The sequence below is a fragment of the Acipenser ruthenus genome, chromosome 37, assembly GCF_902713425.1.
Source record: "Acipenser ruthenus chromosome 37, fAciRut3.2 maternal haplotype, whole genome shotgun sequence".
Taxonomy (NCBI): Eukaryota; Metazoa; Chordata; class Actinopteri; order Acipenseriformes; family Acipenseridae; genus Acipenser; species Acipenser ruthenus.
Window position 1 is genome coordinate 10286311 of NC_081225.1, and position 144179 is coordinate 10430489.

The 144179-nt window shown below is 43.5% G+C and overlaps 5 protein-coding genes and 1 long non-coding RNA gene across 11 annotated transcripts in view; 2 read left to right on the forward strand and 4 right to left on the reverse strand.

Moving 5' to 3' along the window:
- Positions 1–1812: 1812 nt before the first annotated feature.
- On the forward strand, positions 1813–44082 carry LOC131696572 (bone morphogenetic protein 1-like). 3 transcript variants are annotated; one of them, XM_059008685.1, is made up of 20 exons: positions 1813–2824; positions 18048–18152; positions 20202–20360; positions 20705–20822; positions 22364–22542; positions 22920–23025; positions 28913–29037; positions 33811–33926; positions 34304–34406; positions 34784–34900; positions 35353–35498; positions 36844–37039; positions 37511–37636; positions 37802–37968; positions 39560–39740; positions 39867–39992; positions 40523–40650; positions 41755–41968; positions 42360–42610; positions 43662–44082. In XM_059008685.1, exons 1-20 carry the CDS (start codon positions 2674–2676, stop codon positions 43794–43796), a joined length of 2949 nt encoding a protein of 982 aa, XP_058864668.1. In that variant the 5' UTR covers positions 1813–2673; the 3' UTR covers positions 43797–44082. The 3 variants fall into 3 exon arrangements, with proteins under 3 accessions (XP_058864668.1, XP_058864670.1, XP_058864669.1); XM_059008687.1 differs by having other exon boundaries at positions 20208–20360; XM_059008686.1 differs by having other exon boundaries at positions 2402–2824; positions 37802–37962.
- A 6496-nt stretch (positions 44083–50578) lies between these two features.
- LOC117397734 (pyroglutamylated RF-amide peptide receptor) lies at positions 50579–59745 on the reverse strand. Of its 2 annotated transcripts, none has more exons than XM_034912411.2 (7): positions 59437–59745; positions 54965–55406; positions 53691–53849; positions 52524–52585; positions 51885–52117; positions 51642–51739; positions 50579–51052 (listed from the first exon to the last, which is right to left on the reverse strand). In XM_034912411.2, the coding sequence occupies exons 2-7, from the start codon at positions 55308–55310 to the stop codon at positions 50640–50642; spliced, it is 1311 nt and encodes a 436-aa protein (XP_034768302.2). In that variant the 5' UTR covers positions 55311–55406; positions 59437–59745; the 3' UTR covers positions 50579–50639. The 2 variants fall into 2 exon arrangements, with proteins under 2 accessions (XP_034768302.2, XP_058864671.1); XM_059008688.1 differs by having other exon boundaries at positions 54965–55818.
- Positions 59746–60807: 1062 nt separating this feature from the next.
- LOC131706843 (uncharacterized) lies at positions 60808–73430 on the forward strand. Its single transcript, XR_009310838.1, has 3 exons — positions 60808–61012; positions 72660–72725; positions 73344–73430. It is a non-coding gene; the product is annotated as an uncharacterized LOC131706843 (long non-coding RNA).
- On the reverse strand, positions 68199–85091 carry LOC117966494 (tumor necrosis factor receptor superfamily member 10B-like). Its single transcript, XM_059008689.1, has 10 exons — positions 84963–85091; positions 77195–77345; positions 76504–76635; positions 75864–75978; positions 73988–74082; positions 73313–73420; positions 72968–72996; positions 72051–72341; positions 70776–70824; positions 68199–70368 (listed from the first exon to the last, which is right to left on the reverse strand). The coding sequence occupies exons 1-10, from the start codon at positions 84999–85001 to the stop codon at positions 70067–70069; spliced, it is 1311 nt and encodes a 436-aa protein (XP_058864672.1). The 5' UTR covers positions 85002–85091; the 3' UTR covers positions 68199–70066.
- A 13406-nt stretch (positions 85092–98497) lies between these two features.
- LOC117966123 (KAT8 regulatory NSL complex subunit 3-like) lies at positions 98498–118250 on the reverse strand. Of its 3 annotated transcripts, XM_059008419.1 has the most exons (23): positions 118000–118250; positions 115979–116239; positions 114931–115101; positions 114133–114223; positions 113509–113694; positions 112463–112594; positions 111982–112098; positions 111443–111544; positions 110595–110666; positions 110184–110258; positions 109624–109781; positions 108229–108292; positions 107928–108119; positions 107384–107540; positions 106905–106982; positions 106321–106497; positions 105841–105928; positions 105139–105263; positions 104239–104387; positions 103594–103798; positions 102735–102847; positions 101343–101481; positions 98498–99750 (listed from the first exon to the last, which is right to left on the reverse strand). In XM_059008419.1, exons 2-23 carry the CDS (start codon positions 116188–116190, stop codon positions 99299–99301), a joined length of 3255 nt encoding a protein of 1084 aa, XP_058864402.1. In that variant the 5' UTR covers positions 116191–116239; positions 118000–118250; the 3' UTR covers positions 98498–99298. The 3 variants fall into 3 exon arrangements, with proteins under 3 accessions (XP_058864402.1, XP_058864403.1, XP_058864404.1); XM_059008420.1 differs by lacking the exon at positions 106905–106982; XM_059008421.1 differs by lacking the exon at positions 101343–101481 and having other exon boundaries at positions 99616–99750.
- A 2126-nt stretch (positions 118251–120376) lies between these two features.
- The window catches only part of LOC117397914 (bridging integrator 3), a 27275-nt gene continuing 3472 nt past the window's right edge, over positions 120377–144179 (reverse strand). Inside the window, exons 2-9 of the mRNA XM_059008499.1 lie at positions 141716–141764; positions 139781–139821; positions 139304–139365; positions 136839–136975; positions 133322–133362; positions 127864–128005; positions 127149–127283; positions 120377–122338 (exon numbers count right to left, since the gene is read on the reverse strand). Coding sequence (XP_058864482.1) covers positions 122192–122338; positions 127149–127283; positions 127864–128005; positions 133322–133362; positions 136839–136975; positions 139304–139365; positions 139781–139821; positions 141716–141764 — 754 coding nt within the window. The 3' untranslated portion in view covers positions 120377–122191. The remainder of the gene's footprint in view (positions 122339–127148; positions 127284–127863; positions 128006–133321; positions 133363–136838; positions 136976–139303; positions 139366–139780; positions 139822–141715; positions 141765–144179) is intronic.

Below are 144179 nucleotides of genomic sequence, written 5' to 3' on the forward strand. Positions count from 1 at the left end.
CCTTAGCACTCAATTCAATATAATTCCAATATGAAAAATATCAAGTAGGTGTCAGTGGTTGTGTTTGAAATCACAGTAATCATATATTATCACCATGTCATTTGTTTGTTAGTTTTGTCCTCAGTGGGTCACCCTAATTTTCGGCTTTACACCGCGTTTGTGTAACTCGTTTCACTGATAAGAAAGCGGCTTTTCTTAATTACAACCCTCAAACATCACTTCACAGTAAACAGCTGCTTTTGTTGGCGTTTGTCTTTTTTTGTGAGTTGCGGCGACTGGATGATGCAAGATCTTTGGCAAAGCACTCTCGCACACGGAGGCCATAAAAGTATATTTTTACAGTTGAAATGGACAAAACGGTACACAAAAACTATACTACTAAGGGGAATTTACTAGAAGGACCGTTGAACTTTCCGGCTTGAATTATGTTGCCCTGGTAACCTCTTTCATCCCTTCACTTCATCCCTGTGAAAAAAAAAACATTGAAAAGAGGATTCCGTGTTTATAAAACGAGTTTGATCCTGCCAGAGACGTCATAGAAGGTACGGGAGAGTGTTTGTCTGTAGCAGCGTACTGCTGTATCCTTAAAAAAAAAAAAGAATTACATTTTAAAATGTTACGGCGCTGCTTTGGAAAGACACACTGTGAAATCAGTGATGGGTAGAATATTTCTTATGGAACTTGTTCCACCTTTAATGGAACTATTACAGGAGAGAATATTTATTTGCACAAATAAACTTGTCTATTGCCACCTTCGTATTTCTTTCAATCTGTATTGAATTCTATTATTATTAGTTTATTTAGCAGACGCCTTATCCAAGGCGCCTTACAGAGACTCGGGTGTGTGAACTATGCATCAGCTGCAGAGTCACTTACAACTACGCCTCACCCGAAAGACGGAGCACAAGGAGGTTAAGTGACTTGCTCAGGGTCACACAATGAGTCAGTGGTTGAGGTGGGATTTGAACCGGGGACCTCCCGGTTACAAGCCCCTTTCTTTAACCACTGGACCACCCAGCCTCCCACGTTTCACAGAATCCTACTTTTTGTATTTAAAAAAATTTGCATCCCATAATGACAATAGCGAAGACACAAAAGTTGTTTGAAGATAGCGCTTTTGACCTGGACTCGATACACATGGAAGAACTACGAAGGTCCCACAGGACAGACCCGCTGGTGTCCCGTTCCATTAACGACAAAGCAACTTCCACTGTAAAAGTGTAGACCCAGTAATATCTGACACATGCATAACAGCGCAGCGGGAACTGGGATCTGAAGAACCAGCAGGGCGAGCAGGCTAGGGCGCTACAAAAGGGGCTTGAATATCTTAATTAATACTCTGTAAGCACTTCTTTAAAATCCCCGATCAGATCATCGTCTTGTGAATCACATACAGACTTGCAATGAGAAATCGTTCTCACCTGTGCAGGGGCACAGCGACTGCAAAACGTCCCCTATGATTCCAGAGCGGGGGGGGGGGTTGATTTTGGGTTTAACGCAGCTAGCTAGCAAGACACAGGTTACGAATGCCGTTCTGCGTTGATAATATTTATCAGCGATATGTGGTTTAATACTTATGGAACAAGATGCTTGATTCAAATCGTTTGCAGAGACACCAATATGTTTAGTAAGGAAGGGGCTGAGATGGGTAAATAAATAAATAATAAAAACAAACAAAACGACAATAATAATAATAATAATAATAATAATAATAATAATAATTTTCTGCAGGAATGTACAAAGCTGTCTATCCTGTTTGAAAGGTGTTGATGAGTTAATTGCCGCGGGCGATTGGAGTCGGACTAGCCGGGAAATGACGGAGTTTATTGGTTATTCTATTATGTGAATTTGTCCTTTTGCAGAAACATATGATTGATATGGACCTGCGCTTGCCGTTTAACAAACCGAGCTGAACTGCTGGGTGCTTTGCTGGAGCGCCGAATAAATTCAGCTGCTTGAAGAGAGGATTTCTAGAAAAGTGCTGCGCTGGCAGAATTATATCACAGCCGCGCTCTCTGAGTCTCCCGTCAACTTCCACAGCTGCTTAACTACAAAAAAAAAACACTGACATGGCAGTTACTTTGTGTCTCTTGGAGTTTCCTGACAGTAAAACTATTTGGCATCTTACTTAAGACTTTTGTAAAGTTTTAAGAGTAAAAAAAAAAAAATCTGTAATGTGAGCGCAATTTTGGACGTGTCCATTTGAAACAGAACACAACTGCGCGTCGTAATAAATCAATGAATCTAATCGATGTAATTAAAGAAACGAACCGAGGGTAAATGCTCAACTGTAAATGCATAACTGGTTAATGCGTGTTAGTTAGTTTGTTAAAGCTCACCGATGTCGTGTGCCTCTTTATATAAGCGTGTTGTATTTGTTTCTGAAATAAAAAAAGGGAAAACGGATATTTTATGGGGTGTGCAAGCGATGATCTCCAATTGCAAAGTTTTGACGCTCCTGGCCTTGAGCCCGGGATGTAGGCAAATCGGTGCCCCGGGATCAGGCACCGTGGAGGGGCAGAGCTTTTACACTAAACCCGCCCTCTGGAGGAATCTCATTTCTCCCCCCCCCCCCCAAAAAAAACCTCCCATTTTTCTCTCTCCCTCGCATTCCTCCTCTTCTCTTTTCCTCTCCATTTCTCCTCTGTCCCAAGTCTTCCCCGGCGCTAAACCATGGATGTCATGACGAGACGCCTGTTTCTGCTTCTAAGTCTCCCGGTCGTGATAATATTGGGCACGGATTTGGACTCGGTGGAACTCGGCTATGAAGTGGAAACCGAAGACAGTTCGGAGGTGATCAATTACAAGGATCCCTGCAAAGCTGGTGAGTGAGAACAACAAACCCGCTTTGGTTTTAAGTTGTTTTGAAAAAAAAAAAAAAAACTCAAGACGTATAGAGTTAAGGATTCTGTGACTGCAGTCGAGTATGACAGAGAGGGCTGCTTGGCTAGCAAAAAAAAACAAAGTAAGCAAGCGGCTATATAACTTATAGGCCGATGGTGTGTGTTTTCTATTTTTAATATGTTTTAAAATCTTGATTTTGAAGTCAGATCCCACTAAAATGAACAGTTGTGCTAGACTGTTATACCAGATAACAAATATATTTTATTTTTTCTTTTGAAGTTCGCTAGATTTTTTTTAAAAAAAGGTATGTCAGAAATGCTATTTTCAAAATATTAAAACTATATATTTTTTTACAAAAAGAATAATAACTTTTTTTTTTTTTTTATAAAGTAGCCGGAGGGAGTTCGTTCCATAACTGCAGCTGTCAAAACAAGGCAGAGTGAAGTAGTTTTGTTATGAAGCTAGTGAAGCAAACTTTTCAAGTTGTTGTTGTGAATTCTTGAGGTAGTTGTCAGTGTAACTCCAGTATTCAGGGCTTAATTTAAAATACAATTTATATGTAAATGAATCCCACTCCTCTGGCAACGTTTATTTCGTTGTTTTACGTTGAAGAATACAATCTTTTTTTTTTTTACTAGTATAGTCGCACAAATAAATCTCAACAGTAGAGGCTGCCTATCTATTCCAAGACGCACAATACTCGCCTCGCCTTGGTTACACGTCCACTGAGTGTATGGTTTTAATTATATCCCTATAGCTCTACAGCAGTTACAGTAGTTTGATGTTTATCACATGCCGTCTTGTCAACTTTATATAATAAACTGTAAGCTAAATGGAGGAGAAATATATCTGTAGCCCCTACTGTCTTCGTTTCTGTTTCTTATGTTTGTAAACACTGCTCGCGGCGTAGAGTACAAGAAAAATCGAGTATAATTAAATTAATTAAACCTTCATTTTAATTAAATCAATTAAAATTAATTAAAAATTCTCTCTGATGCCAGTGGATTGACAATCCCAGTGGTAACATTATTATAATATTTTTTTAAACGTTGTTACAATGTCACATTGCTGGTATCCGTCCCATAGAGGCGGAGATGAAATGTTACATAAATGTATCCCGTTGTGTTTTCAGTTTCTCCTCTATTAATGCTGTACCAGTCTAAGTAGCATTCTGTCTGTGTGCAATTGTGTCAGTATATTTGTGGGGTAATGCGGAGAGCTGATATTTGGAGGTTCGTCCTAAAACCTTTTGAAGGTGCTCCCATGTGCGATATCAAACGGATCTGAGATAGAGAGGTGGAGAAGATCCCATGCTGGTGTCCATTCGGTGTGGACTGACCCTGTGTTCTGTGCAGAAAGCATCATGATTCATTGATACCTCCATTGTTACAAGCCCATTCCCAGTGGGGCACGCTTGGTGCCTGGTAATGGGGGGAGGCTGGGTTTTGGGTTTTGGGTTTTGGGGGTGGAGGGGGGTTGTGACCACATCAGAAACACAGCCTGCCTCTAGGAGGCTAATGGACAACCTGGCTGGTAACCTTTGCACTTGCTTATGTCCAAGAACACAGACACCCGTGCATGTTTCTCACTTCCTGCATACGCCGCTGCAGTGTCAAAGGACTTTGTTCACCAGACAAATTGAAAGTGATCTGTCAGGATCACAAGAGTGTGGTGGAGAGAGGAAGCATTAAAAAATATATAGAGTGCTTTAACACTGTCCAGCGCTGTCATTACCAGCACCTTAATAATAATGAGCACTAGTCTACACACTCCACTCTCAGCTCTGCAGCGCTGTCATTACCAGCACCTTAATAATAATGAGCGCTAGTCTAAACACTCCATTTATAACTGCTCTTATCTGTAATGTGATATTCTGAAATGTGATACTTTGTACTGTGATATTTTGTAACACTTGTAAGTCGTCCTGGATAAGGGCTTCTGCCAAGAAATAAATAATAATAATAATCCTAATGATAATAATAATGATTCTCAGCTCTTCTAAACTCATTACACTAACCTAACAAAATAGTTACGTACAATTTCTCTGCCATGCACACCTCTTCATATAGAGACCTGAAATGTGCGGTTTTGAAAGAAACACATGTTATAGCAAATTATATTAATTTTGAAACATGTATCATAACAAAAAAAAAAAAACCTGGAAAATGTGTGTCGAAGGTGTTGGCATGTTCCTGCGTGCAGCGTGCTCCTAATCCCAAGGTTTTTATGGGAATCTACAGCCATGGCCAAACGTTTTGCAATGCCCTAGTGAATTAAATGGTTTTGCTTCATAAAGTCGATTGAAACCTGCTGAGTAATGTGACGTTAACATATTGAATTACACAGCACTTTGCAGTTTTCCACATGCTTAACAAAAAACAGACAACAATTGAAAAATGCAGATGGAGATGTGATAAATCTGACAGCAGTAGATTTAACTCAGCCCTTTTCAAACTTTTTGCACTGCAGCCCGTCTTAAGAACATAAAGTTTCCAAACGAGAGGAGGCCATTCAGCCCATCTTGCTCATTTGGTTGTTAGTAGCTTATTGATCCCAGAATCTCATCAAGCAGCTTCTTGAAGGATCCCAGGGTGTCGGCTTCAACAACATTCCTGGCGAGTTGGTTCCAGACCCGCACAATTCTCTGTGTAAAAAAGTGCCTCCTATTTTGTGTTCTGAATACCCCTTTATCTAATCTCCATTTGTGACCCCTGGTCCTTGTTTCTTTTTTCAGGTGGAAAAAGTCTGCCAGCACAATGCTTTGCACATCTGTGTTTTAAAATACCAAGCGAATACCAACAACTACTTTTGACCACCTTGGGCAAGCCACTGGTTTATTCATAACTGCAGGGCAATGAAACGGTGGATTTGTTTCGTCGAGTTTAATATCCCTCTCTCGGATTCTGTGATTGGTTCCTGGTTTTGGATACAGATTGTATTCTGCACGTGTGCAGAGGTGAGCTCCACACCCACCACAGTGTCATTTTCCAGTAGGATTCTGGGAAGCAGAAGCCCATGGCTCTTGCTCACAGAAGGGGGCAGGGACTCCTTAGGAGTGGCACACGTGTTAACACACTGAAAACACGAGGGGGCTGCCAAGATAGCACCAACATGGCTGGTTTATCAGGAGCGCAGAATCCTGGTCCCAGAGAACATTATTGAAATGCAGAGATTCCCTTCAGTCATGTCCTGTGATTCAATAGCCACATGGAACATGAATCTCAGTATGGTTGACGAATCTGGATTCACATGGTGATTGGCTCTTGAGTATCTCTTATCCAATTATTATAATAGAAGATACCAATGACTCGTTTGCTTACCTAGCGACATAGTCTTAAATATCCTGTCCAGTTTCCATTAAGCTGGCCATTTCTTTTTTTTTTTTAAATTTAGTCGTCGCCAATTATTTTTACCCCGGTTTTCACCCCAATTTAGCATGCCCAATTATTATCTGTATCCCCGGCTCACCGCTCGCAACCCCCCCACCGTATCCCCGTCATTTTTCGCACTGCAGATCCACAGCAATGCTACCAGACCTATAGTGCCGGAGGACAACACAGATCTGGCGGCTCCGCTGCAGAGCCACAGGCGCCCTTTCGGCCACAGGGGTCGCTGATGCGCGGTGAGCCGTGGATTCCCCTGCCGACCTAAGCCCTCCCTACCCGGGCAGCGCTCAGCCAATTGTGCGCCGCCCCCTAGGAACTCTCGGTCACGGTCAGCTGTGACATAGCCTGGATTCGAACCAGCGATCTCCAGGCTATAGGGCACATCCTGCGAGGAGCGCCTTTACTGGATGCGCCACTCGGGAGCCCCCAAGCTGGCCATTTCTTTGCACATGTATCTTGAAAACCTGACACTGTTCCACGTGCTGTAGGGGGGTGTGTGTTACTGACAAACTTGTTCATGTGACGTTAATTAGTTTTAATTGGCACAATGCTGACTTTTACACCAGTTTAGGTATGCTGTGTGTCAATGTTTTCTAGTTTCTCCAAGACGGGTTCAAAGACCGATTTTGCACAAGGCTGTACGCTGGGCAGGTTTCTAAAAACAAGGGTTTTGATTTTCATCTGCTGAGCAGATGTCTTCCGTGCCAAGTTGTGTTTAAATCATAAGAGAAACAGTCTCCCCCCCCACCCCCACCCCCACCCCACCTTTCTGTGCTATTTACAACTCTGGCCAAAAGTTTTGCATCACCTAGAATTTTAGGATTGAGGCATTTAATTAAAAAAAAAAATACCATCTATATGAACAGAATTTAGATATTTTTTTATTTATCATGCAATCAAAGAAACTACAAAATGAAATCGCAAATGTCTACCGGAAGCCATAATAGTATTTCATGTTAGATTTTGATTTTGAAATGTGTCAGTTTTTCGGTTAAGTAGGTGGGAGACCTACAAAGTGGTGTGTAATTTGATATGTTAACGTAACATTATTCAGCAGGTTTCATTCGACTTTATGAAGCAGAATGAGTTAATGCTATAGGGCGATGCTAAACTTTTGGCCTGTTCTGTTTCTGCGTACATGAATTTGCTGGCCAGGATGTACTGTGGGATCCAGATGCAAGAACAGTTTGTACAAAAAGCAAACTGTCCTCTATAATGCCATCATTTAAACATTATGTGGGGGCCCGTATTAGAAATATTGGGGCCATCTGTCTTGTGGATGAAACTGACATGCAGAGTGAAATCTGTTACTTAACAGTATTGTGTTTCTATCATTATTCTCTTCATCGGTCTTTTACTGTGTGTGAGCTAGTCTGGGAAAACTCCAAGTACCTCGTTTCTGCGAGCACGGACTGACCACCAGCCCGAGCTGATCCGGGTTCTACCACATTCCTCCAGAACCCCCATTGATAGTCGACCCCAGTCGAGTGAAAAGACTCCACGCAATGCGAGTTTGACGGATGTTAAATATCTGAGGCTGTGTGGTCCAGTGGTTAAAGAAAAGGGCTTGTAACCAGAAGGTCCCCGGTTCAAATCCCACCTCAGCCACTGACTCATTGTGTGACCCTGAGCAAGTCACTTAACCTCCTTGTGCTCCGTCTTTTGGGTGAGGCGTAGTTGTAAGTGACTCTGCAGCTGATGCATAGCTCACACACCCTAGTCTCTGTAAGTCGCCTTGGATAAAGGCGTCTGCTAAATAAACAAATAATAATAATGTTGGAGGTTGTTTCCCAGCATGCCATGTGGCTAAGGTCACATTAATTTGTTTACAAAACCGAAAGGACGGACACTGTTGCTTTGCTTCCGACAATCCGAACAATTCTTTGGAGTTTTTTGTTATTAAAAAAAAAAAGATATGAGAATATTAAAGCACGGAGAAGCTTGCTCACCCCGGGTTTGGATTCCATGTTTACCCCCCCCCCCCCCCTCGTTGCTTGCTTGGTCAGTGTTGTGACGTACTTCCACCCGTCCCACTTCGGGAAAGTGTCCGAAAAAAATCCGGGGCAGCTCAGATTGGCAGGGGTTCAGCCCGGGTTGAGGGGAGCATGGAAACTAAATACAAAACTGAACAAACCTCCTCAGTCCATTCAGATCATGTGGCACAGTGGCTTTTCAGTTTTAAGCAAGGGTGCATCAATTAACACGTTTTCATATTCTAACACATTTTAATGGCCACGCATTTCGAGACATGCTTTTAGTGGGCGTACAAGCCTACAGCAAGAGTCTAATCACTCTGGAGTTTCTATCTGGGATGACGGCACGTCCTTGTGGCATTCATTTTGCATTTGCTGATATTTTGCATTTTTTAAATCACTGTTTTATCTTTATTTTTCTGAGCCCACAATATGTGGTTTTAGTCTTCGATTGCAAGACTCAACACACACATTTTTGATATCAAACAAGTGTGGATTACATGTTAAAGTGATTTTACCTGTTGTGTGGGACCGTTCTGTACCACTTCTTAATTGTCTTTGTTTCTGTCATTAACCAGCCAGCCGCTCCCCTTGTTGACTGACTTTTATCCAGAAGACACTGTTGTGATGAAATCACCCAGGAAGTGCAAGGGTAACATATTTCCTGAGATTAAGGCTTGGAAACTGAGCACTTTCTTTAAACTATCCTGTTTTAAAATGAAAATGCATGTTTGCTATAAGATGTGTTTCTTTTGAAACTGCACATTTGACACCCATGTAGCCTATGGCATTGCAAAGAGATTAATGGAATTATTTTAAACCAGCTGCTGTACTGTAGGGCTACGTGACTGTGCTTCAGAATTTCTCTTGGAGGTGCTGTAGAAATCAGAGACAGGCACAGCAACCTCCACTGACGGGCAGAATGGATTTAACTGCCGTTGCAGATCCCAAAACTTTTGCACGCAAGTTTTGGTGTCCGCACAGCTGTCCGCAGATTTTGTATCGGGGGGTCATTTATAGTGCGAAGCAAACATTGTTTTGTTCCAAAAAAGCGTTCTCAAGTACTGTACAGTGTGTACGGTACTGTCTGCTTATCCTGAAGGTCAGGTGTAACAATAGAGGTCAGATCACATCGTGGCAGTGTTGCTAACCTTGTGTTCTGAAGATAAAAATTCCCGGAACAGTGTAACTGGGATGCATCACACAGCTTCAATATAAATTAGTGCATAGAATAAGACAACACTCCACTCTCAGCTCTGCAGCGCTGTCATTACCAGCACCTTAATAATAATGAGCACTAGTCTACACACTCCACTCTCAGCTCTGCAGCGCTGTCATTACCAGCACCTTAATAATAATGAGCACTAGTCTAAACACTCCACTCTCAGCTCTGCAGCGCTGTCATTACCAGCACCTTAATAATAATGAGCACTAGTCTACACACTCCACTCTCAGCTCTGCAGTGCTGGCATTACCAGCACCTTAATAATAATGAGCACTAGTCTACACACTCCACTCTCAGCTCTGCAGCGCTGGCATTACCAGCACCTTAATAATAATGAGCACTAGTCTACACACTCCACTCTCAGCTCTGCAGCGCTGTCATTATCTTAATGGTGAGCACTGGTCAGAACACTCCGTTCTGGTCTAAACTCTTCCCATCTTTGCTCCGGGATGCTGTTGCTGCTACGAGTAAATGGGTAGCACTCCAGGACCTGAGAAGAGCGCGGAGAGGATTTCCGGTTGTGATGGGAATGTGAAGGGAGACGCTGTGCCCTACACCCACCGGGCCCTTTGTAGTGCCGTCCTGCCCAGGTTTTCCTAATGTAATTAACTCCTGGCTGCTCCCTGGCTCAGCGCCCTGCACACTGGAGATCATTCACTCCCTGCCAGGAGAGAATTCCACTGGCAAGGCAGAGAGCCAGGGTGTGAACCAGCCAGCCAGGGAGGGAGGGAGGGAGGGAGGAACACAGTCACAGCTGATCAGGGGGCACGTGTTTCGGATTGGGGGTGGGTTGTCCCGAGGCTTGCCTCTTGGCTTGGTATAAGAATTGGCTGTAAAAAGTAACTATTGAATGACTGGTTTGGGAGTCCCGTTATTTAAGAATAAAGGATGGAGGGAGACTGCTACCGATATAGGACTGGACTTGCATCTGAAGATACACAAGGAATTGAGAGCTTGTTCAAATGGTTTCTTCTTACAACACATTTGAGAGCGACTCAAGTATCACAAGGAGGAAACTGACCATTTGGATGACCGGATCCAACCTGTTAATAAATTTTAAACCCTGTTTCGTGCAGAAAGTGAGCGTTATTTTTTTTATTTGTGGGACCCGTGTGTTCCTGTATACCTTCAAGGGTTTAAAATGTGTTTCTTTCGGAACTCCACATTTGAAGCGTGTATAATGAATGAATCGTGCGGGGGGGGGGGGGGGGGTTAAAAATGGGGCACTTTTGTTTTTAAGCTACAGTCTATTTAAGTGAGGCTCATTGCATGCTTATACTTCAACGAAAGCAATTACGCTCGGATAATGACTCCAGATATTGCCGGCAGCTAATGATCTCTCCTCTTCTCAACCCTGGAGTTCAGGGACGCACTCTGAAGTATCCGGTGACTCTTCATGAATCGTCTCTTTGCAATTCAGCTTTAATTGAGTCCTTCAGGTTGCATTGTGCTCATTATGTGGAGTGGGTTACACAGAGGATTGCTTTAACTTGTAGTGGATACAGTCCTTGCCAGGGCTCTGTTATTATCCTGCAGAAACAATACCCAGACACAGTCATGCACGTGTATTAAAACAGCTCACGATGTGTCATTGATGTGCGCTCTCTTCCTCCCTGCATGGAAACCTCTGGGTGTGAGAATTTCAATTTCCGCTCGGTAATCAGTGATGTAGAAACACACTCGTGTGTGAAAATGACATGACCGCTTTGTGCTTTAATCAGGCATCTTAAACAACTTCTAAAAAGCCTCCTGCATTTTACCATTTGGCTCTGTTCATTTCCTTTTTTCTATTTCAGTTGAATTGCATGTGTGGTCTTTTAGTGAACAGTTAAATTGAAATCAATAATTTGCCTATTTTGACCTTTTTCCAAGGTTTTCAGTGACAGCTGTTCTGATTTATTGAGCACAAGAAGTCAACTCTACAGAAGCAATGGAGTGTTCTTTTGATTCTTATCTTTTGATTTTGAATTCACTGGAAAACAAAAGTGTAATTTCATACCATATTAGAAAAAAATAAAGAAAGTAGAGACACACTCTTCTGTACAGTAGAATGTGGGTTTATTTCAAATGTCACTGAAGCATTGGTTTCCTTAGCTGGCTCTCAGATCCCCAGTACAGCACTGAGCTCTCTATACTAGACTGTATTGAATTAGCTGGCTCTCAGATCCCCAGTGCAGCACTGAGTTCTCTATACTAGACTGTATTGAATTAGCTGGCTCTCAGATCCCCAGTACAGCACTGAGTTCTCTGTACTAGACTGTATTGAATTAGCTGGCTCTCAGATCTCCAGTACAGCACTGAGTTCTCTATACTAGACTGTATTGAATTAGCTGGCTCTCAGATCCCCAGTACAGCACTGAGTTCTCTATACTAGACTGTATTGAATTAGCTGGCTCTCAGATCCCCAGTACAGCACTGAGTTCTCTATACTAGACTGTATTGAATTAGCTGGCTCTCAGATGCCCAGTACAGCACTGAGTTCTCTATACTAGACTGTATTGAATTAGCTGGCTCTCAGATCCCCAGTACAGCACTGAGTTCTCTATACTAGACTGTATTGAATTAGCTGGCTCTCAGATCCCCAGTACAGCACTGAGTTCTCTATACTAGACTGTATTGAATTAGCTGGCTCTCAGATGCCCAGTACAGCACTGAGTTCTCTATACTAGACTGTATTGAATTAGCTGGCTCTCAGATCTCCAGTACAGCACTGAGTTCTCTACACTAGACTGTATTGAATTAGCTGGCTCTCAGATGCCCAGTACAGCACTGAGTTCTCTACACTAGACTGTATTGAATTAGCTGGCTCTCAGATCCCCAGTACAGCACTGAGTTCTCTATACTAGACTGTATTGAATTAGCTGGCTCTCAGATCCCCAGTACAGCACTGAGTTCTCTATACTAGACTGTATTGAATTAGCTGGCTCTCAGATGCCCAGTACAGCACTGAGTTCTCTATACTAGACTGTATTGAATTAGCTGGCTCTCAGATCCCCAGTACAGCACTGAGTTCTCTACACTAGACTGTATTGAATTAGCTGGCTCTCAGATCCCCAGTACAGCACTGTGTTCTCTACACTAGACTGTATTGAATTAGCTGGCTCTCAGATCCCCAGTACAGCACTGAGTCCTCTATACTAGACTGTATTGAATTAGCTGGCTCTCATTTTATTAAAAAAAGAGGGTTTGAAAAAGGCTGCCGCACTCGAATACATGAGGTTCCAGAGTATTCTCTGACTTCATTTAACTGAACTGGCAGCAATAATCTTTCCTGCATTCACAATGCCTGACGTATAGACCCATCGTTTATCATTCGAATAGTGTAACACAAATGACCGTCCGTCGCATGGTGAAGAATGCCTCTTCAGTTGCTCCAGGACGTTGCAAACCGCTGTTGCGTTGAGCCGACAGAGTAGTACAGCCTTGCTGAGCAATCCTACTTCATAGAAACCTTGCCATTGGCTCAAAGGAGAAAGGGTACTCCACATGTGTGCACTGCTCATTAGGCCTGGTTTCAGTGGAGAGAATCGAAAGGTTAAGTTGTTTTTCAAAACCTTTTTGTTCTGGATCTCCTGTGTGCTGCTCTCAATGGCTCTTTTAACAAAGCAGAGAAACATGAAGTGCCCCCTTTGCCTTTTGATCCTTCATTTCACCCGATCCGAGCAGTCGCCAGTGGTGGTCGCCTGTTTGTTTTTTCTTCCTGAAGATGCGCTGCCGTTGAAGACCCTGACCCCTGCTGGTGAGATGAGGTATAACGCTCTCTAACGAGCAAAGAGCCTGGTTCACAGTTCTGTAATTGATATACAGATTTTTTTGTTTGTTTTTAAATACTGTAGATGGAGAACGTTTCAGACAGTAGTCATTCTCTTAGATTTGTATTTAATATTTTTGCCGTCGCCTTCCCTTTTCATGATGTCTTATTGCAGTTAGTCCAATCCGTAGAATAATCACAGAGCGTCCGTGGTGTCGCCCGATCTGATTGAGATCAGTTGATTTGAATGGGACATTATCAAGGAAAAATCACTCCCTAGGAATGGGCCAGTAGGTACCTACTAGCCTCCCAGCAGGTGGAGTCGGTCCGGATCAAGAGCTTTAATGGACGTCAGGTGGAGTAGCCACTAGAGAGCGCTAAACAAGCAGTGTTGAAATAATAGTAAAAATTACTTCATTTATTTCTTAGCAGACGCCCTTATCCAGGGCGACTTACAATTGTTACAAGATACCACATTATTTTTACATACGATTACATTATTTTTACATACAATTACCCATTTATGCAGTTGGGGTTTTACTGGAGCAATCTAGGTAAAGTACCTTGCTCAAGGGTACAGCAGCACTGTCCCCCACCTGGGATTGAACCCACGACCCTCCAGTCAAGAGTCCAGAGCCCTAACCACTACTCCACACTGCTGCCAGTAACAAAGTTAGGTTTAGGGGTAGATATGAGGGTAGTTGTAGACATTAGGTTTAGGGGTAGGGGTTAGTAGTCCTAGTCGGTACCTACTGGCCCATTTACTATGGGATGATTTTGCTTGATAACGTCCCATTCAATCGACTGATCTCAATCGGATCGGCCTCTGTGTACATTAAAAGAATCCCTAACCTGTATTAATACGTGTTACAATTAAACCTTTAGTACCGTACTGTGTGTGTGTGTTTTTTCTATTCCTTCATTTCCATTTAATTGGATTGAAACCCTTCCCAAGAAAGTGTGTGAATTAGAAATCTTCAAGGCGGTTTGTATCGGTGAGGAATGTCCTTTACAAATCATTTAAGGATCAAGCCTTTGAGTCGGAAGGCTTGAGAGAGAGTAAACTTGAAGCTTCTACATGAACCTCTTGAATTAATGCTCTTGTTGGTTTGGAGGCACTGTAAGTTGCTATCCTGCCTCAACAGCAATGGCCAAAAGTTTTGCATCCCCTAGAATTTTAGTATAGAGACCTCATTTAAAAACATCATGTAATCATGTAAACTACAAAATGATATCGCAAAAAAAAAAGTCTACGTTAGCCATAATAGCAGTACAGTATTTCATGTTAGATTTCGAAATGTCACATTTTTCAATCTGTCCGTTTTTTGTTAAGTATATGGAAAACCGCGGTAGGCAGGTTTCATTCGACTTTATGAAGCAGAACGAGTTCGTTCTATAGGGTGGTCGTAGCTGTAGATTTCTCATCTATGGTTCACTCTGAGTAATCAGCGTGACTGGGGTCTGGTGATTGGAGCTGGATTCTCCGTGGTCTGCTTACACCGCAGACAGCCCCAGAGACCAATTAGATGTCTGGAGCAGCCTGTGTGTTTTTAGGAAGAGACTGTAAGTAAGCAGAGTGAAGACAGAGGCTGTGTTTGCAGTGGTTTGTGAAGCGTTCAGACAATAGTGGCAATGACCTACTGGAGGAAGTATGTGTCTCCCCTAACTGGCAGCTGCCTGGCTTCCTCTAAGTCCAGCCCCATTTGCTACACACTGGACAGGCTTTCCACTTCCCCTCCTCCTGGTCCCGAGTACTATAGACAGGGGTTCAAATGAGTGGTGCCTACAGCTGTGACCAAGAGTTGTGCATCACCCTGTAGAATAAACTGATTTTGCTTCATAAAGTCGAATGAAACCTGCTGAGTAATGTTACCTTTTAACATATTGACCGCTTTGTAGTTTTCCAGATACTTAACGAAAAAGTGAAATGTGACGTTTCAAACCCAATCGTTTTTTTGGAGCCAGTGTTGGATCATATTTACTGGAAACGTGATCCAAGAAGGAATCGGAGAGAGCTGTTCTGTAGAAGAGCTCTGTGTTGGTTAGTTAAACAGAGAAATATCAACAGCAGCGTCCTGTGAGATTACACAGGGCCAGTGAGGGAATGTGGAGACAGCTGGGGGAGAGCAAACAGCCGCTCGGTCAGAGAGGAGTCATACCCTGGAATCCAGACCCTGCTGCAGAAACGTCTGGGTAGCGACGCTCTGGCTTACCGTGAGCAAAGCTGCACTTCCCAATTTCATTCCTCAGGGACTGTGAACTCGGTGTGTGGTTTTTTTCCATCTCAGTCAAGACCTCAGTGTTAGAGTGTAGTGTTTCTGAGTTACCAATGCTAAAAATTATAAAAAATATCAAAACCAGTTGATCTCGGGTTTGACCGGATCACAGTCTTCACACCAATCCGCAAGGGGCTGGAAGTTGTCTCGAGAGATCAATTGAGTCATATTTCACACAAAAGATGTTGATAGAGGAATGCATTGTCCAAGTTCATCCCACGCATGCTCAGTCAGACTGCGATTTGGGGATCATGCTCCTCAATCCGTTCATGCACAGTAGTTCCGGCAGAAAAGCGCGAATGCTTGGTCTTGTAAAATGGCATTAAAGCACTGGGCACTTGCCTTGCCTGCTTTCTCTCCAATCAGGTGTGTGGTGTAAACTAACAAGGCGATGACTCAATTTCAAGGTTCATAGCAAGTGCACAAACCTTACATCTTGAGGTTTAAGTTCTTCCATGGTTTATAACTCACACCAGACCTGCACGCTCTCCTGGGATTCAAAACTACTTTCATGCAGTCTGTTATTTAAAGTGACTACAGCCAGCAAAAAAAAGAACCCCAAACAAACATAAATCTTACCTGTTCCATTCGCTGCACATACTGAGGGGTCAAGTGTGCAGTTTTGAAAGAAACACATGCTATATGTTTTCATTTTAAAACCTAGTACTATTTCAGGTTAAAGAAAGTTCTTGGTTTCTTTGCCTTATTCTCCGGTACTATGTTGCACTTCCTGTGTCATAGTCATAGGTCTTCTGGGTCTAAGCCTGGCAGAAAGCATGTGGGTCAAACAGGGGAAGCAGCTAATGGGTGAAGAACAGAAAAGAAGGCATTGAAGGGGATCTCTTTAACCAAGTCTAGTAAAAGTTTTAAAATAACAATACCTTTTGCTAGAACACATGTTTCTTTCAAAACTGGCCATTGGAGACCTCTGTAGCCAATGAAACTGCAAAAGAGAGATTTTATTAGCTTCATTCATCTTCTGTGATTAGGAGCCAGGAGTGTGATGGGAAATAACCCTGTCTGTGGTCTTTGTGATGCAAGTTAGAATCCATGCTTGAGGAAAGACATAAACACAGAGGCGATTGTCCAAAATTGTTTATGTCTCTACTCAAGAATTGCTTATTTTTTGAGTTGCCCGTGAAGTTGTGTTTCCTGTTTATACCACACTGGGGGGACTTTTTCTCATCTTATTTCCTCAAAAATATTTGTGTTAAATGTGTGTGTAAGATGAACAGCAAGCAAGCCACAGTATTTGACATTTTGACCAGGGAGGAAACCCAGGGGTCAGCGATCAATGGACAAACACTTCAATGGTGAAGAAGCATTTTAAAAGTTTTTTCAAGCACATTAAGTTTCACAAATGACCCGTTGAAATTGCCTTGTGATCTAAAAATGTCGCTCAAAACTCATTTCAAAATTGAGTAGAGGAAGACCTCTAGTGAAATTGTTTGTCAAAGAATATTATTTTGCTTCTTTCAGTATTGTTATATACCGTTGAGGGGTTTTGTAGATGTGGAGGAACTAGCGACCGCTAACCTGAAAGAGCCTCCTCCTTGCAAAGGGAGATGGTTTCAGGAACAGGGTTTGTCTGAAAATGCAGGGGATGGGTACCGTAATTCTGGGAAGATGCCGAGTGCCCCATACTCAGAGTGCAAACGCTGTGAGCATGACAATGGATCAATTACGCATAAACTGTGCACTTCTTACAAGGTCGGACCATTTCAATATACATTTTTTGGTTTTAGCATTTTGAGTTTGTTCTATAGGGTGATGCAGAAGCCCTAGCTGTGCAGTGTGCGTGGGGCGTTTGGAATTCAGTACCGCGGGTTGACAGAATGTATGGAGTGATGCACAGTGGTGCATTGTCCTCCCCCTCAGTTTTGCTTTGCTGTAGTTCTCGTAGTTTAATGGGGGGGGGGTTCTTGTTGTGCATAACATCAGAATCCCTCGTGTGCCCCCCCCCCCCCCCCCCCCCCCCACACACACACCCCGCTCTGCTACACTTTTATTGCAGCCCTTAGTCTTCAGTTAACAGCAGAACACTGTCTGGTGACGGCTTCACACAGCCAGACAGCTTTCTGTCTTTGTTTGGGTTAGGAGTCATAAACCTGTCGCACAGCGCAGTCAATTACAAATACTCAAATATTTGGACAAGCACGGCTGGAAATGTATTCGGTGACCATTTTCGTAGTCCTTTCATATCAGAATTTATAAGTAACTGTATCAAATTGGTGCGATGGAAACCAATCCATAAATGAGGTCGGAAATAAAAGGCCTGTTTTTCTCCGGTAATTAATATGTGGGGTACCATCAAACCACATAGTGTATTGATGATGACATTTTTTCCATCCAATTTAAATTCAAGAATATTCAGAGTCATGTTTTCTGTCTTGCTTGCATTAAAACTGAGATACCATCCATTAAACCCATTGTAAACAAAAAAGTCATAATAGTAAGCTTAAGAACTTTCCAATTTAAAAAAAAGCAATTTGATGTAAGGGGGTCCAGTGCAGGTGCATCTTCTGTGTTTGCAGTGGTAGCATGGATGCGTTTCTCTCACTGATCCTACTTTTTTGTATTTTCCAATTCCAGCTGCCTTTCTGGGAGACATTGCCCTCGACGAGGAAGATCTGAAAATGTTCCGCGTGGAGCGGATTGCAGATCTCTCGCACCACGGCAGACTGCACAACTCCAGCGGTGAGTCTGATGCCAAGGGAACTCCAGGCAGAGATGAGCTCAACGCAGCGTCTCTTAAAATATAACTCATGTGGTGGTGTATGGTGCCGCCCCTCTGAAGACCCCTGCTAACCCATTTGATGAGCCGTTGGTAAAAGAAACTGCAATACCTTGTTCATTCAGCCCGTTTCGTTGCTGACACTCATGGTTTGAGCTCTAATAAAGTATATTGTGTAGCCAGCATCTTTCTGCTCCAGAGCCAGTGCTCTCCTGATTGTGTCGGACAGGGGCTCCTTTATCTGTCGTCACTGTTAATTGCTTTGAATTCTGTGGTTGTTTTGTGCTGTGGGCTAATTTGATTCTACACTGTGTCATACTAGCTTGTCTTGAAGTCATATTCACTGTGTGGCTCACCTGGTAAAGTCAGGGGAGCACGGGTTCCATGTTGATTCTGGGATGGGGGGGGATATTTACAGTTAGCCATGTCTATTTCTTCTTAACTATGAAACCATTCTGAAAAGTTATTTCGTGTTTGGTGTACCTCTGGTTTCACAGATCCTCAATCAATTAGAATATTGGGTAAGAATAAGGCAGTTGAAGATTAGTTTATGAAACTAAAGCGATGATTAGTTTTGAAGCTGCTGGTAGCCCTGTGTGTTAGTTAAGCATCAATCTGGAATTTGTGTGTGTGGGTTGTGGGTTTTATTTTTTTTTATTTTTTTTAAACCCTAGTTTTAGAAAAATAATGTTTCACTCGGAGTTCTATTCTTGTTCGGAGCGGAGTTTGTGCCCTGGTCCCCCAGGCTCTCCTCTTGGCTCCCGGTGATGGGAGAGTGCTACCTCCACGGGTAATTAAACTGCAATAACTCCTGCCGGAGGGCTGGCTGTGACAGCCGAGGGTTATGGGAAACACAGGGCTCCTTGGCAGCCAGCCAGCAGATGGAATAGTCAGTCGTGCAGCAGAGTTATACACAACTTGGCCACTGGGGGCAGTGTCACGGAAATAATACTGCTATTACAGTCCTAGGACAGGAGGTCCTGGTATTAGTTTCTTGAAACACTGAGTTTTACTGCAGGTAGTAAATCTGGCAGCCTTAGTTACGGTTGATTTTCAGAGTGAAAAGAACACCAGAACTTTAAACACAGGATTGGATCAGAGCTTTTAAAGAACTGTTTTTGTTAGTATCTTTTCACTGGTGCTTGCTGGTTTTTTCTATTATCCAGGATGAAGCAATTTGATGTGAAAACCAGGTTGGTTGGTTTTTGTTAGGATTGTATTGGCTTGGTGTGCAGAGAGTAAAAACAAGACCATAAAAACCTGAAGGAAGAGCTGCGGCAGAGTTAGGTTATCAGAGACTCGGGCTGATCTGTACTGAGCAGATCTTGCAATCCTCTTTTAGAAAGGTAACCAAAACCGAGATGAAACTGACGAACCAAAAGTAAAATCTGATCAATTCTGACCAAAGCGATGACATCTCTGCTGTTGTCTGTAGCACTCTTTCAGGAACATGTGTGAACATTTCAAGCTCTGTAAAAGTATAATTATTTTTATTTAAAAGAAAAAAAAAAAGGTGCACTTTATATCCCTAGAGAACCAAACTCGCTGTCATTTACAGTGGGTCACCAATACAGATTTGCGCTCTGGCTAAGGAGTTTGAGCTTTTGAGGCTTCGAGCTGGTCTGGAGACTCCTAAATGGCGGGACTGAGCAGACCCCCCCCCCCCCCTGCCTAATCTCTGTCTTTATGAAGTAGGTGGGGTCACCAGAGTTTAAAAGGTCAAACTGTGTTTTGTGAAAATCTGGCAAAATTGAAAGGTCATGTTAGCACATGGTTCGAGTGGCATGAGGGAGTCTGTTTCCACAAAACCAAGCAGATTCAGAGACAAAAGATTAAATACTGGAGCGGCAAAACCTAGAACCTCTCCAAATGCTAGCAAGCACCGTGAAATAGCACATAAAGTGCTACAGGAAGAATTGAGGTCTCAAGAGAGCCCTCTGTAGGGGTCATCCGGGAAGGGTGGGAGGGTTCAGTGCAGAGCTAGTGTCTTGATTGCCCCCTGTCTCTGTCAGTCACAGGGCCTGGAGCCAATGAAACCAAACGCTACCTCATACGGGAGAGGCGGAGCCAGAGCAGATCCTTGGGACGCATGAAGAGGGCGGCGACCTCCCGCCCAGAAAGGGTGTGGCCAGAGGGAGTCATCCCTTACGTCATCAGCGGCAACTTCAGCGGTGAGTATCCCTGGAGATGGAGGTTTTCATCAGATCGCTGAGGTTCTCTCATGGTCTTGAAAGGGCCAGCTGGCATGCAAGGTCACATGGTCTCTACATACACTAAGAGGCTCCGGAAAACCACTGCAATTGAAACAGGTGTCAGTCATACCCGACGCTTGCTTATTGACTTTGGATACCGGTATCTCTGCCGCATTTAAATCATGTCGTAAGCTCAGCTGGTCAGAAACAACTCATAAAACGAAAGTGGCAAAACTATAGTGAACAGGTTTCGTGGTGTTCAATGAGGGGGGTGTGTGGGATGACTGGCCCTCGTCTGATGAACCGATCCCTTCTGTTTCCAGGCAATCAGCGAGCCATCTTCAGACAGGCCATGCGACACTGGGAAAAACACACCTGTGTGACTTTCATTGAGAGAACGGATGAGGAGAGCTACATCGTCTTCACATACCGGCCCTGTGGGTGAGTTTGGAAAGCTGGCAGGAAAGCGGGAGTCGCACGAATACAGAATGGTACTTTAAGAGCGGTATCGCAAGTTTTTATTTATAATCAACCAAGAAAAAGTAATATTGCTCAATGTTTTAATTCACAAGACATCTCACCAAATCACATATGCAAAATCTCTTGCCTAATTTTAAAGAGGAGACGATTTTCTATTCAGGGATTGCAAGATATTTAGTGAGCAAGTTCTGAGAAGTTATCCGGCAACAAACTCCCCGTCCCCAGCTGTGCTGCTTTCCTGGAACAAAGAGAACATTTCAGAGCCATTCTGCTTGTGAGATGTCTCGCTCATTTAAAATCCTCAGCATATTTTTAAATGATCTATTCAGAGATAGCAATCTATTTAGTAAGTGAAGGGTCTGAGTGAGGAGAAATTGGCAATACAGTTCCCACACCATCTTGCTGTAAATCATCTGTATATTTTACCCATTCAGAAGGTGTAACACATGTAAATTGGAGGTTGGTGTGTGCAGAATGGAACAGAGTGCTTTTGATACAGGGTAGCGCTCCACCCCAAGCCCTTGCACTGAAGGTTTCTGTGCAAGGGCTTGGGGTGCAGTTTTTTTTGGTGTATTGATCTTTCCACAGAGCTGGCACGGGGCTTTAAGAAGTAAATGGTAGGGGAGCAGATTTGTATTGTAAGCTCTGGAGGTGAAACTACAAAGTGATTCTAGCCAGGACTGCGCAGATTAAGTGCCATTGACCTCATTTGAGGACCGCCTTTTTTTGGAACATTTTTAAGTGGCATTTTAAATGCTCCCCATTGACTGTATTGTTATGATAACTAACTCTAATTTTGTTACCCACAAACGTTAACTTAAAACTGCATGCATAAAACTGGAGGTGTAATTTGTTTTTTTTTTTTTTTTTAAAGCAAAATTTAATTTGGTACTTAATGGGTTAATCATAGCCTACAAAATGATTTAAATCTTATCTGTTCTCAAATCCCGCTGGCTGCGTACAGTCTCACATATGCAGGGGTAGTGACCGTGAAGGTGCAATTTAAGAAGAGCTTGAAATGGAGATTTCTTTACCCTGGGCATCGTGATCCTGTTTTAAAATGAAAGAATTGATGCTATTATTTAGTTGCATAACACAGGAGGTGAAATCCAGCCCCAATAACCGTTTCCAGTAATTCAGAAACTATTAGTTTTAAAGTACTGTTCGCCTGCAGGAGGACACTAGCAACACAGTGAGAAAACACTGAATATCTGCATCAAATCTGAAGCAATTTCTTAGTCCGATAGACAGTAAATATAGCAGCATGGCTAAGCGTTATGATGTGGGGTTAACCGTATATCACTTCACTCAAAACCAAAAAAAGCAACCCCCAAACACATCCTTTCCAGGTGAAGTGTCCCTCCCATTTTAAATAAGTGGTCCCAATTGCTGCAAGATGCTTTGGTCTCAATGAGTACTGGTTGAATAAATAGTAATGGCAATATTCTTGCAGTACGGGTGCGTTTGTTGAAGGTCCTGCCATTTCTGTCCCGTTCTCCCAGGTGCTGCTCCTACGTCGGACGAAGAGGGGGCGGGCCCCAGGCCATCTCCATCGGGAAGAACTGTGACAAGTTTGGGATCGTCGTGCATGAGCTGGGTCACGTGATCGGCTTCTGGCACGAGCACACGCGCCCGGACCGCGACAACCACGTGAGCATCGTGCGAGAGAACATCCAGCCAGGTACGGGCCACGTATAAGCAGCCTCGGCAGGTGGGGGTTATGTTACTGACGGGCAATGCAGTTTGCTTTTTCTATAGCACTCTACATGCATAGCATCCTAGGGGCACTTTACAGCACTCTGTAAAATAAAAGAACCCACTGGCCAATCAATCCAGCTCAAGAATAAGTTTTAATTTTAAACAGCATTCATGATACAACTTGGGAAGGAGGTCTTGTTAATCTATTTAACAATGGAAGTGCAGAACCGGCAATATTTATAGAGCATGCAGCATGACTGGTAGTTGTTCCACGGGATGAGGAGAGCCGAATAACCCCCAAGGGGGCGGGCGGTCTTGTCTGTGGAAGGCGCGATATCAGTGCGATTGCTGTTTTTGTAGGACAGGAGTATAACTTCTTGAAGATGGAGCCGGAGGAAGTGGACTCGCGCGGGGAGGGCTATGATTTTGACAGCATCATGCACTACGCCAGGAATACCTTCTCCAGGTAAGCACGCAGCTGCAGGCGGTGTTTCTGGGTCCCACAGGAATAGCCAGGTGCAGTTTTATAATGAGCTTAACCATAGGGAGGGTAGCAGTGTGGAGTATTGATTAGGGCTCTGGACTCGGAGGGTCGTGGGTTCAATCCCAGGTGGGGGGGGGCACTGCTGCTGTACCCTTGAGCAAGGTACTTTACCTAGATTGCTCCAGTAAAAAACCCAACTGTATAAATGGGTAATTGTATGTAAAAAATAATGTGATATCTTGTAACAATTGTAAGTCGCCCTGGATAACGGCATCTGCTAAGAAATAAATAAATTAATAATAATAATAACCATGGCCGTGCAAATGGCAGTACTGTGTTCCTGCTCTGGCAGCTTTATCATTAAGAAAAAGGATGTGCAGATAGTTTAGGATAAATCCCTTTTTAACATGTTTTAAAAGTAGGTATTAATTCAAATTGAAAAAAAAAACCCTGTTAAACACGTCAATTGCAAATAGATTTTTTCAGTTGCAATCTACACAGTTTTATAAGTGATGACAATGACTCTCCTGGCCAGTGCAGTTAATGCACAGTGATCTGTTAGCTAATCCATTAAAATCACTCGTTTCCTCTGCAGGAGCAGTGGAGTGTATAGGCTTGTGCTTGTTATCCTTCACTGGGGGTGTAATCCCTTGTGAAGGGCATGTAGTGGAGGCAGTCCCATATGCACGGATGTGTGTCGCACCTCTTATATTCCATGTATCTGGAGAACCACTGATCCAGTTGTCATGAAACTTGGGGCTGTATGGGGCTGGCTGTTTGTCTATCTGTCTGTTCATCCATCCATTTGTACGTCATGCATCTTTGCATAGGTCGCTATGGCCAGAAGTTTTGCATCACCTAGAATTTAAAAAAAAAAACTTTATGACAATAATTTTAGATATTTTATGTAACACCATGTAATCAAAGAAACTATAAAATGTTATTGCAAAAGTCTACCGGTAGCCATAATAGCAGTACAGTATTTCATGTTAGATTTCGAAAGGTCACATGTCAGTTTTTGGTTAAATATGTGAAAACTCCAAAGCGGTGTGTAAATTCAATATGTTAACGTAACATTATTCAGCAGGTTTCATTCGACTTTATGAAGCAAAGTGAATCGCCTATCAAATTGTGATCAAACATTTCGTTGCTAATTCTTATTGACACTGTTGTGTTTGTGCTGTTATATGGTGCGTCGGCTGGTATTGAGCTAAACTTTATCTTAACCTTCTCCTGTGTCACCCAGACAGTATATTATAGTTCTCTTCAATTAGATTAACAATCTATAAACTGCCTTTAGTAGAAGAGCCTTGCTTTATTTTAAACCTTTGGCCTGAATTCAGATGGTGTTCTAGTTGTCAGAAACATACCGTACCAGTCACAAGTCTGTATCCTACAAACAAAATGATAAATGTTGCTATAAAAAAAACCCTGCAAGAATGCGAAATCCTATTGCCAAAATATTCATTGTGTCTCGTGGCTATCATGTGATGTCATGTGATATCTCGGGACATGTTTTTGTTCGTTTTTTAATGAAGCTATCTCCTAGCGGTTGTATGCTTGCAGTACAGCACACCAGGGCGTGCGGTTGTGAGATATCGTTTCTCGGGCAGGTGAAGGAACTTTGCTTCACCTCGGGTCTCGCTGTGCACCCAGGGCGTGTCAATATCCCACAACGGTACACGCCCTGGAGCGATATACTGCTTAGTTATCTATGGGCACAGTTTAAACGTGGCTTGATCCGTTGATCCATGTTTCCAGCATGGTAAATAATCCGTCACGCCCTTTCTAAGCACAAACTCTTACTTTCCGTTTGATTTAATATGAAGCCATCTCTTCTTTCTGTTACTACCTCTTGTCTTTTTGAAGTTGCTTTTGTTGGATGTTAATGGTTCACCCTGTAACTTGCTTCATAAAAAAACTTGGCAAATTGATTCCATGGACACAAGTTATTTTAATAACAGTTAACTTTAATCCAATTACATTTTCTGATCTAGCCTGCAGATATCTACAGCAGGCAACAAAACACTTAAATAAATAAATAAATAAATAAATGAATTGAAAAGGAACCACTTAGCGTTTTAAAACTTTAACATGCTGGGAGTATTCAGATCAGAAAATCCATCTTAAAGCCCGCCTTCGCTGTTTTGTATTATTACTGCAACATTTATTTGTGTGTAAGGCTGGTACGTGTACAGCCTTTCAATTGTACATGGAAATGACTTTATTATATGAAATACATTGATTTACACTGTGCATTTAGTACTGTGGAAGCACTAAGGCTAACATGTATATTTCACCCAAGTGTTTCTGACAACAGCTAAACATTTTGGCATAATTCGATACGTTCAACACTTAGCTGATGTTTAAATGTATAGGGCTGGTTTCACAGATCCTGTTTAACTCTAGTCTTACCTAAAGTAACATTAGGTATTCCAGGATTAGAGCTAATTGGGGGGGGTCTGGAAAACCGGTCGTGAAACTCAAAACTGCAAACATGATTATTATTAGTTTATTTAGCAGACGCCTTTATCCAAGGCGACTTACAGAGACTAGGGTGTGTGAACTGTGCATCAGCTGCAGAGTCACTTACAACTACGTCTTACTCGAAAGACGGAGCACAAGGAGGTGAAGTGACTTGCTCAGGGTCACACAATGAGTCAGTGGCTGAGGTGGGATTTGAACCGGGGACCTCCTGGTTACAAGCCCTTTTCTTTAACCACTGGACCACACAGCATCCTATAAACGAACAACATTTCAATCTAGAGGGGAGCGTATTGATTGACCATTATAAGTGCAGAACAACAGCCCTGAGTGGATTCTGTTCAATTTAAAATAAGTGCCCCCTCTTCGGACAACAAGATCAGGAGATTTGGGGGTCCTGCCCCTGGGCGAGGAGGTGGGGCGAGACTGCAGAGCTCAGAAGTATGCTACCCGAGGCCTCTGTTGCTGTGGCCTGACTTGATTTATATGGCAGGCTCTTTGTTGGCTTGGACTCGCTTTGCAGCCATCTGGTTTCAGACTCAACGCTGGCTTCAGAAACTCCTCGGCAGCTTCCAGTAGATTAGGATACTGGACAAGATCCCATCCAGCACTGCGTGGAAACGAAAGAGATGGGAATGCCCCCTCCTGCTCTCTCTCCGTCCCCTCGCACTCACTCACTCACTGCGATCCTGTCTGCAATTACTTTATTTTTTAAATTTCTTGTATATTTTTTTTCTTCTGGCTGCCTTTCCTCCTTCCATCTGTACAGCAGCACACACATTTGGTATAAATAGACTGTCCCTCGCATGACCGCTGCTTCAGTTTTTGATTTGTTGTGCGTATGAAAAATGAGCAATTTGTCTAATTTTAATGGATGACTTAATAGGCCACGCATGCAATTCATTTAAACCAGCAAGAGAAAAGGAACACAGAGCCACACATGATAAATGCAGGTGACTTTAATTTAGAAGTTGTTTGAGATGCCTAATGCACAAAGCGGTCTAACGTTTTCACACATGGGTGCCTAATTTTTCGACATCGCTGATTGCTGAGTGGAAATTGAAATTCTCCCACCCAGAGGTTTTCATGCAGGCAGGTATATAAAGGATATAAATTACACATCTTGAGGTGTTCTAGCACATTTGCACGCTGCTGGGTGTTCTGGTTTTCCGTATGGTTCCCCTGTGCTATACCGTGCTTTGCTCCCATACCTTGCTTTTGTTTTTACGGTTCTGTTTTTAAGTACTTGGCTGTGATGAATTAATTTACCATGTGTTGACAACGCGCGGCTTTGCTCGGCAATTCTTTAACAGCCTTCCTCTTCCTCTTCCTCTTCCTCCTCCTCCTCCTCCTCCCCCCCCCCCCCCCCCACGCTGTTCCTCTATCGCTGCAACGTTATTGGAACCACTGTCCCCCAAGGTAATATCGCAGTGATTTGTTGCTGAGCATTCTCCCTCCTTCCCTTCCCGTCTCTGATTGTGGAGCTGGGTTTAGGGCAGAGAAAGAAAGACAGGCCAGCTTGTGCTGATTACCAGGTCCTGGGAAAATGTGGACCAGATGTGTGTGTCCTTTTTTCTTTTTTAATCCGTTTAACATGTTTTTTTTTTATATTTATACTGATCATTTTTTAGGGTCTTCATTAAAACGGGGTACCCAATGAACCGACAGGGTGTGTCTGTCTGCCACACTCTACGTGGCGAACACGATAACTGCCATGAATTTGCACCCAACTGCCTCAAAAGTTAGCCCAAGTTGCTGCTTCAGATTTAGCACACAGAGTAGAAGCAGAGGATAGACATGGAAGCCGAGTGAGAAAAACAAGCTAGGAAGCACTGCTCTACACAGAGGGTTATAAATGCATGGAACAGCCTGTCAGATGAAGCGATAGGGTCTGAAACACAAAGAACATTTTAAAAAATCCACTAGATTTACCATTTATTTGATAATATGTACAGCCTTTGTGTATCATTTCAGCCATTTCACTGTCTGAATGGACTGTTACTAGTTACATAATTACCTTACCAAGACCATGTGCATTTGTTCCCTTTTACTTAAGCAATGAAACCCTGAGGGATTTATCGTCTGGTAATTGACTATTCCAGGCAGGGGTGCTACACAATACTATAGCCACAAGGAACCTGTACAGTTACATCACCTAGAATTTTAGGATTGAGATTTCATTTAAAAATAAATACATATGAACATAATTTTGATCTTTTATTTAACATCATGTAATCGAAGAAACTACAAAATAATATCCCCAAAGTCTTCATTCTATAGGGTGATGCAAAACTTTTGGCCAGAGCTGTGAACCGTAGCATGACAGATTGTATAACCTTTTTCAGTGTGCTGCTTCCCTTCAGCTTCTCTGCCTGCGTGATCCGTATCTCTCAATAGATCTGTGGAGAACTTCACAGCTCTGTTTGGGGAGCCAAGCCAAACAGAGAACTGCCAAGGCTGCATTGTCTCTGTTGACACTGATTGGTTACTCTCGTTGCCCGGCGGCCAATGGGAAGTCCTCGGAGGACCAGCAGAGGAACAGTGTTGGCAGTATAGTTAGTGTGCGCATCTCCATGGCAACAGAGTGGGAACAAATCCTCCTTCTTAAATTGAGAAACTGCAGATTGTCAAGAGGATGGAAAAGAGTGGAATTCATGAACGCTGTAAGCCTCGCTCGGAAAGACGGTTGTTCTAAATGATTAGAAAGTCTTTATCAGTCTGTTCTAACCCAGAGTAGAAAGATTGACTGTTTTAACACATTATCTCTTATTTTGCCATCTCAGAGTTTTTTATATTATTAAAAATAGTTTTAGATTGAGCGTTCTGCATGATAACCAGACTACCGAACGTGGCACAGTGCCAGATATTATTAAAATATAAATCCATGTTTGCTTGAATGCGTGATTTCACATAACTACATGCTCAAGACCCTACGGAAGTATTTAATTTGCTAGAATCGCCAAACCAGTTACTGCTTTCTCTCCCTCAGTCATGTGAAGTAGGCCATCAGTTTAATACTAGCTATCATAAATTATACCTCAAGTGCTGTTCTCTAAATGCTTGCTCACAATCTACATCTAGTGTCTGGGTTACTGTGTGCGTTGTACGACACCCAAAGGATTAACTGAATTTTCTCAGAAAACACTATGTACCCAAGTATAAGCCCACACGGCTATGTGTGTGATCGACACAGTGCTAGTTTTGCCCTGAAGAGGGTCCAGAGTGTACGGGCTGGTCTGATGGGGGTTTTTAAGCACTAATCTTTGAGGAGTGGTCCCGTCTCCCTCCAGAAGAAACGGCTTTCATTGTGTGGAAGAGCAGATGTCCTGCTCCGACACCCTGTTGATGGAGCCACTTTCTTTCATTCTTCTCTTCTGATTTTTAGAGGCATCTTCCTGGACACCATCCTGCCCCGCTATGATGTCAACGGCGTCCGGCCTCCTATTGGTCAGAGAACAAGGCTGAGCAAGGGGGACATCGCCCAAGCAAGGAAGCTGTACAAGTGCTCAGGTACGCGCCTTTAAATCCTGTCTCTAGTCAAGCCAGGAAATCTCGAGGCTTCCAAGATGGGCAGGACAGCACTAGATATACACGGTGTTTGACCACACTGGCAAACAACGTGACAACATACAGGAAGGCTATAAAAATCAGGTGAGGATTAAACTGCGGTGGAGGTTTTAGTCGCCAAATCGCTTTACCGTTTTTAAAACTAAGACGCCCTTTAAGATTGCACAGTTTCAGACAACAGTCAACAATCAGAGAACTAAGGAAACAGGCCTGGAAAACATCTGCTTTCAGAAACTTCATGCGAGCCAAATCTCTCCCGCCATCACATGTGATTTGTTATTGAATGAAATGCTGCCTTTTAAAAGTCAAAGATCATCTAGCTGCTTACTGTTCTGATGAGGCTGTTTAGCAATAGTCAACAGCCGCTCAGACAATGTGACAGTTTGAGCTTTTAGCTGGGCTATTTTAAGGGCTGCTTTTTATTTTATTAAGTGTTGACAAACGTTTATTTTGAGCTCAGGGTTACATGTGAAGATCTTTGTAAACGAATGTAACGGCAGTGTTTCGGATCCTGTTTCTTGTCGGTGAGACGAGCCTGGCTCTTTTGCATAGCGGTTAAGACTCCTGCTAATAAAAAACAGATTTCATTTGCTAAACGTGACTACAGAACAGTGTATCTCTCCCTTCTTTATTAGGTAATGTAATATCGGGGTTTATTTTACTGGAATATAGTACAAAATATATTTTAACTGTTAATTCGAAATTAAAGAGAATTTGTGTGATTTTATATATATAGTGGACAAAAAAATGGAAACCCCAATGTAAAGTCACTTAATAGGGCGTTGGGCCACTATGGTATCCCGCTCTGTAGAGTTCTCAGTGGACCGTTTTTGATGAAACTGGCTGCTTGCGCCCCAGGTTGAAATTTGCAGTCAATTGATCTGCAGTTGCTCGTCTGTTTTGGCCTTGCACTTCGAATGAATGCACGGATGACACAATCCTGGAGTATGCGCTTCCACCCACTGTTGACATCACCTTAGACACCGCTGCTCGTGAAACATCAGCAGGTTGAGCTGTCTTGGTCACTGAAGCTCCTGCCAAACGCGCCCCGACAATCACCCCTCTTTCAAAGTCACTGAGGTCTCCTCTTGCAGCCATGCTAGCCTTAATTATAGGCAATCAGGCCTGTCCAGCATTTTTATACATGACCCTAAGCATGCTGGGATGTTATTTGCTTAATTAACGCATGAGCCACACCTGTGTGGAAGCCCTTGCTTTTCAATATACCCTCATTTACCCAGGTGTTTCCATTTTTTTGTCCACTACTGGCAACTGCTGGCATTTATTTCTAAGCTCTGGCTGGATTGAGGCAATGTATTTTCAGCCACTAAATCTTACTGGAGTAATGTACAGGAGAATACAATTCCAGTCACAACTGATCCACACAAAGGCTTCCTTCAGAGTTATTTTGGAGTGTGAATACATTCTTTGTCGGGGTAGGATTAGGCTACAGTTAGTTTGCACAGTTGGACTGCATGTCCCGTTGCCAGCGGTTTAGATTTATTTTTCATCAGTTTTTTTTTTTTTTATATAAGCCACGCATTCTTTTAACAAGGGCAAAATCTCCGAGTGATAGCGGCTCTCGATTTTTGCATTTCCTGGAGATGAATCGTGGTCTCCTTGGGGGAAGCTGTGGAATGTAAACACAGTGCCGCGACAGGAAGTGTGCCAGCCTGTTCCCAGAAGGATGTAAACAGCGATATTAATCTGAGGCCAGGAGGGAGCTCACTCTGTCACAGAGAGAGCACGGAGGAGCCTGGTGAGCTAGCCACAGCAGAAACGAGCCAACACAACTCTCGTTTATTAGGGCGTGCTGTTCGGTTTGCTGTCATTCCAGGCACCGTGCAGATTTTACAAGCATGGCGGCGTGCTGCACGCAGGGCGTGTTAAACACAGCGAGCTTGAGTACAGGTTACATTTCTATCACAACCTGCATGAATACAATCGAGCCTTTATTTATACTTGAGAAAGAAATCTGTCTAGAGAAATCACACAGTCAAGAGTAGAGGCCGGGATTCTGGGGTTAGACGAGATGCATTATGAATGTGTGTGTGTGTGTTTTTTCTCTCTCCTGATTGTTTAGTTGCTAGGTTAGTTAGACAGTTCAGTCTCCATGCATCAAGCCTGCCCTGGATTAGAGGGAACATTTCATTCATCACAACTGAGCAAAATGGAATATAAATTGTAATAAATAAATAAATGAAACCTGGTAATTGTAAAATGAAACATGCTCTTAATTGAACAAAATTGGCGTTTTCCATTTTGCCTACCAACTTTAATTACCTCATTTTTGACACAGGCTTTAGATACAAATTTAAATGGACACTAAATTAGTGTTTATGGCAGTTCCTCTAAATATTTTGGGTTTTTAATCAGCTGTTCTGAGAATTTTGCAGGACCCTAGCCACACCTAAAAGCTCTGACCAATTACATAAAAAACTTTTGTCTGTTTTAAGATCTCTGAGCATATGGCAAACTGTAACCCTTTAGTTTAAAAATGCTTCCTTTCTCTCTCTCTCTCTCCTCTCTCCTCTCTCCTCTCTCTCTCCCTCTCTCTCTCTCTCTCTCTCTCTCTCTCTCTCTCTCTCTCAAATTACAGCACTGGGTATAAATGTGGCAAATCTTAATTTAATGTCAACAGATGTAAAGTGTTACACACCAGTCAAAAAAATGTAAGATCCAATTACAAATGGGTGGTATAGAACATAGAACTAGAACATAGAACTAGAACATAGAACTAGAATAGAACTAGAACATAGAACTAGGACAGGCCCAGCAAGAGAAAGACCTTGGTGTTGTAATAGACCCCTCCCTGTCAGCACCCACACAGTGCGGGGAAGCAATCGAGAAGACAATCAGAATGCTTGGGCATGCAGAGTACAAATCCGAGGAGGTCATGACGAGGTTTGTACGATGCGCCGGAGAGACATTGTGGTCCCGCAGAGTCCAAAGAAGGGCCACCAGACCGATCCCAGCAGGGCTGAAAGGACTGAGCTACAAAGACAGGTTAAAGAAATTTAATTTATTTAGCCTAGAACAAAGAATAACCTGAACCAATACTAGAAGCACAGTACAGAAACCAGGACCTGAGGACACAGCTGGAAATGAAATGGAGACAGGAGACGCTTCTTTTGAGGAATGGGTTACCTAGCCATGTTGCTGATGCTGAATCATCCTTGGGATCCTTAGACATGACTTTAAAAATTGTATTGATTTTATGAACAATCAGACGTGTGCTCAAGGTCACTGAGTACTGCTGTTCTTTGCAAGGATTTTTTTTTTTTCATTTTTTTTTCTATTTAGAATTAACAAAAGCACAGATACAGGAAAAAATACAATTGTAAGAAATGTCACTCGCACAATAGCTTGATTTGATGTTTTGGTGATTTCTGAATAAAAAATATATATATTACAAAGAGTAATAGAATAATTCAGATTATTAACCTTGTACAAAACGGCATTCTCATGGAATACATCAGAAATAGAATATTTAAAGTTTTATTTTAAGTAAAGTTTCTGTCTGCTAAAACTTTGCTTTCTGTTAGAATATGAGACACCCCACACACGACTTATTAAAAATCAGAGAGACAAAAATTAACATGAGCTTTGATCTGCTATTAAAATGTGTTCTCAGTCTCAGACCTGTGCCACGCGGTGTGTTCTGTGCACGGGCGACAGCCATACTCAAGATGGCATTTTAGCGAGTCCTTAATGGCTGATTCCTCGTACACGATTTACATTTTTATTTGAAGGGATTCCTCTCTGAATATTATTTTAAATGGTTTACAATCGTGTTCAGTCTAAAAATAAATAAATAAGTTGACGCAAAATTCTTACTTGTACTAAATCAAATAATTACTTAGACGTACTTAAAACTAAGACACAATTGGTTCTATCTATAAAATCTACAATGCTATTGAATTTTTAGAGGCCTGCATCTCTCTTGTTTGTTCCCATGTTGCTGAATTAACCAGATGCAATAGCTTTATGAAGCATGCTTCCCATGGAAGACTAATTACATGGTCTTTGATATAAGTGCCAATTAAAATACTTGATCAAATTTTATTTTTATTTTTTTTATTAAAAGGATTTCAATTAAAGCTTTGATGGAAGCTTTTGGAGCCTCATTTTAAATACAAGGAGTTCTGCTCTTAATGGGCGTTCTAATTGTGTTGGTGCTTTCTTTCCATGATGTGTAGCGTATCGTGATAGAGGTCTCTATCGTTTGTATCATGATACAAGACCCGAAGCACAGCCTGGCTCCTTGTAGGATGATAAATGGTTCTCGAATGAAAACTATGTGTGTTTTACAGTTGGTCTGAATGCATACCCTCCCTATCTCAATGTATTTAAGTGTGTTTTTTTTTTAACAAAATAGTCTGTCGTAAAAGGATCATTTGATTTTATCATGTATCCTGCAAGTAGTAAATCTGGGCCAGGACATATATCGTGATGCATATAAATTCGTGCTGCCTCGAGTCTCCACTGACCAATGGCGTGTCTCCCTCAAGTCTACCCTGACCAATGGCGTGTCTCCCTCAAGCCTACCCTGACCAATGGCGTGTCTCCCTCAAGCCTACCCTGACCAATGGCGTGTCTCCCTCAAGCCTACCCTGACCAATGGCATCTCCCTTGAGTGACTCTCCCCTGACCAATGGCACGTCTCCCTGGAGTCTCCTGACCAATGGTGTGCTCTGTGTTGCTTCTGTTTTGCAGCTTGCGGCGACAGCCTCCAGAACAGCAGCGGGAACTTCTCCTCACCCGGCTTCCCCAACGGATACTCGGCCTACATGCATTGCATCTGGAGGATCTCCGTCACCCCTGGAGAGAAGGTGTGCTTCCGCTTGCAGACTCGCTGGAAAGCAACGCCACAGAAGGGTTGCTTTTGCATCGTAGTTGTAGATGGGGGCAGCAGTGTGGGGTAGTGGATAGGGCTCTGGACTCTTGACCGGAGGGTCGGGGGTTCAATCCCAGGTGGGGGACACTGCTGCTGTACCCTTGAGCAAGGTACTTTACCTAGATTGCTCCAGTAAAAACCCAACTGTATAAATGGGTAATTGTATGTAAAAATAATGTGATATCTTGTAACATCTGTAAGTCGCCTTGAGTAAGGGAATCTGCTAATAAATAAATAATAATAATATGGTGCCCAGTTCAATGAGTTGTTGCCCCCCTCCCCTGTTAATCCCGGCCTTCTCCTTGTCTGCAGATCATTCTGAACTTTACCTCGATGGACCTCTACCGCAGCCACCTGTGCTGGTATGACCATGTGGAGATAAGGGATGGCTTTTGGCGGAAGGCTCCACTGAAAGGTAAATCTCTACTAGAAAGACCAGAGGTGTTAGATTTTAATAATTCCACAGAGTGGAATGTATTGGGAGTTTTTTGTAACCTCCGTCAGTTACATGGAGGTCGTTCTTCATTTGATCCTGACTCAATCCCATTTCTATTACGTTTCTTGGATTCTGTCAGCTGTTTTATTTTTTCCACTTATGTCATTCTTGGCTGTTAAGTTATTTCAATCTGTTTCAAATTGGAATGAACTGCAGCAAATGTGACACATGCAAATGTGATTTAGACTCCAGCATTCCTGAGCACTCTTAGGAGTGTGATATCATAGTAGCTGCCAGCTACAAACACACACACACATATACAGTGTATCTCTGACGGGATGCTGTTTGCATTGCAGGACGGTTCTGCGGTGATAAGCTCCCTGAGCCCATCATCTCGACAGACAGCCGGCTGTGGATTGAGTTTCGGAGCAGCAGCAACTGGGTGGGAAAAGGATTCTCCGCTGTGTACGAAGGTGAGAACCAGGATCCTTCCTTCACATGCAGATCAGATTCAGCCCTGCTCCTTTTTGACATTTATTATTGAGTGATTTAGCAGACGCTTTTATCCAGAGCGACTTACAGAGACTAGGGGGTGAACTATGCATCATCAACAACTTCCGATAGGAGCTTGTTTGTTTTACGTTTGATCCAAAGGACGAAGCACAAGGAGGTCAAGTGACTTGCTCAGGGTCCCACACAGTGTCGGTGGCTGAGTGGGGATTAGAACCGGGGACCTCCTGGTATCAAGCCCTTGTCTTGATCAGGGCGGTCAGCTGTAATTCAAGAAAGGAAGACCTGGAAGGTGTGGGGACAGTTTCATACAATCCTATCACTTCAACAGGAATATGAAAGCTATGAATTTTGTACTTGCAAGTTGTGGAGTTTTTGTCTCTCATTGAATCGTTTTCTCGTTGCTGTCCTGAAGCGATCTGTGGCGGGGAGGTGAAGAGAGACAACGGGCAGATCCAGTCTCCTAACTACCCTGACGACTACCGTCCCAGCAAGGTCTGCGTGTGGAAGATCTCCGTCTCAGAGGGCTTCCACGTGGGCCTCACCTTCCAGTCTTTTGAGGTAAATCCAGCCTCTGTGTCTCCAATCCCTCAGTGACACAGTCAGCCATTGCTCATGCACCAGGGGGCGGAGACTGGGAGCAAACCAGCCACCCCCCGCACCACCAGTGAGCACCTTAACCACTATGCAAAAGAGCCGGGCTCGTCTGCACGCGTGTTTTTATATAGAGCTTTTAACCTCATCTCAGCGACAGGAGACCATAATGGCAGTGCATCACGAAATACTGCCTGTACACGCACGCACACACGCACACACACACCCTTTGGTGTTGATGCAGTGTAGGCGGTTAAACCAAGTCTATGCTATGCTATGAGATGAATGAACTGTGAGATGACAGTGTGTATTGATCAGTTTTTCCCGTCTGTACCGTTCGGCTGCTAGCAGCATGTGTAAATGACACAAGCCAGAGGTTACTCTCTGCTTTCTCTGGGTTTGTTTTTTTTAACCAGTTCTGTGTCCAATTGCATGTCGTACCCTGTTTCCTGTAGATTTTTTAAGCAGGAGTCTCTCCCGTGGAACTTTGTCAAACGATTTTTGAAAAATCAAGGTCCATTATATCCTAAGCACTGCCATTATTATTATATTTCTTAGCAGACACCCTCATCCAGGGCGGCTTGCAATTGTTACAAGATATCGCATTATTTTTACATACAATTACCCATTTATACAGTTGGGTTTTTACTGGAGCAATCTAGGTAAAGTACCTTGCTCAAGGGTACAGCAGCAGTGTCCCCCACCTGGGATTGAACCCACACCCCTCCGGTCAAGAGTCCAGAGCCCTAACCACTACTCCACACTGCTGCCCGTAATCTACTAATCATCTACATTAGCTGTAACCTTCTCAATAAAAGTCAAGCAGGTTAGATGAGCACAACCTCCCTCATCTGAATCCATATTGGCAATTCCCTATAATACTGTTGCTGAACAAATCGTCTTCAAACTGGCCTCCTTAATATTGCTTCCGCCATTTCGCGTGTTAAGGCATAAAAGTAATAGGTCTATAATTACCTAGGTCTCTCCTTATCTGCCTTTTTAAATACAGGCACAACGTTTGCAAGCTTCCAGTCTCGTATCCAGATCACGCTGCCTCTTGCAACAATGCTGGTGCCCTGATTTGAAACTCACTTGGTGGGAACAGAAAACCAGCATTGTTGCAGGAGGGAAGAGGATACGTACAGCCTGACTTTCTTGTGCAACGCATTCTCCTGGTTCCTGACTGCGTAGAGACTCTCTCGTTGAGCGCGCTTGAGTGCGTGTCTCCTCAACGTAGACGCAGCGATGGCAGCGCGTTGTTCTGCACAGTGTAGCGCTGCTTGTGCTCCCCTCCCGGTTGTTTCGTTTTCAGATCGAGAGGCACGACAGCTGTGCGTACGACTACCTGGAGATCCGGGATGGCATCTCGGAGAGCAGCCCCCTGCTGGGCAGGTTCTGTGGTTACGACAAGCCCGATGACATCAAGACCAGCTCGAACCGGCTGTGGATGAAGTTTGTGTCGGACGGCTCTGTGAACAAGGCGGGCTTCGCTGCAAACTTCTTCAAAGGTGAGAGATTCAGACAGGATGAAGCATCGGCCGTCTCATCAGAGATCCTTTTTTGCTATGGAATTGGTTTCACTTTTTAATGGAACTAGGGGTGTTTTGGATTTAGTTTTATAAAGCTTTAAGAATTTACGCTTTTACTCGCATAACTAGTGACAAGAAGAGCTTCAATAGTTGAAAATAAAGGACTGTAATATGTGTTTGAGACTACTGTGCAAATGTGTATCTGCAATAGACACATACTTTATTGTAATCATCTATACTACACATGCATATTACTTTTAAATGTTTGGACCGCGTTACCACTTGGAAATACAATCAGGTTTTTCTGCTAGTTTTTTTCTGCTTTTGCATCCAATTTTGTAAAGCGAGTGCATTGTTTTGATGGGTTTGAAGAGACTGCAAGGACAGTAGTCTGGGTGGAAGCAAGCACAGTGAAAGCACAGCGGGGCTGACCATGCGTTTTGATTCCAGAGGTGGACGAGTGTTCCAGGGCCAGCAACGGGGGCTGCGAGCAGCGTTGTGTCAACACTCTGGGCAGCTACAAGTGTGCCTGTGATCCAGGGTACGAGCTGGCTTCTGACAAGCGCAGCTGTGAGGGTGAGTGAGAGAGGAGGAGGGGGAGTGAGAGGAGGAGGGAGAGGCTGAGATGGGTTGGGAGAGGGGGTGAGTGAAGTGCCATTTGAACTTGCTTTCAAGCAAGCCGCTAAAGGCTATGCCACTTGTGTAGAATCGACCATGGCGTGACTCTGTGTGTTTGTGCAGCTGCCTGCGGAGGATTCATCACCAAGCTCAACGGCTCCATCACCAGTCCAGGCTGGCCCAAGGAGTACCCCCCGAACAAGAACTGCATCTGGCAGCTGGTCGCGCCCACCCAGTACCGAATCTCCCTGCAGTTTGACTTCTTTGAGACAGAGGGCAACGACGTGAGTGTAATGATGCCTTAATACACATTCTTAAAACCGCATCCCAATACACGATGCTCAGTTTTCAATCTATTACACATTCCCTGTGCAACGCCTCGCAGTGTAGAAATGAAGCTGTGTTGTGCTGCCCTATTCGGAACATTTCAGTATTGTACAGCCACTTGCTGGTCCAGCGGTTAGAGGAGGCTTGGTGGTCCAGTGGTTAAGGAAAGGGGTTGTTACCAGGGGGTTCCCAGTTCAATCCCAGCTCCTCAGCCACTGTGGATGAGACGTAAAACTGAGGTGCTATTGGAAGTGACTCTGCAACAGCAGCAGTTGATGAAGCATAGTTCACCCCCTCGCCTCTGTAAGTCGCTTTGGATAAAAGTGTCTGCTAAATGACTATAATAATAGTGATAGAATAATGATGTGAACATTCTAACATTATGCTTTCATTTCCCAAAGTGATATTCAGTCCCCATTGGCTCCCATTATATTCTCATTTTAACGTGATGATAATAAGCGATGGTTTCTCATTAACAGGAGTGATTAGAAGTGGGTTTGACTGTAATTGGGGGGGGGGGGGGGGCATCCTGGTAAAACAATATCCCATTGAAACTGAATGGAGTAATTAGCAGCACTAGGCAGCAACAGTAAGTAAATGGTATTCCGGAACGCCGAGCTCAGCGTTCTGGAACACGTCTGCAGTACAGTATGTTAATTGTAATGAGTTAAACCTGGCATGCTGTGTGTTGTATATGATCTGCCAATAGTTAGAGTAGAGCTTCCCAAACCCAGTCCTCGGGGACCCCAGTGTCCAACTGAGCTCTCGATTACTTAACTAAACCCTTACTAGAACTAATAATTAGACCTCTCTTAATTGAGGGGGGGGGGGGTGTCCCCAGGACTGGGGTTTGGAAGCCCTGAGTTAGTGTGACCGTTTCTATCCCCGTACCTTTTTATGACGTTTGCAATCGCCCCGCTCGTATTGTAATTGCTATATTTGTTGTCTTTCTGGAAGCCGCTCTTCATTTCTGCTGTAGACGTCCTGTAATGAAGGCTAGATCAGTCAAAGCTGTTTTTTTAATATCCGTAAGCACCACTGCCATCTAGTGCACAGTCATGTATTACCAGCAAAGGAAACCTTAAAAGCGGGTGACCGCGAGCTGGTGCTGGCTCTTCAATAAAGACAGTGGCTGATCGAGCCTGTGCTTCATACGTCTCTGTCAACGAGGGCAGAAGCTCATGAACTACAAGATGGGGGGGGGGGGGGGAATAATCTTAAACATAGACTTTATCAAACAATAAAAGAAAAAGTGAATCGACTGCAGTAACAGCCTCTGAGAACGATTGGAAACATCGTGCTAAACACACAAAGGAAAAGAAAATGTATTCACTTAATTATCAAACACAAGGAAATGGGGGGGGGGGGGGGGGGATGAACCACGACACATCGTAGCATTTTTTCTGTGCCACCCTGTATAATAAACCCATTCATTCCAGCTCATTTTCCCCTGGCATGGCTTCTGAACACTTTGTATTGAGTGGAGTCGTGTTGAAGGAATGCTTTCTACCCCCTCCTCCTCCACCCCCTCCTCCTCCTCCTCCTCCTCCCCAGGTGTGCAAGTATGACTACGTGGAGGTGCGCAGCGGGCTCTCAGCCGACTCCAGGCTCCACGGGAAGTTCTGCGGGGCGGAGAAGCCGGAGGTCATCACCTCCCAGTACAACAACATGCGTCTGGAGTTCAAGTCGGACAACACCGTCTCCAAGAAGGGCTTCAAGGCTCACTTCTTCTCAGGTGAATCGGAGAGAGAGGTCCTAGTGCACAAACAGCGTTACAAAGCCTTTTTAAGGAGTTGTGCTTGCTTGTTTAATTCTAAACAAAGCTCCGTTGGCTGTTTTTTCTCCACTCTCTTGGTTTCAGATAAAGACGAGTGTTCGAAGGACAACGGGGGCTGCCAGCACGAGTGTGTGAACACCTTCGGCAGCTACTCCTGCCAGTGCCGCAGTGGCTTCATGCTGCATGACAACAAGCACGACTGCAAAGAAGGTACTGGGCTCTTCATATGCAGAGTAACAGCACAGCACCGACAGTGCCAGAAACCGTACCTCCTTTACACATCCACTAGCCACAGCTGTGGCCAAAAACTTTTGCATCACCTAGAATTTTAGGATTGAGACGTAATTAAAAAAAAAGATATGAACATTATTTTATTTAACAATCTAAGAAACTACAAAATGATATCGCAGAAGTCTACCGGAAGCCATAGTAGTAGTCCAGTATTTTCATGTTAGATTTTCACAGTGTCTAAATGTCAGTTTTTGGTTAAGTATATGAGAAACTACAAAGCAGTAATTCAATATGTTAACTTAACATTATTCAGTGGGTTTCATTTGGACTTCATGAAGCAAAATAAATGAATTCTGAATGGTGATGCAAAACTTGTGGCCATAGCTGTACTCATTCGGTACTTTGTAAATGTAAATGGTAGTGCTTTGTAGCTTCGGGGTGTGTTTGGGGGGTTTGTAGTGTTTGGAAGCTGTCAGTGACTGAGTATAAAACCTTCTCGATTTTTACAGCGGGCTGCGATCACAAAGTCACCAGCTTCTTTGGGGTCATTACCAGCCCCAATTGGCCAGACAAGTACCCCAGCAAGAAAGAGTGTACCTGGGCTATCACCAGCACCCCGGGACACCGCATCAAAATTGTACGTACTTCCGCTTGCATCTCGCGAATCAGGGGTGGGGGCGGGGGCGGGGGCGGGGGCGGGGGTGGGGTGGGGTGGGGTGGGGGGGGTGGTGGGGGGGGGTGGTGGGGGGGGGGGGGGGGGGGGAGGAAGATAAAAGTTTTACAAGTTTTAGGCAAATCTCAGGTACTGGTCATGATAGATGGACAATCCAGTAAATAGATTTCTGCACTTGGAAAAAAAAGCTTCTGCTAACTTGGGCACGTCCACTTTTGCCTGGCCTGCAAGGATAGTGCATGTTGTTTTTTTGTGCTGGTCGTTCATTTCTCTGGCTCATGGTAATGACATTGATGCATGAGCACACTAGCAAAACGCATCATTAGGATCAGTAGTCCCAGAACCGCACTAAAATAGAGTACAGAGGCACTAGCCTGGATACAGTAGATTTCCTGATATCCTTTACACTCCGCTGTTTGAACTAGGGCAATTCATTTTGTTTAAATAATTCACATGTACAGGAAATTGTGTGAAGTGAATTCGTATTCTAAGTTCACTGAAATTGAATACGCCCTATTGTACATTATCACCCCAGCTAAAACGCCTTGTATTAAAAAAGCACAGAACTGAAATAACCAAACAGTAGTAGTTCAATGTAAAGTCTGAGTGGCAGTACAGTGTTTGACTGAACGGAAACGATTTGACCTTTTTAGTATTGCAAGTAGGTCACAGTGAGTCTGCAGGTGGATTTGGGGTTGAGACAGAAGGCTATGCAACGCATCGAACTGATTCTTTCAAAGCAAACAGGCATAAATCAGAGCCTGCAGTGAGCTCCTTTGTCAGTGTGTTACCATTGTCTGGTGGTGCTGAGGGGGTTACTTGGCAAGCAGTAACAACTTTTGTGAAAATGGATCAAACAGAAAACCAGTTGCTTTGAACTTGTATATTTTATGTACTCCAGTAGCTTGTGCAACACAAGCTGAAAATGAATAAACAAGCCACAGTCCTCCACGCTAGCTTGTTCCCCTCTCCTGAAAGTCAACCAATAAGTTTTTCAAGGATGTAATGAAAAAGTATCGAAAGTGCGTTTATTTTGCCTTTTAACTCTTCTTCGTCGCCCTCCTACAGGCCTTCAACGAGATGGACATGGAGCCGCACCAGGAGTGTGCGTACGACCACATTGAGCTGTACGACGGCCGTGACGCCAAGGCCCCTGTGCTGGGGCGCTTCTGCGGCAGCAAGAAACCCGAGCCGGTCGTCTCCACCGCCAACAGGATGTTTATCAAGTTCTTTTCAGACAACTCCGTGCAGAAGAAGGGCTTTGAGGCCTCGCACACGGCAGGTAGCGCAGTGTAACTGAGAGCCCCCCCCTTTACACCTCCACTGAGAGCCCCCCCCTTTACACCTCCACTGAGAGCCCCCCCTTTACACCTCCACTGAGAGCCCCCCCTTTACACCTCCACTGAGAGCCCCCCCCTTTACACCTCCACTGAGAGCCCCCCCTTTACACCTCCACTGAGAGCCCCCCCCTTTACACCTCCACTGAGAGCCCCCCCCTTTACACCTCTACTGAGAGCCCCCCCTTTACACCTCCACTGAGAGCCCCCCCCTTTACACCTCTACTGAGAGCCCCCCCTTTACACCTCTACTGAGAGCCCCCCCTTTACACCTCCACTGAGAGCCCCCCCTTTACAAAGCCTTGTTCTCTTTGTTCCACTCTATCTGTTGTCCAGAGTGCGGGGGGCGCATGAAAGCAGAGGTGAAGACCAAGGACCTGTACTCGCACGCCCAGTTCGGAGATAACAACTACCCCGGCGCCTCAGACTGCCAGTGGGTGATCTCGGCTGAGGAGGGCTACGGAGTAGAGCTCATCTTCCAGACCTTTGAGATCGAGGAGGAGGCGGACTGCGGCTATGACTACATGGAGCTCTTCGACGGCGTTGACAGCAATGCGTCAAGGCTGGGCCGCTACTGCGGATCAGGGGTAAGCCAACTTCTATTTCAAACTGTCAACACTGCTGAGCTGTATAGAGATGTAGGAAAGGGAATGGAAAACTGCAGTCCGCTCGCGCAGTATAGGAAAGATTAGCTTGACTCAAAACTGCAGAGAGCTCTAGCAGTATAGGAAAGAGAACTCCACTCTCAACACTGCAGAGCGCTCTAGCAGTATAGGAAAGAGAACTCCACTCTCAAAACTGCAGAGCGCTCTAGCAGTATAGGAAAGAGAACTCCCCTCTCCACACTGCAGAGCGCTCTAGCAGTATAGGAAAGAGAACTCCACTCTCAAAACTGCAGAGCGCTCTAGCAGTATAGGAAAGAGAACTCCACTCTCAAAACTGCAGAGCGCTCTAGCAGTATAGGAAAGAGAACTCCACTCTCAACACTGCAGAGTGCTCTAGTAGTATAGGAAAGAGAACTCCACTCTCAACACTGCAGAGCGCTCTAGTAGTATAGGAAAGAGAACTCCACTCTCAACACTGCAGAGCGCTCTAGTGGTATAGGAAAGAGAGCTCCACTCAGCACTGCAGAGCACCCTAGTAGTATAGGAAGGAGAACTCCACTCTCCACACTGCAGAGCGCTCTAGCAGTATAGGAAAGAGAACTCCACTCAGCACTGCAGAGCGCTCTAGCAGTATAGGAAAGAGAACTCCACTCAGCACTGCAGAGCCCTCTAGTGGTATAGGAAAGAGAACTCCACTCTCCACACTGCAGAGCCCTCTAGTGGTATAGGAAAGAGAACTCCACTCAGCACTGCAGAGCCCTCTAGTGGTATAGGAATGAGAACTCCATTCAACACTGCAGAGCCCTCTAGTGGTATAGGAAAGAGAACTCCACTCAACACTGCAGAGCCCTCTAGTGGTATAGGAAAGAGAACTCCACTCAGCACTGCAGAGCCCTCTAGTGGTATAGGAAAGAGAACTCCATTCAGCACTGCAGAGCGCTCTAGTGGTATAGGAAAGAGAACTCCTCTCAAAGCAGCCCTTGCTTCTAGTCTCACAGCAAGACCATGTTTGATTTGTTTCTGTCTCTTCCAGCCTCCAGAAGAGATCTACTCCACAGGAGACTCCATTGTGGTCAAGTTCCACTCGGACGACACCATCAACAAAAAGGGTTTCCACGTGCGTTTCACCAGCACCAAGTTCCAGGAGACTCTGAACTTGCGGAAGTGACCCTTGGGGGCCGGGCGGGCGGGCGGGAGGGGCAAGGTTGGCTCTGGAACCAGGGCGGGGCAGCGCCGGGTGCCAGCGAGACGAGGGGCGAGGCGCAAGCCCGCGGCCCGGAAACCTCCAGTCACAAAGCAGAGGATTAAAACCAACACCAAGAACCACAGGATGAATGAAAGACGCACCACGACTGACACGGCCGGGCCGCACCCGGACACTGTGCGGAGCAAAGCCATGCGTTAGCGGATCTGGATTTTTAAATAATTTTTTTTTTCAGTATTGGGGTGGGTTAGGGGAGGGTGTTCGTGTCTTTGTGGGGGTGGGGGTCGGGGTGGGGGTAATGTGATTTGATTTTATGTGATTTTTCTTTTTTTTTGTATTTCTTTAAACATGAAGATCGCCGTGGGATCAATAAGACACAAGATGACTGGAGGTTTTATTTTTTTCTCATGGGGAGGGAAGGCTAACGTTATCATCCTCATGCTTGCTCTCTGGGGGGTAACACTTGGTAAATGTGTACAGCTGAGGCCAAAAGTTCTGCATCACCTAGAATTTTAGGATGGAGTCATAATAAAACTAAAACTATATGAACATTAATTTAGATTTTTCTTTTTAAATTGATTTAACATCACGTAATCAAAGAACTTGCAAAACGATCTCACAAAAGTCTACCGGAAGCCATAATCGCAGCACAGTAGTATTTCATGTTAGATATCGAAATGTCGCATCTTTCAATTTGTCAGTTTTTCGTTCAGTATATGGGGAAAACTCCAAAGCGGTGTGCAATTCAATATGTTAGCGTAACCTTATTCAGCAGGTTTCGTTTGACTTCATGAAGCAAAATTCATTCTATAGGGTGATGAAACGCTTTTGTGTATAGCTGCAGCTCACTCACAATGCCGATTCCACACAATGATTCAGCCAACGGGCTGGAGCTACAAACCACTGGGGGGCAGAAACAAACCTGTTCATTTGGGTAATGCTATAATAACAGTAGGTGACCACTAGGTGGCGCCAGTGCTTATTGTGTAAGGCGGGAACTAAAGCTGCAGTGTCTCGGAATGGTGTTCCTGTCAGCTAGATATTTATCGAAACATTTTCCCACTTAATTTTTCTGCAGTTTTTAGATGTTAAAAAATCAAGTGGGAAAATGATTCGTTATCCTATTACTTCACAGCCTCCCACTGTCTTTGTAGGTGCAGTGGTTTCTTTACAAAGGTAACAGACCTTGTTTTTACTGGCCAGTTTGTTTGTTTTTTGTGTTGTTTTTTTTTTAATCGGCCTGCCAGTCACAATGGCAGGGGTTATATTCACGATGCTGAGCAGTAATATCAAAAGAAACGTTTTTTAAAAAAAACTTCTAAAATTTGAATTTCATTTCGGGTTGTGGTCGGAATCAGAAAGTGGCGAATCCTGTTGTGTGATGAACAGGTTTCGCGGTGTTTTCCGATGTACAACCCCAGTCAAATACGTCTGTTAATGAGGCGTGATAAAGTATTTAGTGAACTCCTGAAAAACTAAACTACGAAAAAAGGCCGTTGCATAGTGAACAGTTTAATCGAGGGACACTGTAGCTTTTAAAAAAAACCTGTCACTAATCCGTGACAACAGTGGGAGAATTCTCCAGTAGCATCAAATGCAGCTATTCCAACTTCAGGGTTGAAATAAAACGGTGCTAAGTTGTAGGACGGAGTATATTTTGTTCAAGACATTGCATGGCAGTGACCTTTTGCGTACACTGACTCGTCTGTTTCACGTGAATTTTATCTCCTACAGTAAAATGTAATGGCTTTTGTTGAAGGAGTATTAAACCTTCTCCAGAACAGTTTAAAAAGGATTTGTGCACTTCAAATTTTTTTTTTTTTTTTTAAAAACTAGTCCTTAGCAAAATATTCCTTCGAACAGTCCTTGTGAAATGGGACCCAGTGAAACCCAGGTAAGCTGGGAAGAGACTTCAGCACAGTTATCTGGTATGTGTTTCCGGAGAGGCAAAACTCTTTATTATCAGTTCCATAACACATTGAGGTTCAAGATACACAATCAGGCGTTATATATATATTTTTATTATTATTTTATATGTGAAACTTTGATAGTTGTTCCAAATGGTTGAATGTACAACCCTAGAATAAATACATACAAATAAAACATTCAAAACTTGGTATTTTTGTATTTTTCTTAAATTTTATTCAGGCGATCAACTAATTGAATATTATTAGATTTGTCAGCCTATGTTACTTGTGAATGCACAAAAAACAAAAAAACCCTATATGGACATAATTTTAGGTATTTTATTTAACATCATGTAATCAAAGAAAATACAAATCGCAGGTGTCTACCGGAAGCTATAATAGCAGTATAGCATTGCATGTTCTTCTTTACAAAGCCCTTATCCAGGGCGACTTGCAGTGACCAGCAACGTGACACGTTATCCAAATAGATCGGAAGAATGTTGTACTTTTACTTTCAGCCAATAACGGATCAGAACTGGCATCATGTGGTCAACTTTTGCTCCGGCGCACTGCAGAAGTCTGTCTGTGCCTATGTACAGGGATGAGGGGCAAGTTTTTGAGGAACTCTGCCCCCTAGTGGTGGGTGTCGATTCCGTTGTTGTGAAGCGCTTCCTGTTTCTAGAGACGGTGAAGTTTTAGGATCAGTTCGTTGATAAACGCCTCTGTATTGTTATTGCATGAATGAAGGATATCCTGCAGTTTTCTGTCCCCGCTCCTGGTCGCTCTGCAGATCTAACAAGCCATCGATATTCACTTCATCTCTGATTCCCTTCCTGGGTACAGCTCATCCAAGCTGTCGTCCATCCGCTTCTCCACATCCAGACGTTTTTGCAGCTCCTTCCTGTCGTATTTCACCGTCACCCCGAGCCCCTGTTCCCTGGTCCCCCGGTTGGGGGAATGCATGAAGGAAACTGTCAAGTAGAATCACCAGGCGACCTCAATGAAAACTCTGCCCTTGGGTTTGCAATGCTGGATAAATATTCCCTCTGTAACCCAGCGCTTCGTACAGCACGTTGAGATTATTCCCCCCTTCATTAAGAGTCTATTAATAATAATACTGACTTCAGCATGAAACATACTGTACTTTTCAGAGCTTGCCTTTTTAGTTAAACGGTTCACATCCGTCCCTCGTCTCTTCATTTTAATCCACTGGGCTGAGCTTGCCAAGCCACTACACCTGCTGTTGAGGTACTTTCTCTTTAAAAGCCCAGCATGGACTTGATAAACTGTGAGGCACCTCCTTATTGTAACACTGCAGAGATTTATCCAGATAACGCGATGGGCAGCTCAGCTCAGCTGGGTATCTCCCTGTAAGAAAACAACCCGTCTTCATTCCTGTAGATTGGAAAAGCTTTTTTTTTCTATCACAGTGGGATTCGATGCTGCAGGCTGGCGAGATGCCTTCTTGAGGATGGAGACTAAAACTGAGCTTGACTGTGTCAATTAACTGCGATTACTTGGTGGCGGTTTGCTAAATTCTATTACGTTTTTGTGCACAATTTCACTGGAAGAACGCGCCACTACCCTGAGACGAATATCAGGGGGTTTGTTTTTGTCTTTTTATATATTAAACCGATACATTTGTATGCGTTTGCTGCCTGCGGAGAATATTGCTTTATCCCCCCTTTGTAACAAGAGCAGGTTTCTCTGTTTCAAGCCTTACCTTGTCATCTGAAACCCTCAGGTCTGTTTTTCACGTCTATGGCAGACGTGTTGCTCAACCACAGAAACAATCCTTATTCACTGTAACTAATTATTAGGCATTGGTTAATATCTTAATATGCAAATGAGCTGGTGGCTAACTGACAATCAACTGGGAGGAAGGGAAGCAGTGTGGCCCAGTGGTTAGAGCTGAAGGACTGGGAGGAAGGGAAGCGGTGTGATCCAGTGGTTAGAGCTGAGGGGCTGGGAGGAAGGGAAGCATCGTGGCCCAGTGGTTAGAGCTGAAGGACTGGGAGGAAAGGAAGCAGTGTGGTTAGAGCTGAGGGACTGGGAGGAAGGGAAGCAGTGTGGCCCAGTGGTTAGAGCTGAGGGGCTGGGAGGAAGGGAAGCAGTGTGGCCCAGTGGTTAGAGCTGAAGGACTGGGAGGAAGGGAAGCAGTGTGGCCCAGTGGTTAGAGCTGAGGGGCTGGGAGGAAGGGAAGCAGTGTGGCCCAGTGGTTAGAGCTGAGGGGCTGGGAGGAAGGGAAGCAGTGTGGCCCAGTGGTTAGAGCTGAAGGACTGGGAGGAAAGGAAGCAGTGTGGTTAGAGCTGAGGGGCTGGGAGGAAGGGAAGCAGTGTGATCCAGTGGTTAGAGATGAGGGGCTGGGAGGAAGGGAAGCAGTGTGGCTCTAGTGGTTAGAGCTGAGGGACTGGGAAGAAGGGAAGCAGTGTGGTTAGAGCTGAGGGGCTGGGTGAGAAGCAGTGTGGCTGTTGAAGCTGAAGGACTGGGAGGGAGGGAAGGGTTACTGTGGTGCTAATGGAATAATTACTGGACACAGAAGGGATAGGTGGAGCGGATTGATTTTATGATTTCCAGCTAACTTGTCTGCTCTCCTCTTTTTAGACTTCAAATCCAACTCTAAAAGGTTAAATGAAATAGCAAGGCAATTAGAGTAATATACAGTTCTACTTCAAATTCCAGAAACAATAGAAACCTGTGCAAAGAATGCACAAGAAACAGGATTTCAGCCCGGGTATTGAATGATGTTGTGGTGAAGAGATGTTCGAGGAGTGGTTAATGGATTAGGTTCAATGGAGCTTGCTGATCCCATTCAGAAATATGAATATAACGCTTGATAACTCCTCGCCCGGCAGCATGAGAAGTTAATGCACAGAAAGGTCATCCAAAATGCAAAACCCCTTGTCAAAAGTAATGGGGCTTTCTTTGTACAGACTGCGTTTCTGAAAGCCTAGCTGCATAATCAAAGCTAATTACTTCATTCAGAATGACTGGTTGTGAGCATTGTTAAAGCAAACAGCTACCGAAATAGTTCCAGTAAATCTTCTCTACCGTGGATTACCAGCACCTCGTAGATCTCACATGTTCCTGCATGAAAAACACACACGTTGTACTCTTCCTGAGCACAGTTTTTAAATGTATATTTAAAGCAATCAATATTTATTTTATATAGCGCCTTTCATAGTGGACCATCACAAAGCGCTTTACAAGATAGTGTGGAACAATGCATAATACATTAAATACAGTGAAATACAGGGCATAGTACATTAAATACAAACAGTACAAAACAATGCATAATACATTAAATACAGTGAAATACAGGGCATAGAACATTAAATACAGACAGTACAAAACAATGCAAATACATTAAATACAGGCATAGCACATTAAATACAAGGCTAGGATGTGAATTCTAAACACTGTGGATGCGTGTGTCATACAGGATCATATGAATACTGAAATAGCAATTTAGACAACAGCTAATAACAGATATCAGGCTTGAAGAGCATGGAAAGCAAGAGAGAACAGGTGGGTCTTGAGAGTTGATTTGAAGTGAGCGACGGTGGGAGCATCATGCACCAAAGCTGGGAGAGAGTTTCAGAGTCGGAGCCATGAAGCTAAATGAGCGTTCTCTTAGAGTGTTCTGCACTTTTGCTTGAGGATAACAAGCAGGCCTGAGTCGGAGGACCTCAGCTTGAGGGCTGCGACACAGCGGGTCAGCAGGTTGAGGAGGTACTCGGGACCTGTGTGATGAAGGGCCTTGTAGGTGAGCAGGAGAGTTTTGAAAGTAATCCTGAACTTTACAGGTAGCCAGTGCAGCTGGGCAAGACGGGGGGTGATGGGATCACGTATTTTACATCTGGTAAGGATCCTAGCAGCGAGTCGAGAGGAAATGAATGCATGACAGAGTATCTCTGCATCGGGGAGGGAAAGGTAGGGACGGACCTTTGAGATGTTTCAGAGGTGGTAGAAGGAGGATTTGATTACAGAGATGTGGGGATCAAAGGAGTGATTGCTATCCAGAAGTACATCAAGGCTTCGTACTGCGGGGGAAGGCAGCAGCAGACAGTTTCCGAGGTTCAGGGCAGCTATATTGAGATTCTTGAGTTGTTTTTGATCCTACTAGAAGTTCAGGTTTGTTAGTGTTGAGCTGAAGAAAACTGGCAGACATCCAAGCCTCGACGTCTTGGATGCAAGCTGAGAACCGGACCACGGCAGAGCTGGGTGTCATCTGCATAGGAGTGAAATATGAGGCTGTTTTGGTGGATGAGGTGACCCAAGGGAAGCATGTAGATATTGTAGAGAAGGGGCCCAAGATCAGACCCTTGAGGGACACCGCAAGCGACCGGGTTTGAGTCAGCACTGCAATGTTTGCCTTGTTTTTCTTTAAAGAACTCAAACCCTCTGAAGTGTTCGATTTTACCATAAAAAAAAAGTGACATCACCCTTAAAATTATATATATATATTTTTTCCATAGAGGAGAATCTGAGACCTATGAAATTATGGCAAGATAGATTAGGTAAGATGTAAGGGGACTATTTTTTTTAGCACCATGTAGTTAGATATGTCTTAAATGTGCAGTTATGAAAGAAATACATAGTACTATATATATATATATATATATATATAAAATATAAATATATAAATAAATTTGCGATATCATTTTGTAGTTTCTTTGATTACATAACGTTAAATAAAATATCTAAATTATGTTAATTTTACATATATATATATATATATATATATATATATATATATATATATTATATATATATATATATATATATTTATTTTTTTAAAGATTTTAAAAATATTTCTCAATCCTCAAAATTCTCGGCAATGCAAAACGTTTGGGTTATTATTTGAAACGGCTTTGCATGCAGCTCCCCCTGGTGGTGTTCAAGGCGCTGCTGCAGGCAGGGTGAGCGGGTCGGTGACGCTCAGCATTAGGGTCGCGCTGTGCTGCTTGGGAGTGGCTCTGAAGAGGTGGACGGGGGGAAAGGAGGTGGAGGTCTGTGGCTCCCAGGCAGTGCGACTGGAGAGGCGGCCTGCTCCCAGCACGCTCCGCTCCGTGCGTTCCCCCAAACGTGGCGACTCCACTGTGGAGATGCCCACGCGGGCGCCCGGGCCGCCCAGCCTGCCCTCCTGCCGCCCCTCGGCCCCTCGCTGCAGCAGCAGGCACAGCACCCGCTTCTTGAAGTTGTCGTTGAGGGCCGCGTACACCACCGGGTTGCAGACTGAGTTGCTGAACCCCAGGAGCTGCACCGCTGTGAAGAGGAGGAGCTCCTGTTCTGGGGGCAGCCACAGCTTTCCTGGGAAGCAAACAGAGAAAGGAGGCAGCTTTCAGGCGAGGGTGGGCTGCTGGTATTCCCTGTAAAAACGATCGGAACAATTTGCTCTTCTGGTCTACTGGGGCTATTCCGTTGATGCTCATAACAATGCAGCACTAATTCAAAACTAAATTTCAGAATCTATCTTAGTGCGGGGGGTACAACACAGCTCTGAATGGCTCCACTGCAGACTCGCAGGCTCCCTGTCAGCCACAGGGGGCGCTGATGAACTGTGGATTGCCCTGCTGACCTAAGCCCTCCCGCCCAATCCCGCCCCTGGGAACCCCCGATCACGGTCGGACACAGCCAGAATATTTTAATATGCTCTCCACAGTCTGCACCACTGCTGTGGGACCCACGAAGAAAGGGTACCGAGTATAAATGCATACTGTAGGTCTAATAGCTGGTAGCGCTTGCACTGTGATTTCTAAAACAGCTCTGCTGCTTACTTCTCTTTCCTAAGGGCCTGTGAGTCTCGGCTCACTTTTGCTGCTTGCAAGAACGTTGTTTTAGAGTGTTCGTCTGCACCTGAAGCCCTGGAGAACGGACAGTGTGTGAAGGTGCGAGTTACCGTAGTCTGTGAGGATCGACACCAGGTGAAAGGGAGTCCAGCAGAAAGCAAAGAGCAGCACCACCATGACCATCATCTTCACCGCGCGCCTCTTCTTCCTGCGTCACACAAAACACCACCAGAGGGGCGGGGGTTGATTCAACATGTTAAGGGAACATTATGCAGCAGGTTTCGTTCGACTCTATGAAGCACAATGAGTTCATGCTGTAGGGTGATGCACAGCTACACACAGCACAGCTTCACCTGGTGATCTTGTTGATCTCCGAGCACGGCAGGGTCTGGAACATGACATCACGGACGCGGTGTTTACCCCAGAGCTCGGAGATGATCTTCCCGTACAGCACGCCCATGGTCGCCATGGGAACCAGGAACACCAGCACCAATAGGGCGGTGGTGTAGGCCTGTCGCTGCTGGGGGCGGGGCCACACTTCCTGACAGCAGGTGTAGTGCACGTCAAACAGGAAGTCGTACTTCACCTGCGCGGTACAAACAAGGGTGCGTGGTGAGATGCAGTGCGTATCCCGTGCCAACGATTTACCATTCGGCCCATCTGTGCTCATCCTGTTCCTAGTAGCTGATTGATCTCAGATATTAGTTGGGTCGGGTAATAAAACACCCAAGTGATTCTGCCTCACTAGTGCATTATACAACCTCGTCATGACCTCCTTTGATTTGTACTCTACACTTTTGGTCACTATATAAACCCAGACCTTCTGTTTTGCCTTTTTGATTGCTTCCCCACCCTGACTGAGTCTCTTACTGCACAGCCAGGTCTTTTACCCCTTGTGAGCCTGTTCTACCCATTCGGTATTTGGACCCTGTATTTTTGGGACCGGGAGTTTGCCGACATCTGCTATCATTTGTTTTTCCACAGACTCTTACCTCCACTTTGTGTGCGTACCACATGGGGGACGCAATAGCCAACGCAGCCAACCACACAACAGCTGTAGGAAAACGAGAGAGAGAGAGAGAGAGAGTGAGAGTAGCAATCGGAGAAACACAGCCAGTAATCCTAATTGTAATCCACCATGATGCAGTGTACAAAAGGGCACAATGCAACAAAAATACAAAACTGAGGTTTTTGAGCTGGATGCCCTTGAAAGCTAGCAACTGTTTCTATTCCTGTCTTTATCAATCAGTCTCAAAAGGACACCGCTTCTAAATATACCACACTACCACAGCCACGATATTTATTTCATTAGACATTGCTTTTAGTCCTAGTACTGATTAGTGTGGGTTGGCGTCTTTGTGTCCGCTGACAGTGCCAGCGCCACTGGGTGCCAGTCACAGGCAGTAACCCTGGAGAGAGAAGTCCTCACGCCAACAGCGAGACACTCTTGAGCTGCAGCAGCCATCGATCAACCAAGGAGGCTTTATGAGGTCATCAATACGTGCAAATATAGAATCCTCTTGACCCCTCTAGAATTGTGCGGGCATTCCAAAAGGTTTTTTTTTTTTTTAACCCCGAAAGAAAAGAGGCAAATTTATGTGATTTACTGGTTAACAAAATCACAAAATTCCTGCCATCCTTTCGTTTTGTGAGTTTACAGGACAGTTGGAAACTCCATGTCTGGATCATGGTTGTTTCTTGGAGGTAGGGGTGATATATATATATTTTGCTGCTGTTGGCATCTAAAGGTGAGAAGCAGCTGATCCGATACCTTTAGGGGGCTTCCCAAGAACATATAATAATTCAACACATGGATGGATTTTACATATTTTAGTTGCACAACCGCCCGAGTAGGATACTAAAGCAATTCTACTTTCAGCTCTTTGAAAGAAGACGTTCTGTTTTCAAAAACCACTAAAATACACGCTCTTAAGAAAAGTGTACCTCCAATAGAAGAAACAGTGATTCTGATTTATGTTTTTCATCTCAGATTTCTATTAATACTTTTGAAGCTATGTTGAAGCTAGTGGTGTGATGCATATTTTTTTTTCCTGTACAAATTTCAGCCCGTTTTTAATTTAGTTTTGCGTTCCTCTCCTTACTCTCTATAGTTCACAGATAACAGTTCAATTTCCTGGTTTACGATGGCACATCCTTACCCAGGATCTTGGCATCCCTGCTCGGGGAGTAGCCGCTGCGCTGCTGCAAGGGGTACAGGATCCCCTGGAAACGCTCGCCCGCGATACACATCATGGTGAAGATGCTCGTGGACACAGCCGTCACCTGGGCAAACGGAACCAGCTTACACAGGAACTGCCCTGCCAGAGAGAGAGAGAGAGACAGCTTACACAGGAACCGCCCTGCCAGCGAGAGAGAGAGAGAGAGACAGTTTACACAGGAACTGTCCTGCCAGCTAGAGAGAGAGAGAGACAGTTTACACAGGAACTGTCCTGCCAGCTAGAGAGAGAGAGAGACAGCTTACACAGGAACTGCCCTGCCAGCGAGAGAGAGAGAGAGAGAGAGAGACAGCTTACACAGGAACTGTCCTGCCAGCGAGAGAGAGACACACACACACACACACACACAGCACAGTTTGGGTAACTTACTGTAGCTAACAAAGCAATGCCATCAGCCTTACCTGAATTGCACTTCCCTACAAGGTACATATAGCTATGGCCAAATATTTTTGTAGTTCCTTTGATTACATGATGTTGAATAAATAAATTATGTTCATATAGTTTATTATTATTATTGTCTCAATCCTATAATTCTAGGTGATGCTAAACTTTTGGCCACAGCAAAATTTGTATTCTTCATTTTTAAAACATGACATCTAATACTGCTTTAGTGTAAACCTGTTTAATTCTGAGAAGTACTGAAAGCTATTTCAGCAAGGAAAATGAATTTCTTCAATTTGTTACTATGTAAAAATGATTGGACCCAAACTGGAAGATTCTGTTCCAGAAGGGCCATTAATAGAAGGGATAATGCTAAATAAACAAATAATGATAATTCAATTTCCAGAGAGTCTTCTAAAACATAATGATCCATCATGATAACAATACACAAGGCAGGGATAATCCCATCCCATTACAAACCATGACCTACTTTTACACAATGGATAACGTCTAGCGCTTGGTAGTATACTCTGCATTGGATGCGCCCATATGGATTGCACTCATCTCTTATTCCCTAGACCAACGGGTCCTTCCAATCCCTTTCTTCTGGTGTATATAACACTACGTGCCATTAGTGTGTGCATTGGAAACAGAGTTTTGAAATCTACAACAGAGATGAAGTTGAGGCAGTGAATGCTAGATTCAAAATGACCCCAAGCCCCTAGAGCGTGATGAGCATTGCTTTATCATGCTACGCTGTCCTCCATGAAACAGTCGCCACCTAGTCTATCACAATCCAACGAGACGATACGCACCGGCCAGCCAGTTGGTGGAGAAGTGTTGCAGCAGGGTGGCGGGGATGCAGAAGAGCGAGATGAGCAGGTCGCTGAGCGCCAGGGAGCACACGAAAAACGCGCTGTTGGACTTGAGGGCCTTCTCACGGCACAGCAGCATCAGGACAGTCACGTTGCCAGCCAGCGCCAACACGAAAATCAACCCGTACAGGACTCCGAGCACAGGCTGCAGGGCAGCGGGCAGCCGGGGAACGAACACCAGCGGCTGCAGCCCAAACTTCTTGATGAACTGCTGCCGGGAGAGGTTTGACTCCTGCAGCCAGAACTCCAGCACCTCTGGGGTGATGTTCATCTCAGGAGCCTTCATTCTGAGCAGGAACTCTTCCTTCGGTGAAGCTCAGGCTGGAAGGTGCTCGTTTTCTAGTTTCACTGCCCCTCTCTTGGGTGCTTGTCTGGCCAGCTGCTGTTGATAGAAAGCTACGTCAGGGGGCCAGTCTCAGACCACAAATGGTAATAAAATTAAAAATGGTCTTGCTCTAGTGATTATAGTATGGTGTGTAGATAATGTTAAGACTTATCTATAGCGACCACTCTGATAAATGTCCATGCATCTACAGATCCAAGTTCCTTCAGTGTTTTTATTAGTACTGTAGTCTGGTAGCTGGGAACGACTATGGCTTGGGACACCACAGTGAGTAAATTCTAGGCACTGCCAACAATTGAATGAATAGGTCGAGAAGAAGTGTATATTCTCTAGCGTGCGGGTTTTCCCATTTCAAAAAGGACGGATGCTTTAATGACCCTCTTTAATATTCCAAGGGTCGGAGGGTCTTGTGAATTTTCAGTAGCATTCTCCTTCCAAGCCTTGGTGTGCACTGAAAAAAAAGACATTAATATACAATGAAAAGGGTTTGACATGCAAGTGTGTGAATGAGTTGTCTAATTAAAAAGTGCATGGGAAAGGAAAGCGATATAGAAGCCCTCTCCATTATTCCCTTCTGTATGTGGCTAACGGGTGAATCTGTATGTGGCCTCACGTTCCCTGGGATCTTCCATTATGGGCTTATTGAAAGGGTTATAAAAACATTCTTGCAAACGTTGGTTTTCAAAGTGGTTGGCTTTCAGAAGTAGAACAATGCCTTGCTTCACATGTGCTTTAGAAATGTAATGATCTCAAGGAAACAGAGAGCCAACACATAGGTAACATAATATATATATATACATAACTATCTTTCCAATGCTAAAAAATAAGCTTGGGGCTTTAAGGTTGGCAGCATAGCAACAAACTGATGAAAATGCATGAATAGAAATCAGCCGCCCTCACCGTGTGCAAACACGAATAATCAATGATGCTCAAGTGTGAAAAAAACAGAACCCATTGCAACTGGAGATTGAAAGTGAACTCAAGTGCAATGGGGGAAAAAACACACACACACACACACACACACAAGACTTGCTGTAAAAAAGATTTTGATGCCAAATGAATCATTAGGTCACTTGAATTTAGAAGGAGAATTTCTCTCCCGAAAAGAAAACTTCATGCAAACCCAAATTGCCCAAAAGGTACTTCCAAAGCAGCGTGACAAAAGAGGTGACTTCATTTTTTTATATATATAAATTTAGTCATTGCCAATTATTTTTATTATTTTCACCCCAATTTGGAAATGGCCAATTACTTTTAGGCTCAGCTCACCGCTACCACCCCCCGCACTGACTCGGGAGGGTGAAGACGAACACACGCTGTCCTCCAATGCGTGTGCTGTCAGCCGACCGCTTTTTTTCACACTGCAGACTCACCATGCAGCCACCCAAGAACTACAGCGTCGGAGGACAACGCAGCTCTCGGGCAGCTTACAGGCAAGCCCGCAGGCGTCCGGCCAGACTACAGTGGTCGCTGGTGCGCGGTGAGCCGAGGACACCCTGGCCGACCTAACCCTCCCTCCCCTCTGGCAGTGCTCGGCCAATTGAGCACCGCCCCCTGGAAGCTCCCGTCCTCGGTCGGCAAAGGAATAGCCTGGACTCGAACTTGCGATGTCCAGACTATAGGGCGCATCCTGCACTCCACACGGAGCGCCTTTACTGGATGCGCCACTCGGGAGCCCGCACCCCCCTGAGACTTTTCATTTTTTTTCCATGTAAACCAAACTAGAGTCTACTAATCCAGTTTTCCTGGATTATACAGGGTTCTGCGTTTTCTGTCACAAATGCAGAAGGGCGAGACCATAGAAATGTTTAAAATGATATAAATGTATGAACCGTGATGTTCCTGTATGAAGCTTCATGCAGTAAAACCTTTACACATTATTGTGGAAGCTGAAGCCACAGTACTTCTCTTGTTCTTCAAATTGGCCGTTGATTGTTCAATTTTCTAAAACGTCAGAACCTCTACTTAACCTCTTCTAGTCAGGTCAGTTGCCTTGCTGAAGGTTCGTCCTCCGAGTACAAGAATTGACATGCAGGTGGAGGAAAAAAACAGCCTTTTGTGAAGATGAGGAAATTGAGTGAACTACCTCGCATGACAAAAGCAAATCAAAGGAACGCTATAGGCAGCGGCTTCACAAAGGACTCGCATTGAAAATGTTCTATTACAGTACAGCCCTGCTCTGACCTTGAGATTTCAAGATTTAGCTGCAGCTGTGGATATGTACCTGGAAAAACACAAACGTGGATGCATGTTTACCCCAGTTCAAGAAAGCAATTGAGGAGGCTGTGTGGTCCAGTGGTTAAAGAAAAGGGCTTGTAACCAGGAGTGCCCCGGTTCAAATCCCACCTCAGCCACTGACTCACTGTGTGACCCTGAGCAAGTCACTTAACCTCCTTGTACTCTGTCTTTCGGGTGAGACGTAGTTGTAAGTGACTCTGCAGCTGATGCATAGTTCACACACCCTAGTCTCTGTAAGTCGCCTTGGATAAAGGCGTCTGCTAAATAAACAAATAATAATAATTTTGCATTTTAAGCTCCCTTTTAAAACACACACACACACACAATCCTTCCATTTCACTGTTGATGCTCCAATCTCATTTTTAATGAACCGTTCTTCACTCTGCTCAGTTTGAAGTCTCCAGGTTGCTGATAGTTTGATGCATCAAGCCTTCACTCTTTGCAAAAGAAACTCTGAAAATCAGAACCGCTGTTTATCTCAGAATGAATACAGGCAATGTCTGACAGACATGAAGAGGGTTATGGGTTGTGATCAAAGGTGCAGAGGTTTGAATACAGAGGGACTAACACCTTCCACAAGTCAGAGAGACCCTCTATCAAAGACACAACGAACAGAATCGCACGTCTTTGCCAAGTGCCTTGAGTTCTTGATATTAATAAGCTACTTTCTTAATAAGCTTCCAGGCTCTTAGTCTGGCTTCCTTTCGCGATGGTCTTTTCACAGACCTATCATCTAAAACGTTTTTCATGTCTAACCTCGCGTGTTCTGTACAACGACGTTTCGTCTAGATTGTTATTTGACCTTGTGTTGCTCACTTTGATGTCGCGTGCTTGTGAAACGCTTTAAGATTTTACTTGAAAGATACAAAAGGGTTCTTTTAACGTGCCACCGCCTAGCAGAATAACTACATCTAAAAAGCAGCAGTTAATTACCGTCGACACGTCTTTGCCTCTGAATGAAATGTAATGATCCAGCCCATTATTGACCACACTCGTACAGCAATTTGCACATGCACGCTGGCAATTCTGCTGTTTTCAAAGGGTCTGTGGGACAATAAGCTTGATTGATGCTAATTACACATTCACATCTTTCAATTCTGAGGTACAAAGTCAGAGCCTCGGTTCAGCTATGCAACACTGCTGTTTATTTATCACGTTATGAATCTGTTCCTGTAATTTGATACCTTTCATTTAGACTTAACTTTTGCAGTTAACAAAACTATAGAGTAGCCTACATTATCATAACAATATTTCATTAAAATAAAATTATGCCACTTAAAAATGCAAACTTTTTTTTTTAATATATAAAGTAACCCGTCCTCAAATGAGGTCATTGGAAGTCATAAACTGTTTTTATTCTTTAAAATAATCAACTTGCTATAAACATTGTCTGGGATTTGATATACCGGCCGGGTTCCCAGTAAGAAACGAATCAATACGGTTCTAATTCCCAGTTCTTAGCTGACCCCCAAGCTATTCGGCAGCTCCTGTGATTGCTTGCAGGATTAATAATGACGAGGGCTTCACTGGACAACAGGCAGGATAAAAACAACGTAAAAATACTCCTGAAAAAAAAAATCGCAATCACTATATATTTATTTATTTATTTATTTATTTTATTCTATCCTATTGTGACGAATATTCAAGCAGATCAAATATCTTCCAACCTACACAGCGCGCAATAACGTTGCATGCTTACAAAAAGTCAAATTAAAAGATTACACCCGTTTACTTAGGAGCTTGAATAAAAAAATAATAAAAAAAATAACCTTTTTCTTCTTCATTGAAACCGAGATTTAAAATAAGCTGTACAAATTGAACTTGTATCTACCTGTTCATACAGGCAAACTCCCCCCCGGGTGAGTTTAAATGCGCGGCTGGCTTGGTATTGGGTCCGTGCCCCGGTCCTCACGAACTATTTGGGTTTGACACAGTGCACGCAGCTGTGAGACTCCACGCGGTGCCGTTGTGTCGGTGTGCAGGTCCGCTGACGCGAGTGGGAGCAGGTGTGGCAGCTTCACAGCACAAACAACTCAACCTGTCAACCACTCATCAATATGCCTGTGCTGACTCCCTCCTGGCTTGCGCTTTTGAGTAGTTTATATCAAATTGACTGAGCAAGTTCCATATCACTGTTTCAACGTGTTTGTTTCTTATATATTTTTTGCATTTTGTATTACTGTAGTTGAGATTCACTATTTTAAAATGATTTATTCCATGTTTCAGCACTGTTTTGGTGGACTTGCAGAATTAGTTTGGTTTTGTCACATGGTAAACAATGGTCCGCTTCGGACCAGGTAAAATAAAACCATTGTTTACTGCCAATGTAAGCCAAAACACACCATGCTGCAAGTACCCAGCTGTACAAAAACTAATTAGCGTTAGACACGCTGCGTCTGAATTAAACGAGTGTCTGTGTTTTATAGACAGAAAGCGAGGTATGCGGTCTTAACAGTTTTCACCTGCAGCTCTTATATGAGCAACATCAAAGAAACGTTGCAAGGAATATCTGAAACCAGAGCACGTTTTTAAATAAATAATGTAGAATTAAAGAGACGTGTTTGAGGTCATGTTTATCTTGATTGTAAAGAGCTCGATTTTGCAAGGTGAATTCATTTGCACGGACAGTATACGCTGTTTTAAATGTGGACAGAATAAATAACGTGTGCACAATTAAAATTTTATTTTATCCAGGTATCATTATTTGTTTATTTAGCAGACGCCTTTATCCAAGGCGACGTACAGAGACTAGGGTGTGTGAACTATGCATCAGCTGCAGAGTCACTTACAACTACGTCTCACCCGAAAGACGGAGCACAAGGAGGTTATGACTTGCTCAGGGTCACACAATGATTCAGTGGTTGAGGTGGGATTTCAACCGGGGACCTCCTGGTTACAAGCCCTTTTCTTTAACCACTGGACCACACAGCCACCTATCATTGCTGTGTTATTTGGTTGCCAGTTCTTATATTGAGTCTCATTTTCATCTCATCTCAGACGAAAACGTTTCCGCTCAATGCCTAGGTATGCATATAGGTAGTTTGTCTCAAGGGATTTTTGCGTCATCAATGTGACACTACAGGTAAGCGAGTGAGACAGTCTCATCTTCTCCACCTGTAGGAGCGTCGCTGTTGACAATTACGTAGCGACGGGCTGAGTTGAGTTCATTTTGTTTTAATTAGTGACGCTCCTGCAAGTGGTCGAGACTCATAATCAGATTAATCTCACGTTTTTAATCTTTAGTCTCACATTGATGAGGCAAAAAGCCCGTGTGGGGAACGAACTAGAAGCGTCGTGTAATGGTCTTAATAGATATTAATGTGAACCGCAGCGCTCAAAAAACTTCATAAAAATAATGTCAAGGACGAAACAAGAACAGGAAACCTAATAACACGAAGGACACGTGGGTGAGAGGTGTATTTAATTTTATACAACATATTTATTCCTCACCTAATGAAATAAACGACGCCGTGCAAGACTGACCCTTCCTAGCAGTATGGGGTGCCATGTGTAAAAATAAATAAATAAATAAATAAAGTTAATATTTTTTTCCCAGATTTAAATTAAATCTTGTATTTTAGCTAAATGTTAATTTTTTTTAGTTAAATATTTAAGTTCACAACATCCAGATTTATCTGCCAACAGCTAAGTCTTGATTCTCAAAATAAATATGTAATAACAAAAATATATTTATTTTTTAAAATAAAGATTCAGCATTTAAATGTTAAAGTTGCTAAATGTTTTAAGATTTATAAATGATATGTACACATTTAAATATAGATATAGATATATATATATATATATATATATATATATATATATATATATATATATATATATATAATTAATTTATTTTCACAACATTTATAAATCTGGGGGGAAAGAATACAAAAGTAAAATCTGGAAAAAGTTGCCAACTTTCCTTGAACTCGAAATATATATTTTCCTTTCTCTTTTGTCTCGATTTATTTCTTTATTTATTTATTTATTTCCACCAGTTACTTAATTATTTAATTAGTTACTTAATGATTTGAATTTAGGTTGATTAAAACATTCACCTGGTTAATAACAACGCTGTGGTCTGCTCGGTTGTATTTAAGGACATGCTTGGAGCCCAACTCAGCTTTTAGACTGAGAGCTGCGATTATTCAAGCACATTATAAATGCCGTTATTAATGCTGAAAAGACTTAATAATAGACATTATGAACGATAACAGAGGTTCAATAGATTGTGTGAAAGGCAGTTTAGAGGATTTTAAAGAGCTCTTCTACAGGCAACAGGTCCTCCCGGGACACACCTCACTGTCCTTTTGAATTTCTCTTACTGATTACAAAGCCCCCCAGTGGTGCCTGTTATTCTGTGATTTGAAAGGACAGGCTGCCCTCTATCGGAATGTGTGAGTAGTGCAGGCTCAGACTGTATTGCCCGTTCTACTTGCTGGTTTTTGTATCGTTTGTGTAGATGCAAAATAACGACACATCCCTTTAAAATCCGCCACCTGTTAATTACAATCAAATGCATTGTACATGGCTAATAGTTTATTTTATTGGTCACTGGCGCTGTGCAACAGATATTTTGTGTAAGGAAGTAGAAAACAAGAAAGTCTCATGCGAGGTATGCAGTGGCGCTTCTCAATAATCTCCACAGAAATTATTATGTGTTTATTTAAGTGACTTGCTCAGGGTCGCACAATGAGTCAGTGGCTGAGGTGGGATTTAAACCGGGGACCTCCTGGTTACAAGCCCCTTTCGTTAACCACTGGACCACACAACCTCTCTGTGTTATTATTCCCTTTCAATGCATGCGGCGCTTAAACGTGTAGCTGTGAAAAATCTGTACAGCCGTGGGCAAAAGTTTTGCTTACCTAGAATTTTAGGATTGAGACATAATTAAAAGTATATATAATTTAGATATTTTATTTAACATCATGTAATCAAAGAAACTATGAAATGATATTGGAGTCTACCGGAAGCCATATTAGTAGTAGAATATTTCATGTTAGATTTTGAAATGTCATGTTGTTTCAATTTGTTATTCGTTAAGTATCTGGAAAACTCCAAAGCGGTGTGTAATTCAATATGTTAACGTAACATTATTCAGCAGGTTTCATTCGGCTTCATGAGGCAAAGTGAGTTAATTCTATATGCAAAACCTAGCTGTATTTTCATTGTGATTTAACACAGAGCCTATCGTGATCAAACTAACTAAAACCACCCAAACTGTCTCTGAGACTGTGTCTTGCGTTTCTTTCTTTTATCCATTGCTGTTACTTGACTACAGTTTGGCACCTGACCTGCACTTGAGTGGATAACAAAAAGAGGACTGTGGTCAAAAGTCGGAATTCAAAACTGCTGTTGTATAATTGATGAAATTGTACTGTAAAAACACAGCAATGAAATGCACTGTGCATTTTGTTTATATGGTAAACCTCAAAAAAAAACCAAAACACACTTCAAATGGACTCATTGACAAAGGCATTAGCGGAAAACGTTTGACTGACAGAAGGTATTGAACAAAGTGAATGCTATTCCAAGTTTGATTTATTTTGAAGTTGATTTGAACCCTTTTGAAAAAAAAATTTATAAACAATGTAGTTTTTTTTTTTTCCTTCTCATTGGTTGTTTGGCATCAAAGGTTACAGAATCACGCATCCTCCTTCTTCCTCGATATCCGACTCCTCTGCCCGAGCTCTCTGCACCCTCCTGCTTTCACACAGTCTCCTCGGACTCCTCCAAACGAGCTTGTACGGTCTGTATCTGTGCCTTGCTCGGTGTCTCATCGCTGCGGCAATCTGTGATTCATTTCCCCAAAACTTCTCCTGCGCCCCGCAACTGCTGCAGTGCCTCTCCCCCACTTCAGCCACGGATTCTGGAGTTGTTTCGAATGCAGGATTGTGGTTAACGGCCTCTGATTTAACAGGGGTGAGCTGTCGAATCCTTTCTTTTACAGGACTCGCTTCTGGGAAAGGACTCTGGGCAACACTGGACCAAGAAACAGTGGCAGCAGAGCTGGAGGAAGGCTGGGGTTGACTTTTCTGATCACTGTCCTCGCTGGTTCCATTGTCCAATAGATCGGTCTTGTCCTTCAAAGAGATTTTCACGTCCTGGTTAAAATGCTCGTGGACCTCTTTGATGGCCTCTGCTGCTACCTCCTTATCTGTGACTTTTTGCAGGTCTTTGCTGGCATTCCCATGCTGCAGAGCCAGGATACTCTGCTTGGTGGCTCTCTGTTTGCTCCGCGATGGGGGTCTCCATTCAAAGCCCCCCTTGTCTGTTGGAGACTCTTTCCTTTGTGAGCCCACAGAGGTAGAAGATCCATCGCTGTTCTGCTGGTGCGGAGACCTTATAATTGGTTTGGACGTGGCTTTTTTATTTGCAGCGGTTTCAGTACTCCTCTTTCGTAAGCGCACCAGCCTCTGCGCGAAGGGCAGCGTGAAGCCAGGCACACTGGTCAGTTCTCTGGCTGTGCAGCGGTTAAGGTCCAATCTTTTTTTCATATTGGACCATTCATGTCAACGGCAGTGGCTTTCTGCTCGGATCCAGGAAAAATTCTCGCTCTGAGCCACCCACGGCTGATCACCTGGAAACATTCCATTATGACATCACGGCTGCCTTTCTAGTGCAGGCAGCAGAGCAGTGACAGCATCAAAGTATGATGATGTCATACTGATGTCATAATGGGTTCCGTCAATGTGCAAAAGCTGCAGTTACCGTGGTGTTGGTGATAAATGAAGCACAGGATCTAAATGGCATGTGATCAATTTTCTCACAAGAGCGATGATGGTAACCTATGGCAACATGTCATAACATACATGCATGTGATGACGTGACTCCTCCTATCAATTGTAAAGGCTGCGTGATGCTTTGTATTGAAGCCATATCTCCATTAAAATCAGTGTCAACCACACTATCATTTTTACTTTTAAAGTAATGCCCTACACTTGAAAAATCAAAACGTTTGTACAGAAAGGAGATGTTTTGCTTCTTGTTCATTATATCAGTTTTACTGTGTGTATTTATTTTTGGTATAATTGTTCATGTCTACTGCATCAACGTTGGCTCTTTTTTTGTGCCCAGTTCTGGCACAGCGGAGGGTTGCACAGCCATGTCAAAAGTAACCATCCGTACTTAGGTGGACTTGATCCTCAACTGTGCTTAAGTACCACATTCATTTAGCCACCCAGGGCAATCACGGGACATGGGGTATAGCAGGAGAACGTGCCCCACTCAGGAGCCAACACTGATAGAATATACACACACAGATAGGGTAGCAGATCCTAATAAGTACCATTCATTGTGCATTTACTGGAACTGTCAGAATACTTTTCAATGCCACTGTATGCAGGGAAAAAAAACAAACATCCACACTCAATCTAAACTCCAAAAAGGAAACAAGTAACAAACGCAGATTGATGTGTTTATTTTTGCTCCTAAGATCTTTTTATTTTGTGTCCGGTGTTTACAGAATCACACAGCCTTCTGCGTTGTTCTTGGTGTCTGGTCCCTTCTCCTGTCTCCGTTCCCTCCTGTCTCTCCTTGCTCTGCTCAGGTAATCTTGATTCATCCAATAGCTACAGGTTTTCCTGTGTTTGTGCCTTCCGGGGTGTCTCTCCAGCCTGCCTTGCGAGGTGATCAGACTCCGGTTTGCCCAGCGGCTCTCAGGAGCCCCACAGTTGTCACACCGCCTCCCCTCCTCAAGCTTCTCTGCTGTCATCTCCACTTCGCCCTCAGTCATGCCCTGAGAGCGATCCACCATTCTCCTCTGCACGGGGGTCTGTGTGGCAGCAGGGGGCAGCATGGAGCTGGACGGGAAGTTCTGATAAATGATGTGCGATGCTGCAGGCTGGACCTGCTGCGACACCGATTGGGCTGGAGGGACATCACGGACAGCGCTCGGGGTACCCTGGGGAGCGTTGGACCAGGTGACAGGAAAGGCACTGCTGCTGGAAGCCTGTGGTTGATGTGAATCTGCTCGGTCTACGTGATCCGCACGCTGCTCCTGGAAGAATCGTCTGTCGGACGCTATGCTACTGAGGCTTTTGTCCGGATCTAGGATGCTTTTGCTCCCTGTTCCCACGGATCTCAGTTTGATGAATTCCACCTCCTCCCCTTCCTCTGAAGAGGTCTTCTCATCCTCCTGGTAGTACCCGAGGGCTCCTGCGATGTTTTTGCCTAAAGCGTTTCTCCGCTCTTGGCTGGCTCTCCACCGCAGGGCGTGGATCTTCTGCTTGACAGCTCTCTGTTTCTGTTTTGCATACAGGCTTTTCTTTGGCTTCCTTCGGTATCGTGGCGGCCGTGTCGGGTCGGCCCGTTCAAAGGCAGTGGAAGTGGAAGGGGCCTCCATTTCGACGAGGTTCCTGGTTCCTGATTTCATCCTAACTGACTTGGCCCTTGAATTCCTTAAACGCGCTGACCGTCTCACTTTTGAGACCCTGGCCCTTTTCTTTGCCTCTCTCGGAGCTCTCGGCGAGCGTGTTCGAGAGAGCACCACCTTCTTTGCTGTGAGAATTGAGATACCAGCATGCTTGGTCAGTTGTCTAGCCGTGCAGCGGTTTAAATCAATTTGCAATCTTTTGCTGTTCGTCATTCTCGCCCGTTCACATCAGGGATAACCCATCATCGTCCTCTCTCTGAACACTACAGCCGCCCTCTGCTTGGATCCAGGAATCTCTTCAGATAGAATTCTGTTATGACATCACGGCTCCCTTTGTTTTGCAGGCAGCAGTGACAGTAGAATGTCATACCGATGTCATAATGAGTTGGCCACTCACTTATCATAAGGCACGCCCCCATTGGAACCCAGTTGCAGCATTTATACTTCTAATTCCGCACACAGAATGTCAATGACAAAGCATTCTGAACCTTGAAAGCACAACAGGTTCTGTGTAATCAGATTAAGCATTTCGATATCAGGTTTTTGCCTGCTTTTTTAATTTTTTTTTAATTAAAACTCACTGATTTCTAACATGTTTCTAAGACTCTGGCAGCTGCCTCTAATCAAGTCGAGAGAGTACTTTCTCTCGCACAAGTTGTATGACCGACCGACCTGACGATGCAGAGCAACAAGTCTGCTAGAAATACACTCTCAACTTGATTAGCCACTGAACACTTACAAGCACACAGCACGTTCCTGTTCAAGGGTTATACCACTCTACAGGAATCCTTACCTTGACGTTTCTACAGTTCCTTCCAGCCTGCATTCTGGGTTTGGATTAGCGAGTGCTACTTTTTGCCAAGAAGAAAGGCTTTTCGTCTGGTACTGTTTTGTGGTGCTTTGATAGATTAGCCGACAGTGTGGCTCTGTGTGAACCTCAATTTTTAAATAGCATTGACCTGTATAAGACCTTGGGCAGTCGGGTTTTATGCTCAGCTTTCCTTCTGCACAAGACAGTCCGGTACGTCACCAGGTCTGAAAATCACCTGCACAGAGAGCGAGCCGCTGCTTCTGTTGTGTTGCAAATGAGCCGTGAAGCGACCGCTGTCCAGTTACACACAAAACTGTACTTAGGTTTGATCCCCATCCTTCTTTCGATCAATCGAACGCCTCGACACGCATGCCAATGCTCCATTATCACGTCTCAGAGTGCAGAATACGTGTTCTACTCATGCAGTGGTATATTTGGTTATTTTTGAGCAAAAAAATAAGCAGCGTGCATGAATGAGAATTATGAGCCATGAGATCATCAGATCTCATTTCAGTCTGACGTGTTCATTCAAGCGGCCGGTTTGCAGTGAGAATCTCCAGATCGTTTTCGCTGATGTCCCGTGATTGCACTTTGCATTTTTTGTGTGTGTGTGTGTGATGGGGAAAATAAAAGTGTTCATGTTTCTTTTCAGAAAGAAATGGCGCGAATTGGTGAACAGATAAATGGGGCGCTCTGTGTTTTTGGGGGGGCTATGACCATGACACCAGTCTGGGACTGTGTTTATACCGGATAGATTTTTTGCTTGGTTTATTTTAATGTTATTGATTGTATGTATTTATCTTGTAGTTCTTGTAAGTTCAGTGGTTTGGTAAACAAGTCTTCTCTAGGGGTGTATCAAGGTTTGATTTTGAGCTACGACTGTAACAGGTTTGTTCTCTTACAGAAGAAACATGTTTCTTAAGCGTTACAATTGATTCCCACCCCTCTTGTCTTTATTTTCTGCTGTCATATTTGTAATTCGTATACATTAAAAAAAGGCACATGCTCAAGTCTAAACTGATATATATATATATGTCACCTCACTTGGGCTATATAGTATACTATGAAAATATATATGCATGACAACTAATGTAATGTGTGAATATGTAATTCTATACCCTATATAAAATCAATGTCTTAAGTACTTTGAAAAAATGTAATCAATTTATCGATGTACTTAATCATAAATCTATACATTAACTCAGTATTTTACTGGAGAATTTGAATTTAAAAAAAAAAAAAAAAAAAAATGGCCCACATCCATTTCCCATGGCGTGTGTGTTTGGGGTTTGCTTATTTAAGTAATAATTCAAAGTTTCTCACATGCTGTAAGAGGGCAGTCCTTTACCCTGGTGTCCTTTTAGGGAAGTGTTGTATTGATTTATACAAATCAACAGAGACAGAGAACTTGTTTGGAAATACTTTAATTGTGAAAATATATTCCTACGATGGAAATACATTTTCTTTGAAAGGCCTAATTTGTATAACAAACAATTTTTTTTTACAGAAATATATATACAAAAGTACAAAATGTATACTCTGTTCAGTAGAAAATAACCTGCAGAATGCAACAACAGATTGACAGCAGGATACAGCGTAACGTACAGCTAGAGTTCTGTAGACTTATCTCTACAAAGTGCGACATACAAAGTGCGATAGGGGATCTGGGTAGATCCCTACTGGAGGACAATAACACTGTACAGAGGAAGTTGATTGAAAAAAGCCACTTTTGCATCGCCTTTACAATGACTAGAATACCATATCTAATACAAAAGAGCAGGAAAACAGAATTTGCATTCACAAGGGAAGACAGACCCTTACACAGTACAGCATGTCACTTACTTCAGTGTATGGCGTCTGATTTAATCAGATTCCTGAGTTTACAAGACTGACGAGGCAAGGATTTAGACTGGTCCTAGTAAAGGATCACGAGTAAATCACATCACTAGATCCCCACCCCACCTCTTTCCCATTCCAGTTTACATAAACACAATTCCTGATCTGATTACTTGAGATGATTGGAAAAGGATTTCATTTCACCGGACAGAGACTGAGCGTGAAATGCAAGCGATAGTCCGACCCACAATGCAACAGAGCCGGGCTCGTCTGCATTCGAGGCTTCAGAGCTTTTAGCCTCGTCTCACCGACGGGGGAGAGAATCCGTACCGGCCGTGCATCACACAACACCGTTACGCAGGTCAGCTTTCTGATCTACAATAGCGTGCTAATGCAAGTGCTGAAGCACAAAGCAAGCCAACGACAGCAAAGGCAGCTATACGTTCCGTAACACCATTTTTCTGGTTATTTTAGTGCATTTTTGTTGAATTTGAACAAAGACTCACATTTGAAGGGTGGTGTCTTACCTAAAGAGACATAGACCTTTAATCTTGTGCCACTTGGACGTGTCAAAATTGTAACGATGGCCGTCCAGTCATTGCACACTAGATGTCTATCTACCCCACACCTGCTCAAATCATTTCTCTGTATTCAGAAGCAACACTGATGCACCAAGTTCCTCTTTTTCAAGTTGTACGATTTTACAGCTTTCAAACCACCGTTTTTCTTTTCTGGCAGATTCTATGCAAAGCTACGCATTTTGTCTGCATACCAAAAAGGCTGGTGTTTGAAATTGTTCTGCTGTAAATCATTTACAATTGTAAATGAGAGGAATGGAACAAAGAACAAAAAGTGTACAGTGCAATCACTTTATTTATTAAATAGCATAATAAATACAATAAAATGATAAATAATATAGCTTCTCTTTCACATAGACAACGTGCCATACACGCTGCTGTAGGCTCTTCCATTTTCACTCCTCAGGTACCTCAAATGGTACGTGGCTCAATGGACTGGAATGGACGACCAGGTAAGTAAACTGGGCTCAGTGGGGCACGGGGATGGAGGGGAGTGGTGCTGGGATGCCAGCATCCCTGTCAAGCCTTCCCGAGGTGAACACCGAAGACGGGAGGTGCCCCTCTGATGACCCCTCGGCTGTGCCCGTCCCATCCCATTCCAGATGGCTGCCATGGTGCTCTGCCAGGGAGATCACAGCAGGCCGATCCCTGGAGCCAGCATTACACTTCAGGGTTGGCGACTGCCGCAGAAACTTTAAAAACGTCAATACACCCACATTCCCTGCCTTGATGTGGCTTTCCCACATCGAGGCAGAAGTGCGTGAACTTACAAGAAACTCGCGGCATTCATTTCATTAGTGCCGGAGCATTTGTTCTGGGGCTTTGTTTTTTCTCTCTTCTTACTGAAGCAGTGGGTGTTTGTCTATAAAAGGTGTACATCTGATTTTGTATAAAATTGATTTTTGATGACTTCTTCTATAATTGTTTCCACAGTAAGCCTGTGCTCCAGGTTCAGCAGGGCCCTCAGCAGGGTATTAATATCGGCTGCTTGTCCTCGTTCCTCGTGCCAGGTGAGCAGCATCTCATGAAACTGCTCCTCCACGTTACCAGGGTGGTTTTCCCGAGCCATCTCGATTTTGTTATTATGGAGTCCTACTTTCCTCATGAGTCTGATGCGGGATTTAATCGGAACTTTATAAAATTCATCCAGACAGTCCATGAGAGCTACAAGGAGAGAGAAAAAAAAAAGAATATTGGGAGTCGTTTTAAAAGATTCAGCATAAAATTTCAGTAACAATGCATTCTATCGGTCCTTTATCAAAGTCTGTCAACCTGTTGATTTGCGGTAGACATGTAGCAGTCATGCGAGGGACAGCACAGTATTAGATCACAGGCATTTCCACGCTTTACGTGTGCTTTAAACACTGCAACTAATATTGCACAGCATGCAGGGAGCCCTGAAATATATTGTAGCCCTGCACCTTAAGTTTGGGCTGTTGGGTAAATGAGTTACCTGCCGAGGTACACCACCTCAGACGGCAAAGTAAACACAATACCAACAGGGGGGGAAACAGAACATTCATTTACTGAAGAAAGAAAACTATAAAAGTCGAACTAAGGACTGAGCTTACCGTTGTCCTGCAGTGGAGTAAGGCTGTATAATTGGCTTGAGTCCTCAAGCTGCAAAAGAAGGAAACACTTTGTGAGCTTCTACGTTTAAATCTCATGGGCTGGCTGTGTCCGTGAACGGTCAACGGGATAAGATCAAGCCTTCAGAGCTATCCAAGAATTCAATCCTTTTTGCTGGGTGTGTAAATGAAAGGCACCACTGTGAAATCTAAACTAATCAAGAAATCCTTGTTCTTGATGAGTGGAAATGAAATCTTATCCCGTACAATGAGCATGCAGCACAATTACAATGTTAAAAACGCTTCCGTCTGGGTTCACAGACCCCAACCTGGGCACTAGTCTTGGACTACTTAAAACAACAGGAGTTAGTGTGACTGGGCAATCAAGCAGAGATATACAACAGCACTGCCCCCTAGTGTTAGAGTTCCCTATTCTGACCTCCTCATGCAAGAGGGAACAAATTAAAAAGGACGGGTTAGCAAGTCTTGTTAGTCTTGCATTAAAAGAAACGGCTGTTGTCCCCCAATTTCGTTAAGATGTCTTTAACCCTGTGGTGCTCGAGCATTTTGTTAAATGAGAAAAGCTACTTTATCTATGTAACTATAGTAGATTCTCTTGTACAACTCTGGCTTGTGAGGCTGGATATAACATAGGAGGGGTGGCTAAGCATTGTATCAGTTGTGATGCAGAACTGGGCATTGCAGGGTTAAAAATAAAAGAGGAACGAATTCAGATCATTTTGATGTGGGGTGTAGAGAGTCAGCGGGGTGTATCCTAAAACATCACTGTTGAGGAGTAACACATTACTGTAATCCGATTACTATTTTTCAATAACTTTGATTTTCAATGCTTTTTATCACAGATGGGGCAACGAAATGCAGCCACGGTTAACATTTTAGGAAAAAAAAAAACCAGGCAAGCGCTTAAAACAGTGCGAGTCAAGCCTGACACATCACACAAACACACTTCATAGGATCTTACAAGAAAACTGCGTCGCAGGAGGGAACGAGTGGGCTGGATCTTCACAGAGTATTTCGAGCTGCAGCCTGACCAATCCGAAAAAAAATAAAACTCTGTAAAACTGTGCCTGAGACGTTACTGTCACTAGTTACATTTCCTTTTTAAAAAAAAGTAACTTCCCAACGCTAAGCAGCCTAATACATGATACGGTGCATGTCAGACTTCTGGGACACCCTGTGCAGGACTCTGAATCACCATTTAAGTATTCATTTCTCAATTGCTTAAACAGATCTTTTAACTGTGCCTGAGACTCTCACCGTGGCAGCGCTGGCGAGACTGGCCCTGTCAGACGGAGGGCTCCCTCGCTGGGGAGGGGTGCTGCTCCCTCGCTGGGGAGGGGTGCTGTGGTACGGGGCGCTGCTGAGGCTGTTCTGGGATGAGGCGGCTGTGTCAGAGAGACTGCCCCCCAGTCCACAGTCATCACTGTCCTGGCCTGCAGTCTCGGGAGAGCGCTCAGCCTGCAGCAAGTGGGTAGACTCCCGCATCTGAGACTCGTTGTTGTTGTTGTGGTTCTGCATCTCTATGGGGGAAGAGGTGCTTGGAATGTCCTGCAAGACAGGAAGTCTGTGTAAGAGCCACACCTTCACCGCTGTGCCCGCTATCGATTCTGATATACCCATCTTACACTGCCATCCAGAACAACAATCGCTGCCAGCATCTTGTGCACGTTTTAAAATCGATGTCTTCTACATGGACAGAGCCTGCTGGCCAGCAGTGTGGTGAATGAAGGGGTTCACACACAGGTTTGCAGGGAGCCCACAGTGTTTGTATAAAACACGCCGAGGAGACAGGGAGCCAGATGCAACTAATATAATTGACCAGCTGTCCCAAGCTTTAACATCTCTATCCATCTCTCTTTCCACAAGGTCAGATCGGTCTACGCTACGCCAGGGATCGGGCGAAGAACACGTTGGTCCTCAGCCAAGGTTCAGGTATTAATATAACGTGGGGCTCATTACACACGCTCCCCTTTCCTCTGGCAGCGAAAGCACCAGACCAGTCCACACAGCCAGCCCAAACGAAACAGGAGGAAGGGGGAGCTAGATGGGATTAGCAAAGCAGTAAACAAGCCTGGATCTTGTAGTGGAGCACGCGGTCTAACCCCTATACTGTATGAACACAATGCAGGAGAATGTCTTATGCTGAGCTACAGTGTTAGATAAAAGGCACTTACCGTGGGAGTTTCTGTGTTCACATGCAGCTCTGAAACACAAAGATCCACTTCAGTATGCCTTATAGAATTAACACATTTTGATTCATAAAAAGGTTGTATGAAACCTGCTGAACAAATGTTATGTTAACATATTGAATTACACCAACCCCACCCCCGTGATGTTTAAAAAGATCTAAAATTATAGATTTAAAATGAATCCTAAAATTTTTGGTGATTCAAAACTTTTGGCCACAGCTGTAAATGCATTGTATAAAAACATAATCACTAGATTGTAAACAAACTCAATGTCTTGCTTTTACAGTATCTAGCATGTAATGAAATGATGCTTCAGCATTAGTTACTTACCCCTGTTCTCGTCTGGACGATTTCTCCACAGAATTAACCCAATCACTACCAGCACCACAAAGATCAAGGGCAGTACAACAGCGAGGACGATGATACTTGAGGAAGAATCTACAAAAAGATATCAGACGCTGAATTACAATCAAATCAGAAACTCACAATGGAAAGCTGTCTGTATTGCTTGCTGTGTGTCTTCGGATTAGCCCGTTGGTATTGATCATTTTCATGAGATCTGCTATGGCGAAATCATATTTGTATTTATGTAAAACAATACAGTCCTGGCACTCAGAAAAACCAGGGGTGCCATTAGCAACCACATAAGGATACAAGTGGATGAGTCGGAGCTGATAAAATCCGACGCAGAATCCAGGTTTTAATGAGAGTCAGAGAGACCGCTGCCTCCCTGTAAATTCAACGAGTCCTCTAGTTACTGCAGATAAACTAAAAGGGCTTTGGTCTTTGTTTAAGATCCTTTTTTTCCAATAGTCCGATAATTGTCATATAAAACTCATGGTACATAAAATTAGGGGTTGTGATGTGCAGCCATGTTCTTAAACTCCATGCCCAAACAATGAAGATGTGTGAGCTGCACAGCGGTGTGCAAACAAGGCAGTCTGAATAGCTCTCGGTTTAGGCATATTACAGATATCTGTACTTGTCGTATAAAGGGATTATCACCTGATTCTGTGCCAGCTGGAGGGCTGTCTCTGGTCCCACACACAGTGTTTGCAGTGGCATTGCAGTTTGTTCTCACCTCCTTCCCCTCCGGGCACCTGGCAAACGAGACAGAGTTCAGAAAAATCAATGGAAACGACAAGGAAGGGTATCAGCACCACTGCACTGTGCACGGCCTACTCCAGGGCTACTGTGGTGCCATCGCTGTGACCCGCTAATGGATCCCCAGCGGTGACTTTTCAAAACGTTCCATCGGGGCAGGTGAACAGAGTTAACAGATACACCTCTTGCACAGCGCAGCTGTCTAACACCTTCATGGGTAAAAACCGTTAACTAAAAGCAACTTTAGTTTACGAAACAGCCGACTCAATCCAAATTCTGCTTCAGCATTTTTCTGCATCTGCAGCACTGCGTGAGAGTGGAGAGGGTATGGAGTAGGTTACCAGGCCATGCTGTTGAGGCTGAATCCGTGGGCTCCTTTAACCCTTTGCAGTCCTTTGCAATTTTCCCTTTCCGGTCCAATGTTGGACCCTGTCCGACATCATCAAAAAGACGCAAAAAACAGGTCTCTAGTCGTTTTTTCTCCGGGAAAAGCCGAGAAAACCATTCAACGGCCGAGTGAGACCGATAGGAGCCGAAAAAAAGGGGGCGTATCTCATGAATAGAGATAGCCCCGACACCACATAGATAACACGGACACAAACAAGATAGCTGCTTCTGCATCCAGCCCTCAAAGAATATCACAGACATTTGCAGAGCTTTCAGTAGATGTTATAGTAATAAAATAATGCCTTGGATCGCATTATTGAGGAGTTTGGTGATATGCTGGAGATGCAGTACTGAGTGTCCTGTTGATAAGCAGTGCCTTTTAAACCTGTTTTACTGTGAAAAAAAAATCTCTTAAACGGCGTGTGTAAAATAAACTGCGGGTGTGAAAAATTGTACCCGACGCGCCCGAGACGCGCTGAATAAATGGACCACAAAGGGTTAAAGATTAAGCAGCGGGGTTCTGAAAAATACAGCGTGCCACGTGTCGCTACAGCTGTTTAAATAACATACCTGTAACGTCTTCTTTTCATTGTTAACATCGAAACGTTTTACACTTTACAACGTTAGTCTGTTTCAAAATGGCTGCTCTAGTGCACTGGGGTTTGAGATCTGTCCTTTAAAATCATAAAAAAGGGCTCTGGCTTTTCTGTTCCCTACCACATCATGGATCGTTATCGCTGTGTTACCTGTTTGACAATGTGGGAGATAATCCTGACACTATCAGTGCACTAGAGAGGACATTTTGAAAAGAGCTTTGAAACAGACTTTTAAAAAGTTAAGTGTAAAAAGTTGTCAGGGTGTTAACAATGAAAACAAATGACAGGTAGGTTATTTAAACGGTTGTGGCAACACGTGGGGACGGGTAACGCTAAATTTTTGGGAACCCCGCTACTTAGGTCTTTAAGACCAGAATGTTTTCAAATCAACCAGCTACTGGGAACCTGATGAGCACTGATGAGCTGAATGGCCTCCTTGTTTGTACGCTTTTAATTTATCAATACTGCTGCATTTTGAATACTGGCTTCTACCTAAAACGAGTCCTTTCATACCCTTTAAAAACCTGAAATCGGATACTTCAGAGGAGCTACATTGTGGAGCTTAAACTTCTGAAGCCCCAAAAATCAGAAACACACTTCGATACCTTTCAACTTTTGCAGTTAACAAAATCAGGGATCATAACGACACAGTTAAAGAGAACATTTAAATAACAGGTAGATGCCAGTTAAAAATGCTCCAGATAATGACAAAGTAGCCTGTCCTCAGATGAGGACAATGGCACTTCATGGGTTAGGGGTTAGGGGTTAGGGGTTAGGAGGGTATTTCCTCTTACTTTGAGCAGCGCTTGCAAACCTCGCAGGGCTCCTCGGGGAGGCAGTAGTGGGTGCCAGACTTGCACTGGCAAACGCGGTTCTGCGACGGAGTGCAAGGTACCGCCTCTTCTTGGTCTAGAAATACAAGGAGGAATGGACAGCATCAGCCAGGGGGAGGCACTATACACAAGATCACTGAAATAAGGACCTTGTCCTGCAACTTTTACAGCAACATCTCCAACAGTGTGTGATCCAGTTTGTGTTTTTAGTGTGAAGAATCAGGTTTTTTAAATTTAACTATACCATATGCTCTATGCTTTGCACGTGTGACCGAAAGAGCTCAAAACAAGACTTAAAAACAAGCCTTACCCTTGTTTAAGAAATTCTATTGTATTAGGCTTAGAACAGACTTAATTGAACAGGTTTAAAATTATTCAACCAATCGTAAAAGCCATGACGAGAAGTCTGATTTCTCTACCATATAACATCAGTGTCTCCAATGCATAAAACATGAATGAGTTCATGAAAAGGATACGTGTACTGCACACACTGACTGTAAAACGCACTACTCTAAAACGACATGCACATCTTAGTAAAAAGTCAGAACATTCAGTAAAATGTTTAAGTGGTAAGGTTTGAGGGAATGCAGACCAGCCTTACCTGAGCGACAGCGAGTGCACTGAAGACAGCGATCCAAGCCGCTGCTGTGCTCCGTGTAGTCTGTGCCAGCGGTGCACGCCGCACACTGGCCACTAGAGCCCGCTGTTGTGCACTTCTTCATCACATATGTCCCTGCAGTAAGAAACAGCGAGTCAGCTGGCAAAGCCCAACCAGGTTTAATTTTCACTCTGGTCACAAATATATAAGCCTGGTTTCACAGACCCCGGTCAGCACTAATCATGGACCTAATGTGATCGTAGGTCATTACTGCTAATCCGGGTCGGATACAAATCAGAATCCAGTGAAATTACAGAGCTGGAAACCTTTATAGAAGGCATTTCAATAGTACCAAATAAAGTACAGAAGAAATCAGATAAAGAATTTTGCTGCTGCTGTTTGTAGGCAGTGCTAGTATTCAATCATTTCATAGGATTTGTTCTTACGTACATCACATGGGTTAACTGTACAGAGGTGCACATCTGGCGCTATGGGGAGCAATAATTCTGGCTGCAGAAACTTTTTCACTATTTGAAGCTCAAAAGGTAAAGTCATATTTAGAGACTAATTTAAAGAAGTGCATGTTGTTGCCAATCCCGTCGGGGAACTGCAAGACAGCACTGAAGCTTTTTTCCCCGTTTCTGTACCATTGAGGCTGGTCCGCTTGCCCCAGCAGGGCCCGTGTCCCACTCACCGGCAGGACAGTTCAAGCAGCAGAACCCGGAGTTAGGATACTGCTCGCCTCGGCAGGTGATCTCTCGGGCTGTCCTGTTCTCTCTGAGCGATACATCGCTGTCAAGCCGATCAGTCTTACCGGAGTCCACGGGGATACATAAAGATGGAGCCTACAACACAAAGCACGTTTTTCATGGTTTCATTTCGGCAATTGTGCTCAACATTAATTCTCCTCAATGTTTTGGACGGGGGTTCAAATGAGGGGGTCGCCAGAATGACTGGGGGTGGGATATTTATTGCCCCTTATACCCCAGTGAGAGCCCTTCCTTACTAAACATCTCGGGATCCCTGAATAGCGAATCCTCTCCTCGTTAAACATATGCGGAAGATTTTAACAATCAGGACGTCTCACAAGTGCAGCGGTACTGCAACTGCAGAGACACCTCAACCAACATTGTTATGCATGAAGAATGAACAGGGATGGGGCCCAGTCAGTGTATTAAAAGGATGTCAAGACTAAGGGATTTCAGGACTGTAGAATGACTCTGATCATCCCCACTCCCCAATATAGTGTCGGATTTTATTTTATTTGAGAGGGTCGCTTGAATCCATTTGTGCTGAAACCTGGTTAAGGCAATCTACTGTAGGAGTCTGTTTTATTGTAATAAAATGCACAGTTAATGTGGTGCATATCTAACAGTTAAATACAAATGTCTTCAAGGCATTCCTCAGAACAATATACGCCCCAATGGAAAGATTGCTTTACTGCCAAGTGCACTCTGCTTTGCCGGGAATGTGCACAGCGATTCTGTCAGGACTTCCTGTAGTTTGTTCAATACCAGTGCAAACTGGTTTAGCTCAAAAAGATAAAAAAAAAAAAAAAAAAAGGACCAACGATAATTCAGTCGGGTGACTCACCACTTAATTATCTACAGCACACAGGGACTGAGTGCAACGCTATCCTCTTGCAAAGTGCCTGGTCTTTAACTGTACCAGCAAGAAACACATTGAAGGTGTGGTCCTGTGCCATTGAACCTGTGTGTGTGTGTGTGTGCAGCACCAAGCGCACTCTGTTGATTCTCAGTGCAAGAGAAACTTTTTTTTTTTTTTTTTTTAATTAATAAACTTTAACAAGAAAGTTTTCAAAAATAAAAAAATCTGACTGACGTCGTACATATGCATCAGTTCTTCGTTCTCGTTGGTTTTAAACTGTGTGTGTCCTGGCACGTTCAGTATCTTTACTCTAACTACGGTAAGGGAGATCCAATTACTCTGAGGTCTTGCTTCTCGGAGCTGTGGAATTTCCCCTCCTGATCTGTTACACAGCACAGTTTAAACAAAACAGAAGTCGGCTGTGAGGCCACTGCTCCACACAATGCCAGAGCAGTGAGGGTGTGAGATTGAGCGGAAACCATGTGATCAATCAGGTGATTTCCTCCGAAACTACCTGGTGAAATAATATACAGAGCTGGGTGGGGACCTCCGGAACTCTCACACTCTCTCTCTCTGACACATCACAGGATGTTCAAGCCTGTAAGACCACATGTAAAGTGTACACACGGGGGGGGGGGGGTTCTGATCCAATATTACGGTGTCCATTTTAGGACATCCTCAAGTATCACTGCCTCCTGTGTCAGGCATCAGTCCTCCTCGAGTCAGGCGTCAGTCATGGGTCCTCCTCGGGCGCCTGACACAGGAAGGTGTGATACCTCAGGATGTCCTAAAATGGACACCGTCCTACGTTGGACAAGGCTCCCCAATCTCAATTGGCATTGGTGTGCGCTGTGATGTAACCTTTACATCTCTGGTTATCTTTTGAAATCGGACAGCTTTAAGAACACGGGACACGTCGGCAAATGTGAAAAAGTCACTGGCAGTAAAAACAAAGATCAAAGAAGATGAGTGAGAGAGAGAGAGAGAGAGAGAGAGAGAGAGAGAGAGAGAGAGAGAGAGAGAGAGAGAATGACTAAGCATTAATGCAGTAATGGAGGTGGGGTGCGGCTGGGTCTGAAAAGAAGTCACGGAATGTTAGAGAGCAAACTCAAAAACCGGGGGCAGGGAAGAGAGCCATATATGGTTCTGAGGGCGTAAGAATCTTCTTTGCATAAATGCAAACACTGACCGTGTGGAGCACAGCGACGCCTGAAATCTGTTCAAGCAGATCTGTTCTTACATACACTGTGCCCCCATACTCTGATCCTGTTCATGCTAAGACTGCCCTTACCATGGTTCCTGTACGCGCTTCTGTAGCTGCACATACAAATGTGACACTTCGTTATAGTAACAGATTCTGATACCCTTACTGTGCTAAAGAATGTCCTCACCAAGTTTCATTACAATTGCCAGACAGGGCCTGTATGCCCAGGATACACTCAATAAATTGTGTAAAGAATGCCCTTACCAAGTATCATTACAATAGGCAGACAGGGCCTGTATGCCCAGGATACACTCAATAAATTGTGTAAAGAATGCCCTTACCAAGTATCATTACAATAGGCAGACAGGGCCTGTATGCCCAGGATACACTCAATAAATTGTGTAAAGAATGCCCTTACCAAGTATCATTACAATAGGCAGACAGGGCCTGTATGCCCAGGATACACTCAATAAATTGTGTAAAGAATGCCCTTACCAAGTATCATTACAATAGGCAGACAGGGCCTGTATGCCCAGGATACACTCAATAAATTGTGTAAAGAATGCCCTTACCAAGTATCATTACAATAGGCAGACAGGGCCTGTATGCCCAGGAAACACTCTACAAATTGTGTAAAGAATGTCCTTACCAAGTTTCATTACAATTGGCAGACTGGGCCTGTATGCCCAGGACACACAATACATTCTGGTAAAGAATGTCCTCACCAAGTTTCATTACAACTGGCAGACTGGGCCTGTATGCCCAGGATACACTCAATAAACTGTGTAAAGAATGTCCTTACCAAGTTTCATTACAATGGGAAGACAGGGCTGGTATGCCCAGGATACACAATAAATTCTGGTAAAGAAAGTCCTCACCAAGTTTCATTACAACTGCCAGACAGGGCCTGTATGCCCAGGATACACTCAATAAACTGTGTAAAGAATGTCCTTACCAAGTTTCATTACAATAGGCAGACAGGGCCTGTATGCCCAGGGCACACTCAATAAATTCTGGTTAAGTATGTCCTCTGGGGAAACTCCCTGCAGTCAGAGGCTGCTCTCAGTTTGCGCCACACTGCTCTCAGAGGTAAAGCAGAAGGGCCCTGTGGTTAAAAGAAACAGCCCACATTCCTGGAGTCCCTTCCTCTCTGTTCTCGTCGGCAGTGTGGCACAAGCAGAACCCTGCCGAGCTGGACGGTGTTGCTTTAGTTTAATTAGCGCATCGGGCAGGCCAGCCATTTCAGTTGGCAATGCCAATGGTGGCTTTAACCCATTGTGTGCCAAATTAAATAAATACAATAAAAACGAGAAACACGAGCTGCATTTATGTACAGTAACTCGACACCTTACGTTTAAACGCAACTTTTGCGGTGAACAAAAATTAGACTATTGAAGTTATCATAACAATAGTTAAAAAAACAAACAAACAGGTAGCTGCTACTTAAAATTCTCCCAAGAAAATGTAGAAAGGGTTTCGACTTCCCTTCCTTGGTGTTTTTATATTTAAGACATTTTTGGGGCGATTACGTTTTACTGCATGCCATATTATTATTATTATTATTATTATTATTATTATTATTTAGGTAAACTGTATAAACTACCAAACCGGCGTTGCATAAACGCAGTCATTTCCGAAACTCGTGTTTAGAGAAAGTTGCTGAATTACTGAACCTAAACACAACCACATCACAAACAGACACAGGCGTGCCGTGACTAATCGGTGACTTTAATAAGTTTATACCGGTGCTCTTACTTCACACGAACACGCGGTAATAATCGAGTGCAGCGCTCTGCAGAACTCTGCATGCAACATTCTAAAAAGGTTGCTCGTGCGAGGTTTGCAAGACACCCAGCTCCGCTGCACGACATGCAAATCCTGTGATTGTATTCTTGTGATACATTATGTGCCACCACAGTCAAAAACTGGATACATGATTCAGAAAAATAATTGTTTTACATAGAGGAAATGTACCACTCCACACACGGCATATCAAAGTTATTATTATTATTATTATTATTATTATTATTATTATTATTATTAAGTAATATGTATTTACACATATGCGGATTTCGGATGCACCGGGAAATTGAACTACCTGAACTAAACAAGTCCGGGCATGTTCTCCATAGGAATCTCAAACACACAGCTCCACATCCGAGGAGGACGCTGTACAGCTCCTTATCGGTGTATTTTTTTTACTTCAAATACATGCATCTCTTATAAAGGACTCACAGGTTTGCCTGTCTCCGTCTCTATGACTGTACACAGCTGACGCTGGACACATTTCATCTGAAGCGTTATTGGCTTGAAATCATTTTACATGTTAATTGCCTTACTTTATCCAACACAAACCAAACGCTTTGCTTTTACAGACGCATTTCGGTGCCGTGCAAAAATGAAAATCTTCCTTCTAGTAGGAACTAAGGCCCTGTCCACACTACATAACCGATCTCGAGAACCGTACTCGAAACCGCTCTAATTAATCCAGCTCCAAGCGTCCACACTGCAGTACCGTTTCATGTTTAGTCTGGTTTAATGCGTCCACACACCATTAGAATAGTTCAGTTACAATTCCCAGCAGCGCAATGAACCGTGGAAATGAATACGACAGTATCCCACCATGCACTGGATTTTATTTTAAAATGATGTGTTATGCCCCATATTAACAGAGGTCCATACTGCATAAATTAAATATTACAAGTATTGTGGAAAAAGTAAATCCGAACACACACACACACACACTGACACACACTGACACACACACACTGACACACACACACACACACTGACACACACACACAGACACACACACACACACACACTCACACACACACACACTACACACGCACACACACACACACACACACACTGACACACACACACACACACACACACACACACACTGACACACACACACACACACACTGACACACACACTCACTGACACACACACACTACACACGCACACACACTCACTGACACACACACACTACACACGCACACACATACACACTGACACACACACTACACACACACACACACACACACACACACTGACACACACACACAGACACACACACACAGACAGACACACACACACACACTCACTGACACACACACACTACACACACACACACACTACACACTACACACACGCACACACACTCACGCACACTCACACACACACACACACACACAAGTAGGGCTTGAAGTTTTCAGGTTTTATTTTTAATCAGGTGAAGTCCCTTTAAACAAATTGAGCTGATTCTGTTTTATAATTAAACTCAGAAAAAGCTCTTAATTACAAAACAATCTTTGTTTTTACCTTCATATCTTGCCTGAGCCTAATTCTGGTCCTCTCAATTTTATTTCAAACAGAGCTGACAAATTACGTAATTTGTTCATCCCCGATCCTACTTTTAACTCGCATTTCATTTTTGCAGTCGCCTAATTTAACGCTGTGTTTTTGTTATTTTCCCTATTAGTTTAACAGAGATGTCCTGACAGATTTTTTGAAGCATAAAAATGAATACCTAGTGCGGAGTGTACACTGATAGCAACTCCTTCGGGCGCCTGCTCTGAGTATTTCGCCAAACACACCACAAAGCATTTTAGTATACTGGAGAATACACAAACAATGTAGTTTGGTACTTGTTGCGAGACTACGTCCTGAGGTGGTCTCGAGTCCGGTTAAATGCTGCGTAGTGTGGATGCAAACTGTATTTATCACTTGTAAACCGGCTTAAATGCAACTAATACGGTTTAAAGGCATAGTATGGACAGGGCCTAAAACTCAACTTAAGAATCTCAATATAGCTGCCCTGAACCTCGGAAACTGTCTGCTGTTGCCTTCCCCCGACAGTACGAAGCCTTGGTGTACTTCTGGATAGTAACCTCTCCTTTGATGCCCACATCTCCTCCGTGGTCAAATCCTCCTTCTACCATCTTCAAAACATCTTCAAAGTCCGTCCCTACCTTTCCCTCCTGGATGTGGAGATACTCTATCATGCATTTGTCTCCTCTCCACTCAACTACTGCAACTCTCTATATGGTGGTCTCCCGGCACGCACCATAAACGGACTGCAGCTAGTTCAGAATGCCGCTGCCAGGATCCTTACACCAGATGTAAAAAACGTGATCCCATCACCCCCCGTCTTGCCCAGCTGCACTGGCTACCTTGTAAAGTTCAGGATTACTTTCAAAACTCTCCTGCTCACCTACAAGGCCCTTCATCACCCAGGTCCCGAGTACCCCCTCAACCTGCTGACCCGCTGTGTCCCAGCCCGCAAGCTGAGGTCCTCCGACTCTGTCCTGCTTGTTATCCTCAAGCAAAAGCGCACCACACTCAGAGAGCGCTCGTTTAGCTTCATGGCTCCGACTCTCTGGAGCTCTCTCCCAGCTTTGGTGCGTGATGCTCCCACCGTCGCTCGCTTTAAATCAGCTCTCAAGACCCACTTGTTCTCTCTCGCTTTCCATGCTCTTTAAGCCTGATATCTGCTGTTAGCTGCTGTGTTGCTGCTACTATTTCATGTATTCTGCACTTTCCACTGTATTTAATGTATTATGCATTGTTTTTCCCTGTATATCATGTGTTATGCATTTCTCTGTATTTACAGTATTATGGATTTTCTTGTTACTGCATCTTATAAAGTGCTTTGCGATCCACTATGAAAGGCGCTATATAAAATAAAGATTGAAAAATACATTATTATTATTAGTAGTAGTAGTAATGATAAAAAAAAAATGTGTATCTACAAAAAACACAGGTATAATGAAATTAAAACAAAAGCTATGACGTGTGCAGCGAATTGATTTCTCTCGGCTTCCCCCGCTCCTCGGTGTTTCAATGGCTCGAATTGGCCCGCTTCCACGATTAAATGCAATAGCATTTACAAGAATGCATTCCTCACACGATCACGCGTCCAAACCTTCATCTAAACGGAACCCGGTTACAGTCCATTATTATTATTATTATTATTATTATTATTATTATTATTATTATTATTATTATTATTATTATTATTATTAATAATATTAATTTCCTCGTGGTTTAATATTTCAGAGGTATGTGTTTTACAGCCTTAAAAAGATCGCCGGCTGCATGCATTTTATTTTTGATTTTTACGTAGCTCGGTTGAAATCGGTAAATGAATGAAGGCACTGACAAAACTACAATATTAACATTATATAGAAATAATAACTCAAAAGGAAAAAAAAAACATTCGGTTATTTTACGCAGAATTAAGTCACTATCCTCCGACAAGCACAGCGGTGGGCAAAAGTTTTGCATCACCTAGAATTTTAGGACTGAAACAAATATATTTTATTTATCATGACGTAATTAAATTAACAACAGCAAAAAAATAATAATTATATCGCAAAAGTCTACCGGAAGCCATAAATAGTAGTACAGTAGTATTTCATGTTAGATTTCGGAATGTCACATTTGTAAATGCCAGTTTTCTGTTAAGTATATGGAAAACTCCAAAGCGGTGTGCAATTCAATATGTTAACATTATTCAGCAGGTTTCATTCGACTCTATGAAGCGAAATCAGTTCTATCGGGTGATGCAAAACGAGTTGGCCACTGCTGTTGGAAGCCTTCAGCGATGAAATAATTACAAAGAAGTGAAAAAGAAGTACTTACAATTAAAGCAAATAGTGTTAATCCCAAAACAATGTTCATGGTATTGCACTCCAAATACTTTTCACTGTTAAAGCACTTGCTAACTTCTCTCCTGACGCAATGCACGGTCCTTCCTGGTTGTTCAGTCTTATGAGGGAAGGGGGCTGGCTCAGGGGCGGAGAGTATTCTGCCCTTAACCGGTCTCAGCTGAACCGAAAAAGGTATGCTTTCTGTACAGTAAAGCTATGTTGTAACACCAATACTGTACATGTTCAGAATCTGAGAAATCTAAACCAACACGTCCTGAGAAAAGGACTTTACACCCCCGAATTAAAGTGTGCCTCTTCAATTGCAAGGCTGGCCATTAAAATAGGAACACCTGCCATAATATAGTCAGTAGGTCCACGATATCCGACTGCAGCAATGCAGGACAGTTGAAGCAATAGCACCATTATTTGCTTGCTGGTTTATTGTGAGGAGACAGGGAGCACTGTGCCTGAGTGCTTTTGTGCTGGGGTGGTTTGTATGAATGCGGCCCGGGGTCCCCTCTCCCTGTCGCTGGGCTCGGAGCAAGGAGGTGAGGGCCAGGGGGAGGTGGAGTTTCAGAGGCCGTGAAACGGTGGAGCGCAAACGAGTGCCAGGGATTTAAACAGCAAGCTGAGACTGGAACTGCTGGTTCCGCGGGGTCAGGATCGTTATCTGGTGGAGTCTCTGAAATACAAATACTTTCCAGCTCCTTGACTCTCGTGAAGCACATCCTTTCACCCCCCTGGCGCGTCCTGATTAAGCAATAACTGCAGAATGCATCGAGTACAAGAGCAGTCTTCTGAGTGGATACAATTGAGACAAATCTGCTCATGTGTCGGTACACCCTGGAGTTATCCCATTGAACTGTCTCAGTAAAACTGCCCAGGTCATTCCACTAATTATCCGAACGTGTTTCGCAGCTAACTAAAGCATTCCATAAATCTAACCCATGACGCGCACACAGTAGATCTCAAATGTGGCGTTTCTAAAGAAGCACATGCTACAGCAAACGCTTCAATTTTAAAACACGATGCCTGGTAAGGGAAAGTTATTTGTTTCCGTGCCTTATATGCAGGATCTCCGCTACCCTTGGGCAAGAGGCTGGGCGCGCACCAGCGACCACGCCCACCTCAAAGGAGCGTCTTAACCACAATGCAAGGGAGCCGGGCTCGTCTGCATTCGTGGTTTCAGAGCTTTTAACCTCCTCTCACCGACAGGGAACAGCAGAAGATATTATTTCATATCTTCACAAGCGCTGATGCAGAGTCATCTTTCATTAGCCTGCCTGTCTGTGATAATCAGGGTCTGTGATACATTCAGTTTCCAGATGTATACTGTGCTATGGCAAATTTATGAATACACAATACATTATGGGACAGCTATAGATAGGGCTTTTGGATAGTATTAAATACATATAAATAAGAACATGAGAACATACGAAAGTTTACAAACGAGAGGAGGCCATTCAGCCCATCTTGCTCGTTTGGTTGTTAGTAGTTTATTGATCCCAGAATCTCATCAAGCAGCTTCTTGAAGGATCCCAGGGTGTCAGCTTCAACAACATTACTGGGGAGTTGGTTCCAGACCCTCACAATTCTCTGTGTAAAAAAGTGCCTCCTATTTTCTGTTCTGAATGCCCCTTTATCTAATCTCCATTGGTGACCCCTGGTCCTTGTTTCTTTTTTCAGGTCAAAAAAGTCCACTGGGTCGACATTGTCTATACAGGGGACTTTTTTGACCTGAAAAAAGAAACAAGGACCAGGGGTCACAAATGGAGATTAGATAAAGGGGCATTTAGAACAGAAAATAGGAGGCACTTTTTTACAGAGAAATATGCAGCCTAATCAGTAACTTCCGCACTCTGCCCTCAGTTGGTACAGTATTTCATACTGATGCATCACCCTATAGAATTCATACATTTTCCTTCATAAAGTCGAATGAAACCTGCTGAATAATGTTACGTTAGCATCTTGAATTGCACACCGCTTTGTATTTTTCCATATATGGCACGAAAAAAAATCTGGCATTTCAAAATCTACCTATTTTCAGAGCCATACAAAGATGTGATGTTTGTGAATGGGGTCGAAAAAGATGACACGTAACTGAGTTACAGAGAACGCAATTGGGGGGTGAACCTGGCCCCACATGTTCATTGCAGTGGAACTAGTACTGTAGCAACAGCAATCAGAAGTTGTAAGTCTGCGTGGGTATACTGATTTTAAAAGGACACACCCATTGAGCTGATCTATTATAAGGTAACAAACTTTTGTCTCAATACTAACTCCAGTATATAGGAACTTTCGCAATATGCAACCAAGCAGCATTCTTAATGGTGACATTTACAGAACAGGCTAGTGTGTGTTTGATTGTGAGCTGTTTACTGGCGGCTGTGTTTGCCAGGCTGGTTCCAGTACTGTTTTTCCCTGGGGTTACCTTATTTATTATTTACTAGATGGTAGGATACAACACACACTGTGCACGCGCTTCCCTTCCTCCACTTTGACTGGTTAAAGATTCATTAAGAAATGTTCAGCAGGGTCAGATCCCTGCACAGCACTCCCTGCACAGCATTCAGCAAGCAAATGGAATTCCCCGTCTATTGTCCCAGGCAGGAGCAGGGTGATGAAACATAGCCTGATCACGGGACACACCTCCCTTAGGAGAGCCAGGAAAAATAAACTCTTTGAAGTTACAGCATTTAACGTGGTTTAGACCCTAGGCTTTACACACACACACACGCTATGAATCCAGCCCCTTCATTTTAACAATCATTTCTCATTTTAAGTTACTGCAAACGTTAAGAATTTCTATCAATTTGTTGAGCACGTTTTATGGGGTGTTCACTTCCATGCCTCACATGTGCTTGTGATTTAATGGTTTAACTCTGCCCCCCTCTCCTCCCCTCCCCTCCCCTCCCCACTCCTCCCCACTCCCCTCCCCTCCCCACTCCTCCCCACTCCCTTCCCAGCTTGCAGACTTTTGTTCCTCAGACTATGAGGCTTGGAACTTGGTTTCAGGAAACTAGGTTTCAGGTCACTGCATGGGTTTGATACAGCAACCTCAAACTAGGTCTCCTGGAACCAGGTTTCAAGCTGCTGTTCCTGAAAAAGTATCCATGTGTTCCCTCAGCTTTAGGCTCTTCGATTTCAAATAAACGGCTTACCACTTCCTTTGCTGTAGGTCACACTGCTGAGCATGAAATTACATTTCACCTACAGCACAGATCTGGCTCCCAGAAAGCGGTGCCCCTTGAGCGTGGGAGAAGCCATGCACTCGTACTGTCTGACCAGGCAGCGAGGGGGATATAATGGAAGGGGTCAGACGGCTCTACACAATGACACGCTTCATTTTTCTATCTAGCTGAAGAACCGTCTATCCAATTGTCATGAGTTTTGGTATTGATATTATTCAGCTATCGAGAGATTCCGGGGATATAGGGGGGTGTTCTATCTGTATGACTCACGACATGTTTGCTTATATCTGCAGAACTGATTGATCATATTGTGATTGAAAAGTTCATTGCCATTTCTTATTCTTACAGTTTATTACTACAGCTCTGGCCAAAAGTTTTGCATCATCAGCCTATAGAGAGACCTACTTTTGCCTCATAAAGTCGAATGAAACCTGCTGAATAATGCTACGTTGACATATTGAATTGCACGCGGCTTTGAAGTTTTCCCCATATACTTAACGAAAAACATGTGACATTTCGAAATCTAACATGAAATACTTTACTACTATTATTATTATTATTTGTTTATTTATCAGACGCCTTTATCCAAGGCGACTTACAGAGACTAGGGTGTGTGAACTATGCATCAGCTGCAGAGTCACTTACAACTACGTCTCACCCGAAAGACGGAGCACAAGGAGGTGAAGTGACTTGCTCAGGGTCACACAATGAGTCAGTGGCTGAGGTGGGATTTGAACAGGAGACCTCCTGGTTACAAGCCCTTTTCTTTAACCACTGGACCACACAGCCTCCTACTATTATGGCTTCCTTATCAATTTGCAGTTTCTTATAGATCTACATTATGTTCATATATCTCTTTTTTTAAAATGGTCTCAATCCTAAAATTCTAGGTAATGCAAAACTTTTGGCCACAGCTGTATACTGGGCTGGTCATCGTTAACACATCTTTGAAACGTTGTAAATAAACACAGTGCCCTAAACTGAGAGATTCAATGGCAAACACATTTCCATTAGGATCGTACAGCACAATCTTTACAATCCACTGCAACCCTTGTAATAAATGAGCATTGCAATTCTGCACAGTAATTTGCTTGCTTACACTATACTGTGCACGCCTATCCTGACTCGAGCACTCCCCGAGACTGTCAGCTGCGAGCGACTGCATGCTTGTTTTGAAGCTCAGACTACCAAACCCCTTCTCCCTGGCATAACCAGCGCCCCGTTCTGTTCCCAGAACAGAAAATAGGAGGCACTTTTATACACAGTGAATTGTGAGGGTCTGGCACCAACTCCCCAGTAATGTTGTTGAAGCTGACACCCTGGGATCCTTCAGGAAGCTGCTTGATGAGATTCTGGGATCAATAAGCTACTAACAACCAAACGAGCAAGATGGGCCAAATGGCCTCCTCTTGTTTGTAAACTTTCTTATGGTCTTATGTTCTTAAGGCTGTAGAGGTGATAAGTTTACACAGCAGTTTTTGCAGTATTCCCCCATGCTTATATGCATTTGCCATAGCTTTTCATGTTTTTAAATACACTTTACAATGCTTACCTATGATTTCTCTAGGTTTTATGACATTTTGGGACACTTTCACTAAACTTTTATAAAACAAACTTGCCCCCACCAGTCCTATACTGAATAAGCCAATCCAAAACAATGCGTCACTGCAGAATGTGGTCATGCATGCTGTTTATGATGCAGCCTTTATCAATAAGCAAACAGTCTGTGGTATACCACGTCATGCCAGTGTTTTTGTGTTACCTTCTCACACACACAGTGATATCTAGCACGGATGAGCTCTGTTGCCCTTTGATACGGCTGGACGGTCTAGCTGGGGCCCCAGACTGACTCATATCAGACGAATGCATTGCCATCCTCCGCTCCCCTCTACAGTGCAAAGCAGGAAGCAGTCAATCATGCCCCAGAAACGGAATCTGAAAGTTATGTAAAACAAAGACGTCATGAGAAAGTTTTTCAGAATTTTTTTTTTTTGAAGGCACGCTTCCTTTCTATCGATGCGTAATTTGCCAATCCGATTCTTTCGAAAGGACTACAGCTACTCTGACATCTGTCTGTCGTGCTTGCATTTTTAAATCTAGCTAGAGAATCACGTGCCCAATTAAAAAATGGGATGCAGGAGGATTTCGAGCCATTCCCATTTGTCAAAGCTGAAACTCTGCACGGTTTTCAAAGATGTTGTTTAAATGGCCTTCTTGCTCCGTGTGGGCGTTCCAGTGATTTTTCAAATTTCAAGGGCAGGTTTACAGCAGAGGTCAGAACAGGGGCTTCGACAATCTCTGAATCCGTAAAGCAAAAACAAATGACTTCATTATTATTTGTTTTTTATCCAAGGCGACTTACAGAGGCTAGGGTGTGTGAACTATGCATCAGCTGCAGAGTCACTTATAACTACGGCTCACCCAAAAGACGGAGCACAAGGAGGTTAAGTGACTTGCTCAGGGTCACACAGTAAGTCAGTGGCTGAGGTGGGATTTGAACCGGGGACCTCTTAGTTACAAGCCCTTTTCTTTAACCACTGGACCACACAGCCTCCCATTACGTCCAGATTGCGAGGTAAGGCATAAGCAGCTCTGGACATTGTACCTGCGTGTTTATTTCCCTTCACTCGGTGATTATATTTCTGAGTTCCACACTTCGAACCATTGTTGTGTAACCAAGTTTTCCCTTTCGTTTGTACACAGGCCCTGCATTGAGCAGGCCATGATGTCTGTCAGACTTTACTCACTGTATTTCCCCCAAAAAGTAAGGTAAACATGAGGGCGATCCTCTTTCAGCATGTTGTTTTTCACATTAACCACTAAAGCAATAATACTTTTGACATCAGCAAACACTCTCAGCTTGCAGGGTGGCTGGATTTGGATCAACGCCCGGTTGCTCCAGAGTTTCCTCCTGCGTATTTTCAATGCATCCTGTCTTATGACTAAAAACAACAGCTCCCGATCTCGTTTCTCATCTGTAGAAGCACACAGTGCCAGTACTTTCCCATCCGGGGGTTATAGCGAAAGCGCTATAAATACAGAGGAAGTTACTTCTTGTCATACCTGTTAATGACACCCATCGTTTATTATCATTAAAAAAATCCTGGCTCACTCCTGTTAATAGCAGGCATACAAGTACAACTGGGCTACCACTGGCGTGTCAAAATAGGAAAATGCTTGCATGAAAAGTTCAGAACCATTGCAATGTCGCAGCAGCACGGCTCTTGAGGTGGTAGAACATGATAAAGCATGGTAGCATTTGACACATATTGCTAGCTTGTATTTGTCAGCAAAGCTTTTCATCACCCTGTTGCCTCAATTCTACTCCAAACAACAATGTTGACAAGTGCCTGTAGGAATGAGGGAGGGTGCTTTCTGCTTCCTGTTTCCAGGATTACTCAACACTGACGCAAAGCTGTGCGAATCTCACCTGCACCTGGGGGGGATTTTATTCGTGAGGCCATGAACTCTGCAGAGTTGCAGTAATTCAGTCTTTAGCAATTCCAAACCACTCCAGAGCGTTCACAGGGATTGGAAGCTTACTGGAGGGACGATTCCCGTGGTTTCCCCCCCCTTTTTCTTGTCTGGCTTGTGGTTGTTTCTGTGAATATTTTGGTGTTTTAGTTTGTTTTGAAATCAAAAGGACTTTTAAAAAAAAATGACAACAGGAACTTTTTGGGTTAGGGTTTTATTAGGGCAGCAATTGAGAGAAGCCATATTGTTCGTTGTTTGCCATTTTATCCTCGTTTTTGGTGGTATTTGTCTATTGAAGACTAGGAAGGAAGGAAGGAAGGCACAAAGTATCTGTTTGAACATATCAGTCCCATTAGAACACGACCCAATACAGGAGGTCAAACAGATTCACGAACCTTCCATGGCTATGTGCTTGAAACCTGGTTCCTTTCCTGGTCTAACTTTCCTGTATCAAACCCCCAAGTCTCCCCTGGTGTGCCATGCAGGGGCCTGAAACCTAGTCTCCTGAAACCAAGTTCCAAGCCACAGACTGTTTCTCTCTCGGCTTTTCACTGCAATACTGTTGCAGTCAGAGAGAAACGACAGTAATTAGAATCTACTACTCTGGCTCCAAATCTCTGTGCCGTTGACAAATCTGTAATTTAAAGTCATCAGGGAATAAGAACTTGTTGAAATGTCAATAGCGAAATTTCCTTCTGCTTCCCTCACAACCTTATAACAAATACACGTGGCGACAAAACGTGGAGGACCACTGCCCTGACACTTGAATTCTGTGGTTCTGAGGGTTTTTTTTTTTTCCTTGAATTGATTATATTTTTGGAATCTGTCTTGCATTGATTCAAATCCAACTGTCTAATGAAACTTTTTTTTTTTTTTTTTTAATTATTATTCAATTTAGATTCAAACACTTTCTTTTTCATGCACTGTACTTTGTTGCATAAAGCACAGCATGAAAGTTAGTGGAGGGCTGAGGTTTTTTTTCACAAGTCTGGAAACTACTTCAGGGTCGTTCATGGGTGATCATCATCATCTATAGATACAATACGGCTTTCCTTTTTCTTTTCCTTCTTCGTCGTTTCTATAAAGTTTTACAGTCTTGTTATCGTTCAGCGTGTTCGTCACAAATCGTCCTGCAAGCAGATTGCACCTTCACCCTGTTGTGAAACTTGCTGCACTGATTCGCTTCTCTGACATCAGCTTTCCCTCCAGGCTACACGAAGCAGCACTGCCTTTGAAGGCTCTACCTCATCTTAACCTTAATAATCATACAAGATGAGGTGCATCCAAACGACAAAAAAGTTATTCCCTAGTTGTTTTCTAAATGCCCCCCTAAAGACGTAATTGTAAGGTTATTTATTTTTCATTTATGTACTGTTCTCCTCTGTTTCCCTGAAAGTCCCCGCGGTCCTGCAGCAGCTAAATGTTCTCTTCCAGAGAAGCTGCATGTTTGTTACCGTGGCAGTGACTCACACAGGGCTTGGGCTCTTTGCTGTGAATTTAAGGCAGAATGCTTTTGCTGATGCACTAGGCTCCATTTGAAATAAAACAAAGCCAAATTATTATAAGCTCCTAATAAAAAGTTCACCACACAGAATTTGCACCGTGATTTTCCCATTTTTTTTTTTTTTTTTACGATGCTGTTATTATTATTGTTTATTTCTTAGCAGACGCCCTTATCCAGGGCGACTTACAATCGTAAGCAAATACATTTCAAGTATTACAATACAAGTTACAATTGTATGCCAGACATTTTAATATGTTTTGCAATGCTTACCTATGCTGTATTACTCTATGCTCTGCTTTGGCTACTGTGACTTTTTATTACCTAGAAACAGATTTCTGCATGTTGTATATGTCCTGTGCTGTGGGAGTTCAGTGCTTTGTGATCAACGCATGCTCTTCTTGAAATCAGGAATCAGCAGACAGCTGGGCTGGATGCAGCATGCCCACACAGTGTGGTCTTCTTCAGCGCTGAACAACATAAAACTAGCAAAGTTAAACAAGACACAAATGTAATAGTTGGACTGTTTCACACTTAAAATAATAATGACTTCAGATATCGGGCCGTCACCATGGGAACAGCAAATAACACGGCCCTACCTTTCTCTAGCAATAAAATTCCAGCATTCCAGAGGTGAGTCACCAGGGAGCTGGCTGAGTTCTCCCAGGGCCTTGGGAGAAAGAACACAAGACAGGGTTTCAGTGGGGTGACTGTAAATATTAAAGCACATTTGCTAGTGTTTATACAGCGGTGATAGGACAGGCAGTTGATGATCAGTTAGGATCGCAGTATACTATATATTAACTACAGTCAGAACTCACATATCCACCCCCATACTGACCTCAAGGTCACATACGCGATTATTTCATTTGGGCCCGTTCCAACCCTTGTCTGTTTTTCAGGGAACACAAAAAAGATATAATGTCAAAAATACTTAGCTGAAAGGACTGTGTTTTAAAATAAACAGGCTTCCATTCAGATGTACTGTATTTGGTTTTGTTGGTACAGTACTATATTCTCAACAGAAGTATTTTAATTCAGAATGATATGGTTTTGAAAATATCATTTTGCCAAGAGAGGAGACTGTGGACACGTGGACTGTAATACAGCACATACTTTTAAATCCGGTACGTATTGTTGGTGTGTAAAATTCCCCGTTATCAATCCAACAGCAAAATGAAATCAAAATGTTACTCATGCACAGAACTGCGTGAAACGTAAAAGGCAATGCAATTTAGCAAAAGATAAAAAAATTGTTTGCCAAACAGTATCCAAAGTCTGTATTCAAAGTTGCAGAATATAGTGCTCGATCAGGCCCTAATGTCACAGTTCACTTGCAAATGAAAATGCACAAACACAACTAAAGATCAAAGATTTAAATAGATACTGTGGTATATATATACACACACACACACACACATCACAGTACCTAAAACTGTTTAATGATGACTTGTTTTACATTTCAAGAGCTGGTCTTGTTCGCTTTGTCGTCGCTGTGTTTTCGTCAGGTGAAACTGGAGGAAGCGCTGTGTAACTTCACAATAAAGACAGACTGATTAGCACATGCAAGAAAAAAACAAAAAACAGAGGACTGTGACGGATAATCAAATAAATGGCAACACTGAAGAGATGGGATTTGTATCAGAAAACTGGTGACAGAGTCGGAAATCACGTGCAAAAGTATTCAGACCCCTGACCAATTCTCTCATATTACTGAATTACAAATGGTACATTGAAATTTCGTTCTGAAATGTCAGTTTCTTTTATTTTTCTTAAAAATATTTCCCAACATAAAACCAATGTCACCTTACAATAACTGATTTTGAGTTTCGGTGTTTTAAAATAAAATATCAAACAGAACGAAATTTCAATGTACCATTTGTAATTCAGTAATATGAGAGAATTGGTCAGGGGTCTGAATACTTTTGCAAGGCACTGTATGTATATATATAATATATATATATATATATATATATATATATATATATATATATATATATAGATATATATATAAAGGGACTGATTTGTTTCTTAATACAAGCACGGTGAATCTGAGTCTCGTATGTCCGAGTGCTGACTGTATACCCATTAACACAAATTTACAGAATTTCTTAGTCAGCTAGCTGTAGACACAAAAAAAACAAAAAACTGTCCGCCCATTATTTTTGTAATGACTGAAGTAGATGATTTCCAGATTTCATTCCTTGTGTTTCTTCCTCAGCCAGTCAGGATGCTGAGCTTTGGTATGCTTTGCTGTGTGTGGGAGGATTGCCTGCCTTCCACACAGCTTTATTATATCCGTGCCAATTAAAGGCATCCACACGTCTCCAATTTCACTGAAGGCTGGTGGGCCATGGGGGTGGTGGGAGGGGGCGTGGCGACATGTTTTCTGCACTTCTGTGTGTGTGTGTGTGTGTGTGTGTGTGTGTGTGCGTTTGTGTGTATATGTCTATGTATCCGTCTGTCTGAAGTTTTCTTTTTTTGGTCACAAATGAGGAACAGCTGCTCTAAATCACTCACGGACGCAGTGAAGCTGACCAAAAGTGCTAGTCCAGCTACACCAGTCATCCCAGACAGAGGTCTCTCATTAGATCAGGATTGGCTAAAGTTCCAGCCTTGCTCTAAATTGTTCAACTGCATCGGTTTTCTTTTCCGTGCTGGCACTGTCACCGATTATTTTTATATGTAAAATGTGTTTCCTGTGCTTCGTACAGGGATGCTGGTATTTAGTAACTGGAAATGGTAGTAAATTAACTCTTTATTGGAATAAAACAAATACAAACCAGCGTACAGTGAAACACCATCAATTCAAAACATGCTACACACAACAGGGCTCGGATCAGGAAACAATTCAAAGCATTAAGGAAACTCCCATTGCTAAACCCACATGGCTACGCAGAGGCAAGCCTGGGAGGTTCGCATTGGACTTGACTGATTAACAATGGAATGCTGTAGTTACACAGCTAAGGGACACACAGCCTAAGGGACACAAAAATCAAACACAGCCGTACCCAAGAAGCACGAGGGGAATCGGACACGGCCAAAGGAGGGGTTAACAGGGGTGTGCAGAAACTCAGACTCGGAACTGCCTTTAAAAGAAGTATTTAAAAAGATCTGACAGGTATTCAATCAATCCCTTCATTAACGTGTAGATTTCAAAACAAGGAAAAGCTGTCCTCCTTCACGTTTACAATCGAGTAGCAGTCAACAGCTATTAACTTCCACGCTGAGTGTTTTAAAAGCCGACTGCAAGCAAACTGGGGCTTTGACATTTTAGCTGCTGTTCTGCAACACCGAAAAGTGGAACGTGTGAAAATATTATGACTGAGCACCTGAGGGCTTTTGGTAATGAATTCCAAATCCAAAGTCTGACCCAGTTGTCCAAAGATTTAAGTCTAGTGCATGGGGCAGCTAGGAGACCCAAGCTAGGTGACCTTAAGCAATTAAAGAGTATGCATATGAATCATTCAGAAATGTGTGAAGGAGCAAGTCGAAGAACGCTTCTATAGGTCTGTACAAGAACTCCAAAAAGGACACAAAGCTGACAAACTGATTCCAGTATATCTTACACATAAAGAGTATGATTAGTTTATGAAAACGCCGTGACGTCTTTGTGAGTGCTTGCCATTATTTTAAGAGAGGAATTTGAATAGCAGTCTGCTAAGTGCTGCTGGAACACGCATTTGATTTACTGGGACTCCCTTCTGATCCTGTGATTGAACACGAGAGCTATCTATAAAGCCCTTTGTGCCTCAATGCACTACACATATCGTAATAAAAAAGAGCCTAGTCACACAAATAGGTTTTTAATCTTGATTTAAAAATTGGCACAGTTGCCGAGTCCCCTCGATATGTTCTGGCAGATAAACAGGGAGCACGGTGCTTTAATGCCCTCACTGCCTCCCACGGCGAAGACTGGAAACCTGGAAGGACTCAAGACTCGGGCAGCAGAATTCATAACCAACTGGAGTTTTGTCATGGAAGATTTTGATAGACCAGTGAGCAGCACACTACAGCGTGCACCAAATGAGGGGATAATGGAAGCTTACTTGTAAACTGTAGGCTTTAATCTAAAAACACTTCTTAGTGTTTAAATAGTCTTGTTATGGTTTGCTGTAGGTATATTACATGCCCAGCACCAAATATAAATAATTTGATAGACGGACGATTTGCCTAAGATACCCCAGGGTACCGTGTTCAGTCTCATGTCTTCCAAATACAATAAATGACTTTGTTGGTCACTTTTTCATTCAAAGTAAAATCCATTTCTCTTGTCAGGTCAGTAGCCCTGAAATGAGCAAAGTGTCACACCCTGTGACTGGTGCGATCCAGTGAAGAACTGATTGAACGCTTTACAAGCTGCACCAGAAGTTACGAACGGATCTCTCTGCAGTGACGCAGGGCTGAGCGTTTTGTTTACCCAGCCTGCTTGTTTTGAATCAAAGGAAGTCCTGTTTATTTTTTGATAATGAAAGGGTTGAAGGACCTGCAATGAAGTTTCACTATTCAGTAAATTCCCTTTGTTGTGATGGACTGTGCTCCTGCACAGGTAAATGCAACACCCTTTTTCTTTCTCGACAACAATAAACAACATTGACAAAGAGCACACTGCAAGCACCTGCTTATGCCTTTCTGCTTTGAAGCATGATGTGTGTTGCTAAACGAATCTAAACTGTTGACCTTCTGGTTTGACTGGGATTTTAAACGTTAACCACACTGAATGACACAGCGCTTTGTAGTTTTCCACATACTTAACAATAAAAACCAGCAAAATGTGACAGTTTGAAATCTAACAGGAAATACTGTATTACTATTATGACTTCCAGTAGACACTTGCAATATCACTCAGTTTCTTTGATTACACAATGTTAAATACAAGATCTAAATTATGTTCATATAGGTATTTAAATATATATATATATATATATATATTTTTAATTATTATTATTATTATTAAAATGTCTCAATTCTTAAATTCTAGGTGATGCAAAACTTTTGCCACAGCTGTAGAATGGCAGATATCAATTCAGATTTGTAATAAAGTGATTAAAAGGCCCTGAGACACTACCTCCGTCACCCACCTGTCTGCTGAGGTGACAGAATCACACTTTAGAGCTCCAGTATAGAGAAGCGCTTATCCAACTGCCACAAAACTTTAGCACAAATTAGTGCATCATAATCTATATGGAGTCTGTCTTTCCGTCCGCCTGTCTGAAGGTTACGCTTACATTTCAAAATAAATTAGAGAGAACCGCTTCTCCATCTATGACGAAACCTGAACGCGACATTCTTCAGAAGAAGTATCAGAATCTGGCGATGCACGGATGCACTCTGAAAACAGAAAAAAAAAAAAATGAGCCGTAAGTTGTTAAATTCTTTCCAGTTTATAAAACAATTAAGCAGCTGGAAAAAAAACCCCAAAAAACACATGAAAAGAACTCTGCGCTTGAACAGCTGAAACAAGATGGAACGGTAATGCCATCCAAAACACAAGCAAAGTCCTTTACAGAGAAGCACAACGAGAAGGAAACCACTTAGAAAACACAAGAGTCCCCATTGCTCCAGTCTGTACCGAAACGGCACTGAAGGAAAAAAAAATGGTCCATGGAAGAGGCTGGTCGACCCAACTTCCCCAATGGTCAAGCATCCAGTCTTGGGAGGATGTACAGCTACTGAAATAACAGAACCAATCTTACTACTTGCAGGGCATTGCCAGCTATTGGGTAGTTCTCATATTCTATGGGTGAAAGAAATATGTAATTACATTCATAATGCTGTTAGATTTTTATTAAGAATTTCTTGTTGCAAAATAACTTTGGGAACATAAAAGGCTGATTTTAGACCAATTAGGGTTATTTATTTATTTATTTTTAAATAAATCAGTTGCCAGAGAATCATTTAACAAACTAAAAGCTGTGCCGACTGTCCTGGTCTGTTAGAGTGTGCAGTAACTCTCTCCTCCGGCCGTGATAAAACCCTGTGCCACAGTCACACTTTGACAGCACTTAAAACATCCCAGGAAAGCTTCCAAAAAAGAAACCAAACGTGCAGCAAGAACAACAGAACAAATGTCCAGCCTCAGACAGACAGCTACAAAGCAAAGGCAGTAATATTGATGGAGTGGTTTCAGCAGCCTGCATCCTTCCACATGCTCTTGTGTCTTCAATATTGCTGGCCGGCTCCGGGTCCTTGGGGTCCTGCTGAGGCGGCCACGGAGCTGCCTGACAAAGTAATGATGGTGGTGCCAGGAGTCTGACCAAAGGTCTCTGTGGTGTGGAGGATGGTACTCCCCTCATCCAGCACTGAGGGGACCCGGCCCAAGGTCTCGACCCCAGACACGGGGGGCTTGGACAGGGGGAGGCAGAGCTGGTCTACAGCAGGGGCGAGGAGGACAGTTTTGGAAGTACCCTGCTTGGACAGGACGACGGTGCAGGAGGGGCTGGGGGTGCTGGCGAGGGCGGGAGTGGTGAAGGTGACTGCGCCCCCCGAGGGGGAGGGGACCCCCAGTGATCCCAGCCCTGTCTCGGGCTGCTGAGGGAGGATGGACTTGGTGAGAGCAGACAGCCTGGCGTCCGACATGACGTACAGAGTCTTGGTCGGGCTGGTGGTGGTCACTGCAACGAGAGAAAGAGGGTCAGCCTGATACACAGTGCTGTTCATTATAGGGGGGGCTAAGCAGATCCGATACAGGATTTAAAAAAGCATAGAGTGTAACTAGCCACACATACATGCCTGTCAATACATTACAGGTTTCAGACTCCTGACGTGTGGAATTTCACAAACAATTTTAATCAATTTTAATATATTTTAAAAAAAAAATTCCATATTGAAACCTAAAAGTAGAAATCATTTCAATTTTATAAGCTGTCATTCGATTCACTAATCAATGCAATACATGTCTTATCACGCATCACCTGAAATCAATCAAGATTATTAATGCTGAAAATAAAAGGATTCACGTTCAAGGGGTCAGGCTTCTCTAATGGAATGGTTTGTGAAGATTCATTGAAATAGTCACGTGAGAGAGAGCACATGAACTGGATGACTGATGTGGCCAAATGCCCCAACTAGAGGGTACTTGCTTCAACTCGGTACTCTCCAATAACCAAGGCAGGGTGGATATCAGACATGCTACTAGAACAAGGGACCACAGCATGAACACACCTGAAGTCTACAGGAAAAGTCAAACCGCTTAGTCTGGTCTATAACTTTTGAAAGGCTAAGCCTGACATGGACTTGAGACAATGGAAAGTGAACCCCCTTCTGGTCCTTTTCTTGCAACACTGTAACTAATGTAATTTGAAGAAACCTGGAAGGCAGATGCAATAGGCTTTGTCAATTTGATTCCATTGTTGTGGCTTGTTTCTGAACAAGGTTTGGAGGTTAAGGAGTTAATCCACGGGTAACAAATTACCATCCTCCTCCTCCCAGGGTCCGTGCTTTAGAAAGACTAATGAGACAACGACAGTGTGAAAGCATTGCCATTCATCTTTAAAAAAAACACCTTGTAAATGCAACCTAACTGAAGTGTGAAAGTGCAGACAGACAGAAAGATGACAGGCTTCCTAACAGCGAATGGCACTCCCACGGCATCTTCCTGCATCGAAATCCCCGACACGATCTGCAGGTTTCAACTTGAGACGTCTGCTTTACTGTATCAAATGCATCATCCTGCTGAAGTAGGCATCTGCTATTCACAAGACAATAGAGCCTGACCAAAATGCGGGGGCAGATATGCAAGAGCACACATTTATTTATAGGCTTTGAATAAACTTTGTAGGTTTGCGTGTAAAATACAAATCGCTGTCACAGAGAAACACGGATAGGACCCTTCAAGAGTCTTTTGATAAACAGGAGCCAGCAGGCATGTATACAAGCAGCGTTCCAGTTAAGGTGGGAGAAAGCAGTAACTACAGAATTAGGGGTAATATAGGAGCCTCTGAGATATAGATGGAGATTTAAAAAAAAAAAAGCTGCTAATGTGAAGGTGCACGTGAAAGCCCTAAATTTAGCAATTCAAAAAAATGTTTACATCTAGTTTAGAAACAATAGCCGTTTTAATTCTATTTAAGAAACTAGCACAGGCTGAACACGCTTTGTGTCTGGCGGGCAGCTCTGTGCCAGCGTGTTCCCCCCCTGTCTGGAGCACTGAAGGAGAGGAGCGTGCAGTGCAGTAGCAGCTGCAGCAAAGTCCAAGTTGCCTCACCTATGGGTGGAGACGTGGCAGCTGGCAGGACTGCACCCGCGGGCACTTTGCCGAGGTCCAGCTGCGGGAGGATCTTGGCGGGCGGCAGGTTGGCAGTGGCGGCCTGGGCGACGGCATTCCCCAGCACAGGGTCAGGGCCCTACAGAATCGAAGCAGGGTCCGTTAGCAAAACGAGTGGACATCTTGGAGACAAGACAGGAACAGGAGATCGAAGCCTTCCATTCGTTAAGGAAGCTACAGCACAGTGCTTGTGAGGTTGTTGCAGGCTTGATAGGCCTGTAAATCAACTCTACTCAAATCTGGCAGAGCAGTAAACTTCTCGGACCCAAGTATAAATTTGTAGAGCTTTCTCTCAATAAAGACACTGCAAAAAAAGAACAGCAGCTCATTTAATTAGGGCCTTTTTATAATGTGTGTGGTTGTTTTTACGGATCCAATAGCAAACAGGGTATTGTTTTATACACCAGTTATCCCGGCTGTGACCTGAAAATAAGTTATTTCTCTGTAGCTCAGCTTCTCGTTTTGTGATGAGGATAAGCAGTACAGGGTGGGGCAGGATTAAAAGTCTGTCACTTTTATCAGCACTAACAGACCAAGGGGCTCAATGACGTCAAATGAAAACGTATTGCAATATTTCTTAACACGACAGGAGCAAGTATCTCATAAAAGTCAAGTCCTAGTTTTCTATTACCAACTGCTCTAGGGCACAGCTGTTAAGTGCGCTACTTAAAACGCCTGTGAAAAGCGAGGAAGTTGACCTCATTCTTACACACACTGGAAGTGAAATAAAACAGTGGTGACAACATCATCATCAATGTCGCCAGAAGTGCCATTTCCTCCCTCTCTGACCAGTTTCAAAGCAAGGCATAAAATGTTAATTAAAATGTATATCAGTGTCGCAATTTGCCAGCAATTATAATATTTGATTTGTGGTGCCTCTAGTCTTTTCAACGTTTTTTGCATGTGCTCCACACATACCAGAGGGAGGCTCCGCAGGCCCTGAAGTCAGAGCTGGGACGCTGGAGAAGGCAGCTGTAACACACACCTGTGTAATCGCTGGACCCTGCCAGCACTGTGCTGGAGAAGGCAGCTGTAACTCACCCCTGTATAATCGCTGGACCCTGCCAGCACTGTGCTGGAGAAGGCAGCTGTAACACACACCTGCATATCGCTGGACCCTGGCAGCACTGTGCTGGAGAAGGCAGCTGTAACACACACCTGTGTAATCACTGGACCCTGCCAGCACTGTGCTGGAGAAGGCAGCTGTAACACACCCCTGTATAATCACTGGACCCTGCCAGCACTGTGCTGGAGAAGGCAGCTGTAACACACACCTGTATAATCGCTGGACCCTGTGAGCACTGTGCTGGAGAAGGCAGCTGTAACACACACCTGCATATCGCTGGGTCCTGGCATCATCGTGCCAGCTGCAGACTGGCTGACGGTGGTCACTCTGCTTGGCTGCCCTCGCAGGGTCACAGTTATGGTGGTCGGTGCCTTCAGTCCTGCCAGGGTACAAAATATTATCATGAAATCCTTTATTTAACCAGGTAGGGACCACGAACAGACTCTCAGATACACTAGTGAAATGTGCGACCTAAAACAATGGCGGATGATACATATATTTTTTTTCTCCCTTTTTTCAAAAGAAATGAAACAGTAGGTTTGAGGCTGGAAATGTAGTCAATCAATTCCTCTATTTAAGCAAGTGAAAAATCCATAGAGAACAACTTCTCATTCAAAGAGGGGACCTGGTGGAGACGGCTCGCACAGCTGGAGAGTAATCAACGACTCCGAACAGCATGCGAGTCTCATCCGATCATCTAAAGTGACGCTTTGTGAAGTTAAAGACCAGAAGACAAAACGGGAAACTCGATAAAATACCAATGCTGAACTATCAGTGACAAAACTCCAAGCCCAGTATTCACAACTGCATTACCAACGTCACAGTGCGTCAACAGAAACAATGCCGATGTAATTTTACATTTTACACCTTCAATACAATATTCCATTCTTGTTCCACAGCCTACCTTGCGATAAAAGAACAAGAATTATCTTCACTTGCATTCATTTAGTTGACAGTGAACCTGCCAAGTTTCAACTAGCACGTGACCGAACCCTAGCAGTCTTGCAAGGCAACATAATTTCAATGCCTTTCATGTGAAAACCCACAACCTGAAGTGTCTTGAGAAATCTGCCTTGTGTTTGCTCCACCGCGTCTAACTGGCACTGCTGCACCGCGGAGACGTACCGCCGCTCTGGCTGGAGATGTGTGCCAGTCCCGGCAGGCTGCTGGCGAGCTTGGCCAGCCCTCCGTTGGCGAGGAGCTGGTGGATGGCGGTGGTTTTGCTGGTGCCCCCTCCCCCGCTGGTGACCACAGGAAGGGTCCGGACCAGTGTGCCACTCCCCGTGGTGAAGGTGCCCAAAACCTGGCCCTGCGTCTTCATTCCAGGAGCCTGTCAGGGAACACACCCAGGCACAGACACACACCAGGTCACCACAGGACAAGTGACACCACACAGCTTTACTCTACATGCACACAAGTGACGCTACACAGCTCAGCTCTTCAGCATGTATGACCTACAGAAGTATGTAGACACAGCAGGCTAAGAATTACATCTTAAGGACTGTGAGGCAGTGTGGCCTACTGGTTAGGGTTGAGGGACTGGGAGGAAGGCAGTGTGGCTGGGTGTAAACAAACAGTCATTGATTCCAGTAAATAAAAATCAACAAAACAGTTTTATTTAAAAAAAAAAAAATAACTACACAAAAATAAAAATCAACACGCACAAGGACATAAGGAAGTACCAAACATTAATGCAGTAGAACCTATGTGAGGTCCATGCTTGCAGAGTGGCAGCAGCCTGTCAAGTCATTATTAGCAGTCAAAAGTTACCTGTGTGGCCGTGGGTCTGTTCCAGGTGTAGGTTACCTGAGTGCTGGTCCCTGCAGTGGCTGCTGTGGAGGGCAAGCTGGGAGACCGGGTGACAATTTCCTGGATGCTGAAACTCAAGCCCTGGAGCAAGCTGCTAGCAGAGGGGGTGCCTGGAGAGAGGATCAATCGCAGAGATCAGGGAGGTGCAGATACACAGACTGAGGATCAATCGCAGAGATCAGGGAGGTGCAGATACACAGACTGAGGATCAATCACAGAGATCAGGGAGGTGCAGATACACAGACTGAGGATCAATCGCACAGATCAGGGAGGTACAGATACACAGCCTGAGGATCAATCACAGAGATCAGGGAGGTGGAGATACACAGCCTGAGGATCAGTCACAGAGATCAGGGAGGTGGAGATACTCACACTTTAAGAGGCATTCCCTTTAAGATGTTTTAGGTTGTTGTTAATTAACGGAATAACACTTACACAAAGCATTCCCTCAGTCGCCCTTGTTTACAGTTAATCGAGTACTCAAACCACTCATATCCTCTATAGGTTGCTCTAAGATAGGGCAGGAAATCTCAGTGACATTTTTTCTTACTTTCTGTGTCATTTATGGCCTTGATGCAGCAGCAAAAATGTCAGTGCCCTGGGTGAAAGCAAAGCTCACATCTAAACAGCTTTTAAATCACTCAATGCAGAAGTTAAGTGCCTTTGATTGGTAGTTTCTTTTAGTAATTTCCAAAAAAATAAATAAATAAATCTGATCTCAAATCTATGCACAAATTAAAAAAAAAAAAAAAACTGTCAAGCCATTACTCTTTCTTTCCAAAATCTGTAGAAAAAGGGTAAATTATCCAGAAACACTCTGCTAAGCCGGGTCTACTCTGTGTCCAGTTCGCCGGGAGGTACCTTGTGTAGCTGCAGCCTGTGTCTGGGCAGTGCAGGGGGAGCCGGGCCCCAGGCGGCTCTGCAGGCTGTGGAAGGAGCTGGGGGTCACCACTCCAGCACCTGAGGCTTCAGACACACTGGCAGATCTGGAGATACAGAGACACACAAAGCTCTTACTCAATCGCTGCCTGATTAAAAACAACCAGGATTCCTACTTTAAACAAACAAACAAAAAAAAAAAAATAAATAAATAATAATAATAATAATTGATCAATATGAGCAACATCCACCATAGATATTTGTTTTACTTACCGGTTGCAAAAACTACAAAAGCAAAGTCCTCAGTTACAGAAAAGATGCACGACAGTGCGAAGTGGGTAACGTAAAAAGAACCGATGAGCGAGGGGGAGATAAAAAAAACCACACAGAGGAACAACAGTGCCAAGCTGTTTACGTCTTTACTGACGAACCGATTATTTCTGAGTTACCCACGAATGTACCACACATAATAATCAATTTGCTTATGGATCTCATTACCCAATTTGTTTTACGGATTCAACATTGCTGTTGCTGCAAAGCTTTGAAGCAGGTACAGGGACGTCACGCTGCTACAGGCGTCATCGAAATGCGGAAAACGAACCCACTTTGGAACACCCACGTGCACAGTATAAAAATCAGCAACGCCAGCAGATCTCGGAGGCACATCTGAACACAGACACGCACCTCTGTCCTGTAAGAAGCCCCGACAGCTCCTTTGCCCCAGCAACAGATTGCCCCACTGTCACAGTCAAAGGCTTCCCCCCTGCGCCTCCTAGATCAAGGAAAACAAAAAGGAACAGGTCAAGATTTAAAATCCAAACAAGCCACAGACAGATCCCACAATCTGGTTCTCTGGAGAGACCTTGAAGGTCTTCCAGTGGCGTATTTGCATTTCTGTAGGCATCTTCCCAGGCTCCTGGTACAGAAAAGCAACACAAGGATTAAATACAGGGTGCAGGATGCTGTCCAGTACAAGGTGCTACCCACGCTCTGGCCCTTGAGGGGTTAAAAAAATCAGTTTGTATCTTCAGTAGCACCCTAGAACACACCCATACTGTATCCTGCAAGCTGTAACATTCACAGGATGAATGCACTGGCTGGATGCTGGACTGCATTTTGAATCCCCAAGCATCAGACAGGCCTTGGTATGGTTCGAATCGTTACCGTCCTGTGCAGCCATGGTGGTGGCGCCCCCTGCAGTCTCCCCGTGGGACAGGATGGTCACTTTGATTTTGGCTCTCTTGGGGGACTTGGACGGGGTGGGGTTGGAGGTCTGTCTCCTCTTCAGCTGTGCTCGGTCCTCTTTGTCCAGCCCTTCCACCTGCCCGCTGGACACAGGCACTGCAGAGACAGAAACAGAGAGAGAGAGACACACACACAGTCAAACCTGCTCAAGTGCAAAGCCTGGACTCTATTGCTTCATCACACACCCATAAATACCAGATCCCAGGCCCACAACCTCACAAGGGAGAGACAGCTCAAAGAAAGAGATAGCGAGGGAGGAAGGAAATGAGAGAGGGGAGCAGGGCTTGAATATCAAATTCGTCGGGAGGCCCAAAAGTTTTGCATCACCTAGAATTTTAGGATTGAGACATAATACAAACCTATGTGAAGGTAATTTAAATCACAAATAATTTATTTGGACTTTATGAAGCAAAATTTGTTAATGAGTTCTACAGGGGTGCTGCAAAACTTTTGGCCACAGCTGTAAAGCGCAGGACAGATGAGAGAGACAGAGAGATACTCACCAAAGAGACAGGAGGGGCTGCCAGGAGGTGCTGCTTTCCTCACCAGCATGTTTTGTTTCAGAAAAGCAGCGAACTGAGCTGAAAACGAACAGAGAATGAGAAAGAGAAAAAAAAAAGACAGAGTTACAGAAGGAAAGACAGGAACAGTGGGGAGGCACAGAGAGAGAGAGAGGGCCCAGGACAAGCCTTCAAGAGGCAATACATCATGCTAAGATACATACCCCCCGCCACGCCCGCCAAAACGGTAACCCTATACCTTCTAACAGATCCCCCAGCTCTCCCTCTATGCCTTAGGAGTTCTAGCAATGCAAGGTTACAGAACTGTATCCCCACACTCCCAGTGTTTGCTCCAGCAGTGGCACATTATTTCAACAGGTTTCATTCGACTTTATGAAGCACAATGAGTTCATTCTATCGGGTGATGCAAAACTGTTGTGCAGAGCTGCACGTACACGGCTCTGCGAGCACACAGCCTGTACCTTGCGCTTGTTTGTGAGTAAGCACAGCTCCTGATCTCTGCATGTGTGTTTTCAGCAGCTGGGTGGCTGTGATCAGGCTGGATTTCTGAGCCGGAGACAGAGCCGACGTTTTAGTCTTCGGGCTGGAGGCCGGACTGCTGGAAACACTTGACAAATCCTACAGCAAAAACAAAACAGAAAAGAACAAGCAAAAGGGGATATTTAGGGGAGCGTTTCGGATTAAGAGGTTTAGCGCGTGACTTTCTGTGCGTGGAATCAGATGCAAGTAGCTGTGCTTCTGCTTCTACAGAGTGAATAAAACTGACTGGAACAACAAGATGAAAATTTGACTAAATTAGGACTTCACTGGAAACAAGTCCTGAACTGGTCTTTGTTCCAACCCTGTTCCATACTGTTTAACTGAACCAATTAAAACCTCCAGCCAGATCCTGAAGTGGTTCGTTATCTAATTTTACCTGGAGTGGAACGGCCCTCCAGGGCTGTGATTGATTGTACAGCCCTGCTGTAGAGTTCCCTAGCCCTGCTGAATCACACATTCACTCACCTCTGACTCCGAGGGGGAGATGGGCAGCCGCGTGGCCGGGGAGGCAGGCCTTCTCTTCTCCAGCTCGAACGGCAGCTCCCTCCGAGAGTCACGCTGCTTCTTCTTCTTCTCCGTGTCGAGGTCGCGGGGGTCGGCCGCAGCATGACTCTCAGCTCGGGTCAGAACTCCCGTCAGGAAATCTGCGATCTCATCCTGTCAATCAATCAATCAATCAATCAGTCACCAGCACAGCGCTCCATACCGGAGACGGGAAGTCAGATACGTGTTATTTCAAATGAAAACGTTCTGGAAACGTAATTACCTGAATGCAGCGGTCCACCATGCTCTGCGTCAGCCCTTCAGACTTCATTTTTGCTGTGCTGATGCTGCAAATCAACGTACAGTGTGAAGGCTTTGAAATAGTCGATCTGATCTTCTTTAACCTGAGTTTTACAGGCACATACTTGAGCTACAACTGCTGGGCATTGTAGATAAACCCAGTTTGGGTGAATGTAGACAAACCAGACTCCTGATAAAGTAGAGCACGCAGAAAGCTAAACTATGAGAAAATGCAGTTAAAAAAAAAAAACACATTTTGCAAGAATAAGCTCTGACTGGAGAGAGATAAATGTTATAAAGGCAAACCTCTAAAGATATATTTTGTTGCTCTATTGGTACTGGAAAGATACGTCTACTCAGTACAGCAGCTCAGGTGATCAATTCAATGCAATCTACTGTACAGCTATTCTTTACTTTTCTGTACAAGACGCTAAAACGTTTTGCAGAACATTGATCTGATGGAATTTTAACATGGTTTGATATTTGGGGCTGCTGAAGGTGGCCTTAACCCTTTGCGGTCCATTGTCGGACTGGGTCCGACATTGCAATTATTCCTCACAGGTCCTTTGTCGGACTGGGTCCGACATCATTATAGCAACGCAATAAACGGGTGTCTAGTCGTTTTTTCTCCGGAAAAAGCCGAGAAAACCATTCAATTGCCGAGTGGGAGCGACAGGAGCCGAGACAAGTCAAAAAAAAAAAAAAAAGGCGTATCTCATGAATAGTCACACATGGTATCAGGTATCAGATAACGGGGGAGGTCTGAAGTAAACAAGTTGGCTGACTGAATCAGCGCACAGAAAACACGGACATTTGCAGAGCTTTTTTGAGATGTTATAGTAATAAAATAATGACTTGGATTGCAATATTGAAGAGTTTGGTGATAAAACGAGTGATCCAGAGATGATCGATCGGTATGTACGACTATTATTATTATTATTATTATTTATTTCTTACATAGGTGAATGCTATAGCAAACGAAAGGGTGGGGCGGGGCTGGAGATGCCTAGTGTGTGCTTTGTTGATATGCAGGGCCATTTAAACCCGTTTGACTGTGAAAAAAAATACTTTTAAACAGCGCGTCTAAAATGAACTGCGCGTGTGAAAATTAATTAGACCTGGCGTGCCTGACGCGCAATTAATAAATGGACCGCAAAGGGTTAATACTGGGGGTTGCCTTAATATTAAAAGGGACAGCATAGTCAATAGGAGTAAAACGCTAATGTTAAAGATACCTCTATTGCATGGTGGTCTTTTCACCCAGGTGGTCCTAGAGAGGTTTTACTGTAGGTTTATTGAAACTGGCAATGTAAAGTCTGAAAGGAGCTCTTTCTTTAGCGGGGTGCTGCAGCTTTAAAGCCCAGGTCTGTGTGCTCACCGGAGGTTGTCATCCGCTCCTCCCACCACCACCATGCTGTTGTCGCCCCGGATCTTCTCTCTGAACTCCTCCATGGTCTCCACGCCACACTGCAGGGCGTTCTGACCAATCACAAACAGCACAGGGGTCTTCAAGTCCAGCAGGGGGTCGTCCACATCCTGCCCGACCAAAAAAAAAATGCTTTGTCAATTCAAAAGAACACTGTCTGTGCACAAGAACTATTTAAAATGAAATATCTAATTCAAATGGAAACAGGCACTCGTGTGTGAAAATGTTAGACCACTTTCTGCTTTAATTAGGCGTCTTAAAAAAACTTCTAACAAGTCTCCTTACCATTTTAAACGAATAGCATGTGTGACCTATTAAAATCACCAAATAAATCAATCACTAAAGTTGCCTATTTTGACAATTTTACCAAGATTTTCACAACAGATGCACAACAAATCAAAACAGCAGAAGCAATGGGGTGTTTCAATACACGTGCACACCGCGGTATATATTTGACCAACGTCAAAAGAAAAGGATTTTTAACAAATATGACATAAAAATAAAAGGCTTACCCCTCTGGGTCCAGTGATGGTGAAGAGAGGGAACCCGAGGCAGATCACTGCAGTCACATACTCCATTACTGCCACCTGGGGGACACATTACAGCACGCAATCATTTTGTGTGTATATACAGTAACACATCAAGGTACGAGGGACACGTGTCCAGCAAATCAAAAATGATGCCAACTTTCTTATTTTTGCAAGGAGGGGCACGGAACAGGGTTTAAAATGTATTGACGGGTTGGAACTGGTCATCCAAATTGTCAGTTTCATCCTCGTGATGCTTGAGTCGCTCTCAAAACGTATTTTAAAGAAGAAACCGTTTATACAACAAACCGCACAATTCCTTGAGGACCTTAAGGGGCTCACTCTGCTGTCCCCGCTGGGACCCCAATGTACAGGAGACGTTCCTCAGATACTCACATGACAGGCAATGAGGGCTCCGACATTCCAGCCCACCAGAATGATAGGCTTGTGCGGGAAGTGGCTGTGCACCTGTTCCAAGGACAGAGAGGCAGGAGTAAAAAAATAAATAAATAAACACATTCAAAACAATTACCGGAACAGAAACGCAAACCCCGTTTGCAATTCAGCCCTCAATAATATAATTTAACTGAGCAACCTGGAGCATTACATATAAAGCTGATGTGAAAAAAGAAAAGCAGATGCATTCTTTTAAAATTGCAAAAAGTACTAAAAATGCACGTGCTGAGATGTGAAAAAAAAAAAACAAAAAAAAACTGAACCTACATTAGGTCCAGGATTAATATATATATATATATATATATATATATATATATATATATATATTTGTTTTAACCACACACACACTTTAACCCAGGTGTCTCCAACCCTGGTCCTGGACAGCCCCTATCCAGCAGGTTTTATAGGTGTCTACATCATCAGTGGCTAAAGATCTGAAACACCTGTTAATCTTGACTAATTAAGCCAATAACTGGTTCAATTAAGTAACAGAGACTGGTTGAAATGGAAACCAGCAGCCCCAGTAGCTCTCCAGGACCAGGGTTGTAGACTCCTGCTTCAACCCTTTGCTGGCCAGTGTCCAATATATCTGACGTTGAGAAAACAGCCATTAAACAGGTATGGGAACATACCGAGGGCAGTAAAGGGTTAATGTTGTAAGGGAGTGACGTTTTTATTTTTCTTTTATTAGTCAATGTCTTAACTTGTTTAAAAAGTACTAAACCAATACAGTAAAAGTGCCTAAAATCTGTAAGAGATTTTTAACCCAAATAAACGGCAGTCGGTACCTCTAGAACTTTTCCCCTCACTGCTCCGATCATGTGCTCCAGACACTGGGTGATTCCAACATTGGCTCCGTTATTTACAAGGTGTGTGGACACAGGGATAACCTGAAACACAAACAGGTGTATTCATCAGTCCGGCAGCTGGCTAGGGGCTCCAAACACTACAGCAAGAACGCCTGATAAATCCATTCAAGGGCTTTCAGTAGTTTACATTTTATTAGTTGAGTGCTTGTGTCCAGTTTTCTTAGTGAATCAGAAAGACCCGCAGTGATCTAGCCCTGTAAGTGATTCTGACATCCAACCTGCATGATCTCAGCCTCGCTCCCTCAATCTGTTACAGCTGAACAGATACATACAGAGTTATTTTTATCACATGCAAGCCTCTGAAAGGTGTTGCACGACAGCATGATAATGCAAGCAAGAGCCCAAGTTGATTCCAAACAAACACAGAGCTGCATCGTTTAACTTTATTGTATGAGATGTTTTAACTGTGATCCAGGCACCCTGCTGACAGACAGACAGACAGACAGACAGAGACACACCTTCCCAAGGCAGGAGAGCTGTGACTGCCAGAAGCGGAGGCGTCGCGAGGTGGGGAAGACTTGATTGGTCGGCCCGGAGGGAGCGATCAGGATTAGGGGGGACCCTGGGAGCTTGCTCTGTAAAACAAACAAAACAATGAAATCAGTTCAAACAGTGAAGCTAATGTAAACAAACTGGTAAGCAAACAAGGTCCCGTGCTTATACAGAAAAATTACGCAGCAGGCTGCAGAAGACTAAAATTGCATAGGAATTTATAAAATAAATTTAGCAACCAGTTGGCAATTATATCTAAATACGATATAAATCAATTGGTCAATGGCAGCCTCTAGTCCTTTGCTTCCTGAGAAAGGGAGGATTGGTATTAGATATTGCTGGGATAAATGAACAGCACCCCAGCCTGGTGCCAGTGCCAGCTCCTGCGTGAATCTGACAGGAACTCAGCAGTCCACGTGGCGTGTGGTCACTATGGAGGAGGCGTACCGGCTTGTTGTGAGAGAGGACCCCCACGGCCGGGTCCCAGGGCCTCTTGAGCAGGAGGGACAGCGCCTCGGCACCCGCTGCGCCAGTCTTCACAGACGAGGACAGCAGCATCCGCTCGATCATCGAGGGAACCTGCAGAGGAGCACAGCACAGCCGTCAGCACAGCAGGGCTGGGCCACCACGCTAAATACACTATTGATTCATAAACTGATTTTTCGTAGAGAGGGCAGCTATGTCAAACAATAAAAATGGCAAGAATGCTTTTTTTTATACTTCATTTTAGGATATTATTATTTGTTTATTTAGCAGATGCCTTTATCCAAGGAGACTTACAGAGACTAGGGTGTGTGAACTATGCATCAGCTGCAGAGTCTCATCCGAAAGACGGAGCACAAGGAGGTTAAGTGACTTGCTCAGGGTCACACAATGAGTCAGTGGCTGAGGTGGGATTTGAACCGGGGACCTCCTGGTTACAAGCCCTTTTCTTTAACCACTGGACCACACAGCCTCCTGTATATTAACATGAATTGCGTTTGCTTCAAAAAGCTCATTATATATTCATCAATACAGATTTTTGCTCTTGGAACTAGTAATTAAGTGCTATAAGCAATAATTGAAGTGTCTTTTAAAAACCTACTGTTTTTTCCAAGCTCATGGAAAAATCGACATGTTATATTTTAACTGTTTGTATTTTATTTCAATTACGGTTTAATTTTTGTTTGTTTTGTAAAGTGCTTTGGGGTGGCTTGACATGAAAGGTGCTATATAAAAATAAATTGATTGATAACTGTGGAAAAACTTGCAGAAATATGAATGCATTGAAAACTTTCCTTTTTTTGTTTAATCTGTTCTAGGTAGAAGCTTTGGTAACTCATTCAATCATTACAAATTGTATATCAAAATGCTGAACCAAACATTCGACGATGATCGGCTGTTTGCCGCAGCCCCGCAGCTTGGAGAACTCTGTTCTGTTCCAGAGTGCCTCTCCGCTCTTGCTTTAAAGGCGAGCGGACGATCTCCTGGACTCTCGCTGCCGACGTCCTCACCTTGCTCTTGAGCGTCTGCAGCACGTCCAGATAGGCTGCCAGCATGGGCAGGCTGAGCGAATCCACCAGTGTGCAGTGCAGCCACTGGGTGAGCTTGGTATCCCAGCTCACACCGGCCAGGGCGTGGCGCACCTTCCGAGCGCACTTATCCACCGCGATGCGGCGCAGCACCGGCTCGTTACACGCCTGCAGGGGGGAGGGGGAAAGAACAACAGAACTGCGTCAAACAAACAGCGCCACATTATTCACCTGCCCCTCCCTCTGCTTATTTCAGCACCGCAATGCAAACCCCGCCCATGCTTCAGAGGGAAGCTACTCCACACTCAGTCCAGGCTCAGATTACTGAACACTCACCTTGTTTTTTTTAGGAAGGGTGTTATATTTTAAAGCTTGTGCTCTTTTTTTTTTGGTGTGCTGCTAAGTGCAATGGGTTCACTCCAGCAACACAATACAGGGCAGCAAGTCAGAGGTGCACCAAAGAAAATCCACACCAACGTAGGACATGTTTGAACAGAGCCCTCTTCTTCGACGTCATTTTAACTGCCTGAATAACCTCAGAAACTGTGTGACCCAGCACAGAGCACAGGCTTTACAGCCACACGCACACTGCACCCTCTCTCTCACCTTCTCGTTCGCTAGTCTTGCCTGCCGCTCAGCCAGCAGTGCTTTCATCACCTTGTTGAACAGCTTGTTCTGGGCCATGGACCAGCCAGCCCTGCGGAGGAAACAAAACACTAAAATGGATATTTTACCCCCCCAAGCTGTCTGCCGTACAATATAGCTAGGAGTAAGGCTAGGGCTCCCTTTGTTCTGAGCTCTTCAGGGTCTCTCCACACTGCTCTGCGTCTCTTTTTCCACAGCACCCCTCAAACCTCAACCCTCGGCAAACAATAAAAGGTATTTTCAGGGGTCTTGCATTTCTCCAAGACCTATTCTGTGTAAAGCGTCAGGCTGCCCCTGTGATGGAAGCACGTGGTTTAAGAGAGACTGGTTCTCTAATGCGACTCTCGTGTTTTTCATTGTGTTACAAATTCCAGAATCCTTCTCTAAAATGTTACCACTATAGAGATATACATTAAACAGAGGCACTCGTATTTGCTTCCTGAGCTACAACACAGCTTAAGATGACATTAATAACCTCCTCTACTGCTGCTGCAAGTAATAGCAAGAGCAGCCTGGGTGGCTCAATGAACAACAGGGACAAAGTAGATAAAGTACAGAAGGCAACTATGAAAGAATAAAAGACACACGCAAAAGCAACTGGACCTTAGAGCAATAATGATAATGACTGTTTGAACACTTCTCTAAAATAAACCAGCACAGCACCTGAGAAAAGGGAGTCACCCTGTCTGAAACAGATACCGAAGGCTCTCTGGCCCCGCGTCGATGGGAGTTGGGGTTGGTTGTATTATCAACGCTTACTTGTTGACCTGCTCCTCCCAGTCGTCGGGCGGCGGGGGTGCGTCCGCGTCAGTCCGTGCGAAGACCACGTGCCGTTCACACTCGTTCATCACGCTCCGCGCCTTCTGATTGTCATACAGAGGCATCGGGGTCGGGGTCACCGTTTCCACGTCGATAGACATTTCCGTCTCTCTGCAGACACCCCAGATAATTCAACTTACACCGTGTGCAGAGAAAAGACTTGAAACAGACATGCTGAGAACTAGGGGGGGCATAGGTTCACAATATCCCCATGTACAGACATGAATGCTAAAGTGTTGTTTTAGCTGGAGCATTTTAGGGCAGGAGAACAACGTACAGTTTTGAAGGAAATAAATCACAGACGCAAAAGCTACTACAAAGTAGTATAACATATCCGATGGACCTCTGGATCCAATTAAATTGGGTATGACAGGTTCTACTGTAATATATAAAAATGACAGTTGAGGTACGTATTCAATAGAGTAACATTTTTATTTAGGTCCCCACTCCCCAACTCGGGAAACGGCAGCTGTAACACACATCCTCCGAAACGTGCTCCTGCCAATCCGATCTGTCACTTTTCGCACTGCAGATCCACAGCAATGCCACCAGACCTATAGTGCTGGAGGACAACACAGATCTGGTGACTCCACTGCAGAGCCACAGGCCGACCTAATCCCTCCCTACCCGGGCGGCGCTCGGCCAATTGTGCGCCGCCTCTTAGGAACTCCCGGTCACGGTCGGCTGTGACATAGCCTGGATTCGAACCTGCGATCTCCAGACTATAGGGCGCATCCTGCACTCCACGCGGAGCGCCACTCGGGAGCCCCAAGTAACATGTTTTTAACATTACATATTTGGAGCATCAGATCTGAGGGAAATAACCACCCAGCTAGGCTATCTGAATGTCCTTGCTTCAAAGTGTTGCATATTTCTAGAGAACCGATTGAGACACGGGTTTATCTGGTTCAAGGGCAGGAAGTGTGGCATGCAGATGCGCAGGAACGGAGACACCCGAGATGATATGTATTGAATAAGCCGCTCTCACCCTGAGGAATCCTGCTGCCGGCGTGGCGTGACAAACAGCATGCGTGTGGGCCGGGCGCTGCTGGCATCGGGGTGGGCGCTCCAGGGCTTGGCATAGCTGTGATCCAGGAAGACCAGGTCCAGCTCCCGCTCGTGCACGGACAGCTGGAACAGCAGGGAGGTGCCCATCCTCCGAGCCGACGTCTGGAAGTCCCGCTCCCCACCCCGATACATCTTCCCTCGGACTTTCTCCAGCTCTACTGCTCCGGGCAACGAGGGCCAGCTGGGGAGGACACACACACAGGGAGATTGAAACATGACATATATGGGGTCCCTGAGTGGCCAGTTAATAGGGCTCTGGAGCAGCAGTGTGGAGTAGTGGTTAGGGCTCTGGATTCTTGCCCGGAGGGTCGTGGGTTCAATCCCAGGTGGGGGGGGACACTGCTGCTGTACCCTTGAGCAAGGTACTTTACCTAGATTGCTCCAGTAAAAACCCAACTGTATAAATGGGTAATTGTATGTAAAAAATAATGCGATATCTTGTAACAATTGTAAGTCGCCCTGGATAAGGGCGTCTGCTAAGAAATAAATAATAGGAGACTGTGTGGTGCGGTGCAGTGGTTAAAGAAAAGGGCTTGTAACCAGGAGGTCCCCGGTTCAAATCCCACCTCAGCCACTGACTCACTGTGTGACCCTGAGCAAGTCACTTAACCTCCTTGTGCTGCGTCTTTCAGGTGAGATGTAGTTGTAAGTGACTCTGCAGCTGATGCATAGTTCACACGCCCTAGTCTCTGTAAGTCGCCTTGGATAAAAGCGTCTGCTAAATAAACAAATAATAATAATGATAATAATAACGGAAATAATATGCATCAGGCAACGGAAGGGTAGCATGGGAAAGCGTTATTATTATTATTATCATTATTATTATTATTATTTATTTCTTAGCAGACGCCCTTATCCAGGGCGACTTACAGTCGTAAACAAAAATACATATCAAGAATCACAGTACAAGTATTAATACAATTAAGAGCAAGATAAATACAATGACTTTAGTTCTAGAGCATAGCGAAAGCATAGGAAGCAAGTAGAAACTGACAATTACAGCTCTGGCCAAAAATTTTGCATCACCTAGAATTTTAGGATTGAGACATAATTTATAACAAAACTATATGAACATAATTTGGATATTTTATTTAACATCATGTAATCAAATAAACTACAAAATGATATAATATTAGTATTTCAGGTTAGATTTCGAAATGTTGTTTAGTACAGTATATGGAAAAACTACAAAGGGGTGTGTAATTCAAAATGTGAACGTAACATTATTCAGCAGGTTTCATTCGACTTTATGAAGCAAAGCGAGTTCATTCTATAGGGGATGCAAAACTTGTGGTCAGAGCTGTAGATTGCTCATAAAAAACAACAGAGACACAAATAAATAAAAGATGTATCTGTGTAGCTTTTTCTTTTACATCCCAGACAAGCAATCTTTAATTTTGTAAATGTGTTTTCTGTCTGGGTCTGCGTTTTAACCCAAAAACTGGTTAAACAAGTCGATTGATTTAGCTGCAAACTTGTGACAAATGTACATTACAAGTTAACATCGACTAGTAATGTATTGATGTATTTATTTACATACACGATTACTGGATAAAGGAAACAAACGCTGGTTTCAGACTCAACACCTGCTAAAAACGCGAGGAAACGGAATAATCGTATTATTGTTGTCAGTAGCAACACGCCTCGTTTCCAAGTACAATTATACTTCAGTTGTGCTCCCAAAACATTGTGAACTACAATTAAAATACGGCAGTATTTACGCCCCATGTTGTAAGCCATTGTTTTCCCCATGCCTCGGCGCGCATCTCGGGCTCGCCGCAGCAGGAAACTCCGCGGATTCCCAGGCCTAAATATTAAAATCGTATGAACTTCACGGTACTCATAATTTACACAACACAACCAAAAGTGTGAATAAAAATATAATCAAAACGTTAAATAACCGGACAACGTAACATACATATTGAAAAATATCGCCCTTACTTTGTCGATGCATCGCCTGGGTCTTCACGTCATTACAATGTAGTCTTGCTCCCACAAAAAAAATAGATTCATCCAGAAACTCGTTCATCCCCAGCAATGTATCTTAATGTGTATGGATTATTATTATTTAATCTTGTATTTTAAATCTGAGATCGTGTGTTACTGTTTTAACTTTGGGTCTTTCTTTAGGACGCGTTTCGACCGCGCTACAAACATCCCGGCTCCTAAAAACCCGGAGTGGAATCCCGAGCGAAGCCAGACAGAATCGGGTTGAGGTCATTTTGAAAACCCGGAGCGGAGTCCCACGACAACCCAGTTTACGGAGAGGAAAATGGGAGCGGAGCAGGATCAACCAGGACCATATGTTGCGTATATTGCAGAAATGATAAGGATACTTAATACTTTTACAGTATTGTAATATCTACACATTTTTGATAACACATTAGGCTGCAGATGTGCTAATCCACGCCTTTTCTTTGGCTGAAGCTGCCCAAAGCTTAAAGAAAGATCGCTTCTTTATTTTACCACGAGAGGGCAGTATAGCACAGCAAAATAACATTCTGCAGGACAAACACAATTTTGTCGTGAAGTACAGCATTCCTTCTAATTTAAGATGCGCTTTTAAACAGTTTTTTCCCTTCTCAAAAACGGCCTGCACCTTTTGAATTCGAGGGCATCTTCAATGAAGGAATACGGGAATTCAAATATCGGATCAATTAGTTGTGTCAAACACTTACACAAGTTGTGTATGGCCTTTTTATTAGATGTAATAGTTATTTTCATTATACATTACTTGCTATATTTTGCTTGTGTTCCCCCAGACAGAATTATACCAGCACTAATCAAATAAATGTGTGTGTGTGTAATGCTTGATATAAGAAATTGTTCAAGAAGATGACAAGATGCTACATAAACACCTTGAAACCTTCCTCCCAGGTCTCCACACAGATTATTCACTTACCGGTTTAATAAGCACAATGCCCCCTTCAATGACTGTCTAGACATACCATCTAAACAGACAAAAGGAATTGTTCTTAAAATAATATTCAGTTTCTCCAAACCATGTGTCAATTCAGTGTGAAGAATTTCTGAAAACGTGCTTGGGTAACACAAAATATATCAATCTTACCTGCCATGCAATTCTAGACTAAGAAGGTTGCAAATGTGCAGTTTACGAAACTTACATTGGAAACATGTGTTTTCATTTTTTTTTGTCTCATAAGAAAGTTTCCAAACGAGAGGAGGCCATTCAGCCCATCTTGCTCGTTTGGTTGTTAGTAGCTTATTGATCCCAGAATCTCATCAAGCAGCTTCTTTAAGGATCCCAGGGTGTCAGCTTCAACAACATTACTGGGGAGTTGGTTCCAGACCCTCACAATTCTCTGTGTAAAAAAGTGCCTCCTATTTTCTGTTCTGAATGCCCCTTTATCTAATCTCCATTTGTGACCCCTGGTCCTTGTTTCTTTTTCAGGTCAAAGAAGTCTCCTGGGTCGACATTGTCTGTACCTTTTAGGATTTTGAATGCTTGAATCAGATCGCCGCGTAGTCTTCTTTGTTCAAGACTGAATAGATTCAATTCTTTTAGCCTGTCTGCATACGACATGCCTTTTAAACCCGGGATAATTCTGGTTGCTCTTCTTTGCACTCTTTCTAGAGCAGCAATATCCTTTTTGTAACAATGTGACCAGAACTGAACACAATATTCTAGGTGAGGTCTTACTAATGCATTGTAGAGTTTTAACATTACTTCCCTTGATTTAAATTCAACACTTCTCACAATATATCCGAGCATCTTGTTGGCCTTTTTTATAGCTTCCCCACATTGTCTAGATGAAGACATTTCTGAGTCAACATAAACTCCTAGGTCTTTTTCATAGATTCCTTCTTCAATTTCAGTATCTCCCATATGATATTTATAATGCACATTTTTATTGCCTGCATGCAATACTTTACACTTTTCTCTATTAAATTTCATTTGCCATGTGTCTGCCCAGTTCTGAATGCTGTCTAGATCATTTTGAATGACCTTTGCTGCTGCAGCAGTGTTTGCCATTCCTCCTATTTTTGTGTCGTCTGCAAATTTAACATGACGCCTAGTTCCAAACTAAGCTTGTATAAAAGCAAACATGACACAAGCAGAGACATCTCCATGCATGCCTACATTCTGATATTCCCAACAACTTCAGCTGAACAATGTTTATTCCAAGTTTCATCACAACTGGATATGTGGTTTCCCAGTATGAACATCCGCCCCCTGCTGTCTGGGATTTTATCCCCCGAGGGACGGGGGATGAAGGGGGGGGGGGGGGGGGGGGGGGGGGGGCGGGGTTGGGATAAGGAACATAATGTACACATAAAAACCACAGAGAAGAAAATATACAAGTGATCATTTTATTGCATACATTCTGGCAAAACTTTAATCATTTTACAATGATAACAATGTTAACAAACACACATCTGAATTGATCATGGATCATAACAACTCACAAAAGCTTAAACTGAACCAGAGGGATGAACAGTAAATTAGATAAATCACGGTTTATGCTACATTAGGTTCATTCAGCCGCATGTGGGACAAAGCTGCCAAAGGACGTTAGTGTTGCATTTACACAGGGGGCTGTCCCCACGGTGGAGACCCCCTTCGGGGGCAGTGCTGGGTATATGTACAGGGATTTTCACTACAGTACCGCAGCCTTGCTGAAACCCCGAAGGAAGGAAATACCTGCACTCAATACTGAGCTGGAATGGTCATTACAATGCAGAACTGTACAGCTCTGGCCAAAAGTTTAGCATCACCTAGAATTTTAGGATTGAGACAGAATTAAAAAAAAAAAGACTATATGAACATAATTTAGATCTTTTATTTAACATCATGTAATCAAAGAAACTAGAAAATGATATCGCAAAAAGTCTACCGAATTGGAATAGCAGAATTTTGAGGTTAGATTTCGAAATGTCACATTTTCCCCATTTTTGTCAGTTTTTCATTTGTGAAAACTACAAAGCGGAATACAATTATGTTAATGTGACATTATTCAGGTTTCTATATAAATGGGTAATTGTATGTAAAAAATAATGTAATTGTATGTAAAAAATAATGTGATATCTTGTAACAATTGTAAGTCGCCCTGGATAAGGGCGTCTGCTAAGAAATAAATAACAATATTAATTCGACTTCATGAAGCAACATGAGTTCATTCTACAGGGAGATGCAAAACTTTTGGCCAGAGCTGTAGCAGAAAAAAAACAAAAAAAACTATTTGGAGCCATAAAACTGATTAATACTCACAGACGACCCTTCGTCACAGGAAGTTCATTTAGAGTTCCGAGTAATCATAAAAACAAAACAAACAAACAGAAAAAACACTCACTGATAAACACACTCCCTCCATGAACTTAAAGAAGAAGCTTTAGACTTCTATTAAACACAAGAAAAGCCAGAACATCTACCCAGAAGCGAGCCGCAACATTATCAAAGCCTCCCGCCTTCCTTATGCTCCGATGTATTTTAAAAGGGAGTGGGGAGCAATAATTACAGCAGTTTTAAAGGGCAGCGGTAGTGTTGTGTAGTGTTTGGGACTGAGCTATTTGGGTTACAGGTCTTCGGGAAAGGGGTTTGGATCGTTTTAAAGTGCTGATCTCCATAAAGAGGAGCTGTTTGCCATTCAAGCCACTAGAAGGCGCTGCCGCCTTGCTTTTTTTTGGAAGGCTTCTGTAATTCAAAAGGAGATTTCTATGTGATGTCACAGGAAGGCACAGAGACGTTTAGACATTTGAATGAATACCAGATTGATATTCCATTAAAAAAATAAAACGTAAGGATACAACTGGTGAACTGGAGCAAATACCTTGTCTTAGAACAGCCCTGCATTTGTTAATGTATAATTCATGTATGTTTTGAAGAGAATGCCAGCTAGTGCATAATGCCACCATCAAGGACAAATAGCTTCATATCTTTTCTACAAATGATGCCATAGCAGAGAGCCACACACTGCCCCAGGATTACCCATTACCTGGACAGCTGAACCACCCTGTACCGTATACTGCTCCTCACCAATTTAAATCCCTTAGACATTCGATCAGAGAGAGAGAGAGAGAGAGAGAGAGAGAGAGAGAGAGAGAGAAGGCAACAGTTCATTGTGTTTCTCCACAACACTTCACAGTGCACTCAGAGCTAACAGCCGCTCCTTCCTCAGTCATCGGCGACGATGGACAGCGCTCGGAGCTCGTTTAGCTTGGCCTCGTTCTCGCGCTCCCGCTGCTCGTCCGTCAGACCCGACTGGTCGATCTGATCCGTCAGCTCCCCGAAGATTTTGTACATCTCTGTGTAGTACACCACCTGCAAGAGAGCCGGGCACCGTTAGCCTCTCCACAGCCCTCGCAGTGCAGCGTCTGCTACCACAGACCACTTCACTGACATAAAGACAGCGCGCGATCGACACTGAAGCAGGTCAGGATTGCATTTGTAGTTGTTTTGAGGGTGTTCATGTTTTTTTTCCCCATGCAGTTTGGAGAGACTGGCATCCTGTAAATGTAGGTGCCCATGACCCACCCCTCTTGTGCCACGGAATACCAAGACAGGTTTCCTTGCATTGGAGAATGACAGAATAAGCGTGGGTACACATTGTGCACACAGTATCAATGTGGTCAGCAGTGAAGAGGTTAACACAAATAACATGGAGGAGTCACTCCTCCAGCAGTGTGGAGTAGTGGTTAGGGCTCTGAACTCTTGACCGGAGGGTCGTGGGTTCAATCCCAGTTGGGGGACACTGCTGCTGTACCCTTGAGCAAGGTACTTTACCTAGATTGCTCCAGTAAAAACCCAACTGTATAAATGGGTAATTGTATGTACAAAATAATGTGATATCTTGTAACAATTGTAAGTCACCCTGGATAAGGGCATCTGCTAAGAAATAAATAATAATAATAATAATAATAATAATAATAATAATAATAATAATAATAATAATAATAATAACTCCAATACACAATGATGATGATGACCACAGCAATGCTGAACAACAAAACAAACAACGAGCCATCCGCTGTCTTAACAGTCTAAAAAGTCAAAGCAAAGAGCGCTTAAAATGTCTAATGTTTTCACAACAGAAAAATGCATTAACAGGCTATTCTCCGTTGCTTTTAATGCACTGTCCGGTCTAGCTTTTCAGATCTTGAAGGGCAGCTGACAATGTCACAGCTGTCGACAAGTCAGGATCAAATCCATGGCTTTCATAAGGAGTAGTTGCTGGAATAACACAAGCATTATCGTTTTGATCATCAGATTTAATTATCTTTTATTTCCTGTTGTATGAACTCTTAACTGCATTTCTGGGAATGAGCATCACATTTGTAAATCAATCTCGGATCTTTCTCTTCCGTCTATGTACCTTGTTAGAAGATTATTTGAATGTAATCCATGCTTGCTAGGACGCTTTGATTAAGGGTTACGCTGTTGTATAATGAATTAGCAGTAATAAAAAGGACATTGTTAAAACAGTAACGGTAATGAAGCCTGTTTTTGCAAGCAGGCGAGTGATTGCAATGCTAAGAGCTCTCTGACACTTCCCACCCCTGCCTCTCCCCCAGCCCGTGAGTCAGGATCCCGGGAGAGAGGCTCTGATGATTAATAAACTTTAATCGCATTACAAGACTCTGGGGGAGTGAGCAGGAATGAAAGCACTGGGACATCCAAACCAGCGCTCACACACACACACACACACACACACACACACACAGAGACATACACACACACACGCACACACGCACATGCACGCACACAGAGACAGACACACACACACACACCACACACAGAGACCCACACACACACGCACTCAGAGACAGACACAAACAAAGGGACTCAGACACAGACACACAGAAACACAGACACACACACGCACACACACCCACACCCACACAGAGACACACACACACCCACACACACAGAGACAGACACACACACAGAGACACACACACACCACACACAGAGACCCACACACACATGCACTCAGAGACAGACACAAACAAAGGGACTCAGACACAGACACACACACACACACACCCACACACACAGAGACACACACACAAACAAAGAGACTCAGAGACACAGACACACAGACAGACACACACACACACACACACAGACACACACACACAGAACATGTCCTGCGCTGCTTCATTATAAAAGGCAGGACCGGCTCTCAGGAGAAGGCAGCATCTCATCGCTGCTCTGTACTTGGAAGGTATTTAAAGCGATGCTGAACACTGGGTATTTGTTCTGCCCTGAAGCCCAGTCATGCTGTGGCTCTATCCTGGTCTTTTACTCGCATGTCATGATGGAATGCGCGATTCTTCAGCCTGCACGGGAGACGACGATTCGAAGCAAACGTTTGAAACGTCAGGCTGCTCACGTTAAGGAACTGCCTTGGATCAGGTAAAAAAAATAAAAATAATAAAAAGCAACTTAATAATTACCTGCCCGCAAGATACTGATAACTGAACAAGCTGCCCCTGAGCAGTGCTCTGCCCAGTCTCCCAGCCGTCTGCACAAAATGTCAGTTTAGCATTCGCACTGGCTACTGTAATAATACCATAACCTAACCAGCTAGTGAAATAACTGTATAAATCTAACCCGATGGACAGTGTTACTCACTGTCTTGCATGTGCGGGTTAGGGTTGGGGTTAGGGTTTGGGTTGGGGTTGGGGTTGGGGTTGGGGTTGGGGTTGGGGTTGGGGTTACATATTCAAGCTGGTATCAGACGACAGCTCTGGCCAACAGTTTTGTATCACCCTATAGAATTAACACACAGTCGAATGAAAGCTGCTGAATAATGTTCCCTTGTTAACATATTGAATTGCACACCCTCTATATAGAATGAACTCCCTCAGCTTCATAGAGTCCAATGAAAGCTGCTGAATAATGTTCCCTTGTTAACATATTGAATTGCACACCCTCTATATAGAATGAACTCCCTCAGCTTCATAGAGTCCAATGAAAGCTGCTGAATAATGTTCCCTTGTTAACATATTGAATTACACCCCCTCTATATAGAATGAACTCCCTCAGCTTCAGAGTCCAATGAAAGCTGCTGAATAATGTTCCCTTGTTAACATATTGAATTGCACCCCCTCTATATAGAATGAACTCCCTCAGCTTCAGAGTCCAATGAAAGCTGCTGAATAATGTTCCCTTGTTAACATATTGAATTCCACACTGCTTTGTAGTTTTCCCATATACTTAACAAAAAAACTGACATTTCAAAATGGAACGTGAAACACTGTATTACTATTATGACTTTTGCGATATCATGATTTCGTAGTTTCTTGGATTACATGATGTCAAATAAAAGATCTAAATTATGATCATATAGTTTATTTTTGTTTTGTCTCAATCCTAAAATTCTAGGTGATGCAAAACTTTTAGCCAGAGCTGTATGTCAAATTTCTGTTTGTACTCGTGTGCCCGAGCAGTGAAATGAGGTCACGATGACCTAGCGATTGTGTGGACACAACGTTATAACACATCAAGAGACTTTGATGGAGAACCTGGTGTGAAATGAAACCGTATTCAAGAATAAAACAGACATCGTTTCAAAAGACATTGCAGGAATAGAGACAACACCTCAGGCAGCAAGGGTAAGGAACGGGTTTCACTGTAACCACGAACGCTTGTTTTGTAACACAGCTTAACAGCTTGGCACATTCGTTCGTTCTGTCCAATTCAAACAGGGCTGCTCATTTCCTCAACACAACAGATACCTTTTCTCCCAGTTGTTTATAAGGCCACTGCACACAAACCTCCTGGCAAGCGATTCCTTTACCCACTTGTCCATCCGCACAAGGGCTCTTGTCTGAGTGAAAGAAATGTGCGAGGGCAGGAGATCCGCGGCCTGCCAGTGCTCCAGGCCTTTGTGAATCAGCAGGATGCCACTTTTATCTTCCCCGCTCTACTGCAGGTAGTCACTTCCTCTGTGATGGGAAAAGGACTCCTGAAATATTTCACACGCAGCCCCCGTGAAGGCTCTTGTGCGGTTCACATAAATATTATACAAACATGGAGAAACTGGAGCACTGAGATTTCAAATGACACCCGCTTGACACGAACTCGCACATCTTAACTGGGGTCAATTCAACGGATCTCAAAATGCACGGACCTAAACCCCACTAGATATTATTTATTTGCACAGACAGAAAGGCACTGAAGAGAGTCTCGTGCAGGGTTTGATGTTTCATAACGCTAATTCTTCTCAATCTCTGCGGTTGGGAATTCAAAAGATATGGTGCCAGCCTCCGGTTCTTCTAAATGCTATCATACGTTTCTCTGTAAAAGCTGCTTGTGCAGAACTATACCTGGCATCTCTCGATGTTAGTTATTCCTAAACCTCTTTTTCCTCTCTAATTAAGACATCGTTCTCAAAAAGCATCAGTGTCTAAACATTGTGCCGTGCCCCGTGATGTCACTGCCAGTTTGAGTTAATTATAGACAAACACTACCTTTAAACTGAAAATAGCTTGAGGCTCACTGCATCAGGGAGACAGACAGACCTAGCGAATCTCAAGACAGCCTAGTCTCCCCAAATCTGTCTCTGCGCCAGAAGAACCAGATCATCACAATTAGACAAGTGGTTCCCCAAGCAAAAACTCTGAAGAGTGACATACGTAAGAGTGTAACGATACACTAATGTCATGATACGATATCGCTAGAACAACCTGGCTGCTGTGAACGACGCACGAAGGACACCGCTCCCCGAGAGCCGCAGTGCTGAGTGCTTGAGACACGCAAGCAGGTTTCAAGCTTGAATTCAATGGTGGTAACACCAGTAAGAGGCACTTTCCTGGCAACAAATGAATCGCTTCATTGACAAGAAGGCCTATTTTTCCACAGCTTAAAGGCTTTCGGTGGGAATTCATTTTGGTCAGCTGCTGGTCAGAAGCAAATACATTGAGAATTATCCCATTGACCCATTGCATAATTAACAGGTTAAATAGAGTTTCAATAAAAAAAAAACAAAAAAAACATCATATTAAAAAAGTGAGGGATTCGTTTCAGTATTTTGCTGCAAATGAAGCGTTGACACGGAGGAAGCCTAACTATGCAGCGTGAATGTCGCTGGGGCCAGCTCTCTGCTGCCTGGCTTGATTGTACCTACCTGCGCCCGGATCAGAGCCTCGAAGCTGGGCTGGAAGAAGTCAATGCGGCTGTGGTAGAACCTGGGCATCTCCTCCAGGAGCTGCTTGTTCTTGGCCTCAAAGTCCTCTCGCACCGGCCTCAGCTCCTCACGGGCCTGGAAAGAGAAAGAACGACCGACTGATCAACGCACTGACCTTTCCAATACAACCAGCAGCGCTCACTTTCCAATAAAACCAGCAGCACTCATCCCACGAAGCTCTCTTTCAACTCTACTGTAAGTCACAGTCCTCTTCCTGCCGGGTCTTTAATTACTTCAACCTGCCAAGGCTAAATGAACTCGTTTAGGACCTCACAGGAACAAAAAAAAAAACAAACAACCTCCAGACTGGAATGGATGTCAGGGCCAGAGTTGTGCACCACTGGGGCAGATGCATGTGTGTGTGTGTGTGTGTAGGTGGGTGTGCAGAGGGACTCTCTAGGATCGTTAGGTTTTCATGTACGTGTGAGTGTGTGCGTGCGTGCATATGTGTGTGTGTGCATGTGTGTGTGCGTGCGTGCGTGCGTGTCTGTGTGCGTGCGTGCGAGTCTGTGCGTGCGTGCGAGTCTGTGCGTGCATGTGTGTGCGAGTCTGTGCGTGCGTGTGTGTGCGTGTGAGTCTGTGCGTGCGTGTGTGTGTGTGAGTCTGTGCGTGCGTGCGTGTCTGTGTCTGTGTGTGCGTATAGTGACTGCAGTACCTGGTGCAGCTTGACCATGTTGGGCCCAGTCTTCTCCTTCTCCTCGTACTTCTCCACCTTGGACTGCAGCCGCTTGTAATCCTGCAGAGCCTGTTCTCTGCGCTTCACTGCCATGTTGAGGCTGGGGAACACGCTGCTGAACCTGAGCCAGAGAGAGAGAGAGAGAGAGAGAGAGAGAGAGAGAGAGTGTAATCCAAACCAGGGTGGCGTGGCTGAGAAAGAGGGTGCCTCAAGCAACGTTTCATAAAGCACTTTCAAAACAAGACTGCACAATAATAATAATTAAAAATATTGAACAATTCTGAGTTTACTGTTATTATAAACTGCAGTAGATGAGTCGATTCTAGTTAATGTTTAGATTCAAAGTGAATCCAGAAACAGTGGAGAGCGCTCGGAGGGTTAATTCCTCTTTGAGGTGGGGGAGGTGTGGAGCAATGAAGATGTAACGGTCTGAAAGGTGCAAAGTGCAAGAGCGGCTCCAGGGTGCCTTGACTTGGCTCCAGGTGTGTGCCACTGCCGAGACAAGCCAGGGATTGTTTCTCACAGGAAGCGGAAGGGAGTGGCCCAGCCTCACCTGCACACGTCACACAGCTGGCAGGCTGACTGGCAGACAGGCAGGCAGCCCGTCCTGCGTATTTCTATACAATCACTCCGTCACATTTCTGATAGGGGAAGACAAGGTGTGCTTTAAGGAGATAACATGCGGATAATGCAGCCTTTCATAACCGAGTTCAATATTTAAGTGGGCTCTATGTAACTGAAACAGAGTTAGGGGTCGTCCAAAATTATCATCAGATACTGGAAGCGTAAACAGCGTGCTCTATTTCAAGACCCCCCCACCCTAAAAAAAAAAAAGGGTACATAAAAATGCATTAAGCTTTGTTAAAAAAAGGTTTTAAGTAAACAAAAATAAATAAGTGGTTGAGTCTGTCGCACCTGTTAGCAGATTTAATTTAAATGTGTATTTACAGATCAAAAGCATCTCTGTCTAGCTCCAGTAACAGAGGAGTGAAATCCAGCTGAAAGCCCTTTGAATGAAACGCGCTCATCTCGGATTTGTCCATGTGTAACTCTAAAGCTGAATGTGTTCCAGGTAACTATGGCTTGAATACAGTCAACATTCTACCTTCATTTAAGGATTATCCTAACCTTCCACATGACATGCAAATACTAGAAATATCCCTACGGCTTCAAAAATACTGCAGATATTATGTAATGTACAGCTCTGGCCAAAAGTTTTGCATCACCTACAATTTTAGGATTGAGACATAATTAAAATTTAGATCTTTTATTTAACATCGTGTAACTACAAAATGATATCGCAGAAGTCTACCGGAAGCCACGATAGTATTTCATGTTAGATTTTGACACATTTTTCAATTTTTGTCAGTATATGGAAACTTACAAAGCGGTGTGTAATTCCATACGTTAGCGTGATGTTACTCAGCAGGTTTAATTCGACGTCATGAAGCAAAATTAGTTCATTCTATAGGGTGATGTGGAAAAAAAAATGTGTCCCTTTAAAAAGTGGGTTTTGCTTTCTAAGCTATAATTTTATTTGTAGGTAAAGTAGACAGACATTTGGCTAAAGCCTTCGTGCCAGTGTTATACAAAGGAACATTATCTAACACCAAGCTTCTCAAGTGACGCCCACGTTGTCTCCTCGTTTTTAATTCTTCTGTTGCAGGGCGATTGAGGACATTCATAACTACCTACTGCTGCAAGTGTCACTGTTTGATAACACGAGCTTAAACTGCCGTCTGGGGAACGCACACCAACTGGAAAGCAAACACGGTCTGCTTTCTGACAAAGCTGCAAAGGTGGCCAAACAATGGAAGAACGTGGCAAAAAGACACCAAAAAAAACTGTTCGTTCTAAAGCTTTCTGGAATAAGCTTACTATAGAAATAAATAAAACTCTCTCACACCTCATTCTAAGTCTCGGTTTTTAGCACTTGCTCTGTAATTAAGCAGCTATCCACTCCACCCACCTCGTGAAAAGAAAATTCTTCCTCCCCTTCTCTGCGCCACCCACTATCTCCTCCACTCTCTCCATTTACTGCAGTCGCTACAATCATCCTTCTAATAGAATTCACACTGGCTACAGTTGTTTCAGCATACCAGAACTCCTACTGCATTCAGTAGGTCTGAAAATGTAACAAGAGATATACGCAGAGCCACTTACGAATGGAGTTTGTAGCACTGTTATGTCACAAGAAAATAAAGCCTGTGCAAAGCACCTCATTTTGAGGCTTTTAGTCCTAGACATGCTGTATCTGCATGATGCACACTGGTGACAGTTTTGACTCACGGCTTTTCTAGATGTATCTTGTGATTAAACATGGCATAACTTTAAACAAAAAGCAATGTGTGTGTGTGTTATATATATATATATATATATATATATATATATATATAGTCATGGTCAGGTTTTTTTTTTGCTTTTGCCAAACTTCCCTGTTCTATATTTACACCATCTGCATTGAAATCCTTTTTAATTAAAATGCCCAAAAGGAGCTGGCCAGCGACGACGCTGACACTCGGAGAGACCCAGCCTGGGTGTGGCGGGAGGGAGGGAGGCTGGAAATAGCAGCAGCCATTTAAACCTTCACTGCACTCTGTCGCCAGAGAGCCAACGAGCCAATCGCCAGGGTCAACCGGTTCAATCTAAAGGCTGCAAAATGATTACATTCTTACACTCAATTTCAACAGAAGGCATTCCAGTTAGTTTACAATTCCCCCAGCTTCAGGACATAGGGGTGCAAGACTTCCACGGTACTGTTATATAGTTTGCTATGTTTTTGTTAGTAGTTGATCAGCAGGAAGCAATGTTCTCTCCTACATAGCTGATCAATAGCATACATACCCTCCACGACTTTAACCCTTTGTTTGCAGAAGGGACTCCCAGCATCTTCCGCGCTAGTAGTTTTTGTCTGTTTTTTTTTATATACTATGATGAGAAGTTCCTATGGTGGTAAGCAAATGGTTAAACCCGCAGAGGATAAGGCATGTTTATGAAGACACTTAGGGGTCTCTGAATTGGAATTCAGTTTTTCTTTCCTTATTTAAACTGTTAAAAATCCGATATTGCTTCAGTATTATTCCTAGACTGTGTAATGTGTAATGTCCTGATCCAGCAGCAATTATCTGTTTGGCTTTAAGCAGATAGTCTTACAGTACTTTTACACAACTCTGTCCAGCCCATGCTAAAGAAGCTGGCCCTAATGCACAATACATTTGATCAAAAAGCTTTCTGCATATTCACGTCTGTTGTCGCAGATATGTGTAACTGACAATGGCTTACAAAAGATTAATTTCTGGTTATGCTAAGCAATCTACGAAACATTAAGATTTAGGCAACGTCTTGCACGCAGTTATTGTGTTCCACGCAACACACACCGCAACTGTACACTACAGGAAGCAGATTCCAAATCTGGGATTTGTAATGTGTTTTGAAATGAGTCCTATTCAAAACTATTACATGCTGGCTTATGGCTATTTTCAACGCATGCAAAAACGTGTTCATTTTTGAGATGCACCAGAAATTTTCCAAATTCATCTGGTTTTCCTTTTAAGAAAAAAAAAACAAAAAAAAAAACTGACCTTGAACAAAAGTTTATTTCTATTGGTGACTGAAGTCCTGAGCTACAATTAGCTTGTTTAGTATTTGGCTAGCAGGGACAGGGTGTGGTGATTAAATGGTTAACAAGCACAGCCTGAGTTAATGAGAGGCCGTGTGCCCACGCGCCTCCCTCCCTCTCTGTGTAAACACGACTACGTCACTCTCCACCCAGCCCAGCACAAGGTTGCAAGAGTGCATATCTGTGCTGGAGCCACATCATATCTTTCTCAGCGTGGGTATGCTGGGGTGTGTGTGTGTGTGTGTGTGTGTGTGTCATTGTCAGCGTGCACTCTCAGATCATGTGCACTAAGCTAATCCACTGGAACTCAATAAAGACTTGAATAAAAAACTAAAACATGCTTGGTGTATGACACTGCTAAGATCTATTTAGTATTTGTATCTGCAGCCTCAGTCTCAGCACATGCATCCCTGTGTGTCTATCTGTCTGTGTCACTGTGCTTCTCCGTGTGCAGCCCTGGATTAGCCCCCTCCTGTCCAGCCAATCCCAAACTCCTGGCCCAGCTCCTAGGAATGCTGTCATATCAAGAACCTGCCCACACGTCCGCCCTCCGCCCACCAGGAAGAGGAAATTAGAACCATTCCATCCTGTCGGAGCAGAAGTGAGACCAGAAAACAAGGGAAAGAGAGAGAGAGAGAGAGAGAGAGAGAGAGAGAGAGAGAGAGAGAGAGAGAGAGCGCACACTGCACTGCCAATGCAGAGGGCGGTGGGGCGGACCTTTTGGATATAATAATCACCGTCTTCCAAGGGCTCGTTAAGGCCCTGCTTCCTCTTCCTGACCCCTCCCCTGAGGTTACACTCTGGAAATATAGCTTTCAGAGCGAGTGAAACACAGCAGGGCAAACTTTATACCAGACGTAAACTGCGCTAGCCTTGCGTTAACCCTTGCGTCAAACTGCAACTTCTCTGCAAACCGCTTAAATAATACTGTTAGTTCTGTGTCTTTCAACTGTATTACTATAGGCATTGTATCCTGCTTTACCTGCCTTGTATGTTGTATATGTCAGCTTGAAATGTATACTGTACTACGACTCGAAGTGCATTACATTATAGAGCTTCATAGCTGTGTGTCAGCACTGGATGGAGCTTGTCCACAGATTGTTTTTGTGTATTTTTGAATTCTGATAAATGTGTTTAAAATTTAAAAGTCAAATCCATCAATAACTCAAACCACACCCAAACTAAATAGCCAAGTACAGCCAAACCCTTCAAACCTTCTACAGGAAGTGCGCAACAACGGGGTCGGTATGTACAGCTGTGGCCAAAAGTTTTGCATCACCTAGAATTTTAGGATTGAGAAAAACTACGTAAGCGCAATTTAGATCTTTTATTTAACATCCATGTCGTCAAAGAAACTACAAAATGAAATCGCAAAAGTCTACCGGAAGCCATAATAGTAATACAGTATTTCACGTTAGATTTCAAAATGTCACAATTTTCAATTTATCCACTTTTTCATTACGTATATGGAAAACTACAAAGCGATATGCAATTCAATATGTTAACATTATTCAGCAGGTTTCATTCGACTTTATGAACCAAAATGAGTTCATTCTATAGGGTGATGCAAACTTTTGGCCATAGCTGTATGCTCAATGTTGCTACTTACATGTCAGACAGCATTTCAATACTCTACAACTTACATACTGACATATAATCTGATGGTTTTAATTCCAATGTAATATTAATGGTGTGGCAATCAGTTGTACTGCACGACTGACTAATGCAAGCTTATCGGACAGAGTGTGAGATGATCAAGAGCTTAAAAGAGAGACACGAAACTATGCGGAGATCCATCAAACAAGGAACAGCACTTACTTTTTCAGTGGATCAATGACAGTCTTCTGAATCTGGTTGACCTGTGGGGGTGTAAAGAAGAGATTTAGGCTGCTGTGTCCACCCTTCAGTTATCTTATCCTGCGAATGGAAACCATACCTCTGCTTACTTGCATGTTATTACTAGAGTGCTCCCTCTTTATAACGCTTACAGGACCGTGCTGTTTGTGTTCAGCCTTACAACGAGAATGAAAGTGTCAATTTGCATTACAGGGGAAACGGGAGCCATGACCATGCCGCCTTATAACTGGTCCCCCGGAATAAAGGGCTGGCTTTTGCAGGGACAGCACTGTAGCTCAATGCCAGGAGTTAATTCCCAAGGACAGTCCAACAACAGAGACTCGAATGGCCATATTTACTAAGATCCAGTGCAAAGTTTGCTCCACTTTTTCTAAGTGGAATAAAAACTCTCCGATGCAGGTCTAAAAGGCATAGTGTGTTTTTGTAGTTTTAGTTTTCAAAACGCTGAGAGTTTTTTATTCCACTTCCAAAACGCGGAGTGTTCTTTGCGCTGGAGTCAAAGCTCAAAGCTCAGGACACCCAGCCCAAGATCCCATGAAGCTGGGAGGATTGCTGCCTCCAGCCCAGTATCCCAGCTGGCTTGAGAGACTCACACAAGTCCTGCAGTGAGTCAGTGGGTCAAGCTGGGGTTCAAACCCAACGCTTTCTGACTCACAGGGACACAAATGCTCTGCTTTTGTTCCAGAGCGATACCGCAGCAAACGGAATACAAAAACACTTGAGTTTGTTTTTGTTTTTTTTGAACTGTTAACAAGATATAAATTTCCTGCTTTTTTCAACTCTGTATGACTTATAGTAAGTTCAAAGCCAGCCAGGGTTATAAGAAGAGGTCCTTATAATCTCACACATGAAAGAAAAATACTGCGTGGGATTTATCAATGAAAGCCCCCTAGTTAACATGCATGGAAGAAGATCTAGGGGCAGATAAAAGGCATGTGCGTAGTGAGTTAGCCTGCGTTTCGGATGGAGGCCTGACAGCTCTCTTTCTCAGAAAGCGCTGTGAGCTCACATGACGGAAGCAGCACACTTGTGGCTGAAATGTTTCCTCGCTGCTCGGTATTCAGCAAGATTAAGGAAACCGAAATTGATAACAGAAAAGCTAGGCTGCACACAGGCTTAGTGGAATATTTCACCCACAAGCAAGTATTTGTTACTCGAACTAAGGAAGCTACAAGTGGAACCTTTTTTTTCTTTTTTCCTCCCCAGTAATAATACTGTACGGTTTTCAATATATTATCAGCACATCTGCTGGTGTACAATAAGCAAATCGCACATCTCTGTCAACACACAGAAAAGCTGTGGTACCGTCAAGCAGGTAAAATGAGAAGGTCCATTCGAGTTGAAATAAAGGATACACATAATGAAACAAAAATAACCTTTTTTGAAAATGTTCAAAATAATCTATAAATGTACTGTATTAAAACGGTGTTGAACATCTGTAACTAAATAACTATTTCAATATTTTTTTTTTAAATGCATAGCTATTGATTCCTGTCTCTCACAGTTTTCCATATTTTGTTTAAATGTGTATGCGAACGTATCTGTGGAGGAAAAAAGAATGTGGTGGTCAATCCCAAACTTATAGAAAATGGTACACTGAAATACTAAAAGGCCATTTATTTGTTTTCCAAAACTATTTTTTTTATGTCATACAGAATGTCACAGAATAATGGAAGCAAGAAACAATTTGAGTTTCTTCTCAAATAAGTCTGAGACACTGCAACAGCTTCAGAGCTGATGTCACACAACTTCATAATGGCATATTTTCCACCCGCTGTCCATAAACAGACAATGCCTTTGTTTTAACTTGGGAAAATCTCTCTCTCTCTCTCTGTCTCTCTCTCTCTCTCTCTCTCTCTCTCTCTCACACACACACACACACACACACACTATTGGCACGCATTTCAATCTATCAGAAGCTGATTTATGTGCAATTGAATGCGTACTTCCAGTGCATATCAAGTCTCCGGTTTGATACACTCACGTCACACCTAGGATTGCAACTTTCACTATGCTTGCCAAGGACCTTTCACCACAGCAGAGGAGTCGGAGGTGCCTTGACTTGACTCCAGGTGTGCTCCAGCACTCAGACGGACACACCTTGCTCCAATAGGCTTTATTACATAACTCACATACACTGGTTACGAAACAAAACATAGACAAATATATGAACAAATACGAACGTGGTAACATTTGTGACGCTCCACGCTTCTGACTGAATATTCAAGTCGGATTCTTGTATTTTTTCCCCTCCTTAATATCTAATAATCAGGGTTTAGTGCTACTAGGACTCTTCATTGAAACCTAATGAATGCTGTTGGTTGAGCAGCAGGTAGGAAAGGCTTTGCCAGGTCACTTTCAATGGATTTATTGATTTTTGACCTGAAACACTAGAGTAGGGAAGAGATGAGGACGGGAAACAACAGGAGAGCTAACACACTGACTTATACCCTCGACCGACTACCGCCTGAAGAAAACAAAATGAGCATTTGAAAACAGGAAGCTCCAATACAGTTGTGTTAGTTCAAATATTCTATTTGCACGAGGGCTTTCTATTCTAGCTGCGTTAATTGAAAAAAGAAATACATAAATAAATCCCTTCATGCCGCAATGGTATATTATTCTCATTTGATATGATATCCTGTCTCTGGTCACATGTGTCGCCGCTTTACTTGCAATTTAGGTGCACAGCTAAAATAGTCAATGCACAGCTAAAATAGTCAATGCACAGCTAAAATAGCATCAATGAAAAACAAAATTTGAGTCGTGCGTCTTCTTCTGTAGTGCGGCTTTAGTATCTGATCTCCCACTTGCGGAGAGCTGTGGAAAACATCTCCTCACAGCCCAAGCAGACTGGATCACAGCTCGCTCACACCGGGGGCAGGGGGAGGGGCAGGATGTGGTGCTGGTCTTGCTGGTATCCCACAGAGAGAAGATCCACACAATCTGTTAGCCTGCCTGAGGCCTGCGATGCGTTTGCTGCACAGTTTGCGGAGACATCCAGGCGGACAGGGCCCTGCTCTATGCGTATGGATCATCTGAAGAATTAAACACACAGCAAGGCGGTGCGTTTCAGTGTGAAACTGAACTGTGTTCGGGACGCTGCAGCTAAGTGCTGTGGAGCCTGACATACTGTGCATTCATCGCTGTGTATTAAATACACCCTATTGTTTCTCTTTCCAGCACACTCAGAGCCTACCTTCCTGTCACACTCCCCGAATGAGAGGGGTCTGACTCAGCTCACAATCCTGCCAACAATCCACAATACCTTTTTGTCACTTTTTTTTTTTGGTCTGTTTGTTGCTTGGCTTCTAAAACGTTGCCGGTTTGTCTCACCTAACAGGAGGCGACCTTGTTTGTACATAAACAACCCAGGAACAGATTGACAAATAAAACCCTACAGATGTATAGAGATAGAGGAGTCGAGAGTCTGTCTGTCTGTCTGTCTGTCTGTCTGTCTGTCTGTCTGCCTGCTCACCTTCTCATGGTTGAAGGCATCCATCCTGCGCATTGCTGTGTCCACCGCAGTCATGGACTCCAGGAACGCCTGGTCCTGCTCACACAGGGGGTTGGACAGCAGGTCTGATGAGATCTTCACTGCCGACTTGGACATGGCTGTGACCGGGAGAAACGGACAACAACTGTCAACACTGTGTTTACCACCTTTTAAAAAAAAATCGAGAGTAAAAAGGAGTTTGAAATGATATTCTTGCAGGCATGTTTGTCTCTACTGTAAACCAAACATGCTTGTGTCAAAGGCCCTGGTGTTCTCAATTTTGTTTTATTGTGCTGTTTTGCTGCACGGGCATCCATCCATCACTAGGGTACTCCCTGCACCACCTATCCAGAAGCACGGTTATGCCTGAAGAGGTTTCAATAGCACTGCACCCACAGAGCCAGACTGACGCATTTCACAACCCAGTCCATCTGGACACGATACAGCTCGAAACGTACAGTAAACAACGTTCTCCTCGATCCACACAGAAATAAGGAAGACAGGCTAAGGACAGAGAGCAGGAATCACTTCTTCACAGAGACAGTGGTGAGGGGACGGAATGGATTACCTAGCCATGTTGTTGATGCTGAAATCACTGGGATCCTTTAGGAGCCAAACTGAAAGTTTTTAAATAAATCGACTGCTAGGAACTGGACGAGCATGGACGGTCCGAAAGCCTATTCTAGTTCGTAAATTTTCTTGTATTATTATATTTTCTTATTAGCCTGATGTTTACGTGTTGTATTTATTTACATATATTTTTTAGTATCTAACAGTGATTCCCCATAAGATTGTGATAAAATATTAATATTGAAATAATATTGAAATGAATAAAGAATGGTTTTGACAGACTGCTGCCTGATATCCATAATTCATAATCAGTTTTTCCCGATCAAGGGCAAAGCAATGCGCTTTCTCCATTCACTATAGCAAACGTGGAACAGAGTACTTCAGGGGAAGATCCACAAAACAGGTCAGTTCAGTTTTCAGCATTAAACGTAATAAAGCAGCCTAAACAAAGAAAAAGGATCTACATCGTTTGTTTTTTTAAAATCTAAATAGAGAAACGCCAAACATGCAACGACTCTCTTGAAAAAGGTTTCGCTGAACTCTAGAGAGAAAAAAAAACCCAAGTGCTAAAAGCCGTCTGCTAACCAACTCACTGAAAGCTCAATAAGTTCCGGAGCTGGTGAGCGATGTGTTTACTGCGCAGGGTAACCATCAATGAGGATCTCCAGTACGAAACACACACACACACACACACATCCTGGGCTGGTTTGGATCAATCAGCAACGGGCAGACTGCAGACAGCGTGTGGCACACATTGCACTCCAGGGCTGCTCAGCAGATGGCATTTATTTAATTTGTTAATTAGATTTTAAGAAACTGACATTTCCTTTGATGGGGCTTTTTATATTACAGTTTAAGGAAATAGACCCCCCCCCCCCCCACCTCCCCAAACAAAGGACTGGGTATCGCAGCTTGAACTACAGGAAAGCTGTGGATAGCTTGTAATGTAAACATAGGAACTATGTTTGTATGGCTACAGGCGAAACACCACAGCTGTGCTCCAACAAAAGTGTTTCGGGTCACTCCTCCAGCACAGGCACTGCTGCACGGGAGTCATTTGATCACGAGCTTGCTAGTTTGAATCCTAGTCAACCAATCCACCCTGCGGGTTAGGGAGGAATATAGGCTGGGGTTAGCCAATACATTTTACCCAGATTTTGCAACAGCAAAAAAAAATTCTAATAATCAATTATTTTGAGTTTTTTATTCAAAGACCTAATAGTTTGCATTATTTCGGCAAAATGAAGCTCCAGTTTAAACTGAATTCCTATTAAAACCAGAGTTGAAAAGCAGGTACCCCCGGTCTCCTCCACCTCCTCTACAGTTCACTCTCTCCACTCATTCCTCACTCCCACGAGTTTCAGCACTGCCGTTCCGCAGGGCTCGGTCAGGGCACAGTGAATGAAATAAGAAATGGTTTTAGCAGTTAGAAGCTGCACTCCCAGAACCGGAAGCTCTGCTCAGCAGATGTGCTGGCGTTAATGGCAGGCGTCTTCCCCGGCCAAACAGCTGCAGAGCACCAGGGACATTCTCGCCCTGTTTCTAGCGTTCTGAACTGGCTTGCTTTCTGCGTGCCTGTGCCCACAGTCTGTGTTTTGCTGACTGAAACCACACTGCAGCCGTCCAAGTGTTGGATGCATGCAGAGGATGGTTTAAAATCAGTAAGCCACTTGGCACGGCTGCAGGATTGTCAAATTGGTTGAATAATCCATGAATAATGCACACAGATCTCTCTGGCAAGCTTTTTTTTTTTTACTGCTGTATTACTTTACCTAGAAACAGGTGTCTGCAGGAGCGAATACTAGTTTTTAAAAAATATTGCAAATAGAACCAAGTGATTATGAGGCATTCGAACCAACAACAGAAGCCACACATACCTGTATCCGCCTCTGTGCTTTTCTTCATGTCTTTGTGAAGCTTCTTGGTTTGATCTTCCAATCTGTGGTTTTAAAAAAAAAAAGGAATTTAAGAATTAAAATCAGATTTTAAAGAAAAAGCCTAGGTTTACAAACCTGCCAGCACGCTGTAGATTCACTCCCTGTGCAACAGTTATTAGCGCTCATTTGTAACGTGAATCTCCCTTTTCTGTGCAGGTTTGAGATTAGGCGACAGTACAGTGGGTAGTAAAGAAATGGTGATCATCACAAACTAAAGGGGTTAACTATTTAGGGCACGCTTCAGGAGTGTCAAGAAATCAATCCGGCATGTCACAACGATGGTGCAGCAGGAATGCTGCAGTTTGAAAGAAGTGCACCGTGGACATCGGATCTCATAGGAACTGCCTGAATGTTTCAGTAGGTGTTGCAGCACACACACACAAAAAAAATACGAATGAATGAAATAATATCACTTACTTCTGAAGTTTGTCATATTCTCTTTCAAAATCTCTCTCCACCTGTCAAGATAAAAAAAAAAGAGGACTGAGATTAAAAGGGCAGCAGTGTGGAGTAGTGGTTAGGGCTCTGGACTCTTGACTGGAGGGTCGTGGGTTCGATCCCAGGTGGGAGGACACTGCTGCTGAGCAAGGTACTTTACCTAGATTGCTCCAGTAAAAAACCCAACTGTATAAATGGATAATTGTATGTAAAAAATAATGTGATATCTTGTAACAACTGTAAGTCGTCCTGGATATATATAGAAATCATACTAGCCAGAGGCGTTGAGTTAACAAGCTGTCCAACTCGTCTGCCTAGGAGCGAGTCGTGAACACTGAAGATTTTTATTTATTTATTTTTTTTAAATGCCACCAAAAGAGCTTGTGGAGTTTTGACATGCCATACTAAAACCCAAATAACAGCACGGAAATAACTTTTTCAAATTATAGTTAAAATAAATAAAACAAATAAAAGCCTTCCTGCACGAGTAGGATTGCTCCAATAATGCCAGTGGATCACAGTCTGAGTGCCTGCGAGGCTTCCCAAGGCTGCGTGTGTGGGATAGTGTGGCGGTACCCGAGAGTGGGTGCGATGTGGAGAAACCACTTCCCCTGTGATCCTCTCTGTCTGTGGCTCGGGAGACATGCTGGATGGTTTTCCTGCTTCCTGTGACACCACAGTGATTGAGGAGGGGGTGGCCAGGAGAACGGGCATTTCTTCATGGAACCCGACACTCACTCTTCACCCACTCTGCAAACCTTTTTTTACATTTCTGTTTATTTCAGATGAGATGCATTCGTCTTGGATTCACCGTCGTTATTAGCTGCGGAGCCCTGCTGTTAGAAATCAGGCAAGCTCAGTATGGTCATGTTAAAAAAATAAATAAAAATAAACAGCAACTGTAAATATCCTAGGAGTATAAAAAAAATATATAAAAACACGTCCAGGTAACAAAGGTCGAATGGAAAAACTAAAGTCTCACTTTATAGCTTAAAAAGGGGGAACACAAAGCCACTTTTTCAGGAACAGTGGCTTGAAACCTGGTTCCAGGAGACCTAGTTTGAGGCAACTTTGCCTCATCAAACCCCAAGTCTCCCCTGGTCTGCCATGCAGTGGCCTAAAACCAAAGTATCTTCATGCTCCCTCAGCTTTCAATCAATCAATCTTTATTTTATATAGCACCTTTCATAGTGGACCACCATCACAAACGCTGTCTCACATTGATGATGGGAAAAAAGGGATAGAAGGCTATTTGAAATGGTCTTCAGCAGCTAGGCTTGTGGCGATCAACCTTGCTGAGCTTTTTTCAAAGTAAGTTTTCGATGGTGTGGTGAAAAGAAACAGACAAGAGTCCGAAACTAAAGAACGTGAATGACACAAGGGTACGAGAACAATCAATTTTTGTTAAGCCCTTTCCACTGCTACAATTACAACAGGAACTTAATGAGTTAACAGAAAAAAAAACAACAAGGTTTTTTCTGATATTTAATAATTTGTTCTTCAGTCACCGGCGGGCAATTTGGACAATAAGAATACCGAACTATTCACAGTCCACTGAGGTGGAATTCACATTAAACAAGATGCTTTGGAGTAGTGGTGAGGGCTCTGGACTCCTGACCGGAGGGTCGTGGGTTCAATCCCAGGTGGGGGACACTGCTGCTGTACCCTTGAGCAACTTTACCTAGATTGCTCCAGTAAAAACCCAACTGTATAAATGGGTAATTGTATGTAAAAATAATGTGATATCTTGTAACAATTATAAGTCGCCCTGGATAAGGGAGTCTGCTATTAAATAATAATAATAATAACAATTTCAGCACACGGGCGATTAGAAAATGTGAGCACTCTGAATGGCATCACGAGGACAGTATTTTTGTACACTGAAGGTAAAAGAAAAGACGGAACTGGGCTTACCGTCTTCGAAACAATCTGTTTTTTCGGCTGGCCAATCTTGAAGGGAATCCTGCAACCAAGCAGAAACACACACAGCTGAGAAAACTTCTCGTTTACTGCTGCATTCTCATTTGTGTATTGATAACAGGCTTATAAATGTACAGCTCGGTTCTCAAACTACAGTAGAACATTTCCTATCCGATCCTGTAAGACACGATACCCTCTATTAACAGACAGACCTCTGGCATGTGACAGTTACACATGCTGCTACCAATAGAACAGTATAGATGATCAATGCACATTACCATGTGAATAAACAGAAAATTCAGTTCTTAGCAGGGCAGGACAGATTCAGTTGCAGGTTAAAAAAAAAACAGACACTAGAAATAATTCAAAAATAAATTCTGAAGTATCTTGTACGTAATATAGCCTAAACAACAACAGAGCACTTATAAATCTCATGATTTATGGATTGTGTAAAACAAGGCAGTTTCATCCATCCTATAATAGACTCACCATGTCATCTCCTATAACTGGAGGGACCCCCCCACCCTCCCAGGTGACCCTCAACTCGGACCACACTGCTGCCCCTGGCAGCCCTGGCATCACACCTCACATCTGCGTCTCGTTTTATAGGATGTCACCAATTAGAGGGGCAGTCCGCTCTGCAGGGGCCCAGGGGACGCTGCACCACAGACCAGAGCCATCAGCTGTGCTTGATTGAGAAGCTCCGGACCACATACAGCACAGCTACGGCTAACAGTTGTCATTCTGTTGTCTTATTCTATACGAAGACTCAGCGTTCAATAAGATCCCTGTGCCCAATGCAGTCTCTGCTGGGCTAGTGCAAATGTCATTTTAATTCTTTTTTTTATTTCCCTTGCTACTTCCTGGTGCAAGGCTGTGTAACTTAAATTTTCAAAACGCTGATGCAAGCACTTATTTTTGACAAATGACATCGCAATAAACTATTAGTAAACATGACTGTAATTCAGTCCCATTAGTGGCACAAAGGAGGGTATTATTAGACAGACACTGTCTCTTTAAATACCACTTTTAAAATGACGACACCCCCCCCCTCTCACCCCAGACACTGGCCAGGTAAACAGGATATGAGGTCTAATGAAAAATCTAATTTTAAAATGGGTTTAATAATAGGTATTGAAATCTTACACAATGTTTATGCAACACTAAACTAAAAAATAGAACAAGTTTCTGTTTTTGGAACTGTAAACCACACCATTACCCATATTATCATCTACAATACGCTGAAAGCATATGACAGTATTTACTATCCATTACTATCCATACTTACACAATGTAAACTTGAATTAATCAGGGTTTACATCACAATAACAGCAGCTTACAATAACCAGCCCTCGCCCACAGCTGAACTCAAGTGTGCTTCAAGTCTATGCTTTGCTTCATTCTTTGTAACTTTCCCCTATAGCCGTGTAAAACCCCAAGGTCTGAATAATACTGCAGGCTACATGTCCACAAAAAAATGTGTAATGAATGCTCAACCTCAGGTGATAAACCTGTCCACTAACCGGGGTCTACTGCAAAACAAACTCACGGTGTTTAAAACAGTTTAGGAATAGTTGAAACATATACAATAGAATACTTATGGAAACAAAAATACATTTCAAGAATCACAGTACAAGTATTAATACAATTAAGAGCAAGATAAATACAATGACTTCGGTTCTAGCAAGTACAAGAACATGACAAAATACGATTCAATAACGGAGCAGATAACAGTGTCAGTGATAGTTACACCAGGATATAATTAAATACAAAACACTTCCGATTAAATAACACTTGACAGATTACAGTACTCTAAAGTACAGGATTAAATGCAGTAAAATAGGGGGCAGATAAGAGCAAGTAAAGCACATCATCGATTCTATCACGCCCGCTTGACCTGCAAGTCAAAGGTCAGTGCGCCTCAGTGACAACGACCTGCAGGACGGACTTAGCTTGAGAGATACGGAGAGAGAAGAACAGACAGAAATCAAGCCCTCCAGTCTACTGCGTTTGGCTTAGCAGCAGATCAACCTCAACTAGATCTTACTCTCCCTCCCCGATGTGGTGGCACCTGGACATGGCAAGCCTACACAGCTGTAGAACATCTCAGAGTGGCGATTAACATTGCCTGCACAGATCCGGCCAGACATCTTGCAGCACCCTGTAGAATGAACTCATTTTACTTCATAAAGTCGAATGAAACCTGCTGAATAACGCGACGTTAACATATTGAACAGCATACCGCTTCGTACAGTTTTCCATGTACTTAACGAAAAACTGATAAACACTGAAAATCTAACATGAAATACTGTGCTACTATCATGGTAGACTTTTGCGATATCATGTTGTAGTTTCTTTGATTACATGATGTTAAACAAAAGATCTAAATTGTGTTCATATAGTTTTTCAGAACTTCTCCTCTAAATTTGACAAAACCTGCAGTGAATGAAGGTCTGAC

What these genes read in the sequence shown, in the direction of transcription:
- LOC131696572 (XM_059008685.1), top strand. Translation starts at nt 2,674, where the DNA reads ATGGATGTCATGACGAGACGCCTGTTTCTGCTTCTAAGTCTCCCGGTC. An exon ending in GCCAGGAATACCTTCTCCAG is followed by an intron (nt 23,026 to 28,912) that starts GTAAGCACGCAG and finishes TCTGATTTTTAG; the next exon opens with AGGCATCTTCCTGGACACCA. An exon ending in CAAGCACGACTGCAAAGAAG is followed by an intron (nt 39,993 to 40,522) that starts GTACTGGGCTCT and finishes CGATTTTTACAG; the next exon opens with CGGGCTGCGATCACAAAGTC.
- LOC117397734 (XM_034912411.2), bottom strand. Translation starts at nt 55,310, where the DNA reads ATGAAGGCTCCTGAGATGAACATCACCCCAGAGGTGCTGGAGTTCTGG. An exon ending in CTCCACCAACTGGCTGGCCG is followed by an intron (nt 53,850 to 54,964) that starts GTGCGTATCGTC and finishes TCTCTCTGGCAG; the next exon opens with GGCAGTTCCTGTGTAAGCTG. An exon ending in CAGGGATGCCAAGATCCTGG is followed by an intron (nt 52,586 to 53,690) that starts GTAAGGATGTGC and finishes GTTTTCCTACAG; the next exon opens with CTGTTGTGTGGTTGGCTGCG.
- LOC117966494 (XM_059008689.1), bottom strand. Translation starts at nt 85,001, where the DNA reads ATGAACATTGTTTTGGGATTAACACTATTTGCTTTAATT. An exon ending in GTTTGCAAGCGCTGCTCAAA is followed by an intron (nt 74,083 to 75,863) that starts GTAAGAGGAAAT and finishes CTCGTTTGCCAG; the next exon opens with GTGCCCGGAGGGGAAGGAGG. An exon ending in GTCTCGCCAGCGCTGCCACG is followed by an intron (nt 70,825 to 72,050) that starts GTGAGAGTCTCA and finishes CTTCTTTTGCAG; the next exon opens with CTTGAGGACTCAAGCCAATT.
- LOC117966123 (XM_059008419.1), bottom strand. Translation starts at nt 116,190, where the DNA reads ATGTATCGGGGTGGGGAGCGGGACTTCCAGACGTCGGCTCGGAGGATG. An exon ending in ACAGGCTGCAGCTACACAAG is followed by an intron (nt 104,388 to 105,138) that starts GTACCTCCCGGC and finishes TCCTCTCTCCAG; the next exon opens with GCACCCCCTCTGCTAGCAGC. An exon ending in ACAGACCCACGGCCACACAG is followed by an intron (nt 103,799 to 104,238) that starts GTAACTTTTGAC and finishes GTTCCCTGACAG; the next exon opens with GCTCCTGGAATGAAGACGCA.